This window comes from Cupressus sempervirens, chromosome 11, assembly GCF_028749045.1.
Source record: "Cupressus sempervirens isolate cs-2001-9-10 chromosome 11, ASM2874904v1, whole genome shotgun sequence".
In the NCBI taxonomy this organism is placed as follows: Eukaryota; Viridiplantae; Streptophyta; class Pinopsida; order Cupressales; family Cupressaceae; genus Cupressus; species Cupressus sempervirens.
The window spans coordinates 129,988,907-130,133,085 of NC_143128.1; positions in this window are offsets into that span (position 1 = coordinate 129,988,907).

Here is a 144,179-nt window from a genome sequence, read left to right on the forward strand (position 1 = left end):
TTTTTCCATGCTACCAATTGATTTAATGCCAATTTCAATAGTTATCAATGGATGAATTGTGGGCTATAATCAATGATCTAAAATGTTAATATAAAAAAATTTTGGGTAATGTTTTTGAATATATTTGATGACTCATTATGTTGACCTAATAATTAGGCAAAGAGAAATAATATATAATAGAGTATGAACTTAAATGTTGACTAAAGGGAAACTTTGTTACATAATCAAATTCTAAATCATTATTAAAAATATTTCTTGAATTTTGTAGAAGCAAGCTCAAACAAACTGAAGTGATTGCAAATTCCTAAGGAAATGCTACGATTCATTAACAGAGAAAATTGAAGATTGCAGGAAGAGTTTGCACAATTGAGATCTACAAGACTTGTATCACCTTCATCTCTATCTCTATTATACTTTCCAATGGATGCAACAACTCTAACAATGTGTCCTTCCTATCAAAGAGTTCTAAACTCTGATAATGCAAGGCCTTTCACTCCTCTTCAATATCCACCCTACTATACTTCTTACACACATCCTTCACTAGCATGTTAACTATTTAGTTGTTCAATACAATAGATTGTTGAAATCTAATATCACTAATACATAGTTATCAATTCATAATTTTGAATACATGTACCAAGAACACTTCAGAATTTATGAAGTTGCTATTATACTCTAGTGAATGTTGAATCCAAATAAGAGGTTAATGGGATATTGGATGGGCCCATTTTCCTAAATTCTATATAAAAGCATGTTTATATAAATTTAGTCAATGATTTTTCTCAATTTTCTCTATGTTGAATTATCTCTTTATGCTTTCAGTCTTTATTTTGATGTTAAATCACAGAATGTGATCTAAAACATTCGTGAAAAATAGTCATACATTAGCTTTCAAAAATAACTTTAATTCTTTTAATATAATTTGATCATTATTATTATTTTTTGATTATTTATTTTAATGATGTGAGACAGCAGATAATATAATATATGATTATAATCAGGAGAGCACATGATGTTGGTCGGGTTTATCATGGGTTGAAAGTAAAGTGCACATATAAACAACTAAATTTTTAAGACAAATGATTTCCATATACAATCTACTTTATTATTAATATTTTTTTTTGGTAAGTCTATTACTTTAATTTTGCTTCTGATTTCGAAGACTTACTAATTTTTTTCACAGGGCGATATGAATGCACCATATTAGACACCTTCAATAGAGGTAAACATTAATTATTGTAAATTTTAATGTTAATATAGAAACAAATGTCATATTATTATGTTCTTTCCTTTATGTCTTTGGAGTTATTTTGATGAAATTATATAAATATTTGATGTCACAAATGATAGGAAAAAGCTACAATGATCATTGATCAAATGCTATCTGAAATATGAGCGTCATATCTACATGACATTGCCCTTAGTACTGACCCTGTGTTCATCACCCAAAAAATTAAGCAAAGATACACTAATGAACTTGTTAACATTATCATCAAGGGTGACAGAAGTGACGAGGAAGAGGCATTGAGAATAGAATTGGAACGTAAAATACAATCTTTGAAGGTACGCAGTAATTCGACTAAATCAGTAATACAAGTTCAATAGCTATTAATATTTTATAGTATCTTATGGATCATGATATCTAATTTTATGTGTTCTTGTATAGGCATATGTGCCAGTTGCAACATCACATGGTGAACATGGTCAGGGTTGTTGTGCACAACCTTCGTGTAAGTAACACTTTGTTTGTTTTGATCAACATTATAACAATTACCTTTTTTTTTTGTGGACATTTCTTGCTAGTATCCCATTTGATCTTTATCCATTGCAAATTTCTTTGCTAACAATATTCTATTCTTTAGCTCATGACGAAGTGTGAACTCCTCCTTCGGTTGGTGGTCCAGTATTGCCTACTGCATTGTCAGCAACAAGGACCATGCAAACATCATCATCTATGCCCACTAGAACTGGTAAAACCTTGTTTTGCTATATTTTGTAATGTGCTATATTTTGTAATTTTTTTCGACAAGTTGATGAACAACAAAGTAGCATATTAGTGCTTAAATGATGTCTATGGAATCCTTCATACACACAAACACATGCATACACACACCACACATACACACCACACATACACACATACATACATACATACATACATACATACATATAGATATACCCACACATAGAGAGACATGGACATAGATAGGGAGGTAGACCCACAGAGAGCATTACTAAAATTGTCATTTAATTGTTATGATGTGTTATGATTTTTTGTTACCACCATCAAACATTTTGTCTTGTTCGTACCAAGAAATATCTAACATTATGGATCAGTTTGGAATGAAGTATCAGACAATACATGCATATCCCAATGATCGTATTCTATATCACAAACAACATGAATTTGCAATAAAATGCTCTGATCTTCATGTTAGTAGATATCGGTAAGATCAAATAATAATAAAAGTGCCTCACAAGGTTCTTTAGTACATTTCCATTCTTTCACGTCTTGAATGGTTATTCAGGTGCGCTAGACTGGCACAATTTATAATTTACCATGCGCACAATAGAAGTTAGGATGACATTATGTGAATGTCTGCCGATGGTTCTACATTTAAAGAGATAGAAGAAACATGGTCACACTTTAAAGAAGAATCTCGTAATTTGAATCTCTCATTGGCGGCGGATGGTGTCAATCCATATGGAGATATGAGATCTGTTTACTTAGTATGGCTTATTTTTGTTATTAGCAATAACATTCCTCCTTGGATGTCAATAAAGATGGAGCACATAATATTGTCAATGATTGTGCCAGGTATTTTTTTATTTTATAGTTATCTAAATTAATTTATAAATAGTGCATGAAAATTGTTATAATAATTACGTAATGTTTATGTTCATTTAATTGCTAGGTAAATACCAAGTTAAAGACATGAACATGTATTTGAGCCCCTAATTGATGATTTGTTGAAGTTATGAAATGGCATCACTATGTATGAAATCTCTAGACAAATAGGACATTGACAATTTCAATTTCATGCAATGATTGTATGGACAATACATGATGCCCCAGGCTAACTCATTTTTGTGGTATGTTATATTGTTAAGATCACATATTTTTAGTCTGTTATAGTGCTTACACATTACCATTGAATGCTTAAGTTGTGCATGATAATTGTGCATGATCCAATTATACATGATCTTTTAGGTCTTCAGACAAAGAAAAACTTTGCATGTCTGATTTGTGGTCCGAAGATGAAATGTCATCATTCGAGAAGTTTAGGAAAGTAGATGTTTGATGCTCATTTAGAGACTTTCTCCACAATAATCATAGGTATTGAATTGCTGAAAAATATATTTTCAATGGGAAAGAAGAGACATCATCAAGGCCATGAAGAATGACACCTCATTTATGGAAGTTGGAATATGATCAACTAAATCGTCAAGGTAATGTCCAATTTGTCGTCTAAAGTTTACAATTTGTATTTTGATATTTTCTTATATTTATTATGATGTAATTGATGCTTGTGAAGGTCATCAAGGCATCAATGAAAAACTTCTTAGAGGAATGAAAGGTCATCCTACTCAACTTAGTAGGTTACCATACTACAAGGATCTCCCAATTGCACATTTGTTTGATGCTATGCATATTGGAAAGAATGTAACAGAGACACTATGAAAAATTTTGGATGGAAGGCATGATAGAGAACAAATTACTAAAATTTGTATTGACAATCATGAATCCAATCATGCACTAAAAGTTTTCATTGAATCAAATAGCAATTTTGACCACATAAATACAAGTGCCCTTCCTTAGTTATTAACAGAGCAACAAAGTGATGCATTAAAAGAAGTCATAAAAAAAAAAATTTCCAATAAGATTTGCTACAAATATAAATACTCTTCTATCAAAGAAAGCTGATTTTGGGCCAGGGTTGAAAACACATGATTGGCATACCTTCCTCAAGGTAAGTCATGTTATATATTTATATTATATTTGTAAGATTGAATGTAGTACCAATTGCATTATTTAATAATATATTGAAATGATCATTTTTTAATGATTGCAGTTCATCCTACCTCTATCCCTTCCAGACTAGTTTGACAACAATATTAAACAAGTTATAAATTATCTTGAAAAATACATGAGGTTAGAAGTGTTTTTTCTTAGATTTGTAGATTTTTATCTAAAATCTATTGTATAATTTTATTTGAAATCTCCTTTATGTTTTTTAGCATGTTGAATCTCTTTTAGTTGGTTATCATCTAAAGAAATTGATAAAAAAGATATAAAATATTGCAAGAGAAAAATTCTACAGCTTATGTATGAAATGCAAATTTATTTACTTCCAATGTTTTTCAATGCTCAAGAACACTACCTCATACATCAAGTTGAGGATATTGAATTGTGTTGACTTGTACAAGCTAGATCAATGTGGATGGTTGAGAGGCACTTGAAATTTATGAAGGGCTCGATTTGACAAAGAGCACATCTTGAGGGTTCTATGATAGAGGGATATATGATATACTAGAATATGGTATATAATAGTGAATATCTTCCAAATTTTGGAGTAGGTATCCATGTAGATCGCATTTGGGATCCCAACTGTAATGACAAATTCAAAGGGAAGTACCTGATGGGGAAATGTAGATTGAGGAGTGTGAGAGGTAATTATAATTTTTTTTTGTAATTTAACAATTCTTATCCATCATCAATATATATAAGTTGTTTCTAATTGGTGTAATTGTCTTATTTATTGGTGTTAATTGTCTTCTTTATAGGTGGTCTTGAGTGGAATGTACTACACTTGTATATTGCAAACAATCTTGATTGGGTCACAATATGGATTGAATAGTCCCAAGAAAATGGTCGCTCATTAACATAGGATGGTGTTGCATCTTTGGTTAAAGAAGCTCATCGTAATGGAGATCCCAATGCTATGCCAATGGTACTTTATCTAATATATGGCTTAAGAGATAGAAAGGTACGCATAATATTACTAATCATCAGACACAAGTTTAATATCAACTCACAAATCAATGCAAAGATTCTTGACATGTTGGAATAATTGTAAGTCAAACACCACAAAGCTATACACTAGCATGGCTATAAATTTTGCACAAAAAAGTTAGATGAAACAAAGAAAATGCGTGATTTCAGAATAAGTGTTGTCTTCACAGTCACCAATATTTCATCTAGAACTGACATAAATCCTAAACAATCTAAAAATTGATACTATGGCATTTTGGATGATATACTTGAGTGTGACTTTAATTCATTCAAAATAGTTCTATTTGTCGTCAAATGGTTCAGGTTAGGACTGAATCAAAATGATCCCAATATGATTGTTATTAAACACAATAGTGGATTTATTATTATTACTACAAGGTCATTTGAGCCAGTCAGACATGATCCTTATGTTCTTCCAAGCTAATGTGAGAAAGCATTTTACTTTGGTGTTCCACACAAACTAGTTTGGTCATTTGTTGTTAGACATGACTCAAGAGGAATGCCAGTAAAGTATAATGTGATCAAAGAAGAAGATATTGAAGAAGCACAAGAGGAAGTAAATGATTATCAGGAACGACATTTACCTAGTGATGAAGAAGAAGATGATGGTAATGATTTTCATCATGCTAATGATAATGGTGATAATGGTGATGATGCTAATGATGATCATGATTGTGGTCATGATGATGATAGTGATCAAGAGGATGATGATGATGATGATGACAACATGGATGAAGATCATGATGATCAATGAAATGTCCAAGTAGGATCAATGTCAACTATAATGGGGTCTAGTATGACCAAATTTTTCTTTCCAAACCATATGTGCACATATAAACATTAAGTAGAACATGTCAATAAGTTGAAGTGTGGTTCCAAAATAGAAGGGCAAGGTAATAATCACCTTGACCCACATTCCTTTTTCCATGCTACCAATTGATTTAATGCCAATTTCAATAGTTATCAATGGATGAATTGTGTGCTATAATGAATGATCTAAAATGTTAATAATAACCTTTTTTGGTTAATGTTTTTGAATATATTTGATGGTTAGTTGTTCAATATAATAGATTGTGGAAATCTAATATCACTAATACATAGTTATCAATTCATAATTTTGAATACATGTACCAAGAACACTTCAGAATTTATGAAGTTGCTATTACACTTTAGGGAATGTTGAATCCAAATAAGAGGTTAATGGGATATTTGATGGGCCCATTTTCCTAAATTCTATATAAAAGCATGTTTATATAAATTTGGTCAATGATTTTTCTCAATTTTCTCTATGTTGAGTTATCTCTTTATGCTTTCTTTCTTTATTTTAATGTTAAATCACAGAATGTGATCTAAAACATTCGTGAAAAATAGTCATATATTAGCTTTCAAAAATAACATTAATTTTGTTTATATAATTTGATCATCATTATTGTTTTTTGATTATTTATTTTAATGATGTGAGACTACAGATAATATAATATATGATTATAATCAGGAGAGCACATGATGTTGTTCGGGTTTGTCGTGGGTTGAAAGTAAAGTGCACATATAAACAACTAAATTTTTAAGAAAAATTATTTACATATACAATCTACTTTATTATTAATATTTTTTTTTGGTAAGTCTATTACTTTAATTTTGCTGCTGATTTCGAAGACTTACTAATTTTTTTCACAGGGCGATATGAATGCACCATATTAGACACCTTCAATAGAGGTAAACATTAATTATTGTAAATTTTAATGTTAATATAGAAACAAATGTCATATTATTACGTTCTTTCCTTTATGTCTTTGGAGTTATTTTGATGAAATTATATAAATATTTTATGTCACAAATGATAGGAAAAAGCTACAATGATCATTGATCAAATGCTATCTGAAATATGAGCGTCATATCTACATGACATTGCCCTTAGTACTGACCCTGTATTATCACCCAAAAAATTAAGAAAAGATACACTAATGAACTTGTTAACATTATCATCAAGGGTGACAGAAGTGACGAGAAAGAGGCACTGAGAATAGAATTGGACCATAAAATCCAATCTTTGAAGGTAAGCAGTAATTCGACTAAAGCAGTAATAGAATTTCAATAGATATTAATATTTTATAGTATCTTATAGATCATGATATCTAATTTTATGTGTTCTTGTATAGGAATATGTGCCAATTGCAACATCACATGGTGAATATGGTCAGGGTTGTTGTACACAACCTTCGTGTAAGTAACACTTTGTTTGTTTTGATCAACATTATAACACTTACCTTTCTTTTTTGTGGACATTTCTTGCTAGTATCCCATTTGATCTTTATCCATTGCAAATGTCTTTGCTAACAATATTCTATTCTTTAGCTCATGATGAAGTGTGGACTCTTCCTTTGGTTGGTGGTCCAGTATTGTCTACTACATTGTCAGCAACAAGGACCATGCAAACATCATCGTCTATGCCCACTAGAACTGGTAAAACCTTGTTTTGCTATATTTTGTAATGTGCTATATTTTGTAATTTTTTTCGACAAGTTGATGAACAAAAAAGTAGCATATCAATGCTTAAATGATGTCTACAGAAGCCTTCATACACACAAACACATGCATACACACACCACACATACACACACACATACATACATACATACATATATATATATATATACCCACACATAGAGGGACATGGACATAGGCAGGGAGGTAGACCAACAGAGAGCATTACTAAAATTGTCATTTAATTGTTATGATGTTTTAGGTGATAGACCTACAGAGAGCAGTACTACTAAAGCTTATCCATTTCTTTGAGCAGTTCGTGTGATTAGTACTGGTTCGTATGAAGGGGCATTTTTGCTAAATAATAAAACTATGTTTGCATTAAAAGAACGCAAGCTTCCAAGTGCTTTAAAATTGTTATTATTTAAAGTGTAAATTTAGTTTACTTTTACATTACTAATTTTGGACTAATAAATTCTTTATGTTTTTTTAGGTAATAATGCTTTCTTTGAACATCTTTTTCATATAACATTGAGACTATTTGGAACCACCATATGTAAAAGGTATGTAGTTTCATATCATTGCTACATAATTTTTCTTTTCTTCTATTTATTGTAATATATTAAAGTTATTGATCTAACAATCTATTTGTTTTTAAAAAGGTGGAATTTACAAGCCGTAGAATTAAAAAATCAGCTTATTGCATCTATTGAGGAGAAATTTGGGAAAAACATTTTTGACATTGGCCTACTTTTGAAAAGAGTAACAAAGCATATAAAGACTATGAGGGATCAATATAGAAGGGCTCTTAAGGATAACCCAAAGTACGACCATCCTCCTATGATTCCACCAATGGAGTAGAATGAAATAGTAGAAGATGCAAAGGAGAAAATGCTATGTGAAGATAGAGATAATGAAGCAGCATAGGGAAAATAGAGGTATGTCATTATAGTATTAAGTACATTGTAATCATGCACTAATTATTGATATTTGTAAATATATAATCTAAGATGTTTGAAATTTTTCACAGACTATTGGCTATCTTATCCATGATAAGAATGGTATGAATGTTGAAGACTATTGGTTCAAATATGAATGGCAACACAGAGGATCAACACCTGTCCATAGTTTTATATGGTTAAAAGGAGCACCAAAAATGGAAAGTATTGATTGGAACAATCAATATCAATTATATTATCTTGCATCATATCTCCATGATTTGGTTCATGCATGTAACCCGTGACGAGATACACACCTCTGGAATATATAGATATGATTATAAAAAGTTATAAAATTAGACATTCTTTATTGTGGTAACTTTAGATAAGAACATATATGATATTAAATATTTATATTTATGTTTTAGGCATATCAAAATTTTAGCCTACACCCATGTTTGAAAAACATGAGACAATTGGTCCAAAGTGATTTCAATACGGACTACGATGAGATTCTAAATATTGTACAAAGACACATAATGTTGAAAGAAGGTGCATGTTTGTGCAAAAAGAGAGGGAGATTAGTTTGCAAGTAAACACTTCCTAAACAATTTTATTCATTTGAAATTTTAATGTTCTTATCCTTTAACATATCATTGTATTTACCAATAAAAATATGTTAATGAAATATAGGTATAATGCACCATGGCCATTGATTTTACAAGGATCTAGACCAAAGAAAGATTTAGAAATTGGTGATAAAATAGCATCATGTCCTTATAATTTTATATTTGGTTCGCTATCTCAAGTTATTTTTGTGACAATTCACCTTGTAAAAATATTAATCTCTTATTCTACATATTTTTAATATTTCTTGCACAAAATGTAGTCGTAAACATTATTTATTCTAACTCTTTACTTTTACAAATTATGGATAATTTTACACTCATATTTTGAAATACTCATTTTCTGTAATTTTAGTTTTTTTGTAGTAAAGAATTAAAAGAATGGATGCTTCAAAAAACAAATCATAAATCATTATTGGAAGCCCAATTGGCTCTGTAAATTCTAATGCTTTTCTTGAATTTGATATTGAAAATTGTGTAAGATTGGTTATAGAGTACTACAAAGGTATTGTGGAAACTCTTGAACACATGGCCTTAATGATTGATGATCTCGATGAGCTATAAATATGGAAAATGGTGGATGTTGCAAGAAGGGTTCGTGAGGCATCTCAATATGTAGATGCATTTCCATGAATGATGAAAGAAGTTCATTGTGATCATTGCACAAATAAAGGTCGTAATACCAATCTAATCACTGAAGATTATGTCATGTACTTACATCATTACGACAAAGTGCTTTACATTTAGTTATTACTTCTTTGACCTTTGGTACTTATTGCTTATTAAATATGATTGTACTGGAACATCTCTTTTCTCTTTGATTTATGTAAGTATGAAAATCAAAAATTTATTTTTATATATATGTGGTTTTATAAATGTCTTCCATATTCTTTTTTAACTTATTTTAGAATGCAAGGAAATTGAGTTTTTTTAATTCTTCACGTGATGTGTATAGCATACTTTAATTACTCTATATTTGAGAGATTTGTATGCTATACTTTCACAAGTATATATGCACGACCTTGTAATATGGTTGGTATCAAAATATTGCTTTATATGCAAGTGACAAATATGTGGTAACACAAATAAATCAAACATTAAATTTATTTGTAATAAATCTTAATTGTATGCATAATCCTAACCATCATGTATAAATCCTAAACCAAATCATTGTTGTTTGTATAGCTTTATATAATATGTATCATTAACACAATTCTAAAATGGATAACATTAAATGTTATCTTTAAATGTATGTGGAAAATATAGATGAAATATGATTTACATTGTATATACCAAAAAGAAACAAAAATCTAAATGTCTCTCAAAGAAACTCCTAATTATATGCATAATCCTAAACATAATATAAATATTAAGATTGTCCAATATCTGAAGTCTAACATTAACACTAATCCTAATCATATTAACCTAACAATTGTTGTTTGTATAGCTTTATATAATATGTATCATTAACATAATTCTAAAATGGATAACATTAAATGTTATCTTTAAATGTATGTGGAAAATATACATGAAATATTATTTACAATTTATATACCAAAAATAAACAAAAATCTAAATGTCTCTCAAAGCAAGTTCTAATTATATGCATAATCCTAGAAACATAATATAAATCTAAAAATTGTCCAGTATCTAAAGTCTAACATTAACAGTAATCCTAATCTTGACTATTTGACCTATAATAACTATTATTGTATCATAAACATATTAATAATATTTTCCATCCTAACTATTCAATCGCCCTAATCATAATTCTAACCTTAATCCCTACTGTAACCTACACATTGATTTAAATGTTGAACGCAATTCTAACCATAAAAATAAATTATGACCCTAATCATAAATCCAACCTTAACATAAATCTAACCCTAACAATAAACCTTAACATTAAATTGTAGTTGTAAATGGTATAATGATCAAAACTATATTTCTAACTTGAGTACATTTTTATAATCATAATATAAGTCTAGGCCCTGACCCTAAGCTATCCCTAACTTTAATACTAACACTAAGCATATTTCCACTTGTAAACACATTAACACTAAACCTTATCCCTAATTATTATAATAATAAATATAAAGTAATAGTAATCCTAATAGTAAACCTAATGATGATATAAATTGTAAAGTTATATTTGAAACATAATCAAATTAATTATTCAATGTGTTATGCAAGCCGCAACTACTACTAGCTAAAATATATTCTATATGTAAAATATGCCGATATGCATCGAGGCATTGAATTTTTTCATTATTCACTTTTAATTTGCATTCAATAAACTCAACACCTCAATGCATCTCGACATATTTTTCATATAGTGTATATATTAGCTAGTTTGACTATATAGTCAATATTTGTTTGTCTTATTAGACCATGCAAGGAGCTAATGTTCCTACTTCTTTCTAATTAATCACTCCTAAAAATATATTTTTTACATTAATTCCTATTTTTCTATTGCCTATACCAATTTTAGCTAGGAGTTTAATTTTTTTTTAATTCAAAAATAAGAAAAAATTCTAGTAAATTTATGAAAGTTGGAATTCCTCCAGAAGTTTTACATAATGAATTTCTTGCATTCCTAAATGGTTTATTGCAAAACTTTTTGTCCATTAAATCACTTAAATGATTTAAATGTATTTCTAGTGTGAACACATTTAGTATTTTTTGGTTGTTTCCCATAATTGGCAACTAATGTAGTCAACCATTTTGTTTTTGGTTGTTTCCTATTTATTATGGACTCGTTATCAATGTTATGACATTCACATTCTCCATCTACAGAGCCTGCTTCAAAATGGTTTGAGGTTCTTACCACTTTAACTAGAGAATTTCATATGCTTTTTTTAGTTCCTTTCATGGATGCTTGCAATCTTTGTTATCTCTATGCATTGTTAGAATAATGCTTTCAAATCCTCTCTAGAAAAGTTGCCTCTTTATAAAGGCTTTAGGCTTGACTATCATATATTTATATCAGTTTTGCATATAATATGAAATTCTTACTCTATGCATTACTATCCATTTAGCTGCTATATTTTTCAACAAGGTTTAGAAAACAATGTATTTTTCAGGTTTTCATATTGTCATTTACTTTTCCCTCTCCCCATCATTTGAATTTTATTTTTCCTCGGGGGGGTACTTGTTTGTGCTACTTAGTGTGACTTTTCCCTATAATGTTTTCAATAGTGGCACCTAATTAATTAATTTAAGTCAAGATAATTGTCATATCCTAAAGTTTAAATATGAAATATTTTTAAAAACTTTTTTATGATTTAAATTATAATTTTCTATTGATTAAGAGGATTTTTGCTAGGGATAATTTTAATTTTTAATCAAGTAAAAAAGAGAAGAAAATTTTCAAAATGTAAGGTTGTATTAATTATGACAATAACCATTGTCAGAAAGTATGGGTTGGGATCATTTATTGCATAACTTTAGGTTGCGTGTAATCATTTTTCTTATTTAAATTATAATTTTCTATTGATTGAGAGGATTTTTCTCACGGATAATTTTAATTTTTAATCAAGTAAAAAAGAGAAGAAAATTTTAAAAATGTAAGGTTGTATTAATTATGACAATAACCATTGTCAGAAAGTATGGGTTGGGATCATTTATTGCATAGCTTTAGGCCGCATGTAATAATTCCTCTTTCCCCTCATTTCATCATCGTCAGCATGATCGTCATTGCAGTGCTTATGATTGGATTTTTTGTCAATCTGAGCCTTCTTCACAAATTGGGAAACCCTAGTCGAAAATGCACAATGGATTTTCAGAAAGGTGAGAATGATCAGGTTCAAAATCACACAGGGGTAGGAGTAAATGACTATGTAGCCTGCAGTGAAGATTGCTGTGTATTATACAAATATTTTTTATTTATATGCAAATCACTTACTCAAATAAAACTTGTAGCCTAAAAGTATCATGTAAAATACATTTGCATCTAGAATAGCACAAAAAGTAATGATGTGGTTGATTGCCAAAATCTCTAAGGACTATTGTAGCCTAAAAGTAAAAATTGGCATTCCCTTTTGACTAATAATAAGAGTATTGCAAAAAGAGCGATAATATTGACAATGGCTAATATGTTAGAAAAAAAAAAAAGAATTGCAACCTCAAAAAATAGAGAGTATAATTCAAGTCCAACAAGAAGTAGAAATTGATAAGATTTAAAGGAATATAAAAGCTAATCTACTCTTTCAAATTTAACGCAACTTCCAACTATTACTTAGAAATACACTAGAGATGAGGTTGATAATGCCCTAAGAGAATGTGACATAATGGATATTCATTAGTCCTTAGCTCTTAACAAAAGAGATACAACCTAAGACTCATGTTTCCATCTCAATAAGCTAAAAATAACTTTGTGAATACAAAATCCTCCCATAAAAAAACTCAAAAAAAATAAAACTTATGACATCACTCAAGACCAAAATAGTTCATGCTGTATAAAAATCACATCTTTTAACCACCCAAAATATTTTCTATTTTAACATTCTAATCATGAATGACTTACAAAATTGAAATTGTGTGTACATTTCCCTTATCTTGCTCTAACCAAAATATATTTTTACTTTAACCAATATATGAATCTTAACACTAATCCTAAATCCACTTTGAAGCTCAAGATAAGAGAGAATATATTCTCGTGCAAATTACAACATCATAAATAGACGAATCTTAATGCTACTCCTAAATCCACTTTGAAGATCAAGATAGGAGGACAGAGAAACTCACATATTTAAGACTAGGATAGAAAAACAAAGAGAAGCTTGCATATTTAAGAAAAGGATAGGAGGGCAAAGATAAACTTGTATATTTAAGAAAAGGATGCTACTCCTAAATTCACTTTGAAGATCAAGATAGTTGAAGATCAAGATAGTTGAAGATCAAGATAGGAGGACAAAGAAACTCGCATATTTAAGATTAGGATAGGAAAATAAAGAAAACCTTGCATATTTAAGAAAGGAAGGATAGGACAGAGAGAAACTTGCATATTTCTTAGGAAGCATCTATCTAGCCCACCAAATGGCTGTGATTTGACATTTATATATTATTGTTAAAATAAAAATAGAATTTTTTTAAATTTTTAAGTAATTAATAAATTATAATAATTAACCATTCAGTCAGCTACTTAGCCATTTCATTTAAGAAAAGGATAGAAGGACAAAGAGAATCTTGCATAATTACATAGCAAATTATGACATTATGAGCACCATGTTGCAAGTTTTAGCAATTACACACTTAATCAATGAAATGTGTATCTTTTTCTCCTTGTACATTTTACTATAAATAACTCTTACTTAGGTTGAAATTGGGAAGCCAAGCTGTCGAGTTCTTCACACTTTGCCTCTTAAGTATTAAGCTCTAATCACATTCCTAAATTTATTGCTTTATGCATGAGATGTCACCTTTCCCTCGCGCATTTGCTATGAATACAACCGATCCTCTTAATAATTAACTGCTATTTAATTATCTTTATTGTTTAAAACAATAAATTAAAATTATTTTATACGCATATTCATCTTAGATTACTTTAAATACTCCCACTAATACACCATCATTTTCACTTTAACAATAAAACTCAACAACATTTCCATATTGTTTTCATTTACACTCCCAAATAGAAAAATAACAACGATGCGACTTGTTTCTGTCATCTTCCTCCATGCCATTTGATTGTAAGTGGGAAAGCATGTCTTGAAAAAGTGTATGAAATCGTAAACAATGCAAAAACAGTGTCTGAGTATGGGCAGCGTAGGGGATTCAGAATACGAGCATGGCAGGACAAGAGAGGATGGGGCATCCAGGCAATCGAAAGAACTGCCAATTTTGTAGAGCATGATATATTCCATTCTGGAAATCCAAGTAATTTCCCCTTGAAAACGATAATGTGGGACTCAATTGTTGGGGAGCATAAAAAAAGTATTGACTCAATGCTACGGATAACTGTTGAAATCAAATTCGCGTCACATCATGACTGGAAATTGGCATCGACGTTTTACTTTCGTCACAAGAATATAGTTCAACATCTAATTTTTGCCTGCATTATTTTGCATAGCATCGTTACGTTTTTGGCAAAGTAAATTGGGTAGTGAGGTGAAGGATTTTTTAACAACATTGAATGAGTTGCATTGTTAGTCCTAGGGAACTAATATTCCCGATGGCACCTGTCTATTAATTTATAATCTAAAAATATTTCAAATCTCTAATGTTTAAAAGGATCTATTTTTAAAATCAAATTTTATGTGTTAATTTTTTTATCTGATTGGATGAGTCTTTTTTCTCAGAGGTTTAACTATTTTTTAAATTTAGAAAAATAATAGAAATTTAGATCTCTCTAGAACATTCCATTTTTCACTTTATCAATTGAAAAAAAAAACATAAAAATTAAATAGTGGTGGTGACCAACTGCAATTAGGGGAAACTGTGTAAAGGGTTTCATCTGCTGGCAGATCCACAAAGGGGTTTGATTACTGTTGAAAATCTAAGGAAAATTTTTGCAATTTCAGGGGTGGAATCTTTGATAGATTCGAAAATAGAAGTGATGGTGCAGGAAGGAGATTTAGATGGCTACAAGGCTCTGAATGAGCATGAATTTTGCTTCTGATGGTTCACCTTAGCCCTTCCAAAAAATGAAAATTTTTCCTTTTCCCTTCTCTAGAATTTTCTAGTACATGGTCTGGAAGCTTCTTGAGAAGAACTCAGATGTATTCATATGCATCGAAGGCATTGCTTCGGCTGGTTGAGATTCTAAGAACCAAAGTTAGTCTTAGGGGAACCACCACATTATGTATTGTAGACAATGGCCAAACTTTCATCTCAAAGAAAGATGAGGATTAAATCTAAGATGAACATGCTAAATCTCGCCAGAATTTTCTTCTCTCACTTAACACTAGTTGTTTCCGTCATCACCACCATTCAACACCAACACCATCACAGACATTTCACGCTCTCTAAAGTCCATTAAAATAAGGCCCTAGATTTCTTGCTTCTTCCTTGTCATTTACCCTATCCCAGATGTGTTGTCTTTCTCCTTGAATGACTTTGTTTGTGATTGAATAGAAAGAATTTCCAGTTTTTTATTTATCAATAGATCTAGTTGCTTGATCTACAATGTTATTATTTTTGGGCCATTATTTTCATGCTCAGTTTGTTGGGGCTTCACCACCCTTTGGCACCCTCCAAAGTCATTTTACTAACTTAAAATAGATGTGGCCGAGTGGTGGGTGTGGAGCCTTTCTCGCCTCTAGTGCTTGGCCTAGCTATCTCCAAAGTCCCCACTGATTGTGAATCGAACCATTGGACATACATTGCTGATAATTGACCACCTGTAAGGGGATTGGAAGCATCTAAATTACTCTCTAATATCTTCCCCTTTCAAACATTTAATAATGAAAACTCTATGTTTGGTTTCTTATCACTTTTTTTTAATTCAAATATTTTTTCACACATTACGGGAAGCCGTCATTCATCTTTATGTGATATTCAACACTATCATTCATCTTTTGGGGAGAATGCCTTATTTGTTTTAAAAATTAATTGTGTTTTGTGGACTAGTGATTAACACTTCCACCAATAAAAGGTGCAAGGGATGTGATTGTGTGTATTTAATTGAAATTTTAAATAGATAAAGCTAGGATAAGAAATGTAGTTTCAACACAATGAAGACAAATCTTTTTTTACTTGACAAAATAGTAGATGATATATAGTTTTCTTCATTCTTATTTTACAAATATGTATAATATTTTAGAGAGCATTGTATGCAACAAAATTAAGTGAAGATGAGTAGGATTTCATGCCCATCGGCCTCATGTATATGATGATTCAAATTGCTTCTTTTGGTGTAGACGTCATTTTTTATTTTTTTTCTTTTTTGGCTGAAGAAATTCATAATGGTCTTGTGAGAATTGCAAAAGCGAAAGTGGATAAAACCTTTGGGCATTACTCTTTATCGGTGCATATGTTCTTGTTCAAAGGGGTGACCTATTTTGGTACAGAGATGGAATTGAACAAAGAAGAGAATGGGGAAGCGTTGCTAGTCCAGTTATGGAGTGGAGATATGAGTTGGGATGCCGAAAATGCTAGTTATGTCAGGTTTGATAGATATTTTGCATCTAGATTAAGGTGCATCATTTCAATTGAAAATCCCAGGGTCCCCAAGGCATTTATGAATCTTATCAGGCCCATGGATAATCCCCGTAATTTAAAAGTATCGCATAATTCGGGAGATATCATTCCTTACCCTATTTCCACTATATTTCAAATTTAGGGTTACAAGGGTACACCTCATGTGTTGCCCTATCAAGTACCTCTGAAAGTTGGAGTGGTTAAGATTTTGTGGCAGATAGGAAGTTTGGAGGAGTCTTACTTATTGAAGAGATCACTAGGGTCAATATTTGCTACATGCGCAGTTGCTCATTAGTTTGTGATTACAAAAGGGGAATGGCTCTTTCTATATAAGTTTTTAGATCAGTACAAAATGGCTATCTCCCATTCCTATTTTTGTGATACTGAAGGTTTATACAATCAGACCTTAAGATATAAGATTAAATTGGGAAGCATCAAACATGACACATACTATCTAGAGGACATTGTAAGGAATGAATTCTGCTTGCTGGAGCAGGAGACCAAGAAGGAAAAATGGAGAGTCTACTCCTGAGCTTTAGAATTTATTCATTGTTTTGATAAAAAAATATAATCCTCTAGATAATGTTGGTACAGAGGCTGATAAGATAAATAAGCTCATGAATACTTTCCTTGAAATAATGTAAACCATGAATGAAAAGAAGAAAATTTTTATTGATTCATTCCTAGACAAGGCCAAAGAGATTATGAGAAAGATGGCTTTTACTCAAAAAGTAGGAGCTGGTAAAATAACTGTTCAAAAGAGACTGGGATACACTGTAATTCAAAATCAAAAGGTTCCTGTAGATAAGGGGAATCAGATAGTGGAATGCACTAGTGAAATCCTAGAAGAAAGACCTCTTGAGCCATCCCTAAAGAGAAGAAAATACATAAGAGAAGAGGGGTCAGATGACCAAGAGTATTCACCTGCCCAATCCCCTTTGAGGATTGGAGAAGAATAGCTCACTAGTGAATAGGTGGAGCAAATAGGGTCACAAGGAGGTTTTTTTATTACCCAAGTAGAAATTGATGAGGGTACCCTTCAAGAGCCTTCCCCACCTAGTTTGAATTTGACTATAGCTTACTATAGAGGCAAGGAATTGGACCCTGTACTACAGCAGGCAAGTCATCAATTTCTTTCTGATGATAATTTTGTAAAATCTAGAGCTTTCTATCAGTTTGTCTAGAGAGTGAACATGAAAAAATTTGAGGAAAGATGCACAAAATTGAAAGCAAAGAATCCAGAGATGGATGGAGCTTCTATCCAAGGCCATGTAAAAGAAGAAATGACAAAAGAATTCCAGAATATGAGCCCTAAAGAGGGAAGGAAGATGGTGAAAGCATCAAATATCTTGTTGTTTCCCAATTGGGATATTGTTGGTACTTTAGTCTTTAATTATGTTTCCAATAGATTAAATCTCCAGGATCAAGACAAAGAAAACTTCCAAGGCACTGCCTTTATTCAGGATCAAGCTACATTAGTCAGTTGGTCTTTAAGGAGAGGGTCTAGAGCTATGACACAGCTAGATGAAATTGGATTACAAGGAAGCATAATTGTAAGAAGAGTTGATGATACCTCACAGGAACAAGCAACATGTATGGGTGTGAATCATTCTCAATTTACTTTGGCAACTACAGAAAGGGAGGAACAAAAAATGCTTGAATTACATACTAAGTATGAGAGGGTTGTAGAAGCATGCAATCAAGAGGTTAAAAGAAAGAAAGAATTGGAAAAAGAAAATTTAAAAGGAACCTCTAAGCCTAGAATTGTATATCCCCCAAGGCCACTTGTAGAACCTTTTAAGTCAACCCCAATTGTTGATATACCAGACACCCCTGAAAGACCTCAGTTTTATAGTGCAAAGGATTTTGAAAAAGAAAAGAGTAAACTATATGCACTACATGTAGAGTTAAATAACAAATATGAAGAAAATTTGACACAAGGTGTCATGTACATGGTGGATAGGGTGGAATGGTCATCCTTTTTTGATTTTTTAGCAAGTATAGCAACTGCCAGGGATGAGATGAAAAGAAAAGAGGTTGTGTTCAAACCCTTGGTACACAAATGGAGGGAAAGGAGCAATGACATCACTTTAATGTATATGTCTATCATAAGCTTGACTTGTCATCAGGTAGAAAAGGTTTTTGATTTGTTAAATAAATTACAAGATTTTGATGACAAACATGACTCCCTTCTTAGAAGGTTAACAATTTATTTCTCTAAGTGTTTGACTGGAAAATTTGATTTATTCCCATGTGCTCTAAAAAGTATTCATAGAATAAAGGAAAAGGAGGAATGGAAAAAGGGATTGGATGACATTTTCTGTGGGAGGTTAAATAGAATTACTAATGAAAAAGCATATTTTTTGTGGGCAATAACAAATGAAGAGTTGGAAAAGGTACAAATCTTCTACAATGATATCAGAAAAGATCTTGTTGATTTGGAGGTGATGGAAAATTCCTTGATAGCCATGCATAGGGAGGTTTTGAATTTTGATTGGTCGGATGATACTATTTTTTGTGGGTGGAAAGATAAAATCATGCATTTGGAGCAACATGTAAGAGGTGACAAAAAAGAAGATAGTACCAAGGTAATTGTCACCCTCACGGTTGATGAAAAAGACAAGGAAGATCCCCAACTTTTAGTAAGCATGTAGGCAACTGAAGAAGATTCATCTCTAACAAATTTGAAGGCCACTTACTCTGGCGGTTCAGAGTAAATCAAGAATCATGTACATGCTCTTGTCTTAACAACAGAAGGGGACCCACCAAAATGAGCTTCTTCATGTCAAGGTCTTTTCCTTTATTCAAATAGTTTTGGCTTTTTGTGATAGGTTGTTTTCTTTTAGGAAAAGGACACCTGTCAGTCACAATTTCCCTTTGCTTGTTTCAACTCATGTTATATAAATGAGTTTACAAGGCATTGTGATGGTCCGAATTCTGATATTTTTTGGAGTGTCAAGAAATAATATAGACGGTCTTTTGTTCATGTGGCTATTTTTTGTTTACATCCTTCAATAGTTTTCTAATGTATAGAATTAAGAGAATCAATTACATATTTTGAGTTTTCATTGAAGTCTATTGGTCCTTGTATTAGTCATTTTGAGAGGATAATACAAAAGGGTATTTGTAGAATATTCTATGTTAGTCATGCTTCATCAACTTCGAACACCAACATTATTTTTTACATTAGGTGTAGCAGACTTGTATTGGCCACATTTGTGTGCAATGATGCCTGGAACACAACCAAGTGATCCACACGAAGCAAAAATGTGGATGAAACAAAATATCATTGACTATCCACAAATTGTTGCACAATACATGCATTTATGAAAACTACTTCTTGTGGCACCTTGGATAAGTACCATGATGAAAACCTGGTAAATAGGCATCATGCATAATTCTTCCATCATCCATCTATTCTCTCTTCTCTCTTTGATCTTGACAATGTTGAGCTATCTTTACATATTGGCTATCTTATCCATGAGATTTTCTATTGTGCTCTCTCATTCACTCATAGCCTCCATCTTGAGCTTTATTCTTATTGCTCTATCCCATCACTATCCTATCTAGTTGACCCCTTGGTCTTGATCACAACAAAGAAAAACATGGTTCTCATACGTGTGTCATGCTTCATGCTATCTCACTTGTTGATTTTAGTACTTATTCTACATGATGTCTTGCTCATTACTTCCATTGCTTATCCAAAACATACTTCATTTGACTATTTCACCTCTTTCCCTAGCTTGGGTACTCTTGAGGAGTCAGTCCTTCATGATCACTTTCACATGCTTCATACTCCTTTCTTTTATGTCTTTTTTTATCTACCATCCCGTTGCTCCATCATGTCCTATACATTGCTAAACATTGGAGAAAATGATTTGATCTTACTTGAAATATCTAAATCATTCTAAAAAAATTTGAAAAATCATATATGATGCTTAAAAAATCCTAAAAATTAGAAAATGTCCTAAAAAAATTATCATCTTAGTAAAAACCTAGCAATAGGCTCTTTGATGTATCACCAAAATAATTTAAAAATAATAAGTTTTTTTTTTTGAAAAAGGTCCTGACAAAATTTACCAAGTGGTGAAAACCTCGAAACAGGTGCTACTTGAGACCCTTGCACCTATGTCTATCAGTCTCAATCACACACTTTGCAACACATTTCCTAGCTTGGAATTGTTTCTTGTCCTCATCTTGGGAGCACAACTGCTTAGCCTATTCGAGGTCTCCTTGTGCATTAGGGTTTGTGTGAAAAATCACAAAATAGTGTTTCTCAACACTAACCCCAACCTGACATCAAGTGTTTCTAAGAAATTTTTAAATAGTTTACCTACAGTCTCTGATGTTGCAATATTTCTCACTATCAGATTCAAGTCTTAAAGAAATGGCCATGTGACTTACACACACACACTTCAACACTTAAACTACTGAGCTATGTTGAACATTATCTTACTTTTGTGTTGTCTATGATGATTTATTTACTATGTGCTCCCTCCCTAATAAGTGTTTCAAAGATGTCATGGACTAGAAGACTCGGGGCATGGGGCATGTTTTACTTGCTTTCTGCTTATGGGTATACTTTGTTAGTCTATAGTGTTTTGAGCGTTTAGGCTTATCCTACTTAACAGTTTGGCTTACAAATGTAAATCATCGTTGACTATTTTTCACAAGACTACACTCAGGGGTTATCTTGGAATTTATGCCTTGATACAAGTGTAATCTTGCTATACTAAACTTAGGGAATCTAATTGGGTAGTCATCTTTACTTATATGTCTTTCATGTTTAGGTCGGATTCCCATATTTCTATCTAACATAGATCATATTCATATCCTCATAGTTATACTAGTGATGGTTGTATGATCTCATGATGTCCCTAATAAGGCTCGATGATAAAAACTAGGACCTACTTATGTAACCCTTGCAATTACACCTTTTCATACCAGCTTGCATTATAGGGTTATTCTAGCTTAGCTTCACATTTTTTCGTGTTGAGAGAGCTCTCTTCTTTATCTTTCATAGACTTGTTAGCTAACTATGTTCATCCTTCTCTTGTATCTTCTCGATCTTATCTTATCTCTTCTTTCCTATTTCTCGCTTCTTTTCTATCTTACCATCTCATCTATCCTTTTGACCTAGCTTTGTTAATCTTGGCATCCTAGATCCATTTTTGGGATTGAAATCAAAATTCGGCTTCATCTTGCTAGTCAAAAATTTCTTCTTTCTTCTATGTAGTTGGCTGACCTATTGAGGCTTAATTTGTGAATCTTGTAGGGTAAATCATCATTTCTTCATTATTTCTACTCTCTTCCACTTGACCTAATTTTTATACTTTATCTTTCTTGGTCAAAGTTAGTCAAACTAGGGCATATCTTCATTGTTTAATGGTCACTCTTTGGTTCTAACCCTCTATTTGTCATCTTGGACATTGCTATATCTTGATTTGCTCATATCTTGCTCATTTTTGCATCCCCTTATCTCATTTTGATTTCGATCCCGAGGGGGAAAAAATATTCTATCATCACCAGCTACAACTATCTATTTCTTAGGAGCATTTGTTTGATCTATTCATTTTCTCTTGGTCTATCTGCTTTGCTAGGTGTTAGCATTCTTCTTGAATTCTAACATCATCTTTTTCCTAATGTTTAGAACTACCGCTATTAGGTTGTACATTCAAGATGTCCTATCTCTCTCCGTATGTCATTCTTTGGAATAAAAAATCTATATCTATCACCGCCATCTTCGCTTCTTCATTCTTTGACATCATGTGTTCTTAGATTGATCACACATTAGTCAAAGAGGGGCAAATGTAATAAACTAAAAATGGTCATCTAGACTATGAGCCCCCTTTCTAGCATTTTTCCATAATTTATATAATGGTTATTTTTTATCAAATCCTCAAAAATCTATTTATTCGATTATATCCTTAGGTATGACCACTTTATCCCAAGTTCATATTTAATTAAAAGAACATGTCCCCCTTTTAATTAAATAAAATTCCCCACACATCTCTTATCCTAAGTGCTCACACATAAAACATTATTCCTATTTTAGAAATAAAAGAAAATGTATTTTTGTCTACACATGAATTCATATTTTTCTATGTGAGAGGAATCTTCTACATTTAAAAAAAATTTAATTCTCCTCCACACATTTCAAACCCTCTCAAAATTCAACAATTAATTGTGATTAGTTGAGATGCTTCACCACATGGATCACTCCCACTTTCAAACTCCACCCTTGATTACATTCATCTTGCCTCTTAATCTCTATCGTCTATTTTTCTTTAAAGGGAGGGCTCTCTCCTCATTCAAAAAATCTTAGTCTCATGCTATTGTTATGCTACTTGTTTTCTTGGTGATTTTGGAGACTTGGAGCATTCCTGCATTTTTGCATTTTAGCTTAGCTCTCATTCTACTTACATTATGACATACTATTTAACTTAGTTTCATTTATTCTTTAGCTTAGTTCTCTTTGTTACCTTCCATTTGCATTGCATTTTATTCTAGATTTTGGGATATTGGCACTCTTGCCTCTACTCTTTGAATCTCTTGTTCTATGGTGCACCTTGCAAGGGTTTCATATTTTGGTTCATTTGAGAGCCACCATCTCATAGCCTTTGCACATCATAGATAGAGAGCTATAAGCCAGCTCTTGAGACTCCCTCTTCCATGGGTTCTCTCAAGAATAATGGTTTATAAAAGTGTGACACTTTTATGCACACACACATAGTCCATAAGAGGCTACTTCAACTGCATTCAAGTTTGTATATTAAAATTTCTCATAAGATGCTTTGGCTACAAGATATTCTTCCAACTTTTTCTACACATTACTGATCTTTTGTGTTGTGTTCTCTGAGAAGTGTGAACCATTTTATTACCCTTTATTTTCTAAGCTCAATGATTTTAATGTCATCATGGACTTTTGATACTCCTACCTCAAGTTCTTCAATAATTTTCTAAGCTCAATGATTTTAATGTCAGTGATTGAAGTTTATTTACTTTTGAACTGATTTCATCATTTATATCTTTCAGATATTTTTATGATATGATGCATTTTACATACAACTTTATTCCTTTCTCTAGACATCTTCTTAACTCCTTGATGCTAATATCAAGAGTTTGAAAATCATTTCTAACATTACTACACACTATAGAAAACAACAGTGCATTGTGTTTGATTTGATATTGGATTGAGAAAACAATAGTGCATTAATAATCTGGACATTCAAGTTTTCAACTTTTGGTTTCTAGGGCTTCTTACCAGAAGTTGCCTTTGTTTCAGTCAAAACCTTCTCAGCTAGTCCATCCTCAAATTTCTTTGACTCTTCCTCAAATTCATCTGACTCAATCATCTGCAATGCTTTCCTCCGCTTTCTCAGACCACTAGATAATTGCTTTGTTCTCTTCTTGGAAGGTGACTCTACTGCTTCTTGTTTCACCTTGGTGAGTCTTTCTAATTTCCTTGTGCCTAGAGGAGTGATTTTTTGCTCTCCTATTATCCTAACCTTCTCTTCATCCTTCTCCTTCTTAATAGGTTGTACAATAGTAGGTTACACCTGTGCTACTATGGCATAAGTTGCACTTGGTATATGAGTGGAAGGTCTAGCTACTGTGACCCCTTATGTTTCTCCTAAAAATGCCAAAGGTGTGGCTACCAAAAATTCAGTTTGTCTACTTGCTCTCATTTCCATAGCTATGCCCATTGCCTCTCTTTATTCCTCTATTCTCATGCTTGTCTCCTTAAGAGTTACATCAATTTTCTTCTCAACTTTCTTCTTGATATCTTTGTTGTGAAGTTCACTATGAACTTCCTTGACTTTCTCTTCATATGTTCCCCATCTAGGACATTCTTTATCTTTTTTTGATTCCAAGATAATCAATGATGAATCTAAACAATAGCCCCTTTATCTTTCTTCAACAGAAATTTTTTTTATGTTTCACTTATATATATATTTTTGGGTATGTATTCTTTTTTCTTTTTTTTTCTTCTATTTTTAATTCCTCTTACTGCACCCTTTTTAGCTATTTTCTTTTTGACCACATATCTCTTTCATTATCACACAACCCCACTTCTCTTTCTTGTTCACAAAAGCCTCTCTACTTTTCAACACTAGACTAGATGTGCCTTGTTTCTAAATTATTTTATAAAACTCCTTCCATTCTTATTCCTTAATGTGATTCAACTTCCTCTTGATGTGTATTTTCATGTTTAGAACTAGAGTTGAAAGGTATTCTTGGAATGTAGAAATTATAATTGATTTAAAATATCAATTACTTTTAAAGGCTTTATTCTTGGCATAATTGGTGATGAAAAATAGTTGATAAGCATGTTTTTTCTTCCACATTTTGTGCAGCAAATTAGTTGAATCTCTTTCTTAGTTGTTGTATGTGCATACTCAGTTTCAAAGCCTCAGATCAACACATGTTGAGAGCATACCTATAAAGATTTTTTAATTAGGATTCATTTTTTTAAACCATCAAATTATTGTAATAAATGATGCTTACAATAGCTATGGAGATTGACTTTTCATTAGCCAATTGCATTCATGAGACAATAGTTACAATCTGGAAAAGTGATGACTCAAACATTTAAATTTTTGGCATTTTCACCCTAAACACTTAGAGCCAAGATTTCAAAAACTTAATAGATGTCAAATTACCACTATTCAAACAAAAAATTGAAACAAAAGAAATCTGAAAGCTTTTTGAGTTGTTCTAATTGTAGATGCAACTTGGTGCTCTTGCAGCAAGAATCTATTTATTAATGCAATTTTAGGTAAACCATTAATATAAGTCAAAAAAACTTATTATTTAAACCAAAATTACTTTAATTTCTATCAATTTTTTAATATCCTTTAAATTTTTCTATTGATTTGAGTGTATGGTTATAGCAATGATGTCCTTCGAACAGAGTGTAAGAGAAAAATGTTATGCATTCATAGAGAGCTCATTGGGAAGATAATAAAGGTTGGCTCCACAATTGATGGTCTAAGAATTCTAGTAAATATAATTGAATCCTTTCAATAATCTTTTTTAGTGAATAGGCATCTATTTAATCATTTACAAATTAATATTACATATGTATAAATTATACTTTAAAAATCGTACACCTTAAACTATTAATGATGCACAAATATGTGAAACCACTATGCAACAATAACACTATGTTTTCATTGAATTGCATAACTCTATGTTTTTGGATGTAGCTAGTAAGTGGGTCAAAAAGTTTTCTTTGAAAAATAATAATATTATTTTTATTACAAACAAGCCTACAATACTTAAATCAAAGAATATTGAATTTTTGCCACACGCCAAACGTTCAAATAGTATTCCAATGTTTTAGAAACATATGCCAAAGATAACGATTAATAAATAACAATTTGTCTCCAATATTCTAGGGTTCCTAAGAGTACATACACTTTGATAGATGCATTATGTTATATGTAGGACAGTGCAACTTAGTACATTTATTAGTATGTTAAAGCTACAAGTAAGTGAAACATGAACTCTTTCTTTTATCTATGCTCAAGTTTATGATATACATATAATTGTAGATTTCTTATTGAATATTGTCAATTTGCTTTTATAAAGGAATTTAGATTTGTGATTTTTGTTTATTTTATTTTTATCAACTTTTAAAATCATGTTTTATAGTCGATAATTAAAACAAGTTTAAGTTTCATCTAATTCGTTCAAACATTGTATGATGAGCTAGCAACCTTGAATGCAAGATTCAAATGTGCCAAAACTTAGCACCATCTATCCATGCAAGTCTTAGCTCACCACCAATGTTCCTACTCATTGACGTAATTAATCTTTCCCCCTTCTTGTAGCTCATATTTGCAAAATCTTAGGCTTTTAGTTTTCCTTATTTTAAAAGGTGCCAGCTCAATGGAATAGTCCCTGCATTACAAGGAGGATGGTGGTTCGAGTCCATCATGGCTTAAAATGAATGAATTGATTCTATTGTAGTTTATCTTTAACAATAATTTTTTATTAATTTATACTTTTATACCATCTTTATAATCATCTCATATATATATATATATATATATATATATAATAAAGACATAATTAAAAATTTCTCCAAGAGAAAATAATACGATTGTTCCTTATTGTCTTTATAAGACAATAATTTAAGACACTCACTTAAATAGAATACTTAAGACCACGTATTAGGGGCTTCAAATGAAGCCCCATGCTTCGTTCAAAGCCCAAAAGTTGTTATAAAGTCCCTAGGGGGGAGTGATTTGAAATTTCCACATAGGATAAGCATGAAGTTAGGTTGTTCAAGTACTCCACTAATTGATATAAGTATATGGAATTATTAGTCCCTAACTAATTGATTTTGAATCAGAGTCTCAACAAAGAATTTGTTGATCAGAAACATGCGACAAAGAACCCTGATACATTGGCCATGTGAAAAATCAACATCCACGTAGCTATCAGTGTGTAGTGCACACGAAAAAATCAAATTGTTTGGTCTTCTACGGATTCTTCTGGAACATCAATATATACACATTACTAATTAGTGAGTTCAAAATCAGTAGGTACTTAATTTAGTAGTTGGAAATAAGAGATTTTTGTATGGAGACAATAGTGCTATTTGTGAATGGGAGACTAATTTAGTAATAGTAAAAGAAAATATAGAATAAAAATATGAATATATTTGAATATTATATTCATAATTTCTTATTTCTAATTTTTTTCAAAATTAATGCATACAAAAGTTTTCTAAAAAAATGTGTATAATTCTAAAATGACGTTTAAAATGGAATGTTAACATTTAATGTTATTCTTGCATTTAGAAATCTATATTAAAGTACTTTAATATTTACTTTTAAAATGATTTACAAATACAATTTCATTAAATGAATATATAAATTAAAACTATTTTAATTTTATGTTTACATTTAAAATTATTTAATAGATTTAAGTATACTTACATATTTATCCTTATTTTTAGAAAAAAAATTAAATTTATAGATTATTACTTTAATAGAAAATATCATACTATATTTTTTTTTAAATATTTACTTCAAATGAACTCTATTCATGGTATATAAAAATTTGGTTTAATTAGATATATAAAAGTTTTATTTTATTTTAAAATCTTATCTAAAATCTCACTCATAGCTACGTGTGTTTCCTGTTTTCTTGTTTGAAGCATACTATGGACTGTGTATGTATGCTGTGTTTTTGTATAAATTAATATAATAAGATTGTAATTGTGGTTACATTTTTCTAATTGCAATGTTTTGTTGAGCACTCTCTATTTCTTTGTTCTCATTTATTACAAAGATGGAGATGCGCTTAATCACTTGAGATGAAGTAAAGAAAATAGTAATAATAATAATAATAAACAAATTTTGAAATTTTAAAATAAAAAGGTTTGCAAGATCAGAATTTTGCCTGGAAGACATGGAATGCATTTTCTTTGGTTTTTTTTTTTGACATGTCATATGTGCAATATTTTTACAAAGGCATACAAGTATAAAAGAGTGGGATTCATTTGGGATCTTACGTGAAAAAAATGATTTCTAAATGGTGGAGCTTCTGCATCATAAAAAAACAAGGGGCGCAAGTGCCAAAGTTCTTGCCTTTAGTGGCAGGGACTTGAAATAGAATGTCAAATATCATGAAGATATTTTAATTTGTGAAGGTGATGAAATGCAATGTGAAATGGCATGGAAAGCATTTAATTTGTGAAGATAAGCTACATCAAATTCACTTATGAGCTTAGATTTTTTCTTGATTTGAATCAGGTTAATTTAAGTAGCTTGACTTAATGTATATAAGGAAGGCAATAATACTCTTATGATAAGTCATTAGCATTAAGGGTTGTAGAAAATACTACCATATTTTAGGAAAGTGCATTAAAGAACTTGTTGAAAACCAACAAAAAGTTTTAAAATAAAATTTTAATTAGATTGTATTGCATGCATTAATATGCATTGTCTAAATATGTAAAAAAGAAATAAAATGTAATAGTAAAAACCACAGTTTATCTGAATATAGTGATTGATGAGGCTAAAAAAGAAGAAATAGTAAAAACTCAAGCTAATTAGAACATGAGCAATGGCATCAAATTTAACTAGACAACTATCATCAAGCAGACTTAGTTGATGTCAGCCAAAAATCTAGGACAACATAGTGTAGTATAAAAGTTAACTAGAGTTGTCCTATGTACGAAGATGATGAAGAGCATCTAACAAGTGAAAACCATTATATTCTTGGAGTTGTCCTATGCACAAAGATGATAAAGAGCATCTAACAAGTGAAAACTGTAAACACCTAAAATCCCTTAGAAAATAAAGTATTTTTATTTTCTGAAAAAGCCCCTGATGACATCATCATTTATTAATTAATTAATTAATTTTTATGCCATTAAATCCCCTTGTCTTAATTAAAAATATTTAATTAAGGAATCCCTCCCAAAAATGTTTAAATCTTATTTAAACATTATTTCCTTATTTATTAATTATTTAATTAATAAATTGACAAAAAATCCTAAAATAAATATTTAATTTATTTTTTGCCCAAAACTTGGCCAATTTCCTTAAGACCACTAACCTCTTCCAAAATCTTCTAATCCTTCTTTAATTTCGATTAAAGGCTAATTCCATCATTTTCTACCCCTAATCCCAACTCAAAATATTTGACTAAGGTTAAATATTAATTCTCATATTTATTAAATTTTTTTTAATAAATATCTCCTCAAACCAAACATATGAGATAAATAAAATTTATTTATCCTAACCCTAAGCCTATCCCTAAACCCCCATTTTAGCCTAATCCACCCCATCCACCCATACTAACCAAGCTTAGCCACTAACTCACCTACCCTCATTGAATGCCATCCACTTGCATATCTCTAAAAAGCTTAGTCTAATCCTAAATAACCTTTAATCCCCCCCCTAACCTTGTCACATTCCCTAAGCAAGCTTAAGACTTTCTTAAACCAAGCAAAGTCAACAATCTCAACTCCCTCCAAAATATCCCAACCACTAAGCCTTCAATGCTCTCACAAGGCCATAAAGACTCTTACAAGCCCATTCATTGCTCTTACAAGCCATTAAGAAGGGTCTTTATGAAGATATTATCCCTTGAGCCTCTTTTGTTGACTCATCCTTGCCCTTTCCTCCATCCACTCACCCTGTGACATGTGTCACTCCCTAATTGGCTGTAAGAAAGTACAATCCATGTGCTCTCCTCTCATGCAATCTGAGCCCTCCATTAGCTTTTCCCCATCCTTGCATCTTAGCCCTCCATCCCTAAAGCCCTTTGCCTATAATTTGAATCCCCTCCCAAGCCATATCATCACAATCCTTGAGTTAAAGTTATAATACTAGTTTGAGAAGCCAAAGCCATCAACCATACCCTTATGATGCCAAACTGAGAGCTCACAAAGCTACCAATTTTCCATTACTCATTCCCACCATTTAAGCATAGAGAAAGTTTGAGCATACATACCAATCTTTTATTTAGACTCATCGACAAAGCAAAGAGTTAATTACTATTAGGAGAGTCCATTCATTTGGCTCACATTCCTAATCAGGAGTTCCTCTTTTGTCTATCTTATATGTTATATTAGTCTTGTTAGTTAATGCTTTGTTCTCTTAGTAGATTAGTGTTTCTTGCTAACATATTAGTATATACAAAAACCATTATAGTCTTGTTATTATTAATAATTAATTAATGGTAACCATAGTGTGCTTGAACAAAATGATTTGTATGAATGATACAAACATGTGTTGGTCAATGCTTGCAAGGTTTGCATGCCACACACGCATATTTCTTTGGCGTTAAGATCATTTTAATGTTAAAAACATTCTACTGTAGTTTGAAGAAGACATCTGCACAAAAAATCATCAAGCTTCATGAAAAAATCTTTTTAATAAGAGTTTTATCATCATATTGATTTGAAAAATGAAAATGGTAATTAGAAGAGGTGATTGCGGCCAAAACAGAGGAAATAACTTTTCTTAGTCGCAATTCTCCTGAATGAAGAGCCCAAAGAAGACACTCCTCCGTTATTATTGCTGTTAAGTTTCTTTTGTAGTTCAGTTTCCATCTACTTTGATAACCATGTTGGTTTCCTGATAAATGTTCTTCTATATTAACCATGGTTGATTTCAGCAAAGTATGTGAGCCAATTGCTGGAAATGCATTGTGTTTACAACATAATTGCAACAAGGATAGTCTATGTATTTTCAAGATTTACTATGTTGTATAGAAATTCAAGCTGATTGACTATTGATTTTGACTGTGCAGGTCATTACTTGACTCATTTGACATGCATTGCAAAATTGGTCCTTAACATTTGACAATAGAGGCAATTTATCATGTTTGTATTTGTTTTCTTTCAATTGATGAGCTCAAATCATGTTTACTTCGACTTTTTCTTGAATACAACATAGTTAAATGAATATGTTTCATTACAACTTAATGGGTTTCCCTAACTAAAGTTTTAGCCACATTGATGTCCTAGACATCATAAAATGAATGCACTTTGATACTGATAGGTCGGAAAGACAAGTTATCTATATATCCCCAATAGCTATGTAGTAAGATGACTGGAGTGGATAACATTGAGTTTTGCTCAATTTTAAAGCTAGGGAAGTGAGGAGCTGCATTTGTACTATTATGCATTAGCACTAGAATGTGTCTATAATCCACTTTCCATACATTTAAAGGAGTTTTCATGATCCCAAGTTTTCTCAACTCTGTGTGGAGCTTCAGCCATTTCTTTAACTTCTTTAGGAAACCTACTATAAGGGATTTGCTTCAGGCTTTTCTTCATGTTTTATTCAATGTTTCAAGTGAACCTTCCCTTTCCTGGGGAGTGTTTCATACTAGAAACCCCTTTGATTGTTTTCCGGTTGTTCTAGATGATCTAACATTGACAAAATGTTTATGTCTCTATTTGATGTTGTTAAAAGCCCCATCGAGGAGGGTGGGAATTCATCAGGGGAAGAGGTTGTGAATGCATGCTTGGAACAAAAGGCTATCAAAGTGGAGTACTTTGTAGAAGAACCAGATATTGTTTTGTCTATTATTGAGTAGTATAATGTATGGAAATACCAAGAGGGTGTGGATAGAAACGATAAGCACCATATTAAAAGATTGATGCAATTGGCATCTGACATGGGCATTAGGGTTCAATCTATTTTTAACTCACTCCTTGTCTACACTAACTTTGGTTCTACTCTAAATGCCAAAGACTCAAAGAAGAAGCTGACATTATTGGTCGCCTAAAGAACAACACAATGAATGTTTCATTAAATTTCATTGCATTATCAAATCTAGGACAAACTGATACAAAACATTAAAGATATGAAAAGATCCCTCCGTTCCCTAGCAGATTTGTAAGGGATTTTAAATGCTCCTCATTTAGATGCTACAACTTTTGTTGTTAACTTGTACACTGGGCTCTTGCCCTTTCAATGAGAGCGACAATTTGAAAGTCTTTAGAGAGGGCGCTAAATTCTAGGGGAAGGTGTCAATGCTCACAAACAAACATTGTTGGAAAGATTTGGTCCTAGAACTTTCTGGAAGCTCACTGTAATTTTTGGCTTATTTTTTATTTTTAAAATTGAATTTTTTCCTTACCATTTTTCTTGAGAGCCAATAGCATAAAGGATATTTATCATTTTAAGAATTTTTAAAAATATATAGATTTATAAACTTTAGTTTAAAGTTCATTGTTTAAAAAATAATTTAATATGATTGGTTGTTGATTGGTCGAATTAATTGACTATATGCATTCAATGAATGCAATAGTATACTGGCTACGGTAGGAACTAATAATGCTAGAATTGGAAACTGATTCAAGTGTTCCATTTTGTTTGGTTTTATTTCCAAAATCTCTTCCAGGAATTTCTCCAAAGAAAATGAGCTTTTCATTTTTGTAGTATTGTAAGGGTGATATTATACATTTAGCTCAAAATTGTGTGTGTTTTGTTTGAATTTATAAGTGTTAAAATAGACTATTTTCCTCACCCTTTGGTATTTAAGGTTGGACGGTTTGACTCTAAAAATAAACAATTCAAGAGTAAGTTATATGTTATGCTCCACTTGCAAAAGACAATAAGTGAGACTAAAGGTATATTTTTTTCTATAAAGACATAATTGAAATTATCTCTAAAAGACAATAATATTGTCGTTCCTTATTGTCTAGCAACGAGGAAGAAGATGAGAAGGGAGAAAAGAAGAAGAAAAAGAAGGGTGGATTGAAGCTTCATGGAGAGAAGAAAGAGGAGGAAGAAGAGGGTCATGAGAAGGCTAAAGAAGAATGGGGAGAGAAGAAAGGGTTGATGGAAAAGATCAAAGAGAAGCTCCTTGGAAACCACAAAGAGGGAGAAAAATGAGCATTGAAGAAGAAACTAGTTTTTCATTTTTATGGGCTTTGATTTCACCTTATATTAGGTTTTTTGTGGCTACGTGTGTTTCTTGTCTTCTCGTTTGAAGCATACTATGGAATGTATATGTATGTTGTGTTTTTTTATAAATTAATATAATAAGATTGTAATGGTGGTTACATTTTTTCTAATTGCACTGTTTTGTTGAGCACTCTCTGTTTCTTTTTTCTCATTTATTATGAAGATGGAGACGTGTTTAATCACTTGAGATGAATTAACAAAAAATTGTAGTAATTATAATAATAATAATAATTTTTTTTTGAAATTTTGAAATAAAAAGGTTTGCAAGATTGGAATTCTACCTCGAGGACATGGATTGCATTTTCTTTGGTCTTTTTCTTTATTTGACAAGTCATATGTGCAATATTTTTAGAAAGGCATCCTACATGAAAAAAATGATTTCTAAATGCTGGAGCTTCTACATGATAAAAGATAATGCTGGAATTGGAAAATGATTAAGTGCTCCATTTTGTTTGGTTTTATTTCCAAAATCTCTTCTAGGAATTTTTTCAAGGAAAATGAGCTTTTCATTTTTGAAGTATTGTAAGGGTGCTAGGGCATAAATGTGCACTGCTTTGTTCAATGAAATATTTAATCATTTGTTTGTTTTAAAAATATTATAATCTCATGTACATTTAGCTCAAGGTTGAGTGTGTGTTGTTTGAATTTATAAGTATTAAAATAGACTAATTTCCTCCACCCTTTTGGCACTTAAGGTTTGATAGATTGACTCTAAAAATAGACAATTCAAGAGTAAGTTATATTTTATGCTCCACTTACAAAGCTTTTACTAATTAATAAAGTTCAATTATAAAGCTTTTACTAATTAATAAAGTTGAAGCTATGCATCGCACAAAACTCTATATAATCATTTTTAAGACTTAAAATTTAATTTCATGTAAATTTGAAATACAAAAGAAAATGTTAATTTTTATTTTACAATCCTTTCTAACTCTCATTTGGAATAGTCCTTGGTATGGTCGTCATTTAGTAAGTTATATGTTATGCTCCACTTACAAAGCTTTTACTAATTAATAAAGTTGAAGCTATGCATCACACAAAATTCTATATAATATTTTTTTAGGCTTAGAATTTACTTTCATGTAAATTTGAAATACAAAAGAAAATGTTAATTTTTACTTTACAATCATTTCCAACTCTCATTTGGAATACTCTTTGGTATGGTCGTCATTTCTTTTGCTCCACAACAAACTCAACGATTCACTGTTGAGAAAGCTTTGAAAGTCATGCAAGTAACAACCCTTCTACGTGTTGAGCCAATTTTTCATTCCAAAATTTTTCTCCATAATTACTACAAACACATTTGAGATTAAATAGAGCCTTGTTCGCCAACCTTCTCTAATGAATTGCTCCATTATGCACCATTATTTCTCTATTGTGCTTCATTGTCTTAATCTTATTTATTTATTTATATGATTTTGATGTAACTTGTTTAAAATGGAATTCCTGATTTGTCCTTAAGCTATAATTTTTTATCTTATAAATTATAATATATGTATGTTTATATTCCCAGTAATATATTTCCTTATATTCTAAAATTGAGACATTTGATGAGAAAACATTTTTTTGAGGTATTATTTAAACATTTATTTGCTAGTATCCTAACATGCCTCGTCAAAAATCAACCAATGATATATAAAAAAAACTTAAACTTTGTTTCATGTAATTTAAAGAGGGGGTAATTAAATGTCAATTTATTGAGATAGGCTGATAAAACCATGGCAATTATTTCATGGAGTGTGATAGTTTAATAAAGTTTGAACTTGGCAGTAACATGAATTCAATACCAGTGTGGTTCTTATAAATTCTCTACTACTTAGATAATTAAAAAGCCATCGAAAAGCCATCTATGATAGGTAAAATATTATGAAAACATTTGTAAGCAATCTTATAAAAGATGAATAGGCCCATATTCTAATTTGATATTGACTGCATACTTTTATAAAAGGAATTAGGTTGAATTTAGATTTTTGATTTCTTTTTAATTTTATTTTTATCAAAATTTAAAATCATGTTTTATCATCTATAAGTAAAACAAGTTAAGTAACATGTAATTTGTTCAAATGTTTGTATGATGAGCTAGCAACCTTTAGTGCAAGATTTGAACATGCGAAAACTTAGCACTCTCTATCCATGTGAGTCTTGAAAATCACCACTACTGTTCCTACTCATTGACTTAATTTGTCTTGCCCTCATATTGTAGCTCATATTTGCAAAACCTTAAAATTTTAGCTTTTCTTATTTTAAAAGGTGTTAGCTCATTAGAAGAGTGTCTGCATTACAAGAAGCGAGATGGTGGTTTGTGTCCATCATGCCCCAACATGAATTAATTAATTATATTGTAGTTTATATTTAATAATATTTTTATTTATTTATTATTTTTAACTATCTCTCTAATCATATTAAGAAAGACAATAAGTGATACTAAAGGTATATTGTTTCTGTAAAGACATAATTGAAATTATCTCTAAAAGACAATAATATTGTCATTCCTTATTGTCTAAGTTATAAGATAATAATTTAAGACAATATTTAAGACAACATGCAATGTTATTTAACACTATGTAGTTTATCCCAGATTTTCTAGGTAATTTTATAATGTTTATTTTTTTAATGAATTTTTTAACTAGACACATCCAAAAAATGTGAAATATGTGTGCTCCCCCTAGAAATAATTGAAAACTAATCTAAAATCAAAACTACTTTTTTTTTCAAAGTGTGTAGAATGGAGTCTAGTTTCTAAAATACTAAATTCTTGCAAAATTCGATGAATGAGCTAAAATCTACAACCCAATTAGTACATGGTGGTTTTTGACAAAAAGTGGAGATACATTCAAAATAAATTATAGATGAAAGGCTTGAAATAGTTCAAATTAAAATAAATCATATGGTTATATAGCTAACATAGAGACCTACAATGTCATGCAACCTCATCTTATTGATGCCCAACCACGAGGAATCCTGGAGGAGAGCACACAAGAAAAATCAATCATTTTTTATATGTTTACAACAAAACACATCTTAGACCTTTTTATAAACTCTAAAACTCTGGGTTGGATCTAAAAGGCAAAACCAAGCCTTAGGCTTGGTTTTAATGCAAAGCTTTGAATAGCGTGTACACACTATTTAAAGCTTTTGAATTTGGGTATCAATAGCGCATGCATGCTATAGTGCTTATGCACTATTGAGACCTAATAAGTGCATAGAGAAGGAAGAAGAGATGCAAAGCAAGAGCAAGAGGAAGGGGGGGATGTATGTGTGTGTGTGTGTGTGTGTGTGTGAGAGAGAGAGAGAGAGAGAGAGAGAGAGAGAGAGAGTAGGGTATGGGAGAGGGGTGAGAGAGAGAGTAGGGGATGGGAGAGAGAGGAAGTGAGAGAGAGTAGGGGTGGCAGAGAGACAGTACGAGATAGGAGAAAGAGAAAGTGTGAGAGAGTAGGGGTGGCAAAGATAAAGTACGAGATGGGGGAGAGAGATTGAGAGTAGGGGATGGGAGAGAGAAGAAGTGTGAGAGAGTGAGTATGGGTGGCAGAGAGCATATAGGATGGTAGAGAGAGATTAGGTAGTGGGAGAGGGAGTGAGAGAGGGAAAGAGAGAGGAGGATGGGAGTGTGTGTGTGTGTGAGAGAGAGAGAGAGTAGGGAATGGGAGAGAGTGTAAGAGAGAGTAGGGGTGGTAGACAGAGAAAGTAGGGGATGAGAGAGGGAAGAGAGAGAACAAGGGATAATGGAGAGAGAGTAGAGAGGGAGAGAGAGAGAGAAAGAGACAATAGGCAATGGAAGAGGGAGTGGGACAGGGAGAGAGAGGGGGGATGGGAGTGTGTGTGAGAGATCTAGAGAGTAGGGGATGAGAGAGGAGAGAGAGGGGGATGAGAATGTGTGGTGTGTGTGAAAGAGAGAGAGTAGGAGATGGGAGAGGGGAGAGAGAGAGAGTAGGGGATGGGAGAGAGAGAGAGAGTAGGTGGTGGGAGAGCGAGTGGGAGAGGGAGAGAGAGAGGGGGGAATGGGAATGTGTGTAAGAGAGAGAGAGTATGGGATGGGAGAATAGAGATGGCAAAGAGAGAGTAGAGGATGGGAGAGAGAGACTGAGAGTAGGGGATGGGGAGAGAGAGAGAGTACAAGATGGGAGAGAGAGATTAAGAGTAGGGTATGGGGGAGAGAGAGAGAGTAGGTGGTGGTAGAGAGACAGCTAGAGAGAGGAGGATGAGAGTGCATGTGTGTGAAAGAGAGAGTAGGGAATGGGAGAGGGGGGAGAGAGAGTAGCTCAAGAGAGAGTAGGGGATGGTAGAGAGAGAGTAGGCGGTTGGAGAGGGAGTGGGAGAGGGAGAGAGGGGAGATGGAAATGTGTGTGTGTGTGTGTGAGAGAGAGAGAGAGAGAGAGAGAGAGAGAGTAGGGGATGGGAGAGAGTGTGAAAATGTGAGAAAGAGTAGGGGGTGGAAGAGAGAGAGGAGAGAGGCAGAGAGTGAAAGTGAGAGAGAGAGAGAGAGAGAGAGAGAGAGAGAGAGAGAGAGAGAGAGAGAGAGAGAGAGAGAGAGTAGGTGGTGGGAGAGGAAGTGGGAGAGGGAGAGCAAGTGAGAGATAGAGTAGGGAATGGGAGAGGAAAGAGAGGGGTATGGGTGTGTGCAAAAGAGAGAGAGTAAGAAATGGAAGAGGGGAGAGAAAAAGAGTAGGCAGTGCAAGAGGGAGAGAGAGGGGATATGGGTGTGTGTGTAAGAGAGAGAGTAGGGGATGGGAGCGAGTAGGGGTGGCAGAGAGACAGTGAGAGTAGAGAGGGAGAGAGTGAGAGAGAGAGACAGTAGGTGGTGGGAGAGAAAGGGGGAATGAGAGTGTGCATAAGAGAGATAGAGTAGGGTATGGGAGAGAGAGAGTAGGCCGAGGGAGAAGGAGTGGGAGAGAGGGAGGGAATGGGAATCTGTGTAAGAGAGAGAGAGTAGGGGATGGGAGAGAGACGAAGTGTGAGAGAGAGTAGGGGTGGCAAAGAGAGTACAGGGTGGAAGAGAGAGATTGAGAGTAGGGGATGAGGAGAGAGAGAGAGTAGGATGGCAGAGAGAGATTAAGAGTAGGGGATGGGGGAGAGAGAGAGTAGGCGGTGGGAGACTGATTGGGAGAGGGAGAGCAAGAGAGAGGAGGATGGGAGTGCATGTGTGTGAAAGAGAGAGAGTAGGGAATGGGAGAGGGGGGAGAGAGAGAGTAGGGGATGAGAGAGAGAGAGTTGGTGATGGGAGAGGGAGTGAGAGAAGGGGAGAGGGAGGGGGGATGGGAGTGTGTGTGAGAGATCTAGAGAGTAGAGGATGGGAGAGGAGAGAGGGTGAGAGAGAGAGTAGGTGGTGGAAGAGGGAGAGTGAGAAAGAGAGTAGGGGATGGGAAAGAGAGAGAGAGAGAGTAGGGGATGGGAGGGAGATTAGCTCGAGAGAGAGGGGGGATGGGAGTGTGTGAGACAGAGAGAGTAGGGATGAGAGAGGAGAGAGAGGGTAGGGCATGGGAGAGGATAGAGAGTGAGAGATTAGGGGATGGGAGAGAGAGAGAGTAGGTGATGGGAGAGGGAGTAGGAGAGGGAGAGTGAGAGAGATAGTAGGGGATGGGAGAGGAGAGAAAGACTAAGAGAGAGTAGGGGATGGAGGATGGTGGGATAGGGAGAGATGTGTTTTGACATAATGCATACGCACTATAGTGTGTACATGTTTTATAGTGCGTAAGCACTATAGTGCATACATACTATGTCAAATCACCCAAAAACTGTAAGAAAGCAAGTTTGGGTTTCATTTCAGCCATTCTTTGCTTTTGGTCTATTGTGCATTCTGTTGTTCTAATAGAAAACATAGGTTTCAATATAGCAAACACTATTTGAAGACTTTTTGAAGCTAGAAAACATCAAATTCAATCATTGGATATGTGATTTGCAGAATTTTTGAATATTCTTTGTATAGAAAAGATTAGTGTAATCCTTTTTAAATATTGTTTGTTGATATATAGATAAATATTTGATTATAATTTGACATGTTGTTCAATATATAGTTAATTTTTTGAAATTTGTATGTTTGAATGAAATGTTATTTCAAAATGGCTAGAAATTTGACAAGTTGTTTGATATATATTGTGTATTAATTCAAATAGTTATAATTTTTATATGTATTTGAATGATTTGTAATTTACACATTGTAAGTAATTCAGATGTTTGAATAATTTAACATGTAGAAATCATCATCATGCCAAGGAAGAAACCAAAAACTCAAACAAATGAAGATAGGGAGAGAGATTCGGCAATTAAAAGAGATGAAATGAAACTACTACATGAACAAAGAAAATTGCAAAGCAATAATGAAGAATTGACTTTCAGAGAGGATCAAGAACTATCGATACAAAGAAACAAAGAGGATGAATTGGAAAGAAAAAGAGAATGAATGAGATTGTTACACTCAAGAAGACAATTGAATTGTGAAGCTACACCATCTTCCAATGTTGGAGTCATATCATCCTCTCATGTTGAAGAGACACTAATTTGTAGATCCGATGATGTACACACTCCATCATGTCATATTGAAGACACAACATCAACACATCAAGTAGGTGATATTCCATCTTTTGCATCTTATTGCTGAGGCACGTCATCTTTGGTTCAAGGTACACAATAAACTCAACCTTATGTTGATGTTCAAAATATTGAGGAAATGGAAGAGATTGTAACACCTTCTAGAATTCATTTTAGAAGACCAAAATATTTGATTGATATTGATACTAACATTTTGAAATCAATGCCTAACAAGATTAGCAAGCATACTTGTCAAAGAAAAGTTAATCGTATGTGGAGATTATTTTTTGAAGAATTAAATATTATAGGTCAATGCCAATTATTTGTCAAAATGATCAAGAATTTGAAATTTAGGCCTATCATGAAGATTCTTGGGCTAAGAATGATGGCTGATTCAAATGAAGAAAGCATTGTAAAGAATCTAATGAGTGCTTATGACAAAGTGGGTTCTAAATCACACACCAAAGATAGTAATATCACAAGATGAGTACTTACATTGAAAATATGAAGTATCCACCTAAAGAAAGCTTGACTCATGAGAAAGACAAGAAAAACATAAAAAATTGGTAGAGGTACTCTAAGAAGAGCCATGCTAAGTCATCAAAGATTGGAAGATCCAACAAAAAATGAGTTATGGACATTTAGCGGTAAACTACCACAAAAGGATAAAGAAATTAGTGAAGCTTTGAAATTATTGATAAAATATTTTTGAAAAAATAACACATGTGTTTCCCCTAATCAAAAAGATGTTGTAAAGAGGATTGGTAGCCAAAATCATGACCCATATGCGAAACATTTTTTGGAGTCAACTCAGACACAATTTTTCGCAAAATTTATTGGTATGTATCCTCAAATTTGAATAAGTCAATTATTTTTTGAGATGGGTAAACCTTTTTATGTCAAGATAAATCACACATAAAAAACTTGTTGTTGTAGGATACATATTGAATTTTCTAACCATTTTGATGTTTTTAGGCATATATCCGAGTTTTTGCATTCTAAGTTTGTTTTGTAGGATTGTGACATGAATGAGCCACCAAGATCTTCAAGGGAATTCATATCCAACATTTTATGTGAAATAGGGGATGACCAAAAATTTTACAAGATATCATACTTGGATGGTACATGCTTATTTTGTGGTTCTTTACAACTTTTATCAACTTGTCAACATATGGATAGTACACAGGCAATTGGAAATGAAATAGTAGATTACATAAAATTTAAGACAGTGACATGCTCTAAAAGATAGGAAATAGGGAAATAGATGTGATTTATTCATTGAAAAGATTTCATTGTATGAGTTCATGAAGATTTTTCATGAAAAGATTATTTATGAGTATGCAAGGCATACACATAGAGCTCGATGGCTGGATTTGCAATTCAAGTTGTGCAAGGATATGTTTCCATTGGATACCATTGTTTTGGTTGTAGACTTTGCAAAGAACTACATACTACAACCACAAAATGAGGTGCAAACAAAGTATTATACTTCTCAATAAGTTTCCATATTTATTTACATAAGACTCATGCATTCACCTACAAGTACAGAGGATGAAAAGAATATTTTGAGGGAGTACCATTTTTACATCAATGATGATTGATCACATTCTACTGAGTTTTTACAAGGTTATTTTCAACTATTTTATGGAGATTTCGCTAACAGGGGCATCACATATTGTCAGCATATTATTTGGTTAGACAATTGTGCATCTCAATTCAAGAATGAATGGATGTTCTATTGGTTGAGCAAGATGCAGAAGTTGTGTAGAATTCAATATATGTGGAATTTCACAGAGGATGGTCATGGAAAGGGAGAGCATGACGGTGCAAGCGCATGCATCAAAAGAGCCTTAGCTCATGAAGAACTAAAGTACAAAGATGGAGCACTATTGACAGATACAAAATCCATCATCTAGTAGTGTAATGCTACAATGGGTCTAGGTAGGGAAGGTGAGTCTATATTTCATAGGTTTTTTTGGTTGATAGATAATATGAACATTGCACCATATTAGGATTATTACACACTAATAGGATCCAGTGAGTTGCACTCTTTTAGGAGCTCTAATTTAGGTTCATGGACTATCCACACACGAAAAATGACATGCTATTGTCCATCATGTGTAGAGGAAAATTGGGATGATTGTGAGTCAACTGAATGGGTGGTCAAATGGGATATACAGGTTTTAGACCCAATTACCACCTATTGTCCCCCACAAACACTGGAAATGGTAGAGATGGATTCGTCTATTGACTTTGACCACTTGTCAGATCTAGTGCAACCTGGTAATATACATATATATATATATATATATCTTTGTAATTTCAATATGTAACTTTATAACTTTTACCCAAGTATTTTCTAAATTAATGACTGCATTTTGTAGATTTGTCACTGCAGGCCATGTTTTCGCTATTATTGCACTTGAAGACAATGAAGAAGGGACATATTATTATTTGTGTTGTTGTGTTGAAGCCATAAAAAAATTGGATCACTTGGTTATAGATGGTGAAGGTTTAGAGTACCATGTCGGTGTGGTGGTTGTAATAGGCACATGGCTTAGACGATATTCTATGAAGAATCCTAACTTGTGGTTATTCAAGGATTGGCAAATAGAGAGGAAGATTCTTCATTATTCAAACCTTGTTGTCGCATCAAATGTCCACTTGATAAGATATGGTGGAAAACCACATAATAAGATTCTTTGGAAAGTTTGTGAGTCAGATCATGAGGCAATATTTGAGACATTAAAATGTAAAGCTGATCCAATTTCTTCATTAGATTGAATAGGGGGAGAGGGAGAGAGAGAAAGAGTGATCAATTGGATCCAAATACAATGTTGCAACCTCTCCCCCAAGACTGTCCACATGACAAGTTGGACCATATTTTTATGATGTGTGAATGATGAGATAAGTTAAAATCATAGATTTTATGTTTTGATTTTTTTAGAATCTAGATATATTATATGAATTTATATTAGATTCTTTCATTAGACCCATTTTTAGATTAGTCATATAAATAAGTGAATGTTTATAATTTGTTGTTTAGATCAAAATGTACTGAAAGAACATGAAAATTGTTAGAATGTGACTGCTTTGTGCTATAAAGTCATGATTGAGCATGTAACTAGAAACTTCAAACTAGCAAAAGCAAGGATACAATGGGAGAAGTTTCCAAGACTCATCAAGCCATGTTCAGTAAGCCACTTGATCATTGCTAGAAGCTCAAATAAATAATTCTTTGCATTAGGAACATTGTTACCAATAATGATATTATGACTAACATGCTTTTATCTTTTAATAAAAATCAGGAGGAATCTAGTGGTTCAAATGCTAAAAGTGAGTTTGCTAATAAAGGGACATTTAGGGGCAGAAGATCTAATGGAAGAGGAAAGCCTAGTGGAAGAGGCCCTAGTGTGTTCACTGGTAAATGCTTTACTTGTAACCAAGTACGACATCAGTCCTTTAGATTCCCTGAAAATAAAAAAAACAAGGATATTACATTTATTTGGTTATGTTCCTTCTTAAAAAATTTATTGCCTTTTGTGTTTTGGGTTCAAATTTGAAAACAAGACACTCTCATGTGTCCTTTCTTAAATTATTGATGCAGTGTCATAGAAAATAATTCTTTTTAAATATGTTTCTTTCTAGAATTGATCAATATGAAATATAGTTAGTATATTCTAAAACAAGTTAGAGAACCTAGAAATGATGCCTCTTTTTCTCCGAGTTATCTTCATTCTTCTAACATTGATCTCAATATCAGCACTAAAGATAATGCACAGTACAAATCTAATTGTACCAACTATTATTATTATTTCTAAGAAAGAGATGGAAAAATAAAAGTAATCCAATGGGAAGTAAAATAAAAATAGTTGAAACAATCAGGGGGAGTTAGCTATGTGGGACCTTTATATACTTTGCCACAACCTTAAAAATATATATATTTCCGCCTCATGAGTACCTTCTTTTAAGCACCTCTTCACCTTCCATGTGACTGTAGTCTATTCCTTAACTTCTATCACACTCCAAACATGTGCTCTTTTAATGCCCTTGCATTAATTAAATAATTCCTTATTATTATTATTATTATGTACTTAATGTTGCTTTTAATTACCGATGATCGCTTGCTATTTTAACTAGAGAATTTGTTAACTTTTACCCTAGCAACAATTTCCAATTCCTTTTGAATGTTTTAAAACTTAATCAAAGTCACTATTTTGCACATCCACATAATAGTCATGGTTTTCAATACTTTTACCTAACAGTTATATTGATCTCTTTAATGTAGAGGATCCATTTCATGGGATCAAGGGCCCTGAAACCATGAAATGACAATGATTAACCTTGTATTATATAAATCAAACATTTTATACACAGAGAAATGGATGGAAATGTGAACAAGCTAAAAAAAAATCTTGGTCTAGTTGGGGGCACAAGGCAATAGATATTCATCCATTTTAGAATTAATAACTTAGCATTGTTATTTTACATTTTTTATTTCAAACAAAATTGATTTGAATCATCAATCTAATGATGCTTGTATTTTTAGTATTTGAATTCAATTCCTACACGATATTTATGAAAGACATCTAACCAATTTTTTTTAAAAAAATTGTAACAAGGATCAAGACATTATTCATGCTTAGTGTTTCCTTTGATAGAAGAACATAATTAGGGATAAATATGATGAACATTTCCTCTTAGAATCTATTTTTCTTTGAGCTTGTGTTTCTATATATTCTAAGTTAACTAAGTTAACTATTTCCATATTATATGAAATTTTAGGGTTAAGAGAAAATGATAGATGTTTTACCATGATTCTTGGATCAAATTTTCAAACAACAATTTGGCTGGTCTGGGACCAAACAAAATTGTAATAGGCCTAAAATATTGATGAGGTCTATTGAGAATGTTCAACGTAAAATTTAAAAAAAAGTATAAATTTCTTCTAGGAAGATAGTTTTGAAAATTTTTATTTTGACTAAATCTAATGCAGTAACTATGTGAAGGATAGATGTAGTAAAAGAAATAGTTGACTATTTTCATATCATACGTTATCTATATTGGTCTATTAGGCATAGAGTGCAATATATATCCAATATATTGATTCCATAAAAAAAATTATCCCAAGAAATAACACTAAAAGTAAAAGTTGGTAGTTTAAAATTAAGAAATCTATAACACTTGTTAATATCTAACCTAGCAATAAAATTGCTAGTTGAATTTTCTTTGGTAGACATAAAAATATAATCTTTTCAACCCTATCCCCTTAGTGAAAATGCTCAACAATAGAAGCGGGAATGTTAGGGGTAGTTTCAACATTTTATTTCTCCAACTCTGCACCCTTTTTCTTAAAGGATTGCTAAACTATAGCTGTAGGAAATGGTTTGAAATTGAATATGTAATTCCCCAACTGTATGAGGTTCAATAATTGAAATCTATTTTTTTAAGTAACATGATATTTGACATGCAGTTATTGTGCATGTTGATGCATCTATTCAGCCATATGTTGATTTTATTTTTATTGATTGGAAAAAATTCTTCACATAAGATTTGAGATTTTCTATACTTTAATGTCAAGCAAATGAAGCAATTAGCTATCTTTCATTAGCCAAGTCATGGAAGGATAAAGCATTTAGTTTCATATTCTATCTTTCATTAGCCAAGTCAACCAAGTTACTTCTCAAACCATTCAACCACCCTTCCCAATCCATACAACACGTGGGAAAATGAAAATGTAGCAGTTTTGAGCCAAAAAACTAGTAAATTTTATTGAAATAAAAAAAAATCCATACATCAACCAACTTTTTCTACTAGGAAGTTTGGATCATACATTTATAAGCATGTTTGATCAATCAACTACCTAGGGAATAGTTATAATTAGTTCAAATTCCTTCATTAGCAATATGCAACTTTTAAGCAAAAATTGCTTTGCAACTTTTGAATGTTGCATAGCAACTTTTTATTGCATTTGCAATTTTTATTGACATTGACTACCTACGACCTCTAAAATATTCTAGGACCCTTATTAACTTCATCTATGGTGTTTCAACCTATTACCTAATTACTTAATGTCATATAGGCCTTGGGGATTCATGGTTTATAGAATTACCAAATGAGCCTCAAGCCTTTACAAATGGGCTTATAACATCATGAAATTATTCATAACATCCTAAAACCTTATTGTCTTGCTCATGAATTCTTTAGGAATGTGGTGTAGTGCAGGATCCTTGTGGAATACCCCATGATGCCCCATGATGACTTTTGTGTTTCTAGAGGACTACTAATTTGTCATAGGTCTTCTCCTATCAACACAAATGGTTCTAAGGTCTTCTAGGCCTTTTTAAAGTTTTATTTTAGCATTTTTTCTTATTTCTTGCAATTTGATCCTATTGTGTGAACCCTTGAATACTTTGGTATTTCTATAAACTGATTGATTCATGAGGTCACTGGGGTCTAGTAATCTCTCAAGGTCTTATTAGGAGTCTTAGGAGATGTTAGTATCTTTAGAGGTCATAATAAAGTCATAAAAAGAAAATAAGTTGCATAACTAGAACAAGAATGCAACATTTACACATGTAATAAGGATTATTGTTTGTAATGGTTCCCTCCAATAGTCACAACCTTTAAAAATTGGTTGGACTAGTTGGAGGAAGTTCTTCATAATCCCTTACAGGCAGGTGGAAGTAATAGATGTACTTTTTCTTTGAAATCAATAAAGAAAACCATCATTTTCTTGCAAAATGATTGTTTTTCTGTACATTGCACAGACTATATGGATTAGGGGGCTTGGAGAATTAGTTTCTATTGATGGTTTCTGAGTCACCTATCAAATGAGCCTACTCTAAGCTCTTGAAATGTTGGGAGGTGCAAGATATAAGGTGTTTTGTGAAAGTTGCTTTCAAACCCTCAATACCTAGGGTTTTGAACAAAAATGCTGATATCTCCCATTTCCACCATTGGAAAATTTTGGATTTTGGTGGAATGGGAGGTTGTCATATGTACTTTTTTATTTTGTGTGGTTTCTATGATGGAGATGATGGTGGCTATATGAAATTTTCATTAAAGAGTTGGCATTACCATGTGACAACTCTGTTGCATTATGAAACTCATGGATTTGTGTGCATTGCGGTTTGTACCAGTAAGTGAAACAAATGACAGAGAAGGAAAACTTTAAACATGAACAAGATCATAAATCATATGATGATGACATATTGGAAATGATAAACTTATTCTTAAACAATGATAAAGTTTATTGTTAATCAATATTCTATCAAAGTTTGAACTGATTAGGTATTGAATTTAATGTCATACATATCTAATTTAATGTAATACATGAACATATCTAATTTAATGTCATACATGAACATATCTAATTTAATATCATACATGAACAAACATATCATATATTAACCAATAATTTCATAAGTCTAATAATGTCATTCATCAAATAAATGTCATACATCAAATATAAAATGTCATATATACATCAAATGTATATCGAATGTGTCCACTGACATAAAATCCAACATATATGTCTGCTAATGCCTATACATGTACATGTCTATCAACTATATCTTCTCCTTCCCACCAGGGGAAGGAAACAAATCTCTAGAGGAATTTGGTTATCATGTGGAGGGAGATGGTGGTGATGATGGGGTCCTTCTCACATGCTCGCTTGTCCTCTTATTGAGGCTCTTCTCTAACTCGAGCTAATACAAACAAAGTAGAAATGAATGAATAATTATTATAAATTGAAATCAAATATATGTACCCAAAAAAATAATTATTTTCTTACTATCATCATATAGTTTCTTTGCAAGTCCACCTTGAAGGCTTGTGGACGATCAGGTGTGACAAGACCCTACAATAATTGAATCAATATAATCACTTATAAATAAGATTAAAAATTGTGATACTAACTATTATAAACAACAACTAGAACCAAGAAAATTCTTTCATACCTTAGTCAATGGCTATGAACTAGCCATAGCTATAGCCACTCCACGATTGATGGACTACTAGAGATGAAGAGGAGTCTCCGATGTCAAGAGCCTCATGTCGTACAATACACCTTAAATTTAACATGAAACATGAAAAAAATATAATCAAATGAATTAAATTAACATGAAACAAATGTACCCCTACGAAGCTCGTGTCGCATCTAGGCTCGGAGTCTGTAGCGAATGTCGGTGGTCCTGTAGAGAACTGATGCACATGCATAATATTTTTTGTCAATCCTTCATATGATTAATTAATAATTATATGTATTGATTTAAATGATTAAATCGATACATACCTCTGGACTCATTGAGGGGATGAAAAATGGGGCCTGTGGATCGCTACTAGGCCTACCAACACTCTAACCCTGAATTTTTAACAATGTCAATACATAGTAATTAATTAGTCATTCACTATATATATGAAATGTGTTCAAATTAGTTTATTATAATTGTTATTTACCTATGTGTCAATTCCAAAAGTCTCATTTAAGAACTGATAAGTCACTAACCCATCATCTGCACCATCTTCAACATGAATGCCAAATGTGGATAAGGATCCGCGTGATGTGCACATATTATCACGACATGCAATAGGATCCTCCTCAACTAATGGACTTGTGCAATGAATGAGAGTATGAATCAAAGGTCTAATAATCCCTAGAGTGCTGGCCTCTACATGTTCCTTCACAACTGAAGGAATAGTCACATGCTCACCCTGTGGCTTGACCAAAGGTTCCCTAACTACATTAGGGCCATGACATGCCCCCGACCTCTCAAATGATGACCCCCCACCTCTACCCTAGGAGTCTAATATATCAAAATAATTGGGGATCTCCCCAAGGAAAAACTCACAATACAATTTCTTTAAAAAATACATGGGGACCTCGTGATTGTTGCAAGGAGGGGCATCAAAAACCATCCACCATCTATCCCAAAAAATATTTCCAATAACATCGTGTATGCACCAATAGATGGGGAATCATTTAATACCCTCTCTAATAGTATTCTATTCACTGGGTTTTCTAAAGAATACATATATTGCACCTTTTTTTTTCTCTTTTTTTTAACATCTTGATATGATAATTTATTTGCATAATATCTTTTTTTTCATCCCTCTTAACCTGCCGAACATCTAACTGACCACTAAAAAAAACTATGTGGGTCTTAATAGATTCAAGGGAAGATGCCAATTGAGCTCTGATTGGATTGGTTTGTCCACATCATTTCAACCGACCAATGAGTCCTTCTAATTCATTTTTTCCTCTTTCTATTTCATCTATTATATTTTTTTGTGTGCCAAGAGGAGGTCTTACAATTGGTTTAGGCTATAGAATTTGTTGTTCTTCTTTGTGGAGGGTTTTGGTTTTGATTTTCTTGAGGGTTTTGAGCTTCTTAGAGATTTTTCGGTTCATTATTGACATTTCCTAATAAGAAGTCAATTGAAATCTAAATAAATAAATAAATATAAAGAAAAATTGATAAAAACCTATGAAACAATATTAAAAACCTACAAAAAAAATTAAAAACATATCAAATAGTGCAAAAGGGAATTTAGATAACATACACCATGCTTGTGATCTCAAACTTTGATGGCGAGGAAGCATATTTGTAAGACAGGTGGTGAAAAGCTTGGTTTTGTTGCAATTCGCATACATGCTACTATGAGGAGAAGTAGGAAAAACAAGTAAAAATGAATGGGCTACAGATATGAAACCCATTTATAATATTTTTTCTTTTTTAAAAGTGTGTATGTGCTATAGCTCATATGCACTATTGAAAATTGAAAAGAAAAATTGTGTCACCTTTTTGGCAACACAACTTGGTGCACTTACCCATACCATCGACAATATTTTTCTCCCATTGGCCCACCCACATCTTATGTACATATTGTTGATATTTATTTTACCAACATATGAATGCCATGCATCAATCAAATGTGGTTTCAGTGGCACCAACAAGTCATGTCCTAATTGTGTTGCTCATGAAATCCTATCAATTAGCTTTCATTTTTTGATCTAACTTAATTATCCACTCAAAAATATTTCCCATATCTTGATATTCCTATTCTATCCTTTTGTTGGGTTTTTATTTCTTAACAAGTCTCTTTATATTGCAATGGTAGAGGAAAATATAGAAAATCATCAAGATTGTGGGTTATTTGGCTTGTTTGGTAAGAAGAAAGAGGACACACATCAATATTTGTTGGATAAAATTGATTAATTGTGTATTGTCTTTGATGTTACACAAAATGTCATATCATTATCAATTACCGTATTTCGAGGTCACTCAAGCAATAAAGACAATTTTATGTGGCTATTGAGCAATCCAGAGTTTATCTAGTTCAGAAGGTAGTGTCTACCGAGTTCACTCAGGCATCAAAGAAAAGTTTGCAAAAGATGAGTGTCAACTAAACTCACTCAGTTATTAAAGAAAATATTGGATGAAACCAATGTTAACTGAGTTCACTTGGTTACCAAAGGAACTTTGCAAGTATGCAGTATTGACTGAACTTCACTTGGTTAACACAGGAAAATCATTTATGAGTTAGTGTCTACCGAGCAGGGTTGGATAAGGAAGGATTTTCTTATTTTGGCATATTGATGATGCTAAGAGGAAGCGAATTAGAAGGATAAGAAGAATATCCTTGTGGAGTTGAAAGGCTACATTTGATATTTAACAATATAATTAATTGTTGATAAGTGAATTAATTATTGTAGCTTATATTTAATAATATATTTATTTATTTATTATTTTATACTATCTCCCTAATCATCTTAAGAAAGACAATAAGTGAGACTAAAGGTATATTTGTTTCTATAAAGGCATAATTGAAATTATCTCTAAAAGACAATAATATTGTTGTTCCTTACTGTCTTTATAAGATAATAATTTAAGACGATAGTTTAAGACATACACTTAAAGACAATATTTAAGACAACATGTAACTTTATATTTCCTCAAGTCTAGACAATTCACTTGAAAATTATCTCAAATATTGTCTTAAAACCCCCCTTTATGTTGTAATGATGTTTTCATTGCATGGGATTTAAATATAACATATTTAAATCTTTAGTAGGACTTGAAGTGGATTTAAATAGTCTTGTTACAATAGGTTTTTCAAAAAAATTGGCTACCTTTTAACCATCCACCATTCCATACTATCGACAATATTTTTCTCCCATCGGCCCACCTGCATCTTATCTACATATTTTTGATATTTATTTTACCAACATATGAATGTCATGCATCAGTCAAATATGGTTTCAGTGGCACCAACAAGTCATGTCCTAATTGTGTTGCTCATGAAATCCTATAAATTGGCTTTCATTTTTTGATCTAACTTAGTTAGCCACTCCAAAATATTTCCCATCTCTTGATATTCCTATTCTTTCCTTTTGTTGAGTTTTTATTTCATGACAAGTCTCTTTATATTGCAATGGCAGAGGAAAATACAAAAAATCATTAGGATCATGGGTTATTTGGTTATTTTGGTAAGAAGAAAGAGGACACACGTCAATATTATGGTGGTGTCATAGTGCACCACATGGTGAGTGTAGCTCCTCATGAGTATGGATGTGTAGGAAAGACTCACTATAACAATGTTTTTGATGACCAAATTGGCACAAGTGAAACTCACCATGTGTATGGCCATATTATCAAGGCTCATCCTATATCCATGTCTCATTGCCATGTAGGTGAGATTCACCTTGTGCATGTGTACAACCACACTGACAAGATTCACCCCGCACGTACTCTTATGTCTCATGGACATGTAGAAGAGGGAGATGTCCATGGAAAAGGTGAGGAGAAGAAACATGAAGAGGGTGTCATGGTAAAGTTGCATTGTAACAATAACTATTCTACCAGCTTTGTAACTTATTGTTTCCTACTCACTTCCCTAATATATTTTAGTTTCAAATTTTACTTAGATGTTTTTTGGTACATTAAAACTATTTGTTATATGTGTCTAATTTTAAAAAATACTATATATCCTTCTTTTGCTTCCTATTTTTTTGTTACTAAGCATAGATTCATTTCATTATTCATACAAAGATTGTACAATCCATTTAATATATAGATCATTTTATTGGAATGCAATATGATAAAATGAATGTGTTGGCAAGCTAGCAATAAGGAAGAGGGTAAGATAAGAAGAATAAAAAGAAGGGTGGATTTAAGGACAAGTTAAAGTTTTGCATACATGAGAAAGAGGAACAACATTCTCATGAAAAATTTGACGAAGGGGTTGAGAAGGAAGAGTTGGTGGAAAAGATCAAAGAAGCTCCCTGAACACCACAATGAGGAAGAAAAAAGGCATCAAGAAGAAACTATAGATTTTTTTTTTGGTGGAATTGGGCTAGAAATGGGATGGAATTTTCCTTGTCAAATATGGGAATTGACATATTCTATGTCTGTTTTGAATACATGAAAATATTATAGGGATTTGTTAATTCTCATTCACCCCCAAAACCATCATTTTAATCTTCCATATAAAAAGGTGGAATTTTGGAAATTGAATTTTGATTCCACTTAAATGGAAATTGGGTGTGAATCATTTTTTTAAAAAAAATTTACATGTGCCTTTTACCATGTCATTTCTCTCTTCCTTGTCTATTTCAAACTTTGCAAAATTTTTGTTGAAAAGTTGTTAATGAATTCTCAGAAACCATTGATAAGATGTATGAATTGACTATCAACTCACCATAAAAGTAATAAGTGTGACTTTTGAACCTAATGTCTATCTGAGCCAAAAGTGTAGTACATGATAGTGGATAAGCTTTGATATTATTGAGAGATATAGGGAGTCAAAAAAAGCTTTGATGTTGAAGGAAGTTATCAACAAGTTCATGTAGATTATTTCTATGGTGAACATAACACTTGGAAAAAAATAAATCATAGATTAGTAGTCTACATATGGTAGGCTCTTTGTCCGAGATGCATTAGGTGAACTAAAATTTATTCTTGAATTAAAATATTATGAATGAAGATCTCAAGGATACTTTGAAAAAATGAATGGAAGAAAAAATAAATGAAATTTGAGAGGAGGATTACTCAATTTGTCCACCTAATAAGGTAGGATACTTGGTGCGATTAGATCAATATGTAGAGGAGTTGAAATAACTTGTGTTGAAGCCTAAAAAGATGTGGTTGGAGTTATAGTGATTAGTGAAACAAGAAAATCCCGAATAGTTATTGCCATTTTTTATCATCCACAAATCCAGTGTGGGTCCCACTAGCTTCTACTTGACCTACCATTTTGTTTATACAAACAAATACATTTTATTGTAGCTTTACTTTTCTCTCCTTTAATGATTGTGATTATTGTTGGCTATTTTTGTCCCCATTCAACCCATCACATTTAACTAATCTAAGAGATATTTAATGGGCAAGATTCTTTGGTAGCTTAACACATCAGTTGGTAGTTGACCATTCATGTTATCCATAGTGTTATTTTTTGGAGTGGCTTAGTCCGTTCTTCTCCCGAGTAGCTTAGGTACTAGCTTAGTCTATTCTTTGGCTGAGTAGCTCGGTCTCTTCTTTTTCCACATTGCATGTTATCCCTTCTTACATTATTTTCATAACAATGTTAACAGACTTGTTGTGGCCACGATACATTACAAGGATAGTTCATTTATTGCTAAGAAACTTCTTGAGATTTTTTTGCATGATGTTGATGCATCTCCATGCCTCTTTAATGTATATAGTGATCAAATATTTTGGGATTTTTTTTAAAAAAAAAAAAATTTAATAAAGGGGTAAATGCTTTGACCTGGAGCTATGAACTAGTGAGGCCACAAATGGGGGACCTCATCTCCATTAGATTTGAACCTTGATGGCAAGAATAACAATTCAACAACTTAACCATCACAACATGCCACTATTAGCAAATATTTTGGGATTTAATCTCTTACAGTTGGGTGCATTTATTTTGGGTTGTTCCTATCGTTTGAAATAGCAAGTTGCACTTCAAGATCAAATTTTATTTTGATACTCATTTATTGCTTTCTTTGTAACTCAACTCCAGCCTTGTTGGGCTTTGAACTTCAAGTTTAGATATGAGTTACACTTGAGCTCTTCAAAAAGAAAAGTTGTAAATATTTTTTGCGTTCTTCTTTGGTTCTTTTGTAGCAACTTATGCTCTACAATTGTAATTTCTTGTTTTACCATGCATTAATGAAATCTCATGTTTTACCTTTTTCTACATTCAAATATCTTGCACATATTCTTATTGCCCTATTTTGGGTGATTTTTGTCTCCATCTTTATCTTATATGTTGTGTTACTCAGCTAGTAGTTTTTGTCTTGTGAATGTTATTCCTACAACATATCTTAAGTTATTAACTTCATATATGTATTTGGGATAGTATAAGATTAGGAAATGTATATGTTGGATATATTTTTGATGTCATGTGTATTGTAGCCAGAGATAGTAACCAAGTTTAATTTGATGCATCACCCCCTTTCCCTTTCAGCATTTACTTTCATGCAATCCTCCTCCATTTTCCTCAAGTGGTAGTGTAGGTGCATTATGATTGCAAGGAAGCTGAATTTCTTTGGAGATTCAACCTCAGAGCACAAGTCCCAAAATTGGAGGTTTTTCCCATGTTACATGAGGTTTCTTAAGGGTCATACCTCAAGCAAGGGTGTAGACTTTTGTATCAATAGTTTTTTGCATGCCTGGTGCGACAAAATTTTAGTTCACAAGTCAGCTGGTTAGCTAGTTTGAAGATCCATTCATTGAGAAATTTGGTGTTTTTCTCAGTACCATCATCCTTTAGAGGCATTCAAATCAAACACCATGGCGGCTATATGCATCTACCAATTTCAATAGATCAAGTCCTGGTATGAATAAATGATTTCTGATTTTTTATGTTTCTTTAGGATTTCTATAAAAGTTCTTGTTTAAATGTTTTATCATGGATTTCCTTCATAAAAATCCTACTTCCTCTTTCCCCCTTATCATGAAGAGGCTATTCCTTAGCCCTCCCATCCTCTATCACAACCACACCCTAGTTATGACCAATATGATTACCTAGATCACCAAGAAGCTGACTTTACTTCAACCCATCATTGTCATTCATGGCCATGAATATGTGAAAAATTTCCCCTCTAAGCTCATCGTAGGCAAAGAGTTCTAGGAGTAGCAAGAGAGGAAAAACCAATCAAGCCCTTGTGTAGACTCCTCCTTGAGTTTGGTTTCCCTTGCAACATCAACTGGCTAACTTGCTAAATCTCCTATAGATACTTGTAGCAACCTCAAGCCAAAGCTATTTGAGTTATATGACCATTCAAATAGTTTGGGATTCAGGTTTGGTAACCTTGAAAAGATTTTTAAGCCATGTTGAAAATCCATTCCCAAATACAGATTGTGGGGACTTTCCATATGCTCATTATGACCTCTTGGATTAAGGAATTGTAGGATGAATAGTGGATGTGAGAGAATGACCCTTATTTTTGTAACATGGTGTCTAAGGCTTTTGATATTTTTGATGAAGCTCACTAGGCCCTCCTTAGGTTGTAGTAGGAGGAAGAATTAAGTCAAAGGAAATATGAGGAGGTGGCAAGGCTCAAGGTTGCCCAAATGCAAGAAGTTTAAGTACAAGAGCCTCCAAGAAGAAATTTTTCTAGCTTTAGATAGAGAAGTCCTCCTTAGACTTCCATTCCAAGCTCCCCTAGTCCTCAACCTATACTTCAGACACATCCACATGTTAATGATTCTAAGCCCCTAAATGACTATTTTCCCTTCTTTTTTGTAGATGAACAAATGGATATATCTTTGCCCACATCAGAGATACCAAAAGAGAAGCCACCAATTGAAGAATGTGTGTTGTGGTAGGAGGTTAAGGAGGAAGAATGTCACAAGCATATCTATGTCCTTGAGGAGGAACACATTGGTGCACATGAGCCTTCTCCTCAGCTTGCATGATATACCACAATAGAGAAGACAATCCAAGAAGAAGAGTGTCTTCCTTCTTTAAGCCATCATAGAGATTATTGTGAAATGGGGACATCACAGTGGATGGGAGAGATTGATTTCTATGAGCTTGAGGCCTCACATCTATCTAAAAATTCATCTTTCCCATATGAAGATCATGAGTAGTTGCAACAAGAGGAGAGCACATTGCTAGCCATAACATCAGAGCCAACCCTTGTTGGCCATAAGGATTTGGATGATGTAGAGTACAACAATGCAGTCAAGGCTCATTGGCTAGGCCTGAAGTCATCAAGCAGATACCACATAAGGCATCTAGCTCTATAAAAATGCAAGTTGGCCCTAATGATTCTTATTCTAGAGCATGAAGGTAAAGATCACAAGAAAGAGCAAGTACATTTTTCTTAGAATGACAATGTCCTTGTGCTAGAAAGATTCATTTTTCTTAGCATTGGGAGGAGTTCATGTTAGAAAAAGATAATACTGAGAGGGGGGTGAATTAGTATTCTACAAATTTTTTCCCATAACTAAAAATTCTTAATTAATTTATAGCTTGCATATCAAAGTAAACCAACAATGTTGAATAGTAAATATAACCATACACATAGAGAAATCATAAGACTATTATTTTTTAACTAGGAAACCATGGCCAAGGGAAAACCCTGATGGGGATGATACCCACGAGATGATCCACTAAACAAAGGAATCATGTTAAGGATATTGACCTTGTCAGGATTTGGTGAAATACATATAATGTCTTAAGTCCTTGTTAGAGGACTAGGCACTGTTAAAAGCCTCAACCCATTAGAAGTTGGTAGATCAAATACAATGTGTGCAAGAAGAGCCCACTGCCCTAACATGTACATATACAATTAAGTTCCTTCACAAGAATAGATATAGATACATTACTATCTTACTATTGTATCATGCACTTTCTCTGATTACACTTCAAATCTCACACACCATATATACTATCTTCACAATAGTTCCCATCAACACTTATCTCTTGCACAACACACTCTTATATGTGTAAGATAAGATCTTCATATAGACCTTGCTAATTATAAAACTATGCTCTCTTAGCCTTCATGCATCTACATGCTTTCCCAATTATAATCTAAGATGTCATCTTGCCAACATTAAGTTATTATTTTGTTACCAAATAATTTCTTAAGTTGTACATCTCATATCTCTAATATGCTTTGTTCCACTCTATTAAATACTTGAACTAGTAAATCAACTATAACTTGCATCTTATAGTTTGTTGGTGTTTGAAAATGCTAGAGGGTTTTCAATTATCCCAATGAGAATATGACATATCTAGGGGCAACTAACTCCCATTTTCAACATGCCATTTCAAACACCGGGCCAACTATGAGGCAAGACCCTTCTTCTACTTTAGTCTCTGCAAGACCTAGGTGGGTGGACCTCAGATTCAATTGATACCATACCAGTGCGAAAACATATCCATAAATCTATTAAGTAGATGAAATCCCCTAAATCTCCTAATGACTTATGTAGTAACAAAGAAGTGTAGTAGCTAATTACAAATCTATGAAATGCACAAGCTGAGTGAGGGTTAAACTTTAATAGCTCTTCAACATAAAAGGGTGAAACACGTTTGATTAATAATGTTGATTTCAATAGACCCCTCATATGCAGCAATAAGACCTAATGATCCTATAACTAATCAGTGCCTTAACCATTTTGAACATCCATGAATCACAAATATACACATGAATATCTAAGACACATGTGTATCTTTAGATATCTAATCTATCTATTCAACTTGTAAATAGACATCAATGTTCAATTTAAACCTCATTCTTACATGATATCCCCATCAGTAACCTCAAAACCCTGTTGATTTCCTTGAATTTATGTAACCCTTTGAGTCATAGGAAATAATGAAATAACATACAGCCTTAAGGGACTGCAACTACAACCTAATCTCTATGTCAAAGATTAGAAAAAATTGAAGATCACTGATGAAGGAGACAAGATTCAAGATGAAACTCAACCATCTATTGTTCTTTTTATTAATTTCCTTGAAATTATACATTCATATGCATGAAATGAAAACACAGAAATAACCTAACAAATCTAAACTATTTGTATTATCCTTCCTAATTTTTTTCATACAAGAGAGAATATGCTGATGAAAATGGTTTCACAGTAAAATAGTGGAACCCTACTGGTATTACTCAGAGAAAAGTGCCAACCCCCATAATGAATGAAAGAATGAAAGATATAGGAGAGAGAATTCCTGGATCTGATTTATGCCTGACATGTGTCCACTTGGACTTCAATATTTTGCAACTAAATAACCTATTTCTTCCTTCTCCCATTTTGATCTAATTTGGTTTCATCATTACTTGCAACTGATTTGAAAATATCCTCTGCTTAATGATGAAAACTCTTTGAATCACCAAAAATATCTGATTTGCCACATGAAATGCTAGTGAAATCTCAGTTTTTACTGAATGAATGTGATCAAATTTGACCCAAACTATGTTTTCACTTCCTTTTAACCACATTTAGGTCATTATCCTATCAAAAATTATTTCTAAACTTCTTGGCCTGAATATAGTCGCAAAAGTGAAACCTAAGAGAAAACTTTGAATAACTTGAACAAACTGCTTCTTGTGCAGAAACTAACTACATAATTGGAAAATTTAGATTCTCCTGATTTTGATGATATATAACATCGCATATTTTTCTTTCTAGAAACCCATTAAAACTCGATTTGAAAAATACCCTGCTGGTATGTAACTCTGGCTTGCAATTTTAAAATTCAAAAGTTTAAAACAACTTCTAAAGTTTCAACCTTAAAATAAAAACCTTTGAATTTAAAAATTCTGAATGTGCAAGCATTTTACTTTGCAATTTAAAAACATTTTATTTTTCTCCTTTGATCAATTGGGTGACACCACTTGTCATCCTCTGATGATTTGCTCTTACCATCCAATAGTGCCACATTTCACTTTGAGATTGGTTGCTAACCTCATCCTTGCTACCATGTGTCATCACCACATCTACACTCGCGATGTTGCTATGTTATCGTGTGAGCAACTTATCCTTGGCGATTGTTGGAATGTCTTAATGGAAAGAATGCTTCATAGAGAGGGGTGGGGGCGGGGGGGGGGGGTGAATCAAAAGTACTAGCTTTTAATCTATTTTTAAACCCTTAATAACATATTATTGAAATGAACATGCATGCATATAAACATTAAGAAATCATGAGAGACATACATGCATCACCACATAACATTTGAGATTTTGGCAACCCAGAGACCCTCCAAGAATAAGAAGGTAAAACTTGGGTGGGGATGATACCCACAAAATTACTACAGAAATAATGTTTGACCACTTCTAGTGGTCTGCCCTATTAAAGGCTTTACACTATGTAAATAGTGACCTGGATAAAGGATTTACAAACACTTTACATGAAGTGTTACCTTATAAAAGGATTTAATGACCTATTTAAAGGATCTACAAAGTAGCTATTAAGCTAGCCTAGCAACATAGGATTTCCTTTCTAATACAATTGTTAGAGAGTATTAGAGATAATAAACCTAATAGCTTACAATCCTTTGATTTCTAAATATAGGCACTTGATCTGCTTACTCTGATCTTGATCCTCTGAGATCTGATACTTGTTTGTATCCCTTGCTTTTTTCTTGATCAACTAAATATTTCACTGATGTTCTATTCCTCTAAGTCTTTTTACTCTGAACTCTGAACTCCACTATAGTTTTTCATAGACTTCTTTTTCTTCTTTAATACAATGAGATTTTGTCTTCCTTATAAAGAAATTCGAAGAATTAGGGTTAGATATCAATCTACGATCCATATTGAATCTTTGTTTCCCTCTTATTCCTTGCACTTTTCTTATTGGTTGCATGCCTTCTCCATTTTTCTTATTGGCTACATGTAGATTGCATAGGAAATACAAAAGATTCGATCTTATCATTTTAATCTTTCGACATTCATCATATGCCGGCCATGAAAATGGTTTACATCTGAATTAATGAAGTTACAAACTTATATGTGAATTTTGTGTTACTTGACACTTACTAATTCCTGATGCTCGACACATATAACAAACTGGCTTACTCGGCTCCTGTTGCGTTTCTATTTTTCTTGGCATCGTCTTTGACTCAACACTTAAATATCACTTGACACCTAATCTTCACTCAGCACCTAAAGGCTTCTTGACACCTAAAGATCACTGGGCACCTATTGGATTTCTTGACTCGGCATACATAGTGTGCTCGACTCTAATGTAGAAAGTGGTTAAGTGTGTTGGCACTCAAATGTCAAAACCATTCTAAGACTAACAATCTCCCCCTTTAACATGAGTGACAAAAACACATTGTTTTCGTTTCATCTTGCTTCGACGTCTTCTCCTTCTCTGTTTCTTTCTTGTTTTCCTCTTCTTCAACCTTTTTCTCTCCTTCTGTCTTCTCTTCTCTCCTCTTCCTCCTTTCCTCAAGTTCAGCAGCAGCTTCTTCTTTGTACTCCTCTTCAAGGACATCTTCAATCTTATTATATAAATTTTTCCACACTAATGTAGTCCTTTGTACAACTTCTTCAATTTTGTTTTTTAAGATGGAGAATGCCTTATATTTAGGTGTAAACCTTTTATTATGCCATTTGACTACTTCAGTTACCTATTCTTTTGTCAAATCAGGCAATATGTTTTCTAGGGTTGATTCCCTCATCTCTTTCTCCATCATTAGACAGAAATGTCATCTGTCTTCTACAATTTTAGACAATTCCTTTGACACTTGTCCATCTAGTGCAAGAGGTTTATACTTGAACTGTGCCATTAATGCATAGACTAATTCTTCAATGCTATTTTGTTCCTCTCTATTTAACTTATTAAAATCAATCTCTTTTATTTAACTTAAGTCTCCATTCCTAATCTTCTCACATAATATATCAACTAAAGAGTTAGGAGGATGACTTACCTTTTTAGTCTGATCTTCTTCATTAGTATCAAGTTGAGCCACATATCTTTTCCTTTTCCTTTTCTCTTCTTGTGCCTTCTTGACTAAATTCTTTTTCTTTGTTGCTTCCTCTTTGGCCTTTTGTGTAGAGGCCCTTATTGTAGCTCTGGTTGTTGGCTTCTTGGGTGTTTTCATGGTAGCTTTCTTTGGTGAAGGCTGAGAAGTAGGAGGTGTTTCTGCCTTCCTTTTGATGAATTTTCCTTTGATGGTGCTTCTTTGGTTTCTTCTTCCTTGGCACTCTCATCTTTGTCTTTACCTTGGCCTTGTGACAATTCAAATGGCCCTTGTTCTAGTTCATCCTCATCTTTCTCTTCATCATCTTCTTCTTCTTCACTAATCTCCTCTGCTTCACCTCCTGCACTTGTTTCTTTAACACCAAATTTATTCTTTATCTTCCTCACCAAATTTTCCTTCTTCTTGACTATTGTGGCTATTTTGAGTTGTGTAACAACTCTTGATTTGATAGTGTCAAATGTTCCAAATGCCTTTATAGATTTTTCCATTTCCTCTGTGTTGGTGTTTGAAAACTACTAAGCAACAAAATGCTTAATACCAAGATGACAGTACTCACACAATCTAAAGACTAGCCAATTCTTATTAAAAATTGCATGTGTGGAGCGTTTGGGCCCAACATCAACAAAACCAAAGGATGGTTTTCTACTCTTTTGGCTCTTCTAAACCAAGGTGGGTGTACCTAGGGATAATTTTAGTGCAAAATGCTATGTAGAAAATTTTCTAGTTTCATTCTAATTCTCATCTATTACCCTCACATACACATACAATTTATTTCAATTCTTCAATGCTTTCAAACTTATACGCATCCCTTATAAGAAAATTTGGTCATAATTCTCCCTAAAATTTATAAATATTCCTGGAAATAGAAGCTATCTAAGACTCAGGAATTAGATATAAATGAGTTGAGACCAGCATTTATGACTTTTGAATAGGTATTGAAAATGATTTTAATTTTATAAAATGATTTGCTATGCAGTAGTAGAATTCATCCTTGTTTACTTTTGATTTATAAGACTAGTGTCTTATCCATTGGGCAAGAAATTTACTAATGGTGGGAGATCTAATTCAAATAACTTGTATAAGAATTAATCAACTGTAATCACCTATCTCCATTCTTATGTAATATCCCTTTTATGAGCTCATAAACCCTACTAATTTACTGGAGCATTTATATAATCCCTTGAATTAAAAGCAACAATAAAACAAACATACAATCCATCTAGATTGCATTCAGCCAATTTAACCTTATTTAAATGATTTCAAAGTGAAGAAACTCATAAATTGGAGATAGAAACTGATGACACAGATATAGTGTAAATATCCCCTTTGTATTATCCTTTTTATATGACTCATACAATATCCAATAGAAAACCAATTGAATGCCTAGAATAGATTTCCATTTTTGTCTTTCAATATGCTATCAGAAAGTACAATGGAAGAAAACTCAAATCAGCCACACACTATTGGACCGATTGTAATGTATTTTTCTTGCAAGACAAAATTTGCACACATTTTTAGACCATCACAATGCCTTGAAAACTCATCTATATAGCATAAGTTGCAACAAGCAAAGGGCATATGTGACTAATAGATGTCCTTACAAGAGGAAGACACATACATTTGTCAAAAAGAAAAAGACTAACAGGAAGTTATGCCAATCACACATTCTCTTGTAGGCTTTTATTTGTTAGTGTAGCCTTTTTTTCCCTATTTTTCTAGGTTTTTCCTACACTTTTAATAATCTCGCTTAAGTTAATAAAGCATGCCTTATTAGGTGAATGGTTGTGAGGTGTCACCTTCCTACATGTGAGCATCCATTAGCTATCTTGGGAAGATACATTGCTATCTTTAGTCTGATAGATGGTCGCTCCTCATTGGTTGGTGTTGTCACCTCCTCCCTCTTCCTAGCCTATATAAGCATGCTACCTAGCTTGTATTTGCATCTCTTGTTTTTGCACCCTCTTAATGTTATTTTGCTTCCAGCATTTGCATTACTCTCTTGGAGACTAACTCTATGATGCTATTTTGATTTTGTATCATTTGCATTCATAGTTTAGATATTTACTCTTTGCACTAGTTTTCTGGGTTATTAATCTTATCAGATTCTAACATGGTATCAGAGCTTTTCTATGTGCAAGAGTAGATTTTAGTTTCCTTATTTGAGAGATTCGGGGGGGGGGGCAAACAAACTTTATTGTAGTTTTTTGAAAAATGAAGTATGCTCTTCTCTTGCATCTTTGGATGATCCTGAGAATCAAAAAAGTTTTGACAAAAACAATTTTTCTCTGGGGTTTCAATCTCAAATCTGACAACCAACTTGCATATTTGGAGTTTTCAATTAGTTTTGCAAGTTCCGACATGCCATTGATGGACTTAAGAAGCTGATCCAACATTTGCATGTCATATTCTGGTTGCTGGGGTCATTTTTTGATTTTTGGAGCCATTTTTTACTGTTAAAGGCATATGATTTACACTACAACAACATCTTATGTACATCAGCAAGAAAAATGCTTTCTAAGTTTTGTTCGCAGCCTCGAAAAACCATCTGGGTATCTTATATATTTTTCATGCAAGCTGTATATTTTGCAGAATTGAGCATGCAAAGCTATAGCCATACCCCTCTCCGTTGGCAGTTGTAGATTTGAACACAGTTTTCAAATGTGTCATTCTTGCTCATACGGACTCCGATTTTGATGATTCTTGTTATGAACTTGGATATTTTTTTGTGCTCTATCCATTAATGGAGTTTTTTTTTGATTTTCATGCATGAATTCTTCAGAAATTGCAGATTCTCAGCCGTGACTATGCACAGTTCTCATTTTGGAAACTTCGAAGGATCATAACTTTCTCATACGACCTCGTATCGAGGCGATTCTTTTTTTGAAAGTGCATAATTTTTTGAGTAGATCACAGTGGTGCTATTTTTTTCCTTGATTATTGTGCCCAAGTTTCACTTTTAGCATATGCTCTTCATGAGGAGGCCCTGTCAATTTTTCTTCCATAACTTGAGCATACGGACGTATTTTTTTGATCCAAAAAATGCATCAAAAAATTGGTTCTGAGATGGAGATGATGGTACAAGTTTTTTTGATTTTTTCTATAGTTTGGTTGCCTATTTTGGCACTCAAAGCTAGATGTTCTATTTTGTCTTCTGGGAGCCATATCTCGCTCATTCGGACTCTTTTCTAGGCTCGCCAAATATCGTTGGAAAGCTGGTTCTGTGATTTATTCAGTTGCAAAGGTATTTTATCTGAATTCTGCTCCAGGTTCTTTCTCCTTTGAGTTTTGCACTTTCGTACTCTCGTGGATTACTTGGATTCTACAGGTCCTAGAATCTCTTCTTCTATTCTTTTGCCTCACTCTTCTTTCTAACTTCTGAGCATTGTATGCTTCTATTCTGTTGCATTCCTTTTTTTCTAAACACACTGAGATAAAGTGCCTGCTTTTACATATCTCAGATCTTGTACACCTTGTGTTTGTTTGTACTCGCACTCAGTTATAAAGTGTCATGGGGGGTCATGATGTTTTGCCATTTTGTGCTCATTGACCTTTGTCAAGTGAATTTTTCTTCCATGACATTAGCCCATGCAATGTGTCGGTGACATCACCCTTTATCCTATGCTTGTACTTCTATTGCACTATTGGTGTTCCTAATTCTTCTTCTTGCAGATGTTTTTGGCATTGCATTTTAGTGTTCCTGTCACCCCTCTCCCTGTTCAACATTATGGGGGGGTTCGCCTGTTGGCTCTATTGCTTCCTTGGTTCGGTTAAGTGATCTATGTATTCAGTTTTTGTTCCTATGTACTAGGCGGATGCAGTGGCTAGGCACCTATGCATTTCAGTGAGATTGTTCATCTACTATATAGACACTCATTCATTCCTACTTTTGGAGGTCACCTCTTTGATTGATCAGCTCTTCAGACTTTGTCTTCTCTACCTGGTCATGCACTATTTCAGTGGGGGTTCCAGTAGTTTCTTCTGACAGTGTTTGCAGCTTCATGCTTCAGAGATGCTTCATGCTCTTTCTTGTTCCTTTCTTTGGAACATTTCGTAGATTGGAGGCTTAGTTTCCTTCATCTAGTTCTTTTTCTTGTATTGGGTACCTGATCAGGCCTTGTTGCCGAGACCCATTTTCCTGCTTTCATAGCTTTGCTAGGTTAGCATCCACCTAAGCTTTGCTTATGGGGGGGTGTTAGTGGAGTTTTTTTTTCCCCTATTTTGCTAGGTTTTTCCTACACTTTTAATAATCTCGCTTAAGTTAATAAAGCATGTCTTAATAGGTGAATGGTTGTGAGGTGTCACCTTCCTACATGTGAGAATCCATTAGCTATCTTGGGAAGATACTTTGCTATCCTTAGTTTGATAGATGGTTGCTCCTCATTGGTTGGTGTTGTCACCTCCTCCCTCTTCCTAGCCTATATAAGCATGCTACCTAGATTGTATTTGCATCTCTTGTTTTTGCACCCTCTTAATGCTATTTTGCTTCTAGCATTTGCATTACTCTCTTGGAGACTAACTCTATGATGCTATTTTGATTTTGTATCATTTGCATTCATAGTTTAGATATTTACTCTTTGCACTAGTTTTCTGGGTTATTAATCTTATCAGATTCTAACATTATTTATCAGTTCCTTTTGTTGATTCTACTCCAATGGTGATTCTATCATATATGTAATTGCTAAGTTCATCCCTGACAAAATCAATTCTGATGACTACATTATATCCTTGACCTATGGGTTTTATCAAGATAACTGCTTTTTAAAATTCATCTTTAGTTCCCACTCTTCACCAATCATGCCAGGCTTCAGAAATAACAGAAAAATTGCTTGGTGTGCTATCCTTGAGGAGAGAGATAATGTGGCTATCAAATATAACCAAATGGGTAACTTCTGATTAGCTAACCACGTCTGCATCCAAAACTATTTTTCAACCAAAAACTGTCATCCACTGATACAACATGACATTCATTGACAAAAAGTTAGACGGACTATTCGCATACAACCCATGGGTACAAAGTCTTCTTGACCTTCTCTAAAATTAATTCTATTCTTTGCTCCGCTCATTACTTTAGTAGCTTGCTCACAACCCATAAAGACACCTAGATTACTACTCTTCCTCGATCAAAAATCCACATACTTCTACATGAGAAAAAACACTTTTTTTTTGCAAACCAATTCAAATTGGTATACAAGATATTACAATTCTTGGCCCAAGTACTTTTACCTAGTAATCCCTCCTCTATCCATAACCCACAATCTAGTGAACTCTTTGGAACCATTTCTGCCATACCAAATTGAAAATTTTTGGAAACTATGGCATGAGAACTTACTTGGAGTTTTTACTCTTTATAACTTTTTAATTTATCTTTGCACCAATCACTTTACACTCATTCTAGATTTATCTCAATCCTTGCATTAATTATCTTTGTTCAGAAAAGATTTAAAAATCATTATTTGTGGAAGGTGAGACTTGGAAAATCCTACCTGATATACCCAGTTCTTAACTTCACATGCAAAAATTTTCACATCTTATTAATTTCCTGAGAGCCTCCACCTTCACCATTTAAAACTTTTCTATAAATCTTAAAATCATACGATTTTGGGGTATTGAGAAAGACAACTAGGCATTGCACTTGATAAGTTAGCCCTCTAATCTAATGAAAACTTCTCACATATACAGCTCTTTTATTGATGGCGCATCTGTCTGGACCCACTAGCAACTAAGGACACGTGTCTCTTAGGCATTATCTTGCTATAAATAAAGAGTGAACACCTTGCCATACTGAGACAATGCCCATCATTTATCCTGGTTTGATCATGTGGATGACATATGATGCATTGATTTAGAAAAGCATGGTGGACCCTTTCTATTATATCTTCATTGATTGAGACAAGAACTTTTATTCTTTTATTTATTCTTCATCCTCAGATTAAGTGGTTGTTAAATTTGAGAGTGATGAATTATCGACAATTACCTTCAAACTTACTTTAATCTAAGGATTTTCCCAATTTTCCTCATTAACCGCGAAGGTAACTTTTACTTTTGCATTTTCTTCCTCCTCCTCTTTCGTTTCATCATCATGTGACCACTATTCTTCTTTAAAAAATTTATCTCTCCACTAACCATAAGTGTTGTCCTCCGGCCAATCAAAATTTAATGTCTCTCTTTGTACAGTTATTAAAGAAGTTATAACTACCTCTAAATCAGCAAAATCATTTCTAATGGCTTTATAAAATAACTGTATTTTTACCATTTCCTCGGCTATTTTTGCCCATAACTGGTGACCAATTTCATGAACCATGCTATTCATTCTTTCATAAGATATTTCATCTAATTCCCTTTTCCATTCTTCTTTTTCCTTTATTGCATCAATAGTCTTTAAAGCACAAGTAAATAGGCTAAATTTTTCAGCCATATATCTAGATAAATAATTCATTAATCTTTTTGGAAAAGAATATCTTTTGTCATCAAAACCTTCTAATTTATTCAATAAATCAAAAATCTTCTCTATTTGATGACAAGGCATTTGGATGACAGATATGCACATAAATGTGATATCATTGTTCATTTTCCTCCATTTTTGCACAATAGGACTCAACCTCTCCTCATCTCTCTACAATTCATCCCTAATGGATGTAATCCTCACCAATTGGTCAAAAAGGGTTGGCCATTCTATCCTATTCATTAAGTACATCACACCCTACCTCAATTTTTCTTCATATTTACTCTTTAATTCTGCATAAAATTTGGCTTTCTCTTCTTCAAAATCCTCTAGAGTGTAGAATTGAGGCCTTTCAAGGGTGTTCGATATTTCAATAATAGGGGTTGCTCTAATAGATGACTGTGGAGGGTATGCAATTGTAGATGCATTGGATTCTCCCACCTTTCTCTTTCCAAGTATTGTTTCCATTTGAGACACCTGATTCTCTAGTGGTTGTATCTACATGCCCCTCTCCTCATATGCCTTCAAAACCTCTTCAAACCTAGCTTTAAGCTAGGAAAGTATGTCCTCTTCCTCACCATATACAACACTACCAAATTTCAGCATTTCTGAGGCCATCCCAATTATTTGCTTACTACCAACTTCACCAGCCTTGTAAACTGTCAATGCACCAGTATGTTCTACAGTAGAGATTTCCTACACCCTAGTTTTATCCCTTTTCTCAATAGACCAAATTACAAGGGCTTGCTGGTCATCATTGAATTTGACTCCTCTATGAGCCTATAGTATCTCTTCTTCAGTTGTCAACTAGAAATCCTTTTGTTTTCTTATCAAATCAAAAACTATAGCATTCACTATATCCCATTCAGGTAAGATAAGTATTCCTGACTACTTAACTAATTTCCTCCCGGCCTTAGGTGTAAATTGGGAAAAGTCACTCAAAAACTTGGACTTTACCTCTTCCTTAATAACAGAGTCTAGTTTATCAAGTTGCTCTACCCTTATCTTTTCACAAGTCCTTTCGAAATTGCCTATATTTAACCTCCACAAAAACTGTGCAAATGCCCTAGCTTCCACAAAATTCTCATCATTTACAAACTTCTCAGAGGCTTGTGCAACTATAGGATCAATTTCCTTACCTTGGTAATCAGCAACAATGAGCTCCAAGGAAGGTGTAGGGGGCTCTTGTGGTTCCCCACTCTCCAGGTCTGTAGACATAACAATTACATCCCCTTCTCCACCAATTTGTCTAAGTTGTTCCCTTAAAGATACTTCATCATCTACCCTGATTAGGGATTGGCTCAGGGAGTATTGCTCTGGCTGAGAAGAAGAAGACCCATGTTCTAACTTCTGCCTTTTTGGAGCACTGGTTGAAGGTGGGCTTCCTATTCTTTTATGGAGATGAGCCTATTGCACATTTTGAATCATCACATACCCTAACCTTATGTATAAGGTATATTGACAAGGAGCTACTATATTTTTACTGTTAATATTCCTCTGCACTTCTGCAGCCCTGTCTAGATATGTCTCAACATATGTAGCCTTCTTTTCATTCATCGCTTGTATTATCTCAGCAAAATTATTCATCAAGGCCTACATCTTGGCTCCACAATATTTCTTTTATTTTAATGGATCATAAGGGGGTCAAAAGTATTAATGAATTCAAGGGTTTTACTAAATACTATCCATTTTTATTTTCTCAATTCTTGTTCTTGTAAAGTAAGAACATTTCTAATTACATCCTCAGGATAGTAAACTTGTTGCACCATGTAGGAAGCTTTTATTCTCTCCCTAAAGATATCATAGAATCCTTCAGGGTTGATAAATTTGGCATGAGACTTTGCCATGTTATATCTATTTAAAAAAAAATTTAGATGCTTCCATCCTTTCCTTACAAAAACAAAATCATGAGTCACAGTAACAATTTGAAAAAATGTGCCCTTCCTAGTCAACTCCCTCTCATCTATGGTGCCTATTTGCCATAACATTTCAGCTATTCCTATCTTCAAAGGCACATGAAATGGTAGCACATGAGGCTTTCCCAAGAATCCATATACTCTTATCATTGTTGAAACATTGTAGGGAATTATATCCCCCCAGTTATGACTGACAAGTAACCCTTGAGCATGATCCTTGGGTCTAACCAGCTCTAACAATGCTTGTGGAATTATAGGGCTGTCTCCTCTCAAAAGAAATCTAAGCCTAGATACAAAATACCTGTCAAATCTCAGATAAATGGCACCTTTGGCTTCTGAGGTCATATCCACACTCCACAGCTGCACTAGATTCTTTTCTCCATTTCTAATTGTCTCCAGCTCCATACCCTTGGAAAAGAAAGCAAGCCCTTTATGAAAACATATATGCATAAGGATTGAATATCAATATAAAGGTTTATCTACTTTTCCCTTTTCTATCCCCATGAATCCATTGTGAATCTCTTTTGCAAGAAATGTTGCAAAATCCAGAATAGTGCTCATTCCAAATTGAAGAGTTTGAGCCATTATGAGGACAACTAAGCCCGAAATTTGTTCCAATTCCTCCACTCCAAAAATCTTGCAATGAGAGACATATAATGCCTGACCTCTAGTGTTAAAATGTCTTTTTAATAGTGACTCTGGGGTGCTGGTAGTAATCACAGATAAATTACTAATTCTAGCAACATGCTCCTACAGTGGCCCCCTTTTCAAGTAGACTTTATGTACATCATATCTTGCTTGAAAATCACCCATGTCAATAGTTAAATGCACAGCATGGTTAGGGTTAAGATCGAAGACTTCTCTAATTAATTTAGGGCAAACCCTAAAGAGGTTCACTCCAGCATGGTTCTTCACCCACCCAGTAATTGGATCATACTTCTTGGCCAGATCCATTAACAAATCACGACCAAAGAAAACGGTTGGGACTACTAATTTTCCAATGTCAAACTCCCAGACATTGCTCAAAAGAGTATCTAATCTTTTCTCTGAAAACCATTTCTTGAATAATTCCAAACCCCCCATGGATACCTGAGCATCTCGCACCCAATTTTCCTTGTCATAGAAAGCCTCTGCTACGGGTACTCTAGGGTTTTTAGGAATTAACCCCCTCCCCTTAGTTATCTCATGTACCAACAGAGGAAATTGTTACAGAAAATCATCATGCATACCCCTTTTTGAATATTTGGTCTGCCCAAAAATTCCTTTCATGGAGGCATCTTATAAGAATTTAAAACTTATTTAGCAAATTCTTGATTTTTACTAGTTACAAATCACTTACCTGTTAAAATATGTTCTTCTTTATGCAACTTTCCTTGCAAATTCTCTTAAATCCTTGAGGACTTATGTGCCTTAGTTCTAGAAATCCTTTTGCTTTGAGAAAATCTACGATCTGTGCTTCAATAATGGCGAATTTATATCTTATATCAACTTAGCATTAAAATCGCACGAAGGAAACTTTGTATCACATTAATTCCTGCAACTGTTATTTTTGTGCTATATTTTGGAATTTGAATTTCACTTGTCAATTTCCAACAATTAGATGGCTCTGTTTCAAAAGTAAAAACCCTTTTTAACTTTGGGATCTCGTCCACGTGTCATAAGCCTACTTGCCCGCATTATTTAAAAACCTCACACCTTGATAATGCGGGAATGTGGGCACCGTCGATCTTATCTTAATCGATGACGATTCACAATCTCTGCTTTTGATGGCCCACTAGACTATTTTGACCAATAAAAACTCAGCTTTTAATCCATGTGTTCTATCATCAATTAAAGGTTCTGTGCCCACAACATTACTACTCCCCCTTTGCACACCTGTCACTCACCACCAATAGTCGTGTTTCATTTCATGTATTTCTTTCCATCATGGCATGAATCAACATAATTTTTTAGTTTACTCCAGGTCCCACCACACCCACTTGCCTGCATTATTTAAAATAGTTGCACCTTGATAGTGCGGGAATGTGGGCATTGTCAATTTTACCCTAATCAACAATGATCAAATCTTGAGATGACGGCACATCTAATTACTTGATTAGACGAATAAGAAACTTCCTTTGTGTTCCATGTCATCTGACATCTTGTCATGAGAGATAGACTGCTATTACTTCTCTGCAAGAGGAGGGCCCATGATATCATTTCCTTGTGATGTGTCATAAGCCCGCTTGCCCGCATTATTTAAAAACCTCGCACCTTGATAATGCGGGAATGCGGGCACCATCGATTTTACCCTAATCGACGGTGATCAGGATCTTTTCATTTGACGAATCAAAATGGACCCACAGATCGGATGACTTTATTTGAATAGCATAAAATTCTTTAAAAGACTCCAATGCCTAGGCCACGTGGTGAAAGCCCGCTTGCTCACATTTTTTAAAACACTTGCAACTTCATAATCCAGGAATGTGGGCATTGTTGATATGAACAAGATCAATGGTGCTCAGAAAATGTTTCAACTTGTCGCCTATTTAGATAATATATTGCAGTTAAAACAATGTTAAGTCTTGTCATAAAAAGTAAAAGGTATTATGATGTAAATAAAACCCTAGGATGAATAAGCCCACCAAAACAGTTTTTGAAATTCTCTAGAAAAAAAATTTAAAAACAGAGCAACGCAGAGCAAAGGTAAAAGGGCTATCTAACACACTTAGGGTTTTTATGGATCACCTGAGATAAAAGATACTAAACTGCACAATTCGAAGACTTAAATGATTTTTCATCTAAAAATTAGTCTAATTTTATACTATGAAAAATCAGACCAATAGTGGCTCTGTCTAGGGATGATAGACTATTTAAGTCTATGCAAGAATTTAGAATCTATGGGAGAGCGGACCATACAGTTGGGGTTTAAAATGACAACTTCTTTAGAGAGCACAGAACACACACAGGAACTAGAAACAAGAAACCACACTGTACAGAGAGACTATTTACAGGGATTCACAAAATATATAGAATGTACAAAACATCAGAAGCCCTACAACTACTATTCATGGAAAATAGATACTTTAAGAAAAGTACCTCTTCAAGAATTGTCCATGAACTAGAAATTCTAGAATACCTCCAGTTAATTCCCTCAAAAAATATGAATCCTTTCCATTCTTATCATAGATGTTATATAAACCAAGCTAGATTGGTTCAAACTTTCCATGTTTTCCCTTATCTTCTACCCTGGCATTCCACATCAGTACCATATCTCCTATTTCAAACTTTCTCTCAAAAGCCCTCTTATCATATAAGTGCTTCATTTGTGATTGGAGCTTAGCATTCTGAACAGCGAAATCTCTTCTTGCCTCTTCTAACTATTTAATGTCATCCATTTTGAGTTGCATTTCATCAATGATATCATCTTCATATAACTGGATGAATTTATACATCTCCCTTAGGTTATTTTGGGGAAGTCTAGCCTATATACCATAAGCTAGGTCAAATGGGGCACAACCAATGGCTTTCTTAACAGTAACCCTGTCAGCCCACAAGACTAGTGGCAATTTTGAATCTCATGCCTTCTTATTTTTCCCTAGGATTCTTTTGATAATATTTAATATACTCTTGTTACTTGATTCCACCTGACCATTCCCTTGAGGATGATAAGGTGAGGATGTACATTCTGTAATGCCATATTTTCTGCAAAACTCTTTATATTCATCAGATCTAAAACACATAGCATTATCAGTAATGATCTTCTGTAGGCAACCAAATCTAGTTATAATGTTATTCAAAATAAAATTAATCACCACTTTACTTGTAGCATTCTTGGTAGGGATTGCTTCAACCCATTTGGTCAAGTAATCAGTTGCCATCAAAATCTAGGAATGTCCACCACTAGATTTGTTTGAAATCTCACCTATGAAATCAATCCCCCACTGTTGAAATGGTGCCTACAGCTGCATGGGTCTTAATGGAAAATTCCCAAAACATTTCAACTTTCCATTGAATCTTTGGCAAGTGTCACATGTCTTAACAAATTCATGAGCATCTTTAAAAAGTGTTGGCCACCAAAAACTAGATCTAAGGACTTTGTGCGCTATGGTTTTAGCCATGTAATGACCTCCACACGCACCTTCATGCATATCTTTCAAAATCCTTGCAACCTTAGTTTCATCTACACACTTCAAAAGTACTCATTCCATATTCCTCCACCATAACTGTCCTTATACTATAACATATCTTATAGTGTGAAACTTAAGGGATCTCCTTTGATTATCAATTAACTCTAGTGGGGATTTCATTGTTTGCAAATAATAGATTACATCTTTGTACCAATCAGAGATGTTCATGTCATAGAGATCTTCCCTACCATTATCATCCAATTGGTTAATCTGATTTGCTTCTAGGTTTGCATTTGCCATCAACTTGGCTAAACCTTTTCCTCTAACCAATTTAGTAATCTAGATGTCAATATTGAATTCTTGTATTCTATTGATCCATCTACACCTCCTGCCAGATACTTCTTGTTGTGAGAAATTGTCTTTCACAACAGTAGTAGGGACAAAAGCAATAACTGTAGCCCCCATTAAATAACATCTGAAAGCTTTAACTCCTTTGACCAATGCATAGGCCTATTTTTCATTGATATCATACTTTAGCTTATCTGCTTGCAATGACTTGCTAAAGAATGCAATAGGTTGTTCATAACCCTCTTCATTTTTCTGCAATAATACTGCAACCACAGTGTGAAATGAGGCAAACAAAAATATGTGCATTGGTTTGTTATAATCACAGGTTCTGAGAATAGGGGCATCTTTAATGGCTTGCTTAATTTTTTGAAATGCAATACTAGGTTCACCTTCCCATTTTATCTCAGATCCCTTTTTTAACATTCTCGATATAGGCCTACTGACTTCTACAAAAAAAATTTCAAATCTCTTAAGGAAATTTATCTGCCCAAAAAAGGACTGGATACCTTTAACACTCTTGGGTTTCTGAATTTTATCTATTGCCTCAACCCTTTCAGGGTCAATCCTCACTCCATGTTTGCCAACTAGATGTCCTAACAATTTTCCTTTAGTGACACCAAAGTTACATTTCCTTGGATTTAAGGATATTCCATATTTAAGGGCTCTGATAAATACCTTTTCTAAGTGTGTGCAATGATCATTTTCATCCTTGGAGTAAGTAGTAAGGTCATCCTAGTACAGAACTAGAAAATTGTCAATAATATCAGCAAAGGCCACATCCATGGCCCTTTGGAAAGTAGCTCTAGCATTGGTAAGCCCAAAAGGCATCCTGACATAAACATATGTACCCCATGGGGTAGTGAAAGCAATCTTAAATTGTTCTGATTCTTTAACAACCACTTGATTATATCCTAAAAACCCATCCATCATGGACATCAATTTTGAACCAGTGACCCTTTGCAACATGGCTTCCATGCTGGGTAAACCATAATTATCTTTTAATGAAGATATGTTGAGATTCCTGAAATCAAAACACAACCTTATATCTCCATTTTTCTTTCTTATTGGCACTAAGTTGGACACCCAAGAAGAATGTTTGATGGGCTGAATGATACCAGCATCTCTTAACTTAATCATTTCTTCCTGCATTTTGGGAGCTAGGGTTGGATTTATTGGCCTCTTCTTTTGTCTGAAAGGCTTAGCATCGGGTTTCAAAGGGATCTCATGTTGAAATAAATCTTCCCTATAGGCCTTTAGATCATCATATGACCATGCAAATACATGCCTATATTTCCTTAGTAGATCTATCAAATCTTGTCTTATCTTAGGAGGCAATTTTTTACCAATATACACCTTCTTAGGGGTTTCTTTGGTTCCCAAATTTATCTCCTCCAAATTCTTAGCACTATATTCACTAGTATCCATTTGAGATCTACCATGATTGTCAAAAATAATTTCCAGGACAACCAAACCTTTTGGTATTTTGTTTGTTTTCAATTGTACAACTTCCTGCACAAAAAATGTATCTTTTCCATCTATATTTTGTACATAAGCCACACAATCAACTTCCTGCCCTGATAACATATACTCACAATTCAAAAACCTTAAAATATCTTTATCATCGTCAACACTTGCTAATTTTGGACATTGTCAGGAATAGAGGGTCTTATTTGAGTTTCAATCTTAGATATACCAGCAAATGTAATATCATCAGGTTTTATAGCTATATTTTCTAGTAGATCAGCCATCTTACTATGAGATCTATCCTTCCAAATTATTCCAAATGCGTCAAAGCACTCAATCATATCCCATACTGCATTTTTTGTATTTTTTTAACCTTTTATTTTTTGATACATAAACATTTCTTACCTGGGATACAACTAACTTAGAATCCCCTATCACATGTATACATTTTATGCCATGTTTATGAGATAGTCTAAGTCCTAACAATAAGGCCTCATATTCTGCTATGTTATTAGTACAGGGGAAATTCAATGTGAAAGAAAACTTGTAAGTTACTCTAGTAGGAGAGATTAACAAAATACCTGCTCCTACTCCATCTTTGCAATAACCACCGTCAAAGAACATGGCCCATAAGTCACCTTTATGTATCTTCTCATCAAATTCCATCTCTATCTGAGATCTTTGCTTGCTTTTCTTCAAAGTTAGGACTTCAACTCTGAAAGCATTAACATCTGTGTCCAAAAAATTTGTCATATCATCCTCAACATCTTCTATTATCATATATATGCTTTTTGGTTCTTTGTTGACTTTTACAAAATTTTCATCAAAGCTAAAAGTAGTAAATGATAAGTCACATTGTAAACTTCCCCCCATGGTAGCACTCCATTTTCTAGATAATAACATGCCATATTGAGGAGGCATGTCAACAACCAATACACTCATAGTGAGTTCTTTGTTTGGACATGTCATCAATCTGTAGGGCAATTTATTAATAGTTCCTATAACTGTAACTTCCCTCTTATCCATTGCACAACACCTTCCTTGAGTAGTGTCAACTTTCAGGCCTAAGTCTTTCATTATTTCGAAAGGCATAACAGTACTAGAAGCACCAAAGTCAATCATACAATTCTTTAATGTTTTACCATTCACCAAAATGCTCAAGAAAAATGGCTCAACACTTCCCAAGCATTCATTAATAGAGTTATCCAAAAACATCTGAGGAATCTAAGACACAACTAATTTAATATCCTATTCCTTCATTTTTTTCTTCTTCATTTCCTCAGGAACATGATTCTCATTATACATTTGGTTTACTTTCACCTGAGTGTTCCCCAACCATGTTATGGCTTTATCTTGATGCTTTGGGATTCTCAATAACTTAGACAGAGGAACCTTAATATTAATCTGAGATAAAATAGCAAACATGTCCAGAGCAGAATCAAAAAGGTCATCGTTGTTTACATTCCCTATCTCATCATGCTTACCCAAAGTATTCAATGGATTATGATGACTTTTATCTAGATCATTGACATTTTTTGATACTTTTTCATCCCTTTTCTTGGATATGTTATTTGAACAATCCACATTCTTAGGGTTGTTACCTTTCCTTGGTTCCTACTTTTTATTTGCAAATTTAACCTTCATAGCAGGGGACTCCTTAGGTTTTACAACCTCCCATTTCTTATGGTTAGTTCCCTTTATGAAAATACTAGTTGCTTTATTTCCCTCTTTTCCTTGGACCATACTTCTAGTCTGAACCTGAGCCACCATATTTGTAGTAATTTGGTCAATTTCCTCTCTAGAGGGTTTTCTCAGGATCACTTCTTCCTTTGAGCCTACCATGTTACACACATTATCCTCAAGATCACTTTCATCAGAGAACACTTGATGTTGATTTACACTTTGAAATCATCTCTGATCATTTACATCTTTGTCACAACCTTCATTATTAGAAAAATGTGAATCAAACATATTACATCCTACATCATCATTGGTTATCTCTTGTTCCTAACATTTTTCCACTAAATTTTGATTTCCAGGAAATGACAAGGCTATCGCACAATATTCAGGGGCATAAGGTAATTGACAAGCAGAACACCATGTAGGTTTAGCAGCAGATTCAGGCTCATCTACCAAATTTACAAAGTTTTTGGACAGAGGGTTAGGGGTCACCTTGTTACTGGTGTTCTTAGGGGGAGGAACATTAGGTTGACCATCTTTCCAAGTAGTGGTACAAGGGAAATCTTGCAACCTATTATGTCTGTTGAAATTGGATTGATAAGAGGCTCTATTTTCAGTGGGGTTCCTATCATTTTTTACCTAAGGAAGATTTAAATTCGTTATGGCATTGATAACCTGAGTTATCTCACTTGGTTCTTGCTTCTTCCCACCTACACCTTTGTTATCCTCTTTTCTGTTTCCCTTATTACTAAACAACCTAGAGTCATCCATTTTACATATTAATCTACCTGAAATCCTCAGATTATTTTCAATGTTAATACCATTCCTAAAAGCTTTTCTTAAAGTTCTAGGCTCCTTGTCTCTAAGCTGATATGCTATTTTACCATCAAAAGCATTTAAATAAGTGATCAAGCATACCTTATCATCCACTCACATGGCTTGCATCATCTTATATTTCCTTTTTTGGAACCTATTGTTGAATTCAATAACAGATTCATTTGACAATCTCTTGATGTTATTGAATTCAGTCAGAATGTAACTCTAACTCAACTTGTCACCATATTGTTCCTTGAAACAATATTCAATATCCTTCCAATCCATAATAGACAATTTAGGGAGTCTTTTAAACCATTCTCTAGCATCTTCTAAAAGTAATTGAACAAACAACTTCATAGTCACTCATCATGTCTAGAAAGCTTCTTAGGTGATCCTCACAAGTTATAGCATTATTTCTAGCAAATTTAGGCAATCTTTTTCTCATCTCTTGAGGAATAGGATTAGGGAAACTAGGAATTCCATCAAAACATATTTGTCTATATCCTTCTAAATGGATAGGTCTTCTTTGCAAATTCATCCTAGGTTGGAAAGGAATACTTCTTTTAACATTTTCATTAGCATTGTTGGTACTAGCATCACCAAGAGGCTTATTTTGATCCACCCTTTGTGAAACAGAAGATAAAAGAGGAAAATGTACCTAGGAAGTATCTTGATTTTCTTTATCACATCCACCATCTACATTATCCTTAGGCACAGTTACAGATTGCTTCTTAGCATTTTCTAAGAACTTGATCTTATTATTCATCTCAGCCATAGTGGCCTCATTTTCTGCAATCTCCGATTTCTTAGCTAGAGCATCCCTCTCTTTTCTTTTCTTTTCTAACTCAATATCAGAAGGTGATAGAGAATCATGAATTTGAACAACTTGTACTAGCTCATTGATCCTAATACCAACGTTCTTCTATTTTCCTTTGTTCTTAGCCCCTACAACTGATTCCACATTCTTTATTCTATTGTTATCAACTTCTAGGATAGGGTAGTTCTTGATTTTCTATACTACAGGTCCCTCTAAGTTCATTTTCTGAGTTTCTAGCAATTTTTGCTCCTGTCTCTTAAGCTATTCAACTTTTCCTACAATCTATGGCTGTCAGGCAGTGGATGCTATCTCATTTTTCTTTTTTAGAGCAGCAATTCTCCTCAACCATTCTTGTTTTTCCTTATAATTCTTTGTAATCACTTCTTCCCTCTCCTTCTGAAATCTCATATTTATAGCTTCTTTCTCAGCAAGTTGTGCTCTCAATATTTCATTCTCATCTGGGTTAGGGATAGTAAATTCAGATCCAGATGTTTTCTCATCATTAAAACTTTTAGGCTCTAAGTGCCTAGGTCTAACCTTTTTAGGGGAATAATCTAACATGAAAGGGTTTGTGCTATGCTAGAAGAGATTGTTGCTAGTCCTACCTTCCATATTAAATATAGGTGATTGCACAACCTTTCTCTGACATATCATTTCAAGGATATTGTAGAAATCATCATTAGACAAAGTTGGATGAGATCTCGAACCTATGGAGAAAGGTACTATTCCAATAGTGGGATGGTAAGCACTATTTTTATCTACTACTTGGTCCTGTGAATAATTCCCCTTCTGCATCTAGTTCCCCTTGACAGCCCAATTTTGTCTTCCTCTAGGAGGGAGATCAGTTTGGAGTTTGATGGATGAATTTTTCTTCACATTTTCTCGTGTATTTCTTTTATTTTGCATAATTTGGGACAACAATTTTCTTAATTTTGACACTGGTTAAAACCTTTTGAGTCGCCACCCACTCTATCAGACTAGGAAAAGAACTGAACAAATACTAAATCCTTTAATGACAATCTTGGGCAAAATGTATACAAATTCCAAATCTACGGGAAACTTTCAGCATAAAAACCTACAACTCTACCCAAGGGGACATAGATCTATAATAATTCACTATCTATGGAAATACTAAGTGTAAATCCCCAATAGAGTCGCCATTTTGTTGGTGTTTGAAAACTACTAAGCAAGAAAATGCTTAATACCAAGATGACAGTACTCACACAATCTAAAGACTAGCCAATTCTTATTAACAATTGCATGTGCAGAGCATTTGGGCCCAACATCAACAAAACCAAAGGATGGTTCTCTACTCTTTTGGCTCTGCTAAACCAAGGGGGGTGTACCTAGGGATAATTTTAGTGCAAACTAATGTGTAGAAAATTTTCTAGTTTCATTCTAATTCTCATCTGTTACCCTCACATACACATACAATTTATTTCAATTCTTCAATGCTTTCAAACTTATACACATCCCTTATAAGCAGATCTGGTCACAATTCTCCTAAAATTTATCAATATTCCTTGAAATAGCAGCTATCTAAGAATCAAGAATTAGATATAAATGATTTGAGACCAGCATTTATGACTTTTGAATAGGTATTGGAAATGATTTTAATTTTATAAAATGATTTGATATGCAACAGAAGAATTCATCCTTATTTACTTCTAATTTATAAGACCAATGTCTTATCTATTGGGGAAGAAATTTACTAATGGTGGGAGATCTAATTAAAATAACTTGTATAAGAATTAATCAACTGCAATCAACTATCTCCATTCTTATGTAATATCCCTTTTATGAGCTCATAAACCCTACTGATTTACTGGAGTGTTTATATAATCCCTTGAAATAAAAGCAATAATAAAACCAGCATACAATCCATCTAGATTGCATTTAGCCAATTTAACTTTATTTAAATGACTTCAAAGTGAATAAACTCGTAAGCTGGAGACAGAAATTGATGACACAGATATAGTGTAAATATCCCCTTTGTATTATCCTTTTTATATGACTAATACAATATCCAATAGAAAACCAATTGAATGCCCAGAATAGATTTCCATTTCTGTCATTTCAATATGCTATTAGAAAGTACAATGGAAACAAACTCAAATCAGCTACACACTATTGGACTGACTATAATGTATTTTCTTGAAAGACAAAATTTACACACATTTTCAGACCATCACAATGCCTTCAAAATTGATTTATATAGCATGAGCTACAACAAGAAAAGGGCATATGTGACTAACAGATGTCCTTACAAGAGGAAAACCCATACATCTATTGAAAAGAAAAAGACTAACAGGAAGTTATGCCAATCACACATTCTCTTTCAAGCTTCTGTCTATTAGTTCCTTTTGTTGATTTTGCTCCAACAGTGATTCTGTCATATATGTAAGTGCTAAGTTCGACCCTGACAAAATTAATTCTGATGACTGCATTATAGCCTCGACCTGTGGGTTTTGTCAAGATAACTGCTTTGTGAAATTCGTCTTTAGTTCTCACTCTTCATCGATCATGCCAAGCTTTAGAAATAATAGAAAAATTACTTAGTGTGCTATCATTGAGCAGAGAGACAATGTGGCTATCAAATATAACCAAATGGGTAACTTCTGATTAGCCAACCATGTCTGCATCCTAAACTATTTTTCAACCAAAAAATGTCATCTACTGATACAACATGACATTCATTGACAAAAAGTCAGAGGGACTATTCGCATACAACCCATGGGTACAAAGCCTTCTTCACCTTCTCTAAAATCAACTCTATTCTTTGCTCCGCTCATTACCTTAGTAGCTTGGTCACAACCCATAAAGACACCTGGGATTACTAGTCTTCCTCGATCAAAAATCCACATACTTCTACATGGGACAAAACACTTCTTTTCTGCAAACCAATTCAAACTAGTATATGGGATATTCCAATCCCAGGCCCAAGTATTTTTACCTAGTAATCCCTCCACTATCCATAACCCATGATCTAGTGAACTCTTTGGAATCATTTCTGCCATACCAAACTAAATTTTTTTGGAAACTATGGCATGAGAACTTACTTGGATTTTTTACTCTTTCTAACTATGCAATTTATCTTTGAACCAATCGCTTTACACTCATGCTAGATTTATCTCAATCCTTGCATTAATTATCTTTGTTTAGAAAAGATTTCAAAATCTTTATTCGTGCAAGGTGAGACTGGGAAAATCCTACCTGATACACCCTGTTGTTAACTTCACATGTGAAATTTTTCACATTTTATTAATGTACTGAGTGCTGCCACCTTCAGCATTTAACACTTTGCTATAAATCTTAAAATCATACGATTTTGGAGTATTGAGAAAGACAACTAGGCATTGCACTTGACAAGTTGGCCCTCTAATCTAATGAAAACTTCCCACATATACAGCTCTTTTATTGATGGCGCATCTGTCTGGACCCACTGGCAACTGAGGACATGTGTTGCCTAGGTGTTATCTCACTATAAATAAAGAGTGAGCACCTTGCTATAGCGAGATAGCACCCATCATTTATCTTGCTTCGATCATGCGGATGACATCTGATGCATTTCTTTAGAAAAGCATTGTGGACCCTTTCTGTTATATCTTTATTGATTGAGAGAAGAGCTTTTATTCTTTTATTTATTCTTCATCCTCAGAGTAAGTGGTTATTAAATTTAAGAGTGATGAATTATCTACAATTACCTGCAAACTTACTTTAATCTGAGGATTTTCCCTATTTTCCTCATTAACCATGAAGGTAACTTTTACTTTTCCATTTTCTTCCTCCTCCTCTTCCATTTCATCATCATGTAACAACTGTTCTTATGACAAAATTTTGTCTCTCCACTCACCATAAGTGTTGTCCTCTTGTGAATCAAAATTTAATGTCTCTCTTTGTACAGTTATTAAAGAAGTTGCAACTGCCTCTAAATCAGCAAAATCATTTCTGATGGCTTTATAAAATAACTATATTTTTACTAGTTCCTTAGCTGTTTTTGCCTATAACTGGTGATCAATTTCATGAACAATGATATTCATTCTTTCATAAGATATTTCATCTAATTCCCTTTTTCATTCTTCTTTTTCCTTTATTGCATCAACAGTCTATAAAGTACAAGGAAATAGGCTAAATTTTTCAGCCATATATCTGGATAAACAATTTATTAATCTTTTCTGAAAAGAATATCTTTTTTCATCAAAACCTTCTAATTTATTCAATAAATCAAAAAATTTCTCTATTTGATGACTAGGCATTTGGATGATAGATATGCACATAAATGTGATATCATTGTTCCTTTTCCTGCATTTTTGCACAATAGGCCTCAACCTATCCTCATCTCTCTGCAATTCATCCCTAATGGATGTAATCCTCACCAATTGGTCAAAAAAGGTTGGCCATTCTATCCTATTCATTAAGTACATCACACCTTGCCTCAATTTTTCTTCATATTTACTCTTTAATTCTACATGAAATTTGGCTTTCTCTTCTTCAAAATCCTTTGGACTATAGAATTGAGGCCTTTCAGGGTTGTCTGGTATTTCAATAATAGGGGTTGCTCTAATAGATGACTATGGAGGGTATGCAATTCTAGATGCACTGGATTATCCCACATTTCTCTTCCCAAGTATCTTTTCCATTTGAGACACCTGATTCTCCAGTGTTTGTATCTGCATGCCACTCTCCTCATATGCCTTCAAAACCTCTTCAAACCTGGCATTAACCTGGGTAAATTTAACCTCTTCCTCACCAGATACAACACTACCAAATTTCAGCATTTCTGAGGCCATCCCTATTATTTGTTTACTACCAACTTCACTAGCCCTGTAAACTATCAATGCACTAGTATGTTCTACAGTAGAGATTTCTTGCACCCTAGTTTTATCCCTTTTCTCAATAGACCAAGTTACAAGGGTTTGGTGGTCATCACTAAATTTGACTCCTCTATGAGCTTGTAGTATCTCTTCTTCAGTTGTCAACTAGACATCCTTTTGTTTTCTTACTGAATGAAAAACTATAGCATTCACTATATCCCATTTAGGTAAGATAAGGATTCATGACTGCTTAACTAATTGCCTCCTGACCTTAGGTATACATTCAGAAAAGTCACTCAAAAACTTGGACTTTACCTCTTCCTTAATAATAGATTCTGGTTTATCAGGTTTCTTTGCCCTTATCTTTTCACAAGTCCTTTCAAAATTGCATATATTAAACGTCCACAAAAATTGTGTAAATGCCCTATATTTCACAAAATTCTCATCATTTACAAACTTCTCAGAGGCTTGGGCAACTATAGGATCAATTTCATTACCTTGATAATCAGCAACAGTGAGCTCTAAGGAAGGTTTAGGGGGCTCTTGTGGTTCCCCACTCTCCAGGTCTATAAAAGTAACAATTACATCCCCTTCTCCACCAATTTTTCTAAGTTGTTCACTTAAAGATACTTCATCATCTATCCTAATTGGGGATTGGCTCGGGGAGTATTGCTCTGGCTAAGAAGAAGAAGACCCATGTTCTAACTTTTGCCTTTTTAGAGCACTGGTTGAAGGTGGGCTTCATGTTCTTTTATGGAGAGGAGCATGTTGCACGTTCTAAATCATCACATACCCTGACCTTCTGTGTAAGGTATATTGACTACGAGCTACTATATTTTTACTGTTAATATTCCTCTACACTTCTATAGCCCTGTTTGGATATGTCTCAACATATGTAACCTTCTTTTCATTCATGGCTTGTATTATCGTAGCAAAATTATTCATCAAGGCCTGCATCTTGGCTCCCTAGTATTTCTTTTCTTTTAATGGATCATAATGGGGGTCAAAAGCATTAATGAATTCAAGGGTTTTACTAAATATTATCCATTTTTCTTTTCTCAATTTTTGTTCTTGTAAAGTAAGAACATTTCTAAATATATCCTCAGGATAGTAAACTTGTTGCACCATGCGGGAAGTTTTTGTTCTCTCCCTGAAGATATCATAGAATCCTTTAGGGTCGATAAATCTGGCATGAGACTCTTTCATGTTATATCTGTCTAAAAAAAAATTCAGATGCTTCCATCCTTTCCTTACAAAAAAGAAAATCACGAGTCACAGTAACAATTGGAAAAAATGTGCCCTTCCTAGTCAACTCCCTCTCATCTATGGTACCTATTTGCCATAACATTTCAGCTATTTCTATCTTCAAAGGCACATGAAATGGTAACTCATGAGGCTTTCCCAACAAGGCATATACTCTTATCACTATTGAAACATTTTAGGGAATTATATCCCCCCAATTATGACTGACAAGTAACCCTTTAGCATGATCCTTGGGTCTGACCAGCTCTAACAATGCTTGTGCAATTCTAGGGCTATCTCCTCTCAAAAGAAATCTAAGCCTAGATGCAAAATACCTGACAAACTTCACATAACTAGCACCTTTGGCTTTTGAGGTCATATCCACACTCCACAACTGCACTGGATTCTTTTCTCCATTTCTAATTGTCTCTAGCTCCATACCCTTGGAAAAGAAAGCAAGTTCTTTATGCAAACATATATGCATAAGGATTGAATATCCACAGAAAGGGTTATCAACTTTTCCCTTTGCTATCCCCACCAATCCATTGTCAATCTCTTTTGCAAAAAATGTTGCAAAATCTAGAATAGTGCTTATTCCAAATTGAAGAGTTTGAGGCATTATGAGGACAACTGAGCCTGGAATTTATTCTAATTCATCCACTCCAAAAATATTACAAAGAGAAACATATAATGCCTGAGCTCTAGGTTTAAAATGTCTTTTTAATAGTGGCTCTAGGGTGCTCATAGTAATCACAGATAAATTACTAATTCTAGCAGCATGCTCCTGTAGTGGGCCCCTTTTCAAGTAGACCTTCTATGCATCATATCTTACTTGAAAATCACCCATGTCAATAGTTTCATGCACATCATGGTTAGGGTTAAGATTGAAGACTTCTCTAATTAATTCAGGGAAAACCCTAAAGAGGTTCACTCTAGCATGATTCTTTACCCACCCAGTAATTGGATCATACTTCTTGGCCAGATCCATTAACAAATCACTATCGAAGAAAACTATTGGGAGTACTAATTTTCCAATGTCAAACTCCTAGACATTTCTCAGAGGAGTATCCAATCTTCACTCTGAAAACCATTTCTTGAATAATTCCAAACCCCCCATGGATACCTGAGCATCTCACATCAAATTTTCCTTGTCATAGAAACCCTCTACTACGGCTACTCTAGGGTTTTTAGGAATTAATCCCCTCCCCTTAGTTATCTCATGTATCGATAGAGGAAATTGTTCTAGAAAATCATCATTCATACCCCTTTTTGAATATTTGGTCTTCTTGGAAAATTCCTTTCATGGAGGCATCTTCTAAAAAATTAAAACTTATCTACAAAATTCTTGATTTTTACTGGTTACAGATCACTTGCCTGTTTAAATTTGTTCTTCTTTTTGCAACTTTCCCTGCAAATTCGCTTGAATCCTTGAGGACTTCTATGCCCTAGCTCTTGAAATCCTTTTGCTTTGAGAAAATTTGCGATCTATCCTTCAACAATGGCGAATTTACATATTATATCAAACCATTAAAATCGCATGAAGGAAACTTTGTATCACATTAATTCCTACAATCGTTATTTTCGTGCTATATTTTTGAATTTGAATTCCACCCGTCAATTTTCAATGATCAGACGGCTCTATTTCAAAAGTAAAAACCCTTTTTAAATTTGGGATCCCATCCACTTGTCATAAGCTTGCTTGCCCACATTAGTTAAAACCTTGCACCTTGATAATGCGAGAATGCAGGCACCGTCAATCTTACCTTAATCGACGGTGATTCACAATCTCTTCTTTTGACATCCCACTAGACTATTTTGACCAATGAAAACTTAGCTTTTAATCCATGTGTTCTGTCATCAATTAAAGATTTTGTGCCCACAATATTGCCGCTCCCACTTGGTACACCTATCACTCACCACCAATGGGCATGTTTCATTTCATGTATTTCTTTCTAGCATGGCATGACTTAGCATACTTTTTTAGTTTAGTCCTGGTCCCACCACACCTGCTTGCCCACATTATTTAAAATACTTGCACCTTGATACTGTGGGAATGCGGGCATAGTCGATTTTACCCTAATCGATGGTGATCAAATCTTGAGATGATGACACACCTAATCACTTGATCAGACCAATAAGAAAATTCCTCTGTGTTCCATGTCATTTGACATCTTGCCACAAGAGATAGATTGCTATTACTTCTCTGTAAGTGGAGGGCCCATGATATCATTCTGTGTGACGTTTCATAAGCCTACTTGCCCACATTATTTAAAAACCTCACACCTTGATAATGCGGGAATGCAGACATCATCGATTTTATCCTAATCGACGGCGATCAAGATCTTTTCATCTGACGAATAAAAATGGACCCACAGATCAAACGACTTTATCTGAATAGCATAAATGTCTTTAAAAGACTTTAGTGCCCAGGCCATGTGGTGAAAGCTCACTTGCCCACATTTTTTAAAACACTTGCAACTTCATAATTTAGGAATGTGGGCATTGTTGATTTGAACAAGATCAACGGTGCTCAGAAAATATTTCAACCTATCACCTTTTAAGATAATATATTGTAGTTAAAACAACGCTAAGGCTTGTCATAAAAAAGTAAAAGGTATTCTGATGTAAATAAAACCCTAGGATGAATAAGCCCACAAAAATAGTTTTTGAAATTCTCTTGAAAAGAATTTTAAAAGCAGAGCAATGCACAGAAAAGGTAAAAGGGCTATCTCACACACTTAGGGTTTTTATGGATCACCTGAGATAAAAGACCCTAAACTACACAATTCAAAGACTTAAATGATTTTTCATCTAAAAATCAGTCTAATTTTATACTATGAAAAATCAGACCAACACTCGGCAAGTATTGTTATGATTGCTGAAGAATCTTGGTCAACATCAAGCTCATATCCCAATGGTCTAATCCATCTTGTTATTGGAAGGACTGGTTGAACGTAATTATAATCAATGTCAATCAAAAAGCATATGTCATTTACATGCTTTTCCACCAGTGAAACTAGTATCCTCATTCTTTTCTTCATTGCCTTTTTGAAATCATCAAAATAGATAGTCATTTGATCATCAAATCTATCTCCCATTTGTGCAATGAAATCATTTATTTGATCAAAAATAGTTTTATTCCGACTCCAATTGACTTTTCCAAATGAAAGGAATTCTTTCATTGCATAAAAGAACATACAAACCAACACTGAACCAAATTTAGATTGTGTTCCCTTGGACTTTCTAATTTCTCCAAGATTTTCATTGATCTATTGTAACATGAGCTCTGCAAGGTCATAGGCGTGGTCTCTCTTTACAAGCTTATATGCCACATCCACTACTATGCAGGGTACACTATTCAACTTACTAGATTGATAAAACTTATGTGATATGATCCTTACAGAAAAGTTTAGAAGGGGATCAGTTATGGTGTCTATGGTCATGTCTCTATTGTTCAACTTTGCACCTGTGTTCTTCTCAATTTTTTCTTTCTTTTCACTTCTCAATGTCTTGGGTCGATCTAGGGTTGGAAATCCTATAACCCTATGAACCATTTTCTTGGTAATCTTGACTGGTCCTTGTTCTAAGCAGAATGCTCCATCATAGATTCTACTAAGTATTATACATATCTACTCAGTTTTGAATATGACTATAAAAACTAGGGCTTTGCTTAAACCCTTCTTCTCTATGATAGGAAACTCATCTTTTAAAATACCATTTTCACAGAGTTTGTCAAAGGCACTAAATATTTTCAAGTCTCCTATGGCTCCTATTTTATAGTTATAACACTTTCGCACATCCTGAACCATAATGACTTTTTTAGGGATGGCACATAGGGCACCAGCGAGATCGCTTTTATATGCAACTTATGGTATAGGTCTAAACTCAGGTTGCTTAACCTTGTTACTGACAAGTTGAATCTCATCGCTCATTTTCCTTGGGGTCATCTTTGAACTAGATGCCATTTATAATTGAACTAGGGTTTAATGATTAAAGAAAACTTTACAAACTATAAAACTCGGCACCTGAAGGAAATACCTAGATAAATGCTTAGGTCACTTGGGTAGATGCTGAATCACTGCAAAACACTGGTTGAAAGGTTAAAAATTGCTCAGCCATGCTCCTGGTAATTGCTCTTCATTTGAATGGCTCAAAAATGAATCAATTTTCACTTTTAAGTGACATAAAAACCTTGCATTTAATGCATTTTTGTACCTACAGCTGTCGCTCAGCTTCCAAAGGTTTTTCAACTCGGCATCCAAAGATAGCTCGGCATCATCATTCAAGTTTAGTCTTAGCATCTTATCTCATGTAGATTTATACTTTTTAGTGCTTCTTCATGGTTTAGGTCTGATGTATGATACTTCCTTATATGTATCAACCTCATAGGCTCATCTTGTGATTAATTGGATGAGAAATGATCACTTGACCTTATGGGTGAAGTGACCCTTTCATTAGATGTACATGATCCATCCTTTTTCTGCCATGTCTTCTTCATGTCTACTCTGATGTGTTCCACATTAATCTTCTCTTTCCCCTTATTTACTTCAGTCGTGGGTGCCTTGGCTTTTGTTGGACAATTCCTACTAACATGTCCAATTTTTAAGCAACTGAAGCAAGTAGTTTGGTTCAACCATCTTTTACAGTTCCCCTTGAAATGTGTTCTTATGTAGTTCTAGGGTATATGTTCATATTCTTGATAATAATGATAACTTTTCCTTGTATTGTAGTCCGAATTGTAATGGTATTCATAATTGTCGCTTCTTACATGCTGATTTGGTGTCCACATAGGCTTTGATTTACATTCAAAGGCTCTATGTTCATACTTCTTGCAATTATGGAAATGTCCATCCAATCTTTGTGTCCTTGTGACTTTGGACCTGCAATCTTGAGTCATATGTCTTTGCATGTTGTACTTGTGACAATAACCCTTGCTTTTGTGTGTGTTTGGCTGATTAATTCTTCTACTCCTGCAAACATTAGTAGTATGCCCCGTTTTGTTACAATAATGACAAGTGGGTTTAGAATCCTTACCTTTGTCACTTCTTTTCTTGCCACTCTTTGATGATTCTCCAACTTCAGTGTTGTTGTATCCAAGTCCTGATGTATCATGGGCTGATCTTGGGAATTTCATCAACTGTTCAAAGTACTTGATGGCTTCACTTGACTTGTTGAGATTCTCTGGTATCTCTTTTTCTCTATTCAATTAATTCTATAGTTGTTCATTTTGCATCTTCAAAGTAGAGATCTCAATATCTTTCATATTGAGTTGATGATGAAGGTTCATCATTTCGGCAAGTGTATCCATCTGCATGTTTGAGATCCTTGTTAATTCAATACATTTTTCTTCAAGTCTGTTTGTAAGATTTCTTTTGTCATCTTCCATCATGACTCTATCCTCAATTGCTCTTTTCTTTTTCTTAGTGATTTCACATAACATTATGGCCTATGATTCATATTCCATCTTAGGAGATCTTATCTCTTCTACTTGAACTTTGTTTTTCTCCATTAGTTCTGCTATTGTTGCATCAAACTCTTTAGTGTCTCCATTGGAAAATACTTGTGCGGTATCAATCTCCCTATAGTTTATATCATTTTCAGCTATGGCTATCTCTTTCCTTCTTTTCAAGGATTTTCTTAATTCTACTCTAGCTTCTTCTACCTTGTGTAGAGCGAGATGCACATCTGTCACCTAGTTCTCAATGATCTTTCCAAGTTTGAACACTTTCATCTTGAGATCTTCTCCTCCAAGCTGTTAGGCTTCTTTTTTGAGAGAGAACTAGCCTCGAATACCAATTGTTGGAATGCCTTAATGGAAAGAATACTTCTGAGAGAGGGGGGGGGGGGTGTGGGGGTGGGGGTGGTGAATCAGAAGTACTATATTTTAACCTATTTTTAAACCCTTAATAACATATTATTGAAATGAACATGCATACCTATAAACATTAAGAAATTATGAGAAACATGCATGCATCACCACATAACACTTGAGATTTTGGTAACCTAGAAACCCTCCAGGAATAAGAAGGTAAAACTGGGGTGGGGATGATACCCACACAATCACTGTAGCAATAATGTTTGACCACTTCTGATGGTTTGCCCTGTTAAAGGCTTTACACTGTGTCAATAGTGACCTAGTTAAAGGATTTACAAACACTTTACATGAAGTGTTACCTTGTTAAAGGATTTAATCACCTATTTAAAGGATCTAGAAAATAGTTGTTAAGCTAACCTATCAACATAGGATTTCCTTTCTAATACAATTGCTAGAGAGTATTAGACATAATAAACCTAATAGCTTACAATCCTTTGATTGCTGAATATAGGCACTTGATCTGGTTACTCTGGTCTTGATCCTTTGAGATCTGATACTCATTTGTATCCCTTGCTTTGTTCTTGATCAACTAAATATTCCACTGTTGCTCTGTTCCTCTAAGTCTTTTTACTCTTCACTCTAAGCTCCACTATAGTTTTTCATACACTTCTTTTTCCTCTTTAATACAATAAAATTTTGTCTTCCTTATAAAGAGATTTGAAGAATTTGAGTTAGATATGGATCTATGATCCATATTGAATCTTTGTTTCCCACTTATTCCTTGCACTTTTCTTATTGGTTGCATGCCTTCTCCATTTTTCTTATTGGTTGCATGTAGATTGCATAGGAAATACAAAAGATTTGATCTTATCATTTTAATCTTTTGACATTCATCATATGTCGGCCATGAAAATGGTTTACATCTGAACTAGTGAAGTTACAAACTCATATTTGCATTCTGTGTTACTTGGCACTTACTGAGTCCTGATGTTCGACATATATAACAAACTAGCTTACTTGGCTCCTATTGCATTTCTATTTTGCTCAGCATCGTGTTTGACTCAGGACTTAAATATCACTTAGCACTTGATCTTCGCTCAGCACTTGAAGATCACTTGGTACCTATTGGATTTCCTGACTCGACATGCATAGTGTTCTCAGCTCCAATGTAGAAGTGGTTAAGTGTGTTGGCAGTCAAATGTCAAAACCATTCTGAGACTAAATGGCGATATAGTGAGAACCCTCAGACCTGCCACATGGCATGATCTAATGCATCACAAGATCTTCTCACCACATTATCTTGCCTCAAAATTTGTGCCACATGACACCTTGTAATTGGTCTGAAACACTGCATCATTTATGATCATCATTGACTCATCTACCAGCTACCACTTGGTGCTACCCAATTTTTCATCAAACTTTTAGTTGGGACCCACACTAATTTATTAACTTCTCACTGGGTTTGAAACTTTCTAGCGATTCACTATGTTGCTAGCCAAAAAACCTGGGATTTTATGGCTAGCGAGGTAGCGACTAGCCAGCTTTTTTATTTTTTCGATCTTGGCTATCCATGTTGATATCATCATTCTAGTATGTGTGTTAGTTCAAAATTGTACTTCATCCACTTCTAACTTTCCTTCACATCCCAAGTTAGCCACTAGACCCCATGCGAACTTGTTTTTCAAAAGGCACCCTGTCTGAAGACACTTGCTAACTAAGCGCTGGGGTATTTAAAAAGTCAAAAGGTTTCTTACGTGAACAATGTGGGATAACTATTTTTCAATGTTTTTTTCTTTGTTTCTTTTATCTACGACAGCTTGTATTTACATGGCATGCTCTTCTTTAAACTTGGCAGCTTCTTCCCTTTTAAGACTAGCTCTACCCTCTTCATATGGCGTCTACTTCCTTTTTAGTAGCGGCTTGGTCTTCTTCTTAGTCAATGGCTTGCTTTGTCTTAATCTCCCTGTCACTTGTGGATGCCTTCTATTCAATGTTCACTCTTGTAGGGGTTTTCTTATCTGTCATTGCCTCTTCTTATGATGACTCCTTTTACTGATGAAGATGTGGTCATCCAGTCTTAAGAGACTGTGACTTCCCTTTTTGTGCTTCTCTATGTCTTTGTATGGGATTTCCTGCCCCTTTGACTGCATTTTCATAGCTTTGACGTGAGGGTTTCCTGCTTAGAATGTGTGGGCTATGGATTGAGGTTTTACTCATAGCTTTGGCATCTTGGAGGCTCCCTTCGAATTTCATACTGCATGTCAAGATCTACGTAGTAATTTGGCAGTGGGACTTTGCTCCACATGACTGGCAATTTTTGTGGGCAGGGTCTTTCTTTGTGATTTGTGTGGGATGTTTCTTTTGATCTAGTGTTAGCATGAGTTTCTTGTGTTTTCCCTCTGAGTGTGTGCTCTTAATGCATGAAGCTCTCTGTGTGTACTTTGCACAATCTTCTTGTTGCCTACTTGGCATCCTCACTTGTTTGGCATGAGTCATCTTGCACATGCTTCCAACATGAATCTCCCTCACTAAAACATGGACTCCTGCTTCTTTTGGTGCTGGGTTTTCTTTTAAAGCTGGTCTTCTTTCCCTTTTTAAAAATAAAATAGAGAACACCATTTGTGCAGGAATCTTTGTTGCAATCTCTTTTATCAATGCCACAGGGTTCTTGAAGATGCCTCCTCTTGAATACCTAGCTTTATACGAGGATTATGTTCTTTATTAGCTATGGATTGTAAGAAAAACCATGACATCCACAATTCATCTTACATAGCAGAACCACTATTAAAAATCCTAGGAAGCAAAACCACGGCCTACAACAATTCATAAGTTGGTGACAAGAAGTCATATGAACAATCAACAATGCATCTTTGAGTATATGAGTTGCTCAAAGTCTTGGTTGATAATCTTTGGTTTGCCTTTCATGTGGGCCAAAGAATATTTTTGTTTTATTACATGTTGTGGCTATATTAAACTCGTGGTTTACCAAATCTGAACTTTTGGGCATTCTTTTTGTACCCATATTCAATGAATTTTCATTTTCCTCAAGGCTAGGCATAGGATTTAGAGATTTCTCCACATTCTATACTAGTTTGTACAACAATCCTTGATCTTTTAATTTCTTCTAATTTTACTCAATGGTTGTCATCCTATTGGACAAATCTTTTGAGCCTAAGCAAAGATCAATACTTATATTAAGCTCCAAGTTATTTAAAACTTTGGAATCCCTTTCATCATGCTCAAAGATTTCTTTTATGATCCTTGCAAATTAGAAAACCATACAGTTTACTTTGATCTACAAAACTTTGCATTCTCATTTAGATGATGTAATAATTAGGTCTATCATATTATTATTCAAATATCCTCCATTTCCAATCCATATCTCAGCATCCTGATGAAATTAGTCAGGCCCAAAAGTGGGTCCGGCTAAAACAAATTTCACCTTCGGACAAGTGACAATCTCAGATGGATCCACCAACCTTCTTAGACTGATTGGAATCCAATTCAAGCACTAACTAATTCTTAAAAACTCATTTTTCATTAATTTGTAACCTATCAATTTTGCGCTAGGAGGTCCATTGACTGGCCTTAAAAACTGATCCCAACCTCTGACTAGGCTCTGAAATCTGATACACTGATTCTCTATTCTGTATACTTCCACCCTGTTGGATCTTGTCTCATGATGAATTTAGGGTGAAAAGATATTTCTCATCAAAGTTGACCTCTCAGAATTACCTGCAAGGAAACACGTTAGAAAGCAATAAACTAGGTTTGGATTTGGCTTTGAAAATTAGGCAAATGAAAAGTAGGGCGATGATTCTTTGTCATGATGACATTATGAATCTATGATCTAGGGTCATGATAAATAACAGGGCACAAATGGCGAGCATTCAAAGTGGGCTACTTAGAATTTGGTAAACTGGAAACACTGACAGAAAGCGATTTTGGAAATGGAATGGACCTTGAAAAGTGTGCATACATATTCGTTATGACTTGTAAATTGACACACTTGGAGTATTTTTAGAGGAAAAAATAGGGGTATAATCCATTCAATCTATCCAATCATAGGTGTTGAGTTATGACATCATGAATAGGGGTACCGATCAATCTACAAATACTAACACCAGTAAAAAGATAGAAATTACATTTAGAATCACATTTGTAAATCAGTCAAACAGATTCATCATAAGCTGAAACTTGAAACATAACAAGTCTCTAATGTATAAAATGTAGCACAAAAATAAATTTCACACTTTGGTCAAATGGGTCAAAATTATAGCTCATCAAACAGGGCTTTCCAAAATTATGTGCAACTGCAAATGTATGAAAATAGTAACTGACCAACTTTGAGGGGTTAAAAGCCTAATCAAACGAACTTGAAATAACTCAAAATCTGAAACATAGGTTTTTAGGTATGGACACTAGACACTCCCAAAGTGGTGGGCAACAAATTTTTTTTGGATGTGAGATATTTAGATGCAAACAGGGCCTCCTGACGCTGTTTGACATAGGGTGAAAATGCAGAGTTGACACTAGCTCAAAACAGGACTTCACAGAATGGCTCGGAATCTCAATTTAACTTCATGGAACATGGGGATAGGCTGAATGGAAGGTGCTAGAATAATTAAACACCTCTAGGGGCTCAAAAGTATAGTCAGGTACATAGGCATCAAAAAGCATTCATAGGGCTTAATTTTCTCAACAGTGCTCAAAATTGGGCGCATCTATCTCTGTACTGCTACAAATTGTCTAACATAGATAACTTTCTAACTCTAAATACATAAATGAAATACTAAATACATGTTTCCATAAATGATAATGCTTTAGACATCTAACTAACCATATTGCCAAAAATATCCCCCTTTGGCATTGATGGCAAGATTTGGGAAAATTGGCTAAGTCCCAAAATGATGTCATACAAAAATAAGATAAATAAATAAAAAAAACTACAAAATGTTGCCTTCAAAACAAAAAATATTTAATTCATGTTTCAATTGACATTACATTCCTTATCACTCCTTACAATGATACATAGGTGTACTCCCCTTACATATACATATATACTTCTCCTTAATACATATATAATTTTCCTTCCATATACTTCTCCCCCTTTGACATCAATGAAAAAGGTATCAAAAATCTATTTACAAAATTGTGTTGGCTTGCTTGACCAACTTGTAATTCTAGAAAAGCACTCTACAAAAACAAGTTTCAGTCTCTCCAAATCTTTCTTCTAGTTCTCCTTAACTATTTTAGATGTATTTATGAGTGCACAAAGTGCATAGTATGCCAATTCAACCACACTCAAGTCAATATAAGAAAAATTGTCATAGGAGGCTTTAGCTACAAGACACTCCTTAATTGCTTCTATTAAATGCTGATTTTTGGTGACAAAATTTATCTAAGATTAGAGAACCTTCTGATTATCTTTTCTTTATTGGTCTTAATGCCTCTAATTGCATTGTGAATCTTCTCCATTTCAGTTCCAATATCTTCAATGATGACCTCTAGTAATTGCAATCTAGTGGTGAGTATATGAAGCTCACTCATTTGACCCTTGATCTAATTGTCAAAAGTATACACTGTCCATACAACTTCTTACCTTCATCAATAGTCTTCCTCAGTCCCTTGATGCATACATCTAATGTCTCAAGATCATTTCTCACATTTGTGCATACTGTATCAAACATTGATGCATCATGCTTGTCTTATGCTTGTACTTAAGCTATTTTATACAAGTTTGCAAATTATTCATCAAAAGATTTCACCAATTATTTTTTCCTTAGTCTACAAGTCTGGATTTGTAACAATTGTAGGAATTGTCTTCTGCATCCTATCCAAGACTTCAGTCAATGTTCTCTCCAAAGACTTAACTAATTTGTTCTTTTGGATACATTTTCACAAAGAAATCATCTATCCTTTTTTATCGACATCATCATCAGATAGTATTGTTGCTACTATTGTTACTAGGGTTGCTATTGGAATAAATGTAAGTACTTTCAGCTTTGCACTTTTCTTTTCTTCCTCTAGTCTTCTTTTCTCTTTTTCTTCTTCCCTTTTGATTTCTTCCTCAACTTCCTTCCTCTCTTCTTCTAATATTTCTTTTTCTTTCTCAGCTTCTTTCCTTTTCTCCTCTTCTTTCTTTGATTCTTCTACTTTCTTGCTCTTTTCTTCTTCTAACTCTTCATCTTGCTTCTTCTTCCTTTCATCTTCTCCCATCTTCTTATCTTCTTTTTGTTTCTTCATTTCCTCTTCATTTCTCTTCTCATATTCTTCATGTTTCTTCCTTTCCTCTTCTTCTGACCTTTTCTTTTCTTCTTCTTCTTTCTTTATTTCTTCTTCTTCATCTTCTTCATCTAAACTCAAATACACAGTGATATTGCCAACAATGTTTGTTCCATATTGAGAAAATGGATTTGCTTTAGCATCCACTATATGTGTGTACTATCCACTTCCATGGATTCTGTACCCATAACTATATAAGGAGGTGACATGTTTTCTTGCACCTCTTCAACTTTTTCCTCACCATTAGATGGTGTATTGCGTTCCACATAGACTGGGCTTGCTGAATGTCGCTATGCACTCTCCTTTGTGATGCTAGACATGGAAGTTGTGTATTTGATTATAGCTTTTCTTATCTCTTTCCTAACTTCCTCATATTTTTCTCCCATAAGAAGAATAACGCTTCTTTTATTTCTTAGCAAAGGTCCAATGTCTTTCAAAATTGTGTCCAAATCTTCCTTTTTGTTCACTTCACACAATTTATCAGTCATGCTCTCTCTTAGTTTGGTATCTTCTTCTACTACTCTCATCTATTTATTCAGTAACTAGTTGTAAAGATCTTCTAGGATCGTACCTTGTATGTTATCAAATCTCTTATTCCTTACAATAGCATTCTGTAGTTGTTTTATATCCATATTACTTGATGCAAGAGCATCTTGGGTGTAAGACCAATCTTGCATCACCCAAACATAATTTTTTTTCAGTTTTTTCTATTTTAATAAGGACTAGTAGATAGGGTTGTTACTATTTATGGGAACTTGCTATTTTTAGTAAGTTTGTCCTATGAGCTTAGAATGTTCTCATTTTCTACATGAAGGTCCATTTTAGAGTTATAAGCATACCATAAAAATCTCATTTCTCCAACTTAAGTATCAGAGAAGTTATTATGGATTTTCGGTGGAAATATTTGTAGGAAAATCTTCAGGCTCATTGTTGGAGGCCTTAGAGTGCTTGGATAAGGTTTGAAAACTTGACAAAAGGGTGTTTGCACAACTCCAAGCTTGTAGATCATGAGTTGGCATGTCCAAAAAGTGGTTATAATAACCAATCATAGTAATGGTTCATGAGTTATGCATTTTCAAAGTTGGGCTACCCAAAATATATAAAATAATTGTCAAAGATGTATTTGGCCAACTCTATATGTATTGTTAGGGTCTGTCAGCCATATGTATTAAGTTTCAATGTCTAGAACCTTCTCGAGTGGCATAAAATTTACTATTTAAGAAAGGCCCGAACATTGTCTAGAATAGCTCTGGGTCATAGTCTATAGCTTGTCTTGCAAATTATTGTAATGAAGGCATCCATGTGGGTTAGCATATTGTATTTGTGAATTATGTAATTTTGCATTTGTGGTGCATATAAGAAGTCCATATTTTATTCTCTCATTTTTTGTTGTTTCTTTGTTTTATGTTATGGTTTATGGTATTAAGGGGAGCACCCTTCATCAAGTGGTATTAGAGCTAGAGTTCATGAGTGTGTAGATAGATTGTTGATTGTGAGTAAATTCACACTAGGACCGTGGTTTGGGCTGAGTGTGTAGATAGATCACTGATTGTGAGGTAGTTTTCACTAGGGTTTCAATGAAAGAATGAAAATGCCTCCATGAAGAGAGCATGGTGGAAGAGTTTAAGGTGTTACACCTGGGGATTTTAGAACTCTTTAGAGGAAAATGCAAGTGATGTAAGAATAGATTTGTAGAGGAACGAATCTTGTCGTAGGAGATGATGAAAGTGAGGATGAAAGAGAAGAATGAAATATAGACCTAGATGTACTAGAGGAAGTTCTTAATCCAGAGGAGGCAAGGATTTTTAGGGCCATTTCAGTATTGGAAAAAAACCTAAGTTTGATGTTCCCACATTTTCAAGAAATCTCAACCTAGAGGAATTGATTGACGGGATCAACAAATTGGAAAAGTACTTTGAATATGAAGATATTGAAGATTTAGATAGGGTCAAGTTTGTGAAGGCCAAAATGAAGGGTCATGCAAAGATCTGATGGAAGGAGATCCAGTTGGATTGAAATAAAAGAGGAAAGGACAAAATCACTAGATGGGATCAGATGGTAGCTAAAATGAAGTGATAGCTCATTCCCGTATATTATGAGCTTGATCTATTGAAGAAAATGTAAGGGTTGAAGAAAGCAGGAAAAAATTTTCAAGACTATATTGAAGAGTTCTACCAAGTTCTCAGTAGAACCATCCATGCACAAGCTAATAAGGAGAAAGTTGCCTGTTACTTTAATGTTTTGCAACCAAGCATTCAGGATGAGATGAGTCTTCTTCAAGTGACTATTATTGAGGAGGCATACTAATTTTCCCTAAGGGTTGACAAGACACTAAGCAAGAAGTTTGATAACAAGAATAGTGGAAGAGGTTGCGGTGGAAGATCTAGTAGATGATCTTATCGAGGTCATAATGATGATTAGAAGAACAAGGATGAAGCAAGAAGTAGTAGTTAGAACTAGAGGGGAAACAATTCCCATCATTTCCATGATTAAAAATATAGAGATCAGAGAGGAAGAGGTAGAGGACAAGGACTTGAAAGCTCTAATGCTCCAAAAACTATGCCAAAAGTTGTTTACTCAACAATTGAAAGGTTTGATGCTCCACATTCATTATATTATTAATGTTGTAACTCGGCTCTTGAATGATTCGACATCCATTATTTTAATCAACATCTAAATCACTCGACATATATGACTTGCTCGACACTTGAGTGACTCACATACTAGTGCTCAACACTATGTATATTGCTCGACAAACACTACTTACTCGACACATACCGAGTTCTATTATGTAATGACTTAAGAGTTTTGTCACGGCCTTTTCAAAACCAAAATGAGATTAGCAATCTCCCCCTTTGATATGAGTGGAAAAAACACTTTTTCATGCATATAGAACCTAACTTATGTGTATAACTCAAATAATCTGTATACATTACTTGTCTCTCATACAAGATTACAAAATTTGCAAAATCGATGATATAACTAACATACCTTATTGCACAAAAAATTCATAGCTCCCCTGGAATTGATATTCCCTTTTTGTAACTAAATTTTTTACTCCTATTGAGTAAGTGTGCACAATCAATTGATGTTCCCTATTTCTACATGAGTACTCCCCCTAACTCAAAATACTATGCATTTGTCAATCTGCGAAAAAATTATGATCCCCCTTTTTTGACACTTATGTCATTTAGGTAACCATTGATAGTTTTTTTTTTCCAAAATTTTTTTATGAACCTCTAATTATTTTCAATGCTGCATCCTAGTTATTGTATGCTACCTCTAGAGAATGGTATTGAACATCTAGTTGGGTAGCAAGGTCAACTAGGCCATCATGTGTTGAAAGTTGATTATCTTTCTTCATCAATGTTTTAGTGAAGGCTAGTTCCTTATGCAATACTTCCATGTGTGGGGTTAACATGGACTTGATACTAATCAAGGTAGAATTGATGTTGGCATCTTGTGTTTTTAGTGTGGCTAACTTACCTTGAGTAGATAGTAGTCTCTGAAAATGAGTCTGGCTTTTACCAAGAGATAGTTTCAATGTTGTCTTGTAGACTGTAGATCTCCTTACAACCAGTCAATATCACTCTGTACTTGTTGTGTGAATAAATTCACATCACAAAGCTTAGTGTATAGAGAAAAGATATTCTCTAACACATTTTTCACATCCTCCATTTTGGTGGCTAAGTCAACCTATCTTAGTGCAATAGCACTAGAAATATTTTCAAGAACTTTAGAGTGAAACTTCTTTTCTAACCATTCTAGAAGTTTAACATTTTAATCTAGGTCTTCATCTATGATCTTATCAACTATGTTGACTAGTTGCTCAATGATTGGTTTTTCCTCAGCCAACTTTGGCAGACTGATTGTGTTAAGAAATATCTCTTTGATGTCATGAAGTAATTGCTTATTCTTATCATCTTGTCTAAGAAACTCTTGTTTTTTATTCCTTGACACCTTTGACATTTTCTTTATGATCTTCTGCTTGGGCTTGAGTGAGAGCCAATGGGGCTTCAACTTGGTATTCTTCTTCATCATTTTCATCATCTTCTTCTTCTTCCTCTCTCCCTTCACCAAATCTCTCCTTAAGCTTCTTCACAAGCTTATTATTATTTCTTGTCATAGTAGCTATTCTCAAATCAATAGTGATTCTTGATTTTACTTCTTCATAGTTTCCAAATAAGGTGACACTCTTGTCAACTTCCTTTGCTAGTAAAGTTGTAATAGCTACAGATGCTTCATCTACATTGACTTCATAAGACAAGGGCTTTAGCCATATGACCCTAGGTATGGATGCCTATACATATTTGTAATCTGCATCAATGAGAAGGAAAACATCATTGTAGTATTGTTCAACTAGTGATACAAGAATCCTTAGCCTCTGTTTCATAGACATCTTGAAGTCCCCAAAGTAGCTTGTCATTACTATTTCAAAATTGTCTTGAAGATGCTCGATCAGATTTGCAATCTGTAATGTCACTAGCCTATTGCTCTTCCACACTATTTGACCAAATATTGGAAAAGTATTCTACACATAGAAGAATATGTAGACAAGTAGTGAACCAAATTTGTATTGTGCACTCTCTATCCTTCTTATGGCCTCCAAGTTTTTTGATAACTACTAAAGTTGTAACTCAAAAAGGTCATAAGTGTGAACTTTCTTCACTATCTTGTATCCCAAATCCACAACCATGCATGATAGTGTTAAATCTTCTCGATTGAAAGAACTTGTGAGAAATTACTCTCACTAAAAAATCAATTAGGGGATTTGAAATTGTGTCTATGGACATCCCTCTCTTATTCCATACTGCTCTTGTATTTCTCTCAATTACATCCTTTGCATCACTTATCTCCATGTCTCACACATCTCCTATCTTTCTAGTGTAGAAACATCTAACATCTTGTATCATTAAGACATTTTGTGGTATCATTGATACTGCACCATACTGGTCTCCTTTATATGCTATCTTAGGAATAGCTCGAAAGGGTGGTTGTCTAACTTCATTACTAATAAATTGCACATTAAAAACATCTTTTCCTTCCTTCCTAACATTTGCAGAAAAGCTAGACACCATTTTTTCTATCCAGGGTTCACAAAAATTCAAACAATGAAACTCAACACTAGTAAAATACCTTTTGAATATGATGTATGATAATGAATAGCAACTGAATCCATTTTGTAAACACTTAAATCTTTCTCCTTAGTTCACTTTATGCTCTTTGTGTACTCTTTGATATTTGATGAATGCAAATGAGTCAAAATTTGACTATATAACCCTTGATATTAGAAAATAAATGCTTAACACTTATACAACTGTAAGCTCAACTACCATAGGATTTCCCACTCACTTAGCTTATACATGATTTCCACTATGCTCAACAACCACAATGAGCTTGGCCACCACTAACATAATTCCATCACTTGACAACAACTGTGAAACCTAAAAAAACTATAGATTTGTTCCAAGTTCTAACCAATACATTGCATCTTAATTCATGCATATATTATCTTTTTAGAAATCAGATTCTTGGAACTGATGTATGAAATAACTTTGAAATATCAATCCTAGACATACCTTTTGATTACTTAGTTGGGGTGATATGATCACCTGATCCATTGGATGAAGTGACCTCATTTGAACTTGATGTGCTATAATCTTCCTCCTTCTTCCATGATTTTTCATCTACACCTTGACCTTCTCAACATTAGCCTTTTCTTTTCCTTTATTATTTCTATTACTCGACGCTGGTGGTCTAGTTGGATAGTTTCTACTAATAAGACCAGTCTTCAAATAGCTAAACCATGTAGTCTCACTCAACCATCTACTTTAGTTGCCTCTAAAATGTGTTCTAATGCAATTCTCAGGAACATGTCCATACTCTGGACAATAGTGACTACTATACCTTGTGTTGTAATCCCAATTGTATAATTTTCCATTTTGTTGTACCTTTGTCTACTTGTTTGATGTCTAATTGGCATTAGATCTACATTCATATGCTTTATGTCCATAGTTCTAACAATTATGGAAATATTCTTCAAATCACTATGTGTTTAATCTCTTGAACCTGCATTCATGTGCCTAATGTTTTGGCTTTTTGCACTTATGATAGTAACCCTTGAATTTTCACTTAAGGTTCTGATTTGCATTGTTGCTCCTACAAACATTTATTGTATGACCTAACTTTTCACAATTATGAAAAGTGGGTTTGTAGTTCTTACCTTTTTTTCTTTTTTCTTTTTTCACCACTTTTAGATGAATCTCCTTCCTCAATATTGGTGCATCCCAATCCAGTAGTATCATTGTTAAATCTAGGAGATCTCATCAGTCTCTCAATATATTTGATGGCTTCACTAGGTTTTTTTAAACTTTTAGCAAATTCCTTTTCTTTTCTCAATCCATTTCTCAGTTGTTCATTCTGTAACTTTAGGGTTGTGATCTCAATGTCCTTTCCATTCAATTCATGATTGACAATCTTCACTTGATTCATTGTTTCCAGTTACATGTGAAAAATCTTATTTACCTTTGATGTCTTCTCTTCTAGTATGTTGGTCAATGTTCTTTTGTCATCTTTAATCATGACTTTGTCTTCGTCAAATTTCCTTTTCCGCTTAGTCACCTCACATAGCAATAATGGTTGGACTTCTTGTTCTATCTTAAGATATCTGACCTCTTTAGTTAGGGCACCATTCTTTTCCATCAAATCTGCAATTGCTGCATCAAATTCACTTGAGTTTACATTCTCAAAAAATTTAGTAGTGTTTTCCTCTTGGTAATGAGTGTCATATTTCTCAATAGCTATCTCTTTCCTTCTCCATAATGAATGTTGCAGTTCATCTCTTGCTTCCATAAGATGGTGTAGGGAAAGATGGATTTCAATCTTTTGGTTCCCAATAGTCTTTCCCAAATTGTAGACTTCCATCTTCAAGATCTTTCCTCAAAGTTGTAAAGCTTTCCTTTCTAGAGAACAAGGCTTTGATACCAATTGTTGAAAATAATAATGGGTAAGTAAAATTTGAGAGGGGGGTGAGGGGAGCGGGGGGGGATGTGGGGGTGGGGTTGAACCAGTACTTCAAAACTTTGACCATAAAACATTCACCACATAGCCATCTCATAATTTATCATGTAAACTGAAATAACTAACTATAAATGTTCATCCATAGCATGAAACAAATAACGCATAACACAATAAGTTTGTTACCCAAAAACCCTACAATGAGAAGGTAAAATTGGAGTGGGGATGACACTCACAAATCTTCAATATTGCAGTTGTAAAGTGTATCTAATTAAGGTTAAAATTGTTTGATCATAAAATATGATCTACTTTGTAAAAGGTATTCCCTCTTAAAGGCTTACAAAAACTATTAAATCTTACCATGTTAAATGATTTCAATACCTTGCTAAAAGTGTGCCTTGTTAAAGGACTTTAACTCACAATGAAGTAAGCACCCTGTTTAAGAATTTGCAAAAGCCTGTTAAGACTACTCGGTTAAGAGATTTTCTATGTATCACCTTTAAAATGACTTAGCACCATGATCCTTTGGTTAGCACTCTACTGCTACATATTAGATCTTCTCTTTGCAAGTATATCCTTAATCCTCTTAATTAGGTATATCTCATGTATCCTTTAACTTCTTTTCTCTGGTCTCTCTAATTGATTCTGCAATTCATATATTTGCCATAAGCTCCATAGTCACCATGAATTCTCTCTCTTCACTTAGCATTCATTCTTCTCCTCTCATACATACATGCAAACTCTTTAGGTTTTGTCCTCCTTAAGAATACGTAGGTGAGCTAGGGTTAGGTAGGAATCAATGATTTTGATTCATCCATTTATCCACTTAATACATCACTTTTTTTTATTGGTTGCATGTATTGCATAGGGATTCTCAATATACCTTTTTATATATCTTCTAGAATTATAAAACAATCCATATGTCAACCCAATAATGGTTTACATAGGAGTTTGTCCCATTATAAACAACTATGCCAAAATTTGTTTACTTGGCACTTGAAAGCTCGGATGCTTGACATTCACTATATTCTTAATGTTGTAACTCAGCTCCTAAATGACTTGGTATCCACTATTTTACTTCATATCTGAATCACTTAGCATATATGACTTGCTCGACACTTGAGTGACTCAGCACATACCATCTACTTAGCACTAACTATGTATGTTGTTCAACATACACTACTTACTCGGCACATTCTGAGTTCTGTTAAGTAATGAATTAAGTTTTTTTTTATCACTACCTTGTCAAAACCAAAATGAGATCAAAAAAATGCACCAAGATGGTGTACAAAAAGGGGGGTATAAGTGGACACCTTTTTTCTAAAATCAAGTAAACCTAAACTTGGACTAAACTTTTGAGGGTCATCCAGTCAAAATGACAAAATATGTAAAACATATAAATTGTAGTACAATGAATCTACTTTCTAACTACTAGAATTTTCAAAAAATGGATAAGACTAGGTGGGACAAACCCCATGCACATGAAAAATAGTTCCTAATTTTTTTAGGAAACACAACATAGTTGTTTTCGTGTGCAACATAAAAGACATAATTATATTCAGTATTTTGAAAATCCCTTTGGTAGGATGATAGTTAAGAGTGATATTTAGAGATTTTATATTTTTTTGTAATTTTTTTTTAAATTATGAATTATTGAACTGACTACATCCTGAAATTTTGCTACATGTTCATGTGTTGAGCGTAACTTGCATCACAATAATAAAAAATAAAAGCATTTTTTTGAAAAAAGTGTATGAAATCAAGTGTAGAACAATAATATGTAATTTATTTTGAATTTGGTAATTCTATTAAAAGTTATTAAAAAAAACATAGCCATATGTTTGTGAGGACTATCAAGACATTGCTAAAAATAATTAAAGTTTACAATGATAATGTTGTCCAAAAATAGAAAAAAATTATATGGTTAGATAGCTAAGAGGACATGTAAGATTATGGTGGCAATTTTAGAGATACCCACTTTACCATTAGTAAACTCATGAAGGGAAAAACAAGAACTCATCTTAGAAGATGAAAAAAATGTCTAAAGGAAAAAAATGGAGGGAAAAAAGTCTCCCAAGCCTTTGGGTTGTTTCCCTATGCTTTTACCAAGCCATAACCCAATCAGATTATGAAAATCAAAAAGTATGTTCAAAACTTGGTTAAGATTTAAAACCTAATCAGGTTTCGAAAAAGCTAAAATTTACTTCTTCAAATCTCAATTGGGTTTTGAAGAAGTAAAAATGGGTTCTACTCCAGAGGCCATAACTTTCACATACAGAGTCTGATTGACTCCATTCAAAATGCATTAGAAAGCTATTGAAGAGATCTAAAAATGATATAGACAAAGAAATCCTATGAAATAATTTTTTTAATTTTCCATAAATTGAATTAAGTATGGTCTAAAATAAGTAGTCATTGTTTTGCAAATATAGAACCAATAGGTAAACACAAATGGTAACATATTTTTAATTCTCTCTCACTCAAACACACAAACACACACAAATACTCAATAACTCACTAAATAAAATAAGATATCTCTCTTACAAATTCCTAACATCTAGCATTCTCTCGCTAACTCCTAACCTCTCTCTCTCTCTAACTTATTACCCTTAAGCGATGTCTCTCTCTCTCTAAGTAACCCCTAGCCCTGCTCTCTCACTAACCCATGAAATCTCTCTCTCTCTCTCTCTCTCTCTCTCTCTCTCTCTCTCTCTCTCTCTCTCTCTCTCTCCCACTCCTCTTCATCTTGCCATCATCATCTTCATATATTTCAGGCCCTAATTACCATCTTTCTTCATTTACATCATCTAATTTACCTCACGTCTCTTACTCTCCTAAACACATGCATATCTCCCCATGAAATCTCTCTCTCTCTCTCTCTCTCTCTCTCTCTCTCTCTCTCTCTCTCTCTCTCTCTCTCATCCTTCGTCATCACCTCCATATATTTTAGGCTCTAATTATCCTCTTTCTTCATTTATATCATCTCTCCCCACTGCCCCTTCTACATTTTTCCCGTTTCTGTCCACCTCTAACCATTTCTTTCGCCTATTTAACATAGATAACTTTACCTCATGTCTCTTACTCTCCTAAACACATAAATACATCTCTCTACCTCTCTCCATCTCCCCATCACCATCTCCATATATTCTAGGCCCTTATTATCTTCTTTCTTCATTTACATCATCTCTCCCCACTATCCCTTCTACCCTTTTCCATCTCCCTTCACCTCTAACCATTTCTTTCACCTATTTATCATAGATATATTTACCTCATGTCTCTTAAAATAGTAAATTTGAACTCAGTTTTTGACAAAGTTTGGTCAAAATTTTGAACAACTAATTCATGGTAATTTTTCTCGTTGAAATTTTGGCCAACCTGTAGGTTGGTCAAAATTGCAACCAATACATTTGTCAAAAAAATTTATTTTTTGCTAGCTCTAATTTGTCATTGTTGGTCAAAATTTCCACCAATGTTTGGTCAATTGTTTTAAAGAATTGGTAGAAATTTTGACCAATTCTTGTTAGAAAACTATCAAAAATTAGTCAAAATTTCCACCAATGTTTGGTCAATTTTTTTTAATAATTGATGGAAATTTTGACCAAGTCTTGGTAGAAAACTATCATGAATTGGTCAAAATTTCCACCAATGTTTGGTTGAAAATTTTCTATAATGGTGGAAGTTTCAATCAATTCTTGGTAGAAAACTATCAAGAATTGGTCAAAAATTCCACCAATGTTTGGTTGAATTTTTTTTTAATGTTGTATCAAGCAATTGTTTCTTATCCAAGCCATTTAATTTGCAAAATTTTAAATATCTACAAAGCTAAAGTTGGAGCAGGGAAAAATTTCTTCTCAAAGGTGTCCTTTGATTGTAAAGCATCCATTCCATTATCTATTTAACAAACAAGACATATCTAGTTCAAGAGATAATGGAATGGACACTTACAATCAGAGGACACCTTTGAGAAGAAAAATTCTTTTGCTCTAACTTTATCTTTGTAGAGATTTAAAAGGTTGCAAATTGAATGGCTTGGATAAGAAACAACTGCATGATACAACATTGAACAAATGGACATTTATGCATAGGGCACCATCAATTATGTGAGTGATGCAGATGCAACCGATTTTTTTGGGGTCAAAGCCACCAATTAATATAAGGTAGTGTAAATGTGGTCATGTATTATCCTTTTATGCACTACATAATGGATGGAATACACCAAGTAGTATTGTGCAGCCCATGAACAATGAGCTCTAAATTTTTTAATTTGGTTATTAGAAACAATAAGTTGTTGAAGAGAAAGAGCAATTCCCAAGTGCCCATATAACATTCCTTGAATATATACTCAAAGGGACAATATCCCAAAATGCTTTATGCCATGCCCAATAGTAGTAAAAAACATTAAATATTGGAAATAATGGGATCTACACTTTAGCAATTGTTCCTGTATTGAATCAGTGATGAGAAATTTCCACAATCCATATAATTAGGTGATGCTATTTTAGGATTCAATTGTGTGTGAGATTTTTGGATCAATTTTTCGGAACACGCTCCATGACCAATTACCATGATGAAAGTGAGTATGAGCATAAGAAGATTTGTGAGGAATGTCAATTTTTATCAATGGATTTATAGTGCATATAAAAAAAATCTATATTAATGAAGCCCCAAGTTTCTTTATTTAGAAGTGAGAATTCCTTGATCTAGAGCACTACCTTTAATGGACTATAATGTCTCTCATTTTTTAGAGTGCAACCACCATTAAAAGCTTCCATTTAAATATTCAAAGATATTATTTGAATGCAATTTGGACAATAAAAGAATCTCAATCATGCTGAAGATGCAACTTGGTCAGTATTTTGTTTCTTTTTCTTTAAGTATAACAATCAGTTGTAGACATATGGCCCAGAAAGTAACAAGATCTTCAAGATGCACTCAAGACCTAAAAATGCAGACCATATGCGTAAAGCTTGACATAAGAAAACAAAAAATTTACATTTTTCCCCTATGATTGAATTGCGTAGGACAATAGAACATTTAGAAAATGGTAAACACCAAACTGGATGAGTATTGCTTAATATATGAGCCATGGACATATGTGCCAAATGTGATACTAGAAAGGATAACATATGTGCCAAATGCCATAAGAGGAATATATAAATCAAGAGCATTGATGTCATAGATAGGCGGCTTGTATGTGAGACCTCCTAGAATCTGATTAGCTACCATTGTCCAATGACCCTTAACAATAAAATAAAATGCATAACCAAGTTAATTATAACTGATCCGAAAATAATCCTCAACTAGAGAATTTTGCACAGTAGTGAGATATATTTTCAGTGTACCCAAATTGTAAGTTTTCCAACTTACCCTATGTAGAAAAGGAAACAAAACTACTTTCAGCTTGTTCTTCATGTATTGATCATTAACTTGAAAGTAATATTGAGGATTAGAAACATATTTTCTAATCTTCTTACAAAACATGTTCCATAAAAAATAATTCAAATATACCATCAAATTAAAACATATGGTCAATCATTTTTTAAAGTCTAAAGCTAGAAGTAAGAAATACTATAAAGTCTTTTAAAATCAAGTCTATATACAAAATTTTTTTTTAAAAATCAATATATTTCAAAAAAATGCAATCACGAGATAAAGACATTACACGCATTGCTTTGCATATACTCTGAACTAGTTTCAAAAAATAGCTTGCCATATGCCCCTTATCCATCTCGAATAAATGTAGAACCAGTTCCTTGGAATGGACTGTTAAATGGATTTGGTCCTGTGTTAGATGGTCTCTGCATGGTAGGTTGTCCTCCAAGATCTTCAAGTGTAACTCTAGGTCATTGTACCAAAAAAAAAGTTGTTCATTGTACAAAATGAAACAAGACAACCTACTACACCTCGAGACAAAACACTAGTTACAAATTATATATAACCATCAACACAAAGTTCAAAGATTTGTTCAAAATATCACAAACTAGTTCCCACCATCATTTAGTGGTCTCCCTTTGTTATAGAACACAACCAATAGTGAGTAATGATGCAAATAACTGTACAAATAGCCATGCAATGCCACATTTTGTTGCAATAATTATACAACTATGGATTTTTTATTTCCCTTATTTAAATTGATAATGCAACTGTACTTTAAGAGTTTTTGTAGCTTGAAAAGCATAAATGTCATTGATGACATTATAAAATTCAATACTCAATGAGCTATTTGAAATTCAAATTCAAAATATGTACTAAAAAAATAAGGAACTAGATCCCCACAAATATTGAGACATTAGATATTTGTTAATATAAAAAAAGAATCAAGTCACCTGGATCAATTCCATCAGTATTTGGTGAGTGTGATGGAGCAAGGATGGTTACATCTTCAATGTGCACATTGGTGCATTCACCATAAATGCCGAACATAAGCAACAAAATTCACAAAAATTGCAGCACAAGAGCACCATTGTTTAGCTTCCATTAAAATGTTCAAAAATAGAATACTACCTCACTAACAATGATCATAGAAAAACTTGGAAAATAACCATCAAGAACACCCAATCTACGGGATTCCAAAGCTACATTAATTATATGCAAAATTGCACTGCTAAAATTCAATACAAGTATGACACTCTCTGCCTGCGTCTATAGAAACTATGATTTAATAGATTTAAGTAATGTCTTCCCTGTAGATAATAAAAACATTTAACTTAGTTTATGACAAACATCCAACTAATATACAAGGCATTCTATAGGAAAACACAACATCCATGACTTAGGTAGCCAAAAGTTGAATTAAATCACACATTTAATATCTTCCTAAAGCAATATCTTGACATATTTGTTGAATATTAGAAACAACTTCTGACCTATTTCTTAACAATGTCTCTAATTTTGAGCATGGATATTACCAAAGCATAATCAGCTTGAGACATAGGCAAATAGGCACCAATGTGGAGACAAAGATGCCAATCAAATTAGAGTCCATGGGCAAATGAATAAGATAAAACTAATATATGTATATATCAGAAATTGAGAATGTTAAGAAGGGGACAAAGGTTTAGTCTTTGTTCCTATAATGAATTTTCCTAGTAATTGTGATCCAAACTCAAAAGTCAAGAACAACATTTCCAAAAACAAAAATATAGATATCACACATGACATTTCCAACTAGAAAATGCAACTCCAAAGTAACTAGCCTTAATATAGAGTACCAGTACTCTGTAGGGCTGCAACTCCAAATTAACTAGCCTTAATATAGAGTACCAGTACTCTGTAGGGCTGCGATCATAGGCAAAGACTGATCCTTTTGTGACCCTCCAATGCTAGTAGTATTCCTCCCTTTCAGAGTCATATAAAACTGCAAATTGGTAATGGGAATGTGGTATTTGCACATTAAACTCATCCTTGAGTGGATTGAGCTACAACTTATTGGTGAACAATAGAAATTTTCAGAACATTGTATGGAAGCCATAAATCTTTAACAAACTCTTCCCTCAAACCCTCGTAGGCATCAGATTTATCAATTGTCTGAAATTTTTTAAGTGATGATAGCATCAATCTTAATTCAAATTCACTTTGACATTTTTGCATATCTACAATTGGAAGATGAATTTATCAGCCCCATCAAGACATCCATCTTCTTATAATTATCCCTGTTAAATGTCCAACAATTCTTGACATTATGATGAAGCTGCATTTGGCCAACAAATTGAGTGGTCTATAATAATTCTCCACTTCTATTTATATTAGTGCTGAAGGACCCAGACCGACCTCTAATTTCATGTTCCATGAGAAGAAAGGTTGTGTATGGTTCAAAAACATCACAAGCACTTGTTGATTTTGCCATTGCAAGCGAGAGCTCTAATTCAATCAACTCCGGATTCTAAAGTTCTTGTAGAACTGATGCTCCTATGCCCAACTCTTCAGGCCTAAACAAATTGATAAGAAACAAATCAAATGCTTGTTTTAAATCTATGAACTAGACAATTTAACTATGTAGAGATTAGTAGCGCCTATCTCCTTCAATCATTTTGGATTAGTTCAAATACTTAATCCAAATGAAATGAAATATATGATGTGCAATAAAATGGAGGAGAGTAGAATTTTCATATTTAAGATTTGCATTTGCCAATTTTGTCCTTCCAGAAATAGTTTACAGAATATTAGGTTTATAAGATCTCCACAAGATTGTTTCTTTGTCTCTATTTTCTCTACTAAGTGGAGTTGTCCTTTCACAAGTACAAATGTTCACAGAATGCAAACTAGAATCAAGGAATGGTGTGGAAAATTACATCCAACTGCATTGTAAAATTTATAGATGAAGAGCATTCAAACACCTTAAGTAGCTTAAATGATGGGAATCATTTTCCATCATTATACAAGAAGGCACATATAGGAAGCATTGGCTATCAAAATACAACCAGACAATCTAAACAGGGATGATGGATGGATTTTAAAAAAAAGTTTGAAAACCTATCATCGATAAAATTAAGAGTCATAAAATCAATTCAAAATACATATGCAATCAAAACCAGTAGTTCATGCTTCAAAGCTATAAAATCTATTCATCAATTCATTTCCATAATTTTCTTCATGAGCTATCCTCGCATCTTCCCTTCATGCTTCAATAAAGTCAATATTTATGGATGACAATTTCTTTATAGCAATCCAATCACACTTTGATTTACGAGGGATCCATAAATATGACAAATGTAAACATCACCTCAAAGTGAAATTGTATCTTAATTCAACACTAAATTCTATACTTTTGTAAATGATACTTCAAATCGTAAGCAAACTGGAATCGTTTGATATACTCAGTAAACAAATTATCCAAGATTTCTATATTACCACAAAATTAAAAAATCTACAGTTTAAAAGAATGTCAGTTGTAAAAACAACCTTGACTTAACCTCTTTATTAAATCTACCATGGCCATCAAAGCACTTGGTTGAAACAAAACACAAAGCAGCGTTTACAAACCAGTTTCAGAAATGAAGCTTGAGGATGTCAATCACACAACAGTATTTCTAGAGATGGTTTGACATTAAAGGTTGAAACATAGTTCATCTAGCCGAAAGGAGAATGAAAAATAAAACTTGATAGGCAATAAACTTGTTGAGCACACAGATTGGTAGGGTCATCAAACAATAAAAACTAAGTATCAGAAAAAAGTCACAGTGATCTGTGGTGCCTATTAAAGTTTAGACATGCTTCAAATTTAGCTTTAAAAAATAAATCCCAGAACTTATGTAATGAATATTCATTAGGGCAAAGCCAAAACATGGGAACTTGTTTTAATGAATGAGTTCAAATGCATTTCAGGCCTATACCCTATGTTAAACTATATCTCTAGAGCTGTCTCTTTTCCATTTTGGAGAGGAAATTGTGCTGAAGATAGAACAATTACTACAAGTTAAAAACTCCAAGATTGTCATTGAGATGAAAACAAAAAACAAAACAAGAAAAAGAGTGGTTCTTTCCCTATTGGTTGGAGAGTAGTACTCGCACTCACATAGTTTATCAATGTTAGAGGTAGAAAATAAAAAAATTCTATGGAAATGTAAACAAATGAGGTGATGCCTCTTACCCTTTTGGAGAGAAGAGTCTGTACAGTTTATCAAGAGCCAAAAACTATAAAACTATCATGGAGATGATAATAAACTAGGATTGAGTCAATAGCTGCTTTTGCTAAAGCTCTCATAGTTCATCAAGAACCTAGACCGATATGCTTTGGATGCTTAGTCTCTATTTTTATACCTCAAAGCCTCCTCTTGGTGGAGGCCACCAAACTGTCTTTCCTTTGTGAAACATGACGCACGATCCCCCATCTTTAGAAGTTTGGTGTCTTATCTTGGAGAAATATTTTCATAGAAGCCTCATGTTTAAGACATTCACTCAGCTTTTTGTCTCAGTCCATATTTTTCCTTTGTCCTCATCTCCTATCATTTAATAGAAGATGAGATTGGCTTAATGCATTTTTAGGATTCCCTACTTCATTATATTTAAACTTTTAATTAGGTATGTACATAACAATTTTACTACATTCAATTATCATAGGTAGTAATATTAGAAAAAAAATTAAAATAAGTCTAAATTTTTTATTTAAGATAAGTGGAATTTTCTGGCAGTAAGGTAATACTAAAATATATATAAAAACTGGTGATTTTTATGATCCATGTAGTTATTATAGAAAAACAGAAACAGCATAAGGACATAGCAAAACAGTGAGGGTCCTCTACGTTGTATAAAACCAGATTATCACAAAACCCCCTAAAACTGACTAAGCAGAACAGACTTATCTGATCAGCAACATTCAAAATAGTACCACTACGGATATGCACAACAGTGTCGATGATAGTATAAAAAAATAGTAAATGGTAAAATTGATAATCTACTTATCAGCAATATAGTCTAAGGAACCTGGGAAAGATAATATTCCACTAAGTCTTTAAATAGATAAACAGATTCAACTTGAAGTGGACAACAAACAAGACTAAAGCAAACATAGGAACCATTATGACATTTCGAGGCCTTCAACAAGGTTCCAATATTTCTCCAGCTCCTAAAGCACCTCAAGCCAAGTGTCCAACTTTCCTGCCTTCAGGTGGTCATGGCCCATGGATATTGGCTGCATTGTATCTGAGCTTTTGGAGATGCCTCCTGATCTTTAATTTCACAGTGGAAGTGCCATTGCAGCTTTGTTCATGATTCCATCGGTGATTCGGACAATAGAGTCCAAGGCTCTGTCAATGGCCTGGCCTTTCTGAGCCAGATTTCTTTCCAGCCGATCCAGTCATTCCACTGTTCCATTTAGAGGGTCCAACCTGGTCACCTCGTCTTCCTCTATCTCCTGAGGTTCCTCATTATTGTTCTCCTCTCTTTGAGAATCACCAGAAAAATTATTATTCATAATATCATTAACTTGGTAAGCCTTTGTCATAGTTCGTTGTTCGGACAAATTTGGGGCAGTATTAACTTGGTCCTCTTGTTCTTCCTCATAAGTTGAGCTATCTTTAGAAGAAGAATCCTCTTCATCAAACATGATTTTTTTTTGTTTGGAAATGGGATTCATTTTGATCTTTGGCAAGCCTTGTTGACCTTTGGAAAAGAAACAGCTCTTGAGCTCAAATGCATTTCAGGCCTATATCCTATGTTAAACTATATCGATACTAACTATATCAAGTATATAAGATCAAGTTTTTGTATAATAAGCAATGTGATGAGCGAACTTGCTGATGTGTTTGTACTACGTTGTTTATGAAAAAGGTAGATTTCTATGGTCAGGTTGATTAGATTGCAATTATAGGGAACTGTTCAAGCATAAAGTGCTGCTATTTTAGATTATGGATTGTCCATCTAGAATTCCCATCGGTGCCCTCACTTCAACTCCATTCATGTTCATGCTAAATGAAAAATACCAGAAATAAATCAGCACATCTCCTCCAGTATGTGCAACATTGCTGCTTGGAAAATATAGGAGTCAATATATCAAACTATATACCACATCGAAAGTGAATTAGTAATATGTAATACACTATTTCCAAACCGTTCATTACTGCACAAAAAATATTAGAGATTTGGTAAAGGGCAGGTTGCCAATTTTGACTAGGCAAAACTTGAACTTTAGATCATGTGAACTTTAGATCATGTTAATTAGCTATAGATGAAGTGGTACCAAATTGAAGTTGATGATACTGATGCATAAATTAACCGTGATATGGAGAAACTAGCAATGTAAATGATGACATCACAGTAGAAAAAATATTAAATGTGAGAGCATAGAAACAAGTTCATTGCACTAGAGAGTAGAAAAACAATTTCATTCCAATGTTTGTCTAGCATGTCCTCAACATTCTTGTACATTCTCACCACATGGCGTAGCACTGTAGACATCATCTCAATATGCAGGGTTTCTAATTCTTTATTAATCCTTAACTTGCCAAGCCACCAACCATGCTTCCATGTGCAGGTTTACAGTTATACATAGATGCTCAAGTTTTTCTACAATCTCCCAACACACTTCAGTTAAAAACAAATCTTTTAACGATCTCATGCTTTAAATGAAGCCAATCAAATACTTTGATATTCTCCACATTTTTTAAAAACACACCTAACTGTTCCAACATATCACTTTAATATTTGCTAGTTCTCTTGTACACAAACTTGTGAAGCTTCCATTTTAGTCAGATAAAATGTGCCAACGTTTATACTAGACAGAAAAAAAATATGGGTCAATGAGTTTGACTCAAAATCACACAGTTAAATCTTGATAGCAATATCACAACTAAAAATCAATCATCTTTCCTTTACAAACATTGAAGATAAATCTAACAAAATAAAATTTGAGCAATTCTATTGGCTATGAAAACAATATTAATCATGGTTGAAATTTTAAATTTTACACTTCCTTAAGAGTTCTATGCCACGGAATGACCTAAAAATGTCTTAATTGAAATGACGGAAATAGAAATGATTTTAACCCATCACACAAATTGTACAATGGGAAGAGAAGGAAGAAGCCAAAATATTGAGAAGTTTTAAGGCAAGATTTCAACTTTGAGAAAAAGTAAAATTATTATCATAGAGATATGCCATTGTAATAAATGACTTATAAATTTTAGACATGAGATAGTTAGCATCAGCAAGCTAATGTGTACCCATAAGGCAGGGCACCACACTCAATAGTGGTGAGCACAGAAGAGAAGGCTGCTCAAAGATTTGTACAAATATCTTAGGAGCTGTATACTAAATAGAAATGCAATTCTCATTAACATGAATTTGACACATCTTTCATATGATAGTGCAAAATCATGTAATAGATATACATATGAAATTGTAACATTGAATACCTTGAAAATAGGGGTGAAGATGAAGGTTATAGGTATATAAGAATAAGTAGAGTTTGTTGCAAGAATGCTGTTATGAAGTTGTATACATGGCATCTGAGTCAACATAATAAGGTCCTATCGATTCTCCCCATAGATCGCCTCCAAAGGTATGAAACAAACACTATTAACATTGAGCTCAACAAATCAACTTCAAAATGTTAAGGAACTAACTACAAGTACAAGTCTATCACAAATTATTGGTCACATCTAGGGATGAATGAACCTCATATTTGACATCAAAATGATCAAATATTACACAAAATTATCACCAAACACAAGAAAATAATCCAGAACTGCCTCAATGGCCTCCAAACACTTCCAGTAGAAAAGCATAATGCTAATATATTTTAATTTCAAGCATGTGAGATAAATAATATTCTACATCTATTGTGAAGCCTCTAAATAATAGGTTTGGTGTCTAAATTTTTTTTCTATTAGATAAATCAAAGTGGAATGTAAGCATACCTATACAATTAGGCCATTCTAGCAGCATTAATTATTGTCCATACTATGTGTAATATACAACAACACAAATGCTAAAATGATTTTAGAAGGAAAATTTAGAATTATTTTGTATTTAAACAAATAATAGGATGATTGGTTATCATGCTCTTTTTATTTGTGTGTACATTAATTGTAGTTATTAATTTAATATTTTATCATAGTCATTAAGAATGTCAATTTTTTTTATAAATGTCAAAGCTTTTACATTGATGAATGCTTCCACTGTAGAAAGCATCTTAGCTTAATAAGTTTAAACAATAATAACTCTCAATAATTATAGAATTGGCAATTAATATTTATCAAAAGATAAACAACATTCCCTATAACAAATTTCAATCAATAAGATCGAAAAAAATTTCACTCTGTAAAACGAATTTCAAAGATTATTTTGATGGCCATTATGAGACTCTATGAACAAGTCGAGGGCAGGCTCAGGACTTTAGCAAGGCCCTTTGATCCTATTTGGAGCACTATTGGAGTGAAGTAAGGGTGCCCCCTCTCCCCCACTCTTTATGGCATCTACATCGATGAGCTTGAGGGATTTATTAGAGAATCATCCCTTCCATGTGATGGTTATTACTTACATTAGGTTTTAGTCTCCATCCTTCTTTTTGTAGATAGTGTGATTCTTCTTGCCTCCTCACTCAAGAGCCTCCAGAGAAATCTTGACAACTTAGCCTCCTTTTGTGACTCGAGATAGCTTGTAGTTAACTTGGGGAAGACTTGGGTCATGGTATTCAATTGCTTGAAGATCTCACACTTACATTTCTACTTCTGAGCCAGGAGATTGACATCGCCTCCTCGTACACTTACCTTAGGGTCAAGTTCTTCAGTCCTTGTTTTAGTTTGATACCCACTATTCATCCCAAGATCAGTAAAGGGATGGGTTCCCTTGCCATGATTGATACATAGTGCTTCAGACACATTTCCAGGACACTCCATCCAAGATGTCCCTCCTGGACTCTTTGGTCAGACCTACTATTCTATATGGTTCAATTGTTTGGGGACCATCATTGCTCAATTTTTATTGGGCCTCCATTGAGCATATTCAAACTCTCTTACTTTGGCAGATTATCAAATGTCATCGCTCCATCACCCGCAGTATTATTTTGGTTGGGTTCAGAGCTCATCCCTTTAGGTTGGGAGCTATTTTTGACATTATATGGTTTCTCCACCATCTTGGTTGCTTTGCAAACTCCACTAACGACTGGTATAGATATTCTTACCTTGCATACTACTCCTCAGTTGCACTTGCCAAATCTAACACCTCTTTGAGAGCTTGCTACCGGTATGCCTAGGCCATATCACTTTTGAGCTCCATCAGGATAGACATTGATCGCTTGCCCCCATTTCAATTCTCATTAAATGTTCCTTCTCATCTTCTCCCTTCCAGATAGGAGTTGAACGACTAGGTTAGACTTGACATCTATAGACAGTACCTTTTTACGGCTTCAACTAACCCACCTGGGGGGTTAAGTCTGAGGATGGTTTTCTATGTTAAGAACTTTCTAGACACACAAGATGTGATTATTTCTCGACCCAGATGTTTATCTCAAAGTTGGTGTCATGCTCTTCTGTTTGTGTTAGGATATTTTACGATTAGTTCCCACCGTCTATGGGCCCAGGCAGACCACTACATTGATAGAGAGGACCAAATTTGCAGGCTATGAACATTGGCCGAGATCAAGACTGAGTTACACTCAATTTTCCATTCCCCTATTTATTACGAGATCAAAGGGAGATTTTATTTTTTATTTAGAGAGTGCAGTTCATTGACCTCCTTCTTCAGTTACATAGATCATAGATGTTTGGTACTTTATCTCTAGGAGGCGATGCAACTTCGTGACCACACCCTACAGCTTCCATTCCCCCTTAAGAAGGCTGCAAGGTAGCTCATTACAAACTTCTTCTTGCCCTTGCCCTTTGGGCAGGGTGTGAAGTGGCCCTCGGATAGCTCCAATATTGTTCACTCTAGATCCGTGCAACCCTGTGTGGCTTATCTTCATCTTCATCAGTGTTAGCCCACTAACAGTTCTCAAAGACACTTACATGCTCTCCATCACTTGGGTTTGTATCCTTCAGGAAGAACCCTTAGTATATGTCTTGTATCTGGTTTTCTTCTCTATTTTTTGCTTTTTGGATCATTGTCTGGTGGTCTGCTAATTCTCTACTTCTTGTTCTATAAGTTTTTAGTCCCATAGACCCTTGTTGGTCTCCTACTAGACATTAATAAATTTATCTTATCTTATATAACTTATCTATTTTGATAGTATTTTTCTATAATTTTCATTTACAAAAGTTTTTTAATAAATTTTTTTTTAAAAATGAACTTCAAAATGTAACCTTACTTATTATTTTCTAATTATTTCATCCTAAATTTTTTATTTAACATTTATACTTTCCAATTTTAAAATAAATTCTAGTATTCTTTAAAATCTAAAATAGAATATTTCAGTTGTAACTAAACATAGATTTCTTTTATGCTTTACTACTAAGGCTTGTCTTCTTTTTTATTCTCTTGTGGTATTTTCATTGTGAATTTTTTTTTTTTAAATTAATAATTAATTTTTTTTTTAACAAATCCACTTCTATAATTGTTTAAATAGTAGAAAGAAAAAGAAAAAAAGAAAAAGAAAACAACAAATCTATATAACCAATAATATATGACTAATCAATCTTCATAAATGTATATCTATTTAAAATATTCTTCTAAATAGATGAATATAAAATTGAATATTCAACTTTCATTACTAAATTACATATAAAAAAATTAAAATGAGATATGGAAATCTCAAATCAAAATATTATCTTAAAAATAATGAAATTTATTTTCTTATTAAATTTTAATGGAAACTTAGAAACAAGGGCATGATTATCTTTTATGATGACATAAGTTTCAATAAAGCAAATCAAAAAATGAAGAGGATTGAAGATTCAGTCCCTCTTATCCCAACTTCTTTGCAAATCAGAGAAAGGTTAGTAATAGAGGATGGTTGAAAAGCTGACCAAATTTCATAAGGAGTCAGGATGATTGGTATGCGTTCCACGTTCCACATGTTATCAGAGAATCTGACACGTATGTGTTTCAAATAGTCGAAGAAACTTATTAGAAATATGGCATTAGAGATAAACCCACTTTACCGATTTAGAAATGGAAGTCTGTCAAATGAAAATTTAAGTTATGACACATTGAATTTAGTCAAGGCCCCTCTAGTATGAGCGTTTAGCAAAATTAAATCACGACATATTAAATTAAGCAAATTTGAAATATAAGGCATTCAATTTTGTTTAATTTTAATTTGTTTGAGATTTTATACTATATCCAATTAATACTACTAGCAATTGGAGCCTGTAAGTTTAAGAGTAACACAGATTTCTAATGTCACAAGTTTGATTTATTTTTATTCACTTGTACTGTAAAATGTCATGGAACTCATAGAGTTAGATTTTTCTCTTCTATTCACTTTTAGTCTACAACTTCTTGGAACTCAACTTATTTTCTTTTTGTTTTGGATATTTTTAAAACTTATTTTAATTTTAATTTGTTTCAGATCTATCTTCTACTTTCCACCTTTGTTTGCTACAAGTGTCAGTCCTCCAACTAAGTTGTCATTAGAGAAGTCTAGACGTTGTCAGCTGATAGAGATTAACCTTACTTCCATTGATAACAAAATGATATAATCAGTAATTAGTAAATAACTTAGTTAGAGGATAGAAAGAGATTTGTCCAATGAAGAAAAACAAGATTTCCATCAAGTTTTCTCATGAGAAAGTGTTTGCCTTCTAAGATTCAAGTTTCTAAATTCTTATTGATGAATATGTTTATTTATAGAAGAATGTTGTAAGTGTAAAGACACTATTTTGAATTTCTATTATTTCCAAATTACATTCTTAATGCATATTTATATGACATTTAAAAGACATATCTCCATTTTGCTTATGCTCTCACATCCTCTCTCCTTGTGGCACTTGTCACAATGCTATGGATTTGAGAAAGCACAATTCATGTGCTTCCCTCTCCTTGCATCCTAGCCCTCCCTCACCTTCTCTCGACTATGCATCTTGGCCCTCTAATCCACTACCCCTTTTCCTATAAAATGAACCCCTCTCCCTTCACATTTATAGCCACACTTGAAGCTAAAGTTATAATCATCTTTTGAAGAACAAAGTCATCAAATACACCCTTACCATGCTCAAATCCACACTCATTTCATAGTCAATCTCCCATCCATTGAGGGCTTGAGGCACACTTGAGCACACATCTCAATCACTTGGACAAATCCTCTTCATCATTGGAGTTACTCAAAGGAGTGAGGCTTGCAATTCCTTTAAATAATTATTTTTGGTTTCATGTTGCAAATTAAGGATTATGAGATGTGTTTTCATTACTCACTAAATTTTCCTTGTGTGAGAAATTTTGTCTAGAATATGGGATTTAAAGAGAAGTAGATTTTTGTTTAATTTGTCCTCTTGTAAAGTATAGGTCCAATTTATAAGAATGCAATTTGCATAGTTCTAATTAATAGATTTTATTGTCTACACTCATAGCGGTGTTTATCTTCATTGGATAACATGACTGGAAATAATGCTCAGACAATCTAGCTTTGTAAAGCTTCTCTATAGTGTGGTCATCACTTAGGTCTATTGTGACATGATTACATTGATTTGAACTATGAGTCACAATGAGAGTGAATGAACTACCTGATGAAGTTATGATATTGGAATGAGTTTTTCTTCTCTTGTGATATGCTTCTATTGAGTCACAAATGTTATTCTTGTGTAATTGATTCAAATGTGTTATTTTTCATTAGCTTTAATAGGTTGTGTTACTTTCTTGCTAAACTATGAATGAAAATTTCTTATTATATTATCGAAAATGTGTACACAATTCCATTATTCTCCTCTTAGTTTTTCTTGTTTAGTCTTCCTCGATGTCAAGTTGGGGGTCTTTTATGTTAGGAAAGATTCCAGGAAAACTTAATAGCTTTGTGGTAGGGTGGTAAAACAATCCTACAATATTCTCGCTCTTATGTTCTTAGATAGGTTCTGGAGCTTTTGTCAAAAAGGCTCACATAATCGATACATCTTGGTATTCTGGTTATTAAATTACAATTTCTTTTAGATTCGAGCATATATGTATTTGTATCATTTTTGTTAAATTTAATGATAATTAAAACGAGAATGAAAATGACAGATGTATAATACTCTTGAAAAGTAGGCATGTACACCAAATATATTTTACACAAAAAAAACACATCCAAATAAGTGAACTTTGAAATTATAACATATTAGGGAAGAAGTTATGGTCATGCAAAACATACAGAGATTGAAGAAGAGATAATATTGCAATGCAACTTTCCCTTGAGTCCCCTTTCCTCTTTCTTCTCCTCACCTTCACCATGGGATTTCCCCTCCTCCACATGGGCATGAAACATTGGTGCACGGTGAATCTTGTCTACATGGCCATGAAATATGGGAGCATGATGAGCCTCGATGATGTGGCCATACATAGGGTGAGGCTTGCATCCATCGACATGGCCATGAGAAAGAGGGGTACCATGATTCTTCCCTACGTGGCCTTGCTCATGTGGAGCTATTCCTACCATGTGTTTCTCCATAGGACCACCATGTTGCAGATGTGTCTCCTCTTCTTTCTTCTTCCCAAACAAGTTGAAAAGCCCACAATCCTAATGCTCTAGTGCATTTGAATCTACCATTACAAGAGGAAAGAGAGAGACTATGTGAATAAATACAAATACCACCAAAATGAAGAAATAAAAATCTTGAGAGATGTGATTTAGTTTTTAAGTGAGAGAGAATTGAATGTGTAAAACTATTATATTATAATTATAATTTAATACTAAATAATATTAAAATATCCATTATGTCTATTGGATAGACATTTTCGTTGAAAAACGTGGCAACATTTCATAACAAAAAATCACATAATGGGAGGGTTTACATAGATGCACTTCGAGCTCTGTGGAACACACTCCAAGATTTATAGAAAGTGTTTTAGCTACTTAGTTATTTAGATGTTTCCCACTGCCAACAATAAAGAAAAATTGGGGGGTCTTTACTAGACCTCAGGCTGAAATTTGACTATTAACCCTAGTACCAACTTTTGTTTGATATTTTAAGAAAATAATAGCTTTATTAAAAGAAATATATTCTACTTTTTAATAATTTTGTATACTTTATCAGTTATAGTATACATGTTAAAACTATGTATACTTATATCAATTATAGTAGACATATTGAATGTGGAAACAAATATGTTTTCAGTTCTAATAAAGCAATGTGAATAATATAGTTATTAATTTTTAAAATATATATGAAATTAAATTTTAAAATTATAAGAATTTTATAATAAATAAAAAATTAAAAAACCATAGTAACAAATTATTATACAAGGATGACAATTTTATTATTATCAGTTTTCTCATAAGTTTTTTTCGATTTACATTTCATTATAGGAATTAAGACTTAAGATTTCTTGTAAATGTGAAAGCATCCTTAGTTTTCTTAGTTAAAGGAACATTAAACATTTTTGAGATTGTAATTTAAGAAGCCTAATCATTAATTGTTTTCAAAGTGAGTATCCCAAGCTTAATTTTCATGAATATACATTTTTATAGTATACAAAATGGTGCTGAGATTGGAGTTGCAGCCTCAATCTTACAAAATTTGATATTTGTTTACTAAATTGAAGTGTTTTTGTTGTAGATTTAATAAGTTTGTAGGTACATGAGCACATTTATAGAGTCTCCCAATGCTTACATTAGGTTTTATAACACCTATAGGAAGTATTATGATGCCTATACTAGTTCTTACAACATCTACCAAACTTCCTACAACACCTATGGAAAATACTCTCTTTTCTATCTAAATTCTACTACTAAATTCTTATAACACCTATAAATAGTCTTATAACACATATATACACAACCTTATAGCACCTAAAATAGACAAACTTGAACTTTGAAAACTTTGCAAGTATGATGTAAATCATGTTTTATTGTGTAGATTCTTGAGCACAAAAAGGTAAAAAAACCTACTCTTAAGTCATCAAGTCGCTACAAGGAGAGAAGAGAAGAGGATAGCAAGGTAGGAACAAAAATTTCAAGATTCCACCTTAATTGAAAGTTAAAATAAAGAAGCAAAGTCTTATGCACACTATGTTAAAGTCACAAATGCTTATAAATTAAAATATGGACATCTTTGAATTTGATCTTCACTCCCTAAAATTTTAATTTACGCTCTAAAAAGAAGCTTCAATTTGAATTAGATTTGTATGCCGTTTCTCTGAGTACTTGGTAAATATCATGAGATGATACCATTATGATGGACATCTCCAAGTCAAGATATCTCTGAAGAATACCATACAATATGATAGTGCATATCTCATGTGTCTCTAAGGTTACTAAGATATGACATGGTGTATGCTATGTGATGTCAATGTGTATACCAAGAAAAGATTTCAGTATGTTAAATATTATATGGTTGGTATTCTTGGACATACCATATGCTGGATATTACCATAAGCTAATAAATCTACTCTATGTTGTTTTATTTGCATAGAAATCATCCCCCCACTAGTACATTTGACCACATTTTTAGACCAAAAATTTTGAGCATCTAATAAAATAGAGTCGAATTGGTTGGAAAATGCAAGGAAACACTTTTTTTCTTTTCAATACATGCCCGTGTTGGTCAAAATTTATACCAACATGAGCTTAATATGTAAAAAGGCAATTTGTCAATGCCCATTATCATTGTAAAAAGGCAATTTCTTGATGCCCGTATTGAAAATCCTTAACACGCGCACGGGTAGGAGAGTATTCTCACTAGTTTGACCTGCAAATCGACAATTTCTTTATGCCCATATTGTATATCATTGACATGTGCATAGGTGGGAGAGTATTCTTGGTACTTTGACCTCTATGTTTTTATGTTTACTAGTATGGATGAGATCAGTATCGCAAGTTGATCAGAAACAACAAAACAAAGCTATTATTTTGAAATTTCTTTCTTTTCACGTCTGCATTTAGCATTTATGTCCATCATTTGCAATATTTCATGCAATTTGTAATACTTCTTATAATGGTCTTATTTATATATGCACATACTAAAAAATGACATAAGAGAGTTTCATTATTGTATAGGAAAATTGTTGATGTTTTGCAATAATGAAATTTTTTAGTTGTACTGGATTTTTGCCTCAAAAGATTCCATGGTGAAAAAAACTACTTGTTGTCTTTGCTTCTATCATTTCAAAGCTGGACAATATTCTTGTGATTAGTAGTGAAGCAATCTTTAAAAATGAGTGGGTTCCATTTTTTGTCTCTTAAAGCATTTTTGTTTCAAGTGTCTAGTGATCTAGAGATTCTAAGCCATCCTGTTTACTTCAAAAAATCAAATGGTAGTATGCAAGGTGAACACTAATTTTTGTATGTTGATGGTTATTTTTTAAACCCTTATTTGACTATGCAATGTTGATGTCATGACATGAACAGTATTTAGTTATCACCATGGCAGGAAACTATTTAGTATTTAGTTAACAAGTGACTAAAATTGTTTGGCTTTTCCAATCAAAAATTAGCTCTAAGTTTTCTTTATATGTACTCAAAATATTAAAGATATAAAGTGGTCACAATAGAGCTAAGGATAAATTTGATAGTTTATTATTTGTCTTCATTCAATGAAGCAGAGACTTGTAGTCTCACGATGCAAGAGAAGGGGGGAATTTCAAAGTATACTATAAACTTTGTCTACAAGTTTGTAGAGCTCTGCATTCCAAAAATAATTTTATAATATTTTTACTTATTAAACAAGATTGGTACATGTTTGGAACATGGAGGGCGGGACAGTTTCAATGTGGTGTTATGTAAAAGAGTTTATGTGCCTCATCTATGATTCTTTGTCTTTCATACATTATTATGGTAGTTGCTACATATTACAAAGCTCCCATTTTAGTGCAGTTAGATTTATGGTTTTAATGAGACCCTTCATATTATGAAGCTCTTCTTTGCTTTGTATAGCCTTAGAAATATGCATGTTTGCTTCAAGTTGATGTTCTGTAGAAATTAGATGCAGACAGTATGCTCTACATTATGCCGATGAATATTCATTTCTTTGTTCTGATTTATCTAAATTAGATATTTTTTCTATTGTTTAGTGAATTTTTTGTTTACTTAGTTCCTCTAGTTTTCTAAACTATAGGCTGATTAAAACGCTATTACAGATTTTGAATATTTTAATGCAAATTTGGGATTGAAAAACTATAGCATCTTAACGGCTTATGCTTCAACAAAATTTTCCGAGGTAAATTATTATGCTCAATTTCTACACAAAATTTGTTTTGTTTATGTGTTGTATAAATTATACTTTGCAATGCAACAAAATAATTTTTCAAAGTCACCATTTTCTTTGAACTAGATGATTTAGAATGAATCCATTAAAAGTTAAATGACTTACAAGGAACCCATTAAAAATCTAGCATTGCTAAGTACAATTCATACACCCTAGCAAGTCGTATGACATTTTCAAATATTTATTGCAGTTGATGTTCTTGAAAGCTTCTATCAAGTGCACAGCTACTAGTGACCACTGATCACCAAGGAATCATGGGCACAAACCTTGTGGTATCAATCTGTCATCTTTCTTTAATAAAATTATAATTTTCCAATTTCAAATCCTACACATAATGTATATCAACTCAAAATGGTACAACTTATCTAGAGGGGATTGAGGCCATTTCAGTTTCAAATCATTTTGGAGACTCGACGCAGCATAATATGGCATACTAAAATCAAAGCATTCTCTTATATATATCCATAGGTCTTATTGAAGAACTTTGATGCAATTTTTTTAATTAGCCATACATACCAAGTTCAACACTTGAGATCTTTGTGTTATGTTGTTATTATCTGGCCAAGAATAGGTGGTTAAAAAAAGTGCTATTTTTATTTATCGTTGCTTCAATTCATAGGGCATTCAACTAATTATACTGAGAGAACTATGCACTAGATTGTTCTCATTACACTTCTCATAGTTGGCTGAAAAGAAATAAAAATTGCAAGAAAATATTTATTTAATTACAGGTGCAATCTTAACTCCTTACTTATCTATTACTCTTCCTAGAGCACCATTCTTTCTTTAGTTTGAGAGGTTGATGGCATCTTGTTTGTGGAATAACTATAAAATAGATTCATAGAACAGAGGACTTGTACAATGCTTGAGTGAAATTATCATTGACTTTTTTTTGGTCAAAGAAGAGCAAAGATCGACTCATTCAATTTTCAGTGCATTCAATTTTTTGACAATGAATTCTTGTGGTTTTAGACTTACACTTAACTAGATGATAATGTCGTATTGACTTAGTATGTAGTTACCATTATGACCACTAAATTCAGTGCTAAGTGTACTTAATCATCAATGGTTTAGACCATCTAGTTGATGATAATTTTAAAGGAGGCAAGTTATAAATGCATGCTCCTAGTCTAGTCTTGTGTAGATTAGTACCTACAAATTAAAAGTAGCTTCTAAGTGAAGTTATTCGATTCGAATACCATATCTTAACAACTGAGCCACTAGCCCTTTATAGGTTTGAGTGAGGCAACAAGCTTAATCAATACATCTTGCAAGGAGTGGACATTGCATAGCTAAATATCTTTCAAACCAAATGCTTACCATCCAATGTGTATTTAGAGTCATATACGTGTTTGTGCCTCTTACACTCATGTATAGGCTATTATTTTTAATATAGTAGTAGCCTCAATTCAGTCCTTTATTAAACAAGGTGTTATCCCTCATGAAGTCAGGTAGATATCTTAAAGGCATCCTATAACTAAATTAGTACATTGTGGATTCAATGGAACTTGGCATATGTTTCTAGATATTATTTCAATTGAAATCAATTTATCTAAAATTGCTATGGCTTTAATGCCATTTTGTGGTCCCCTAGATCCAAGAGGTTCTTCCATTAACATTTAGTGTAGATTTTATTTCATTTTCCTACTTCAGGATAACATTCATCAAGAAGGATATATAATATGACATAGATAACACAATAAAATAATCTCCTATAGAATATTTATATTGTCAAGAGCTTAAAAATGTCTTCTTTATGAGTACAACCGACTAGTGTTGTTGCTATGCATTAGGCTTTACTGAATTTTCCCTTTGCTTTATCGAAGAAGCACTATCTTTTACTTGCAAACATTTCTATTGTTTGGTTTATCCACTAGTAGACATTATTTCATAAGTACATTAAATTAATTTGTAATGGGATTTCTCCTAGTTTGTAAAAGTGTTTGACTATGGAAAATAAGGTTTTCAGGGAACTTTGGAACCCCATACAACCATATTTTGATAGGGATCTGGAACACCACAAAGACAAACCACTGCCAAATTAAAAGCCACTGTAGACTTGCAACTTGAAGCAACAAAAAGATAGTAGCTAAAACTTACAAGACATACAAAGAACCAAGCACTCCCAAGACCCCAACAGAAGATGTCAAAGCATTACATCAAAGAATGAGTCTCCTAAGCGAGGACCAAAGAGGATATTTGATGGGCCTTGATAAATTTCTAGAACAAAATAATGAGACAATAGCTGCATTGTGGGCTCAGTTCCAAAGAAAACCTAATAAATGTTATTGTCCTTGCAAAATTTGTAAGGGCTTAAAGAATCAAAGAATTCTAATTACAATAGCCTAGAGTCATTGTAGGCAATATGGTCATGTTGAAGGGGGCCAAGATTTTTGTCTATTTCTGAATGTCAATTTTCTACTAGAGGAACATGAAGGTGTGAATATCCAAGCTGAGGATAACACTCCCATGGAAGAAATTGATAATGTGCCAGAGGACATGATTGAAGAAGATGGTATTGGGGTAGGTGATGAAGAGGCTCACAATGATGGTACTAGAAAATCTAACAATAATGATGAAGATGGTCTTGATATACCTTTACTTGATAAGGCAGACGAGCCCTTATATGAAGACTCCCAAAAACCTCTACTGTCAGCTATACTATTGTTGGAAAACTTAAAGGTTATGAATAGTATATCCAATGTAGCAATGTCATGTATCCTAAGGTATGTCATTTTTGTTCATCTTCAATGTTAGCATAAAATTACTATTCATTATATTAACAATACATATTTGTTGTTGTAGGTTGATTAGTGAGTTTTTGTTACCACCATCAAAAATTTTGCCTCGTTCGTACCGAGAATTATCTAACATTATGGATCAGATTGGAATGAAGTATTAGACAATATATGCATGTCCCAATGATCACATTCTATATCATAAACAACATGAATTTGCAACAGAATGCCCTGATTGTCATCTTAGTAGATATCGGTCAAATCAAATAATAAAAAAAGTGCCTCACAAGGTTCTTCAGTACATTCTCACTATTCCACATCTTGAATGGTTATTCAGGTGTGCTAGCTCGCCATAATTTATGGATTACCATGTACGCAATAGAAGTCAGGATGACATTATACAAATGCCTGCCGATGGTTTTACATTTAAAGAGATAGGAGAAATATGGTCACACTTTAAAGAAGAACCTCATAATCTAAAACTTTCATTGGCGGCAGACAGTGTCAATCCATATGGAGATATGAGATCTATTTACTCAGTATGGCCTATTTTTGTTATTAAAAATAACATTCCTCCTTGAATGTCCATAAAGAGGGAGCACATAATTTTGTTAATGATTGTGCAAGGTATTTTTTAATTCTATAGTTATCAAATTAATTTATAAATAGTGCATGAAAATGGTTATAATAATTACATAATGTTTATGTTCATTCAATTTCTAGGTAAATACCAAGTTAAAGATATGAATGTGTATATTGAGCTCCTAATTGATGAGTTGTTGAGGTTATGGAATGGTATCACTGTGTATGACATCTCTAGACTGATAGGACATAGACAATTTTAATTTCATGCAATGCTTATATGGACAATACATGATACAAGTCATGAAAGCTAATATATGACTATTTTTCACGAATGTTTTAGATAACATTTTGTGATTTAGCATCAGACTAAAGAAAGAAAGCATAAAGAGATAATTCAACACAGAGAAAATTCAGAAAAATCATTGACTGAATTTATATAAACATGCTTTTATACAAAATTTAGGAAAATGGGCCCGTCCAATATCCCATTAACATCTTACTTGGATTCAACATTCACTAGAGTGTAATAACAACTTCATAAATTCTGAAGTGTTCTTGGTACATGTATTCAAAATTATGAATTGATAAATATGTATTAGTGATATTAGATTTCCACAATCTATTATATTGAACAACTAAATAGTTAACATGCTAGTGAAGGATGTGCGTAAGAAGTATAGTAGGGTGGATTTTGAAGAGGAGTGAAAGGCCTTGCATTATCAGAGTTTAGAACTCTTTGACAAGAAGGACACATTGTTAGAGTTGTTGCATGCATTGGAAGGTATAATGGAGATAGAGATGAAGGTGATACAAGTCTTGCAAATCTCAGTTGTGCCAACTCTTCCTGCAATCTTTTGTTTTCTTCTATTAATGACTCATAGCATTTCCTATCTAATATATGGCTTAAGAGATAGACAAGTACACATAAGATTACTAATCATGAGACATAAGTTTAATATCAACTCACAGATCAATAAGAAGATTCTTGACATGTTTGAATAATTGTAGGTCAAACACCACAAAGCTATGTACAACCATGGCTATAAATTTTGCACAAAAAAGTTAGATGAAACGAAGAAAACATGTGATTCCAAGATAAGTGTTGTCTTCACGGTCACCAATAGTTCATCTAGAACTAACATACATCCTCAACAATCTGAAAATTAATACTATGGAATTTTGGATGATATACTTGAGTGCAACTTTAATTCATTCAAAATAGTTCTATTTGTCATCAAGTGGTTTAGGTTATGACTGAATCAAAATGATCCCAATAGGACTATTATTGAACACAATAGTAGATTTACTATGATTAATACAAAGTCATTTGAGCCAATCAAAGATGAGCCTTATGTTCTTCCAAGCCTATGCAAGCAACTATTTTACTTTGGTGTTCCACACAAAACAGGTTGGTCATTTTTTGTTAGACATGACCCAAGAAGAAGGTCAGTAAAGTATAATGTGATTGAAGAAGAAGATATTGAAGAAGCACAAGAGGAAGTAAATGATTATCAAGAACAATAGTTACCCAGTGATGAAGAAGATAAAGATGGTGATGATTTTGGTCATGCTAACAATAATGGTGATAATGATGATGATGTTGATGATGATCATGATCATGGTGATGAAGATGGTGATGATCATGGCGATGATGGTCATGATGATGATAGTGATCAAGAGGATGATGATGGTGATGAAGATGGTGGTGGTGATGACGATGATGATGATGATGATGATGATGATGATGACATGAATGAAGATCATGATGATCAATGAAATGTCCAAGTAGGATCAATGTCAACTATGATGGGGTCTTGTATGACCAAATTTTTCTTTCCAAACCATATGTGCACATATAAACATTAAGTAGAACATGTCAATAAGTTGAAGTTTGGTTCCAAAATAGAAGGGCAAGGTACTAATCACCCTGACCCACATTCCTTTTTCCATGCTACCAATTGATTTAATGCCAATTTCAATAGTTATCTATGGATGAACTGTGGGCTATAATGAATGATCTAAAATATTAATATAAACCTTTTTTGGTTAATGTTTCTAAATATATTTCATGACTCATTATGTTGATCTAATAATTAGGAAAAGAGAAATAATATATAATAGAGTATGAACTGAAATGTTGACTAAAGAAAAACTTTGTAACATAATCAAATTCAAAATCGTTATTAAAAATATTTCTTGAATTTTGCAGAAGTGAGCTCAAACAAACTGAAGTGGATTGCAAATTCCTAAGGAAATGCTATGAGTCATTAATAGAAGAAAACAAAAGATTGTAGGAAGAGTTGGCACAACTGAGATCTGCAAGACTTGTATCACCTTCATTTCTATCTCCATTATACCTTCCAATGCATGCAACAACTCTAACAATGTGTCCTTCTTGTCAAAGAGTTCTAAACTCTGATAATGCAAGGCCTTTCACTCCTCTTCAAAATCCACCCTACTATACTTCTTACACACCTCCTTCACTAGCATGTTAACTATTTAGTTGTTCAATATAATAGATTGTGGAAATCTAATATCACTAATACATAGTTATCAATTCATAATTTTGAATACATGTACCAAGAACACTTCAGAATTTATGAAGTTGTTATTACACTCTAGTGAATGTTGAATCCAAGTAAGATGTTAATGGGATATTGGACGGGCCCATTTTCCTAAATTCTATATAAAAGCATGTTTATATAAATTCAGTCAATGATTTTTCTCAATTTTCTCTATGTTGAATTATCTCTTTATGCTTTCTTTCTTTATTCTGATGCTAAATCACAAAATGTTATCTAAAACATTCATGAAAAATAGTCATATATTAGCTTTCAAAAATAACATTAATTTTGTTTATATAATTTGATCATTATTATTATTTGTTGATTATTTAGTTTAATGACATCAGAGGGTAGATAGTATAATATATGATTATAATTAGTAGAGCACATGATGTTGGTCTGGTTTGTCATGGGTTGAAAGTAAAGTGCACATATAAACAACTAAATTTTTAAGACAAATGATATACATATACAATCTACTTTATTATTAATTTTTTTTTTGGTAAGTCTATTACTTTAATTTCACTACTGATTTCTAAGACTTATTAATTTTTTTCATAGGGCAATATGGATGCACCATCTCAGACACCTTCAATAGAGGTAAACATTAATTATTATAAATTTTAATGTTAATATAGAAACAAATTTCATATTATTATATTCTTTTCTTTATAGATTTGGAGTTATTTTGATGAAATTATATGAATATTTAATGTCACAAATGATGGGAAAAAGCTAGAATGATCGTTGATCAAATGCTATCTAAAATACGGGCATCATATCTACATGACATTACCCTTAGTACTGACCCTGTATTCATCGCCCAAAAAATTAAGTAAGGATACACTGATGAAATTGTTAACATTATCATCAAGGGTGAAAAAAGTGAGGAGAAAGAGGCACTGAGAATAGAATTGGACCGTAGAATCTAATCTTTGAAGGTAAGTAGTAATTCGACTAAAGCAATAATAGAAGTTCAATAGATCTTAATATTTTATAGTATCTTATGCATCATGATCTCTAATTTTATGTGTTCTTGTATAGACAAATGTGCCAGTTGCGACATCACATGGTGAACATGGTTAGGGTTGTTGCGCACAACCTTTGTAAGTAACACTTTGTTTTTTTTTATCAACATTATAACACTTACCTTTTTTTTTTTTTTGTGGACATTTCTCACTAGTATCGCATTTGAACTTTATCCATTGCAAATTTCTTTGCTAACAATATTATATTCTTTAGCTCATGATGAAGTGCGAACTCCTCCTTTGGTTGGTAGTCCAGTATTGCCTGCTACATTGTCAGCAACAAGGAACATGCAAACATCATCGTCTATGCCCACTAGAACTGGTAAAACCTTGTTTTGCTATATTTTGTAATGTGCTATATTTTGTAATGTTTTTTTACAAGTTGATGAACAAAGAAGTAGCATATCAATGCTTAAATGATGTATACAAAAGCTTGCATACACACAAAAACATGCATAGACACACCATACATACATACATACATACATACATACATACATACATACATACATACAACATGGACATAGGCAGGGAGGTAGACCAACAGAGAGCAGTACTAAAATTTTCATTTAATTGTCATGATGTTTCAGGTGATAGACTAATAGAGAGTAGTACTACTAAAGCTAATCCATTTCCTAGAGTAGTTTGTGTGATTAGTACTGGTTTGTATGAGGGAGCATTTTTGCTGAATAAGAAAACTATGTTTCCATTAAAAGAACGCAAGCTTCCAGGTGCTTTAAAAATTTTATTATTTAAAGTGTAAATTTAGTTTACTTTTACATTACTCATTTTGGACTGATAAATCCTTTATTTTTTGTAGGTAATAATGCTTTCTTTGAAGATCTTTTTCATATCACATTGAGACTATTTGAACCCACCATACATAAAAGGTACATAGTTTCATATCATTGCTACATATTTTTTCTTTTCTTCTATTTATTCTAATATATTAAAGTTATTGATCTAACAATCTATTTTGTTTTTAAAAAGGTGGAATTTACAAGCTGTGGAATTAAAAAATCAGTTGATTGCATCTATTGAGAAGAAATTTGGAGAAAACATTTTTGACACTAGCCTACTTCTAAAAAGAGCAGCAAAGTATATAAAGACCATGAGCAATCAATATAGAAGGGCTCTTATTGATAACCCAAAGTATGACGGTCCTCCTATGATTCTACCAATGGAGTGGAATGAAATAGTAGAAGATGCAAAGGAGAAAAGACTATGTGAAGATAGAGATAATGAAGTAGCACAAGGCAAAAAGAGGTATGTCATTATAGTTGTCATTATACAAACTTGGCTCTGATGGCTATATGAATCTCCAGTCTCGACTTGTAATTAGAGCAATGAAATTTCATTTTTTTTTTAATATAATGTTGCAAATAGTTTTTTTTAATGAAACCATATATGGAAAATTGACGTTATCAAGCAAAAAACATAGGGCATAGATTTCAATGTGGAGGTCATAGATGAAGATAGAAAAATTGCCTTGAAGGAAGCCTATAAAATTGTGGCTGCATGTCTATGCAAAGAATCTGTAAGCCTTGCCCAACAATCCAGTGAACCAAATGATATCTCATAGGTAAATTGGTTAGATGAAAAGTAAATGAAATTAAATAGTTGAGAAGATTTTTTTTGGTATTAGTTTTAAACATAAATTGACTACATAACAATGTGCATAACATTTTACTGCAGCCTTCATATCCTACCATAGAACCTGCTTGTGATGAAGGCCATGATGTGCATTATTGTGGTGGAGGTATTAGTTTGCTACTGGAGATTAATTATGTAATTATGGATACAATTTAACATCTTCAATTAGAATTTGACATGTATCATTTTTTTGAATATTTCAGAGCATGTTGAACATCATGTTGAAGGAGTGGACCATGTTCCAAGTGTTCAACATGTCGACATGATGGCAGATCAAAATGTTAATGTACATGATGTGGCATTTTCAGGTAAGAAAAATGCATTTTATGTTGTACTCGTACTTAATTACAAACTTGTAACAGTTAGAAAAAGAAAAAAAGTATGCCAATTTATCCCATTCACTTGTTCTTCCAATAGAGCCCCCTTTAGTGCAATAACCTCCTTCTCCTCCAAAGAAAAGGAGCCAGATTCTTATGAACTTGTTTAGGAGGAACTCTTAAAGCCTCGTCCTCATCATGAGATGAATGAGAAGAGTCATGCTTTATATAAGGATTAGGGTCATGAGAAACCATAGGATTACTAAGGTTCCTAAAGAGAGGAGAAGAGGAATCTCAATCAAAGTGAACCATGATTCTATGACTTCTCCTAAGGGGATACTATAAGTAGGGCTTAAGGTAATATAGCCCAAGGATGCAAGATTGTCAATAGCCCAAGGATGCACCTACATTAGACACCCAAGGTTTAAAAAATAAGATGTTCCATAAGGACTTAATAACATCTAAAGAAATTTAAAACATAAATCCCATGTGCATTCTTAATCCACAAATCCCCTTCATTAATCATTATAGAAGTTTTTCCAAACTTACTACCACAACCAACTATATCATCAAAATATCAGCTCTTCTCTTACTACTACAACTACATGGATCAAATGAATCATACTTATTGCAAGCCTTCATCTAAATAGAATTTTTCTTTCTTCTTCCTCTACTCTTAATCACAAGATTAGATAACTATCATTTAATAGTAGGAAGCACAATCATAGTTTTTTATATCTTCGAACTAAAAATCTTAAAAACACTTAAGATCTCATTACAACATTTGGGGTCAAATTGCGACAACAAGTAATTTGTGGATTTTCATTTTTTTTTACGATTGTCCTTGATGTTGTTGTAATACCAACATTTGTGTTGCAATTGTGATGTCCATGTGAGTATATATATATTTTTTTAAAATATGGCACAAATAATTTCCCATTTGTTTTGATTAATTGTGGAGAGTTGCACGTGAACAAGGGTGGAGAGCATTGAACATTGGTGAAGATTTAATTATCATGCCCTTGTGATCATTGAATTTTTTTGTCATGCCCTTATGATCTCTACATTTTTTTGTCATGTGCTTGGTGGAGATCAATGGAGATCTAGAATTTTTTTGTCGTGTCCTTTTGATCATTGCATTTCATAGTTATGCCTTTGTGATCTCTGCATTTTGTTGTCATGCCCTTGTGATCTTTATGCCCTTCCTCTATTATTTCACTATTGTTTCATTCCCTTCTAATCTCGATGTCATTTCTCTATGATTTTCTTCAAGGTGAGAAGAGGTACCTATGTAAATGCTCTTTTCTTTTCCTTCCAAACATGTATCTCTTTATATTTCCCCCAACAAATAATTAGAGAAGCTTATCTTTATGTATATGTATGTCTATATATACATACACACACATGTGTGTGTCTATGTATGTATGTATGTATACAAATATCTCTCTTTGTTTATATACATATATACATACATACATAAACACACACACATATATGTGTGTATGTATGTATTTATGTATACATATACATACATATGCATATGTGTATATATACATACATATATAGAGATCACAAGGGCATGACAATAAGATGCGGAGATCACAAGCCCATGACAACGAAATGCGGCAATCACAATGGCATGGCAATGAAATCCTAGATCTCCACTGATCTGCACAATCCACAAGATCTTTATGTATATATACATACATACATATATAGACACACACATATGTGTGCGTATGCATGTATATATACATAAGTATATATGTATATACATGTACATACATACATACATACAAAAAATTTACATGTACAATTTTATCACCTTGGAAAATTGTATTTGATCCTACTAGCTAGGAACAGCTAATTGTTCATTTTATTGTACCTAATATAATGACAATTCTATAGGAACTTGTAATCAACCCAATTAATCAACAAGTAGACCAATTTAACTAGGTTATGACTAATTTCTTTCTAAAAATATCTACTATGATATGTTTTTGTAAAATTGCTTATGAACTCTGCTCATTTTTCCTAGTCTACATTATTTTTGTGCATGATCTTGAGGTAAGTCACTTAGCACAGATTGAGTGAGTATTATTGTTTTATTATTTGGATTCTAGAATATGTATGTAGGTTGATCAATTTTTCTATTGTGCCAAGATCTCTCAATGTATATATATACATACATAGACACACACATATGTGTGAGTATGTATGTATATATACACATATGTACACACACACACACACACATATACGTATATATATGTATTTATATACATACATACATACATATATAGAAATAATAGTAATTTATGTATTGCATCTACATTCTCTTTGTCATTGCTTATAAGAGTGTTTCAAGATTGGGAACCACATCAATATCCTTTGCATGGTTTAGAGGTAATGTCATTGTGTAAGAGGATTCTTGAAGGGAATGAACCTCGTGATTATGAAATTTACACATAAGCATAAATTTCTTCTTGAACCCCTTACACTCAACTCTTCATTGAAGTTATTCTTCCAACAATGAGAACAACTGCTACAAATTCCTAGGAGCCAAGGAACCCTGAACCTATGCTACATTTTCTAGAGACATGGGAGAAGTTACTACTGGTTTTAGTATTTCATAACATTCTATATCATATAGTGATGCCCAAAGTAACATCAGTAGTAGATACTTGGTATCCTCACAAGGAGAGTGTGCCAATACATGCATGGCTATATCATTGGCTTCCATTGTTGGCCAAACATATGTGACATAGGAGCATTAGGACATGCAAGGATCCTAAAGAAGAAAAAAGATGGATTAGAGGCAAGGAGGAGTTTAAACCAATCAATTGGCATTTTTCGAAGCCAATCACATCCTTAGAAGGCTTTAAAGATGATAAAAATGTAGTGAATCCTAGAGGACCTGATAAGGACCTTAGGATCTTTGATAGTGAAATATGGGCATTATGGCATATTGGAGTTAATTGGGTCCTTAGGAGACTTAGAAAGGTTTAGGATTGGCTAAATTGGTCTTGAGGACCTAATAGGAAATTTTAGTGGGTTAATTAGTTGTTTTATTCAATAAATTGTAAGTTGGAAAATTCAAATATTTGAATCCCAATGGTTAGTTGCATTTTGGGGTGAAATTAGGTTTTATGAGTTTTAGGCATAACTAGGCATTGAAACCAATCCAAATCAGTTGGGATAGTTGTAAGGGATGTTATTAAGTCAAGTTTGAGGCATTGTATGGAGAGATTAGTATTGAGATTGATCAATTGTACAAACTATGTAAAGAGAGCCAATGAAAACTTCATTTTTCAAGCATTTTTTGCATGGTGGCTTGATTGTCAATGATTTCTTGTAGGCTTAAGATCTCATAAGTCTTTTTTCATATTGTTTGATCAATTCCTTATGTACTAAGATTTGTGAATTTCATTCCTTTCAAGTTTTTTGTTGTTGTTTTAAGGGTTTCATCGTTTTCATTAATAAGTTTGAGTTTCTACTTGAAATGTTGATCATGCCATGAATGTAGGAGTCTAATTCTCATGGAATGATCTTGTCATAGTATGTACAAATCATATCTAATAATGTTTTGATAGGAAGTTCTAAGGATTGGTTATCACCATTGGAGTTTGTAAAGTAAAGGGCATTAAATTCATGGCGATGAAGCATCAGCAGGAGTTCTAGCCATTAGAGGTCAGTGTTTAATGATTGGAAATGCTTTGGTATGTTGGGGACAAGGTGAAACAATATTCAAATGAGTCTAAAGGTGCATGGAAGGAAAAGATTTAGAAAACCCTACCTTAGAGGGTTTGTAGGAGACCAATTTGAGGCTTTTGGGGTTACAAAAGTTTTGGGACTAATTCATTTTCTATTTGGAACATTTACAACATAACGAGAGACTTTCTAGAGTTTGGGATCTTAGGAATACAAGAAACTTGTAGTTGCTTTCTTAAATTGCCCACTTTTCATGCATTTTTTAATCCATAATCCATAATCCACAAGATCTCTCTATATACATACATACATACATAGATGCATAGATATGTGTCTATGTATGTATATATACACTACTATGCCCTTAATATTGCTGTATATAGGGTTATGAATAGTCAAATTGTGGCTATCTTAATGTAATGCCCCGCCAAGGGATCCAAAGAATTAACCTAAAGTTTGCCAAACATTTTTTTTTTAAATCATGAAATAAAACCATTCATAACATTTGCGGAAGCAATAGTAACATCCAACTAAAAGTAAACATAACATAACACATTACATTCTTTAAAGATCCCTTAACGTTGAATTACATCTAAATCAACCATTCCTCTAACATCACATTCTTATGAAATAACAATGATACATCCAACATTCTTAAACCATATACAAGTGTCCTTTTTGGAACTACATTTTAGTTTAGCTCAATCATCCATTGTACATGTTACAAGGTATGAAAGGCTTAAAAGAATAAACATCTGTGTAAATAAAGTACATCAACATCCAATATTAATCCATGATGCAATTAAAGTAAACGAAACCACATATCATACATGATACATCATCATAAAAGATATAAACATCCATCATAAAAGATAACCATATATCACAAACATAAATAAATAAGTGCACAGTTCCTCCCAACCATAAATAGCATCATTAGACCATCATGGATCCTAGCCATCCCTCTGTGTGTAACATTCCAAACCACCGAAGAGATCATCGGTATTATCATAGTAGGAATGTCACTCATAAAAACATCCTACTAACATGCAAAGTAAAGCATAGGATATCATCATCTAACATATAAAAATCATCAATGTAAGAAACATACCAGTAAATACATCCATCATAAGGTATATCATCTATCATAATGCTCCAAGATCATAATGAAGATAAATACCAACCAAGAAAGCATCAGCCACGGTGTCTCAGACAGATCTCAAATGATAAGAGTAGAAAATACACTACCACCCGACCGCGTGGAACCTAAATGGTCCACTCCCACCGTGCTGAGGAGATAATCTCAAGTCTCAAATAGGCTATCCAAAATCACATAGCACAAATTTCTATAAGACTAGGAATCCTGAAAGTATAGTAACTCAAAGGTTCCAATCACAAAATCGACATCTAATCCCAGAGGCACAACAATAATTACATCGCCAAAGGTACATAAAATCTATAGAGGAGACTTAGGCTACATACTAGGGAGTGTCATCACATGGCTGCTTGTGTTACCCTGGACTGGTCTCTCATTAGACCCCAGACCCTCAAGTGTTGAGTTACCCTGGACTAGTTACTCTGAACCCCGAACCCTCAACGTGGCACATGTGGAAACCAAGAAGCCCTCTCAAGAAGACGAGGCACTTCTCCCATCCTTAGTCTATACAAGCACTCAAGGCATGGGTGGTTTAAATATCTCTAACTTATCTTTTTAGTGTGTTTTTTCCCCCCATAAATTTTAATTACTAGATTATCACTTATTACATAACTTGCATTAGGTTACCCTGGTAGTGACCACTTTGGGCCCCAGACCCTTATGCCTGCCACTCCCATAGTCATGTACCTAGACAACCTCTCCTAAGCACATAAATCCACAGTTGTGTCCCATACCACAACACTCATAAAGATCAAACTCGGTTCCTTAACAAGCAACCTGAAAATAAGATGGTTCTCCCATACAAAATAAACTTCATAAATATAATCTCCAATATGAATCACAATATCCATTTGTTCTTAACAAGTAACCAAGAATATCTCAAAATAATACTGATCATATGACATCATCAAGAAATAAATCAATATTTTAGTCCCATCATGGCGACTGGAAAGCAATCCAAGGATAACTAATTGATGACTCAAAAATGGTTAAGTCAGATACAAATAACTCGGCTTCACTCAAGAAGATAGATAAGTAATAACAATCAGTAATGCAAACATCTCATAGAGCATTCTATCACATAACCATGGTTGGGTTTATAAAGATCAGAATTAAGACATCATCATGACATCACAATCATAACCCCCAAGCCTTTGATAGACGTCCTATAACTAGTCAACACTAGTCAACCCAAAACCCAAAACAAGAAGCATATAGAATACACAATGCTAACAAATGTTTTGATTTATTACAATCACATACTTGATTAATGTGTAGAGGTTTCCAATTTTTGTTTCAAGTATACTTCAAGTGTCTTAAGTTTCATCATTTGACCTATAGGTCAACCCATTTGTTCCTTGATAGCATTATCCTTCCATTAAAAGTAATTATCTAAAATTGATCAAAAGATAACTATTTACTTTTTAGGTCATTAAATATATTTCCATCGACTTTCAATAAAACCATTTGCATTATTTAAAACAATGCTCCTTGATTTTTAGGAAATTCATCTTAAATCCATCAACTCAATATCAAAGTAAATTTCACAATTTAAGTTATCAAACCCCCCCTTAATCTTAATTATTCCTCATATAATTCATCATTAACGACCCCAATCGACAACTCAATTAAGACTAGATTAAATATTATCCAAATTGAATTATTAATTATAATCATTTCATAAAACATAATCAAAGGATAACTACTATCTGCTAAAAGAACTACCCTCATGGTACATTAGATCAACCTCTCAATGTATGCCCAAGGATGATGGTTAATTAAGTTTAGGGCTTGGATGTAACCACTTCCTTTACATATTAAATTGATCAATAATAACTAACCATATTATTGAATATACAATTTTCATTTAATAGTAATCAACATCCATTCAATCTCTATTGCATAGTTTAATTATTAGTTAAACTTAACTAATTCTATTAATTAAATTAACATAATAATTCACATAACTATGTTAATATCTCCACATTGTTTAATTATTAAAAGATTCAATGTTAACTAAACTTTTAATAAATGTTATTACTTAATAGTAATGTTAAATTATTATTAATAAGTATTATATTTATTAACAATAATGTTATATTTATTAATGATTCTATTTATTACACAGAAAATATCGATTAAACATATTAAAGTTTAAAACTTACATAATAACTCTGTCCACGGCATAATGATATGGCCGAGCAGTCGAAAATAAACCTCTGTGGCAGGTACCCTACAAACTACCACCCCGCACATACAAAAATGATAATTAACACAAATTAAATGCCCCTTATTCCATTTGACTAAACGTATCTACACCATATTTGTTAGTGTGAAGGTGTTATCTTATCAATGATTGTAGGGCAATTCATTGTGCAAGATGACAATCCCAGAAGCACATAATGAAAATATGATTTGTGATTCATCTAACTGCAGGTCTTTGGGATGATTTGATATAAAACTGCACTCCTTCCTAAGATAAAACTTTTCTTTAATCTATCACAAATTAGGTGATTATTAATCACTCAATCTTCTCAAGTCATCCATATATGTGACAGGTCGTGCTGCAGTTAAAAAAACCCGTCACAGTCTGAAGACATGGACGTGATCAAAATTTACATTTATTAATCCAAAATTGTAAAGGTTAACCTTAGAGGGTCGAGACATATGTACTCCAAGTAATAGAATTACAATTATATTGAGGAGCATCGCAGTTAGCAACAACATGCTTAGGAAATACAATTCAGCAATAAGATCGATACCAGGCAATAGTTATTATAATTAATAAGCCAATCACTATGAGGACAAGGTTGATATGATAGGGAAGTCCAAGAATTATAATGGGCAAACGATGCCTCATGCAAGATTTAAATTCAAGATGTCGGCCAATCGAACTCATATGATAAGTATATTTATGTCAACACAAGGTCACTGATATGTATCCATGAACAGAGAGCATGCAAATTCCTAGAAGCCACAAAATTACCATGGTAAAAAGCTTCATAAAACCCATGCTAGTGATTTAAAGTTCATGAACAATCATGATTTTAGGCCTGCGCAGCCAAAGGTGACATGCGGTAGCCACCTATCATCCTTGTTTTTCATGGCATCGCTTTGTAATGCTTAATATTGTTCACCTCTAGTTGTTTCATAGTCGTTGAGTTTGAGTGACATGGTAGATTAGATTGAACGACTAGCAACATACTTTTGTAACTCCTACCATCCTATTCTCTCTTGTCATCTTTGCAAATTTTTTACTATCGATCTTAATGATTTAAAGCTTCAGTTTCTTCACTGTTACCTACTCCTAGGAGTAATCTTATAATGATGTGATTCTGTTCTTCGGAATTATTATTATTGCAGGGCATACTTTATTATGCCATTAGCAGATCTCAATCACTGTTCGCAGGTCGTACTCTGTATTTAATTCAGAGAAGCCTTGCAAAATTTGGCAACAAGCGTCAGTGAATCTCGTCGGCCTGCCCAAGATATCTACCAGCATCCACCAACAGAATCTTGACAACTCTGCATTTGACAATGGAGATTGCCTCATCCCACCGGCGAGCTTCATCGTTTTTGAAGTAGCGAGTTATAAGCCTATAGGAATAGAGTTTTTTTATGACCTTTGGATAGAAGATTAATCAATAATCGTGCAGATGCAAGAAAGACCAATTTATTCTCATCCAATTGAGAGATCCCAAACAAATGAAATCATGCGATAACCGTTATTGATGGGAATATCTAAGGGGTGAAATCACGATGT